Source organism: Aptenodytes patagonicus, chromosome 5, assembly GCF_965638725.1.
Source record: "Aptenodytes patagonicus chromosome 5, bAptPat1.pri.cur, whole genome shotgun sequence".
NCBI classification, from domain to species: Eukaryota; Metazoa; Chordata; class Aves; order Sphenisciformes; family Spheniscidae; genus Aptenodytes; species Aptenodytes patagonicus.
In genome coordinates, this window is record NC_134953.1 from 81795787 (window position 1) to 81939965 (window position 144179).

The window sequence follows — 144179 nt, forward strand, 5'->3', positions numbered from 1 at the left end:
TCGAACCAGGGGTTAATAAAAAGCGTTGTTCAGTATTCCAGGAAATTGTCAAGATCACTAAGTATTGTACTGACTTGACCTGTGTTACATTGAACTCACTCCATGTTTCCAATAAAAACATACAGCAGATTGTTCCAGAACCAGTGTCAAACTCAAGTTAAAAATAAATGCCCTCATAATTTAAATGCATAGTGTATATATTAAATGTATCGCCCAAAAATATATGTCTCGTAAGAAAAACTATCTAACATATATCAACCCTGAAATCTCCCCTGGGTCTTACGCAAAATCATGGGTTTCAGTTACGATTCCTAAAAGCTAAGATAATCCTTCCTCACCTGTAAGCCACCGAATCCTATTTGTTTTACTCTGTTTTTATTGCGACACTGAACCAGCTTTGTTTCGTTCAAGCACAGGATTTGTAAATAACTAATTATAGCCCTGTTTTTCCCTCTTGAAGCACTGCATTTGGCACCTCGGAGAAGAGCCCCTTTTCAACTACCGGGCAGTTCAGGGGGAGCAGTGGACTTGGTCTCAAAACAGTAGGGTACTGCTGACAAGCTCTCTTGGACCGCTTCACCTCCTGCTCTCGAAACGGCAATCAGATGAGCCAGAGGGCAACTTTAGGAAAATATTTTTCCCTAGTAGCAGTAACATCTGTCTCCTTGGCAGCCTCCGCTGGCAGTGGTGTTGGAAGCTGCGGGTTTGCCCCTGGCCCTGCCGCGTTATTTACATTGCTGAGAGGTTATCCTGAGCTCCGCTGGATCCTGTTACCTGATTTTCTTTTGTTCTGTCATTTCCCCCCCCCCCCTCCGATGCTTTGGCTGCTTAACTCTTTATGGGTAACATGTAAAGCGAAGATTGTGTGCGGTATGAGATGAAATGTATTAATTTGTAAGTATTAACTGGTAAATTCCTTTTGGATTAGAGATTCAGCTTTTCTGATCTGTTTAGCTGTATTTATTTTGCTTCAGCCCAGGCAATTTCGCCCACGTGGTCTGAGCTTTTGAAGGTGCCGCTCTCCACATTTGTGTCTTCTGCTCTACGTCAAATTCTCCTTGGCGCTCTTATTTCTCCTGCATTTTACTCTCCTCGTCTGAATAACTGATTTTTGACTGGTGCTTCGTTTCGGTGGAGTGATGTTGTTATAAAGACAATTATAAAGTAATCAGCATGGGCATATCAATATTTATTGAAATACTGAAAAAAAAAATAAAAATTCCATTGGCGATGAGAAACTCCTGGCAAGAACTGACATGACAATATGTATTTCACCGATACAGTAAGAGAACTTCAACTTCAACAAGTAACTCACTGCACATTCTAAGAGTTGCATGGATTTAAATCCAAGGCAGCTGCAGAACATCTGTAATACAAATAGTCAGACTTTACAGATTGTCTGTTTACAAACACAGAACAACTATAATAAACCAGTCAAAGCCAAACCCTTTGAATTTCAGTCTGCTTTTGCTAATATGTCCTGTAATCAATAAGGCAGTCAGAAGTAAATGTCTGGTTACAGAGTAGTTAACAATTAACATGAGGGGTTTTTTTGGTGATTTTTTGTTTTTTTGTTGGGGTTTTTTTTTTTGCTCGTGTACTTTGGGCAATCTGGTGGGATTCTCGGAACGACAGATGTGGGCAAATATATGTTAGTTTGTCTGAAATTGCTTCCATTAAACTGTATGAAACATTCTTCTTTTCTTCTATGACCTTATTTTAATTCTCTTGTCCCGTACATAGATAATGGTGCTGTGAATACAGTTAGCAACCTTTTCTGAAGCTTTTTTCTTTAATATTCAGTGAGAGTCACTGTAGCGTTTCAACAGAGAAAAAAAGAGAAAATACAAATGCAAACACTTGAAATATGCTTTGTTTTTCTGTTAAGAAGGAAGGAATGACCACACTTATCTGGTACACGTGGGTATACGTATTTCACAGCCAACTGCCACCCGCACCTTACTTTCTGTTAATTTAGTTTGTTTGAGGGAGAACGCTGTTATTTAAATAATGCTTGCATGTCTGCTGTGTGGGACGACTAAGGGAGCTGCGCTTGGTTTGCTTTTGGTCCGTACGACAGTACGTGTGTTCTGTGATATAAGACAGGCATCTAGGAGTCGCAGACACTAGGCTTTGCTGTGTTTGTACCCTGTGCATGGACAGAATGTTAGAGCCGATTAATAGAGGCGATTAAAATGGTGTGCTTTGTGCTAATGCAGATGTAATAACCGATGTCTTTGGTATACAATGTATGAATGGTTGGAAAAAAATAAGCGAAATGCACCTTTTCAAGTTCACATGAAACAGAAAAAGCTATAACTCACATAATTTACAATAGATTTAAATAAACTACATTTAGGATTATGAAGATTTACAGACATTTAATCAAGTGAATGATTTTAATTTGTAAAGACCCTTGTGTGTCCCTGAACTATGTTCCACTAACTTGAAGACATGCTACAGTAAACACATATATTTGGCTTCTTCATTCTGGCTATATCTTATACAAAGATGAAACCAAAGAACAATAAATTAGCATCATAATTGTCTACAGTGGAAACTATCATATACAATATAAATAAACTATTCAAAAGCCAGCAATCTTCATGAAAAAAATTAAAGGATTAGGATTTTATACAGTTTCTACAAGTGATTGTGCAGCCGATAATCTCAAAAATTAAAGTCAAAATGAAATACCCCTATTGATTTTAGTGTCTCACGACATACAGTAATTAAGTACTGGTAAAATAATTACCAATTTAAAAGAAATAATAAGGAAATCACTGCTCTGCAATTTTATCACAGTTTTTTCCCCACAGGACCTAAAGAATGTAAACACTATGTTTTTGTTAATGTTAGAGATTAATACTTTATTTTACACGTATGTTGATCCACACCTGCGCAGTTACCTTTAAGGATAATGAAATAAGGCAAGACTTATAACTGTGGCACTACATGTTAATACTGATATCTTCATCTGGACAGAGAGAGAATTGTTTGTTCTTCTCTAATATTTGTTCTGCAGCAGACTTTGGCCTACATAGACATAGCAGTATCACTCTTCTTTCTTTGCGTAGAAGATGCGTATTACCTAACTTTAAAAAGTTTCATTAGATATCGGACGTTTGAGTTGAAATTTCGTTTCTTAATTACCGGCAATTTTAAAGATCATTTCTTAATAAGCTCCATGGCATCATCAGGTCATACCATTCGTTTGTCTATCCTCGCATCGCTAAATGCGTTTCTAAAAATTTGTTGTTATTTTTAGGTTTTTAACATCAGTATTTGATGTCCTGGAATTATTTGTGTGTGTGTGTGCCAAAGAAGCTATTGTTTGTGATGGCTAAAATCTCTCCATTTCCTTTATTTGGAAATGGCCATGAATATATAGCAGAGCCATATTTTAGCCACTGCTCTAGTTAGGCATATAGTTGAATTGGCTAACTTGTTTTGGAATATTTATCTTAGCTGTTTAATAGCTATCCGATAACAGTAGTAGAAGAGGGATACTGCCTGATAGAACAACATGAACACGTGACAAAACAAACTTCAGAACATAGCAAGAATGCCAAGCGAACTGGATAACAGACTCTTCATATCAGCGATTTGCGGGCCTGAGAGACCGGCAGTCAAAACCAGCCTCTTAGGATTTGGTGGCGATGCTACCTAGCACGTGGCCGACGCCAGCTCTCTCTTACAGGTTGTTGAATGGATGCCACACCATTTATCACAGGAGAAGTAAGTGTTGGGTCCTTGGAAGGATGACAGAAGATGCTATAGATGCGGTTTTGCACCTATTATAACTGTTTTAGAAGTCCTGCTATACAGTGAAGGAATTTAGTGCGCTCAAATTCCCCACTATCTTAGCTCGATAATACGGATCAGTTTTTTTTCTCCTAAGTTTCTTCATATTGGCAATCAGCAGAGTTAAATATACAAGAATCGTTCTGTCCTTTTTCATGTTGACATTGGTGATAGTATCCACTTGGTAAGTTCACTTCACTCCAGCATGAAGTCCTAGATAGATTCCTTTGGGGATGTGTAGCATATGATTCACAGTTTGCAATACAAATACCCTGATACATCACTTATTTACTATTAGTATTTGATTATTATACCATTTTGCAAAGTCTTAAAACCACGTTTTAATTAGTGTTGCTTGGAGCAGTTCAGAATACATTTTTTTTTCCTTGAAAGCAGAAGCTCTAATGGGTATAATTTATGCTCTCTTTGCATGCAGCATTTCAATGAGAAGGTTATTACACGGCACATCCCCGTTCAGGTGTTTGTAGTAGAGGTATTCTTCGGCCTGCATACTGATGGCCCGGATTTCTGGTAGTCGCAGGAGAAGCTGCCCAAATTTGTCTGTTTGCTGTGGGTAGTTACACATTGTGTAGTCCAGCAGAGCAGCATTCACTTGTTCCTGAACACCTTCCACGAGCTGGAAGTTCTCAAGATTTTTGACATCTGAATGATAATAATAAAAAAAAAAATAACAACAATTCAGTCGCATGTTAATTCCTGTTTACGAAGGCAGTGTTGCAGTAAATGGATGTGTTTTTTTTTTTCCTCCTGACAAAAGCATACTTTACAAGCTGCTGAATATTCAGCGAACCCTTTTGCCAACTTCCCTGGGAAAATGATCACAAAAGAGCTTTAGCGGAGTGTCTTGTTGAAATTCTGCATGTACCTCAAATCAATTAGACACCAATGGAGTCTGAGCAAGGTCAGCTCTTTTCATAGCTTACAAAACGAAAGGTTGAGGATTCCTAAAGTGGAAGACCATAATATATTGCTAGCAAATGAGTCCCAAGAGGAAGCCCTATCTTTAACCTAGTATATTACACAATTCATATAATTCTGTATTAATTTTTCTGACCCAAGGTGAAATCTGTGTCCAGGGTATGATGTAGTTAATTCTAATAAAAAGTGACAGGGTTCTTGTTTCTGTTTGACATTTTCTAAATGATTCTGAAAGCCTTTGACTTGTCTAGCCTATGTTAATGAACCATCTGGTACACTCCAGTGACTGCCAAAATAATCTTCCCTACTAGAAACTCTCTAAAATATATATTTCACTGACTAATGATCTTTATAAAATGAAATCATTGTCCTTTGGGTGGAATACCGGATAACAATCATGCCCTTTAACCTGAATATGGTTTCTGAAATCCAACACTGATGTGTTTTTTGGTGTTTGTTTTTGGTTGTTTTTTTTTTGTATTGGACAACAGGGGCATTTACATCAGTATGGCAGGTACAGTTTGTTGACTTTACCTCTGATCATCTTCTGTTCCTATACAGCAAGTTCAAGCTCTGGAAATGCTGGTCAGAGATAAATGCCAGTATATTAACTCCTCATTATTTGCTTCCCTGTGTAAAAATTACTCTGATGGCATTATCTTTTGACATGTCTGGAGAATGCAGAAGTTATTCTAAAGCCTGCAAATTAGAGTGCTGCTATAATGCAGAAAGAGCGAAGTGATCAAAGTGCTCTTGCTGGGAGAACTTGTTTTGGCTGGTGTTTGATCATTTATACCATCAGCAGAGTACTGTAACACAGTTTCTTGCAATGCTGAAGCACGGTGATACTGAGCATAACTATGCTGCTAATTCACTTTGAATAAAGACAAACCTGCTCTTCTATGGATGTTTTTGGAGCACAGGAGATGGGGAATTTGGCGGAATTTGGTTCATTGTAAATGCCAGCCTTTGACTGGAGGGGAAATGAGTGTTTTCCTTTGCAAAACAGGAACACGCGTTGGTCCCCCAATCCATCAGCAGCCTGGGAGGCTGTGTAAATCGGGTCTCACTGCACCTTTTCCTAGAAGTACTTTAAATAGAGCAAATATTGGTTCCTGCACATAACTGTGTGCTGGAACACGAGGGAAACGGTTGGAGGAGGCAAATATTTTCTTCAGGACAAGAGGACAGGAAGGATGCCAAGGATCCCATTGGCAGCCCGGGGTAGCACGCAGAGCCTCCAGGGCCTGAGTTACAGGCTTTGAGCAGGAGCCTCTCCGGAGCGTGCCGGCTGCCGGCTGCACTTCAGGTTCACTCTTGCATGAGGCGGGGTGAGCGTTCCCTGCTGTGGTGGTTACTGCCTGCCTCTTTCCTGTCCCGGTTTCACTGTGGAAACGAAGCAAGTGGCTCCCAGATTTGTGCTGCTTGTTCGGGAACTGGGGACACGACCTCCGTCCGAATTTTGCTAGCTGGCTTAAGGAACTGGCTAGCAATGCTTAAATTATGACGGCTGTCCAACGAGAGTCGTCTGAACTTTGCATTATCCAGAGTGAGGAGAACTGGAAACTTCAAAGGTGCTATGCCTGGTCCCTTAGCTATTCAAACTCATTTATCCAAAGTCTTTTTGCCAGTGTCTCCGGAGATGTTTGGATAATCATGTTTTCATGTATTACACTGGGCATTTTCTCGCACAAAATACAGCTGTTTATTATTTTACATACCTACATAAAACTCCCAAGGTATTTTGTAGCGAGTGTAACCTGGTTTAAAAATTGGGTGTTCTAAGCATATTTTTACAAAGTTAAGAAAGGAACAGTATCAACTATCAATCACAATTATTTTAAACAGGTTGCTTTCAGATGCAAAATGCAATCATGAATGAATTGTTAGAACATAAGAAATTCCCACAGAAAACAGGGACTATGCTAGAGATTAAACTCTGTTAAACAGCAAGATAAAATGTATAATGATTTCAGAATCAGTATTTCAAACTTTTTTTCCCCTGTTAAAAATAAATTCAAACATCAGGAAGTTTTAGAAACTGTTAGCTGATTCAACCCCCTTTAAATTCAAAGAGCATCTTTCTGTTGCTGTCTGTCTGTTTTGAATCGTACTGCGAGATTAAATTGTTCTGACTTCTTGGAAAACCAGGTTCATTCTCATTTTTGCTCTCTGTCTAAATGTTGCTGCATGGAATATATATTTACTGGCAACATCACAAAATCAATTTTTACAAACATCAAGAAGAGACAAAACCTGAGAATTGCAAATTTTCTGAATTTTCCTGCAAAAGTGGTGAATTCAACGTATGTTTTATAGAGATGCATTCTGTCTTCAGCTGTATTGATATCATACTCCAAGTCAAAGGGAGGCATAATATTTTATCTATATTACCCCCATATAGAGGATCGGTGGCTCCTGGCAGTAGGTGTACCTGTGCGTTGTATAGGTGTTCCTATACGCTCATCAGCTACATGGCCTGGCTGAATTGCATGGAAGTTGCAGAACTATGGGGGAAGAAGGTCTGTGTTGGTTTTTTTTTTTTCCTCATCTCAGCGGACAGTTCTTTAAATACTCATATGTGGCAACATAAGCACTGAAGTCAGATGTAAAAGCAAGTCCAATTAACACTAGCAGTAAACAAAAAGTAGTTCTGGGGCTTCTATACCACGTCCAGCCTGAGGAAATACTTTTAACGTATTTCCTCTACACAAATTCTTGATATTTGTGGTGAGGCTCGGTGCTTGTAAACAAGGTGTTATTAGTTAACCAGTGAAAATATGTAGACTTTTCCTGACTGTTTCTGTACTGAATCAGATACTCATAGTCCAAATGATTACAGTTTAGGACATCACTACACAATTCATCTGTGTGTAGATCTCTCCAGGACCGCAATCACAATAGTGGGGATGTAGAGGCAATCTGATGACCGCTTATGTATTTTGGAGTGAGTCTTCATGAAGTAACCAAGATTTTTGGATATGACTTGTGACAAGTGATCTCATCTCACGTACATTAACAATTAATGCTGCAGTAAAGCAAACGAGACCAACTGAACAGAGAGAGAGAAGTCAAAGGGTATGTGCTGAGAGCACTGTGTAAAGCTCCGTTGTCATGTCTGAAGCTCTCATGATGTTTTGTATATTGTTGAAAAAGAGGTTTGCCAAACACATAGTTGCAAGATAAATTACGTACTTATTTTTGAAAGAGAATCACAAACTCTAGCTCTAATACAGATGAATAACAACAAAGGAAAATGTGAATATTAAGTTGTTTCCAGTAGCTCCAAGTTCTGCAGGTAGAACAAGAAATGCTATTCAATTTTTGCTTCTGGTACTTAGTATTTAGCTGATAGTGATACAAATGTTATTAAATAATAACTTTGGTTTGTAAGTAGAAGGTTTTCCTGTGCTTTGGGTTTGTTTTTGTTCTTGGTATTTATTATATAACTCTGGCTAAAGGTACGTGATTTAGTGTTCCAAGTATTTCCTTTTTGATAAAGATCCTTTGAATGCTAATGAGTTAATTTGGTGAAACATCAAGCAATGCTGGTGTAAGTCTGCTGAAGGCAGCGGTGTACAATGAGCGTGAAATCTGCTGCTGATGTGTACAGCACAACAGTCTTTTATGCGTTCATATAATGCTTCATTCCTGTCTGCTTTTTAGAATTGGAATGTCTCCTATCAGTCTTACATTGGTTAGTAACAACTGAAAGTACACGTTTAAGCTTAATGCAAGAAATAATTTTCCGAGGTTTAGATGCTTGTAAATGAAATGAGTAGGAATAGGTCCCCCCCTCCCACCCAGACACCCTTTAAATCCTAGCAGCTAGAAAAAGTGTTTTGTGTTGCTACAGTAAGTATCAGTCTCTTATCTCTTCTACTTTATTCACTCAGGGACTAATTACCAACTTTTTACATGAAACAGCCTTACTGTGAGCTCACAGTGGGGCGCACATTTTTTCTATCCTTATTGGAAAGTAAACCCTTAGGTCTTCTGGAATATATTATATGTTTTACAAGAAATAGCAATTGCTTTTCTGTCAAACAAAGAATTTTTGTTCTCTATAGCTTACTTTTGACAATTAAGACAAAAACAGTGTTATAGTATGTCAGGATCTGCTCTGCAGTCACAGTAAAGATCTGCCAGTATTCCCAGAAATCCCCCCATTTTGATTATTTTCTACATCTGCTATAAAGCTGTGCATTAAGCTGAAACTGCACACAGCATCCAGCCTGAGGAGAACACTTTTGCATATTTTCCCCAAAAATGGGTCTGGTCTTTAGAGGGGGAACATATTTAGGTTTCAGAGAGATTTTCTCCCTCTCATATTCCAAACATGAAATACTGAAGATTTGGTGGTCTACTAATCTGTAGAGAGCTTCCCTTGGTCTGGGAATTTTGAAAAGAAAAATAAAACAGAATGAGAGATTTAAATTTGAAAAAATAGTAACTCCTTAGGAGCAGCGTAAGTATTTCCCAAAGACAACCGGTTAAATTTTACTGCTCGCGTCTTTTATCAGATACTCTTTCTACACGAAGCGGCGAAGAGGTGAGTGCACACACCGCTCGGCTGCCTCTCTGCATTCTGCACCATTGCAAGTCCTGGTATCGCAAGGACAAAATAAGGTTGCGTTTAGGCTTCTCCATGGGGAGAAATTTCTCACTTTCATAAGGCTGGAAACAGTCTTACAGATACTCCGGCCCAGGGCTGAGCTTCCTCACCCTGAATGGGCTGACGAGCCCCATCATTTAAGGACTTTATTAAAACCCAACTGGTCCCAAAGCTTTGGAATGACTGTTAAACGTGTAGGTAAAATATGACGTCTTCCAAACTCTAGTGATGGTATTTTTGGCCAGGATGGCCTTCAGGCTCATCCTCCGAGACGTTTGTCTGTTCTTTCCAGCCAGACTGCATTAGGCCATGAGCAGCATTGCCTCCACTTAGGAACACGCTGTTTTATCAGGGAAAGAGACAACGTGCCTCCTCAGCCCGAAGTCGGAGTTCCCGTCAGGGGCTTTGGTGTGAGGCCAATTCCCATTTGACCTTGAAGATGAAATATGTTCATTCTGATGAAGGTTTTTCCCCCAGAATAGTTCAAAGAAGGGGGACTACCCAGGATGGAGGTGACGTTACCAAACACAGCTTTTTTCTAGTGCCTTTGCCCACTTTCTGCTAGCCTTGCAAACCCTCTGGGTTACGGGACTTAAAACACAGGTAGATTTTGACATGTGATCAAAAACGTTTTGAGGACAAGAGTAGTAACGGTTGATAAAGTGCCAATCTCTGAAAATTACCCACAATTCTCCTTCATTGAAACTAAGGCAACAACAGTGGTTCCATATAGCACATCTGTCACGAAGGCAGATGTATGCCATTCTATAGCTAAGCCTTCTTGGCAGACAAAATGCTATAATGAAGGAAGATTTATGGTAAAGATAAGCTCCTTACTGCAAAATTCCCCTCAGTTTTATTACAGCAGGGTTGTGCTGAATATTATTTACTTAGAAGTCATGGGAAACAATTTTTGATAGATGTGTTTGTTAGTCAGTGGTAAAGCACTATATTTAGCACCTTCCAAACCTTGAAAAACCTTTACATTATAACAACAGAAACCACTTTTATTTTCTTAAGACTCCCAAGTCCAAACTGAACGCGTAGAAAACTTTTCCTGTCTTTAGAAGGATTCCTTTTTGGCAGTGGTTAAGCTATCTGTAACAGTGCGACAATCAATCTCTGACTGTTTATTAGGGTCATAAAATAATTTTCATTTTCAGTTGAACATAACATCAGATAATGGGCACATTGTTTTGAAAATCTTGATTAAATTCTTCTATAGCAACGTATTTCATTCACACCTAAGTACTGGGCAAAATGATATATATTTTTAGAGCGAGAATAAGATGCTTATGAGACAACAAGATTAATTCTTAGTCTGAATCCTATTTCATCCCCTCAGTATTCAATCCTGATGGACCTTTGGTTTGTTTCAGAACAACTCAGACTCAACTAAAGCATATTTTGGTGGTGTTTTATAGTGGTAGGCTTCTTTCTAGTGTTATTTAAAATATCGAAGCATATTTTTCTATTCCAAAAAGATTGTAAAATGACAGAGAGAATATACACTGAGAATATAATCTCCTAATATCTATTAAGAACTGTGCTTATTGACTTCTGTGAAGAATTTGTAATTGCTTTTGCTACTGTTAGCTCTGCAATAGAGAGGGAGATATGGGGAAATAAGCTGGATTCTTCTCCTTGTGCAACTGTGAAATTATTTTACTAAATTTCAGTTGTTTCTTTCCTTGTATTCCCAGTAAAGACAAAGGGCAAAGCCTAATCTGATCTCTTGAATCTTTGACTGGTGTAATTACTGAGTCATCACTCAGGAAAATCAAACAGCTTGACTTTCAACAGCTCAGGCTGAATTTACTGACTTGAAAGTTAAACAAACAAACAAAATCTCCATTCGCTTCTCGTCCTGGCACCCCAGGAACCAACATCCTTATTACTTGCAAATGAGGCATACGTGATATGGTGGTCATTAAAACACAATAAAACAAGATCCTGCCAGGCCTCACTGGAGGAAGAGCTGCTAACAAGTCCTGGCCCAAAGTCCACGACCAGCTACACCCTTAAATAAAGTCCAATGTTTCTCACTGAGGCTGATGAGGGAAAAGCATGGCCAGGTACAGCCATGCAGCCAGGGGTGTGGAGAGCCAGTTGGGATAGCTGGTTGGTGAAACTGTGGCCCAGCCCGGAAGATGCTGGGACAGAAAACAGGCACCAAGTCCCAGGCAGTGGTTCCACTGCTGGCTCTTCACCTTAGCCATGCCTAAACTCCAGTACCACCTCACGTTCTTTCACTTTCTAAAGCTTCCTCCATGCCTGGAGTTACGCCCCTGCTGATGTCCCAGACTTGCTCCTGCTTTGGGTGAGCAATGCAATGTGCTGCTTGTCTCTTGCTCATCTGGGACTGAGGGCAGCCCGTCTGTTGCCTGAAGGCTTGTTCTGTAGGTATTTTAATCCATGCTTAGTGTTCACTGATAGGATTAGGTTCCACATAAGAGAGTAGCTGCTGCTTTCTTTGAAGACATGACAGAGGAACAGGCATTTGAACAGCACTTGCTCTGTTGTGTCTTCAGGGAAATTCCCCCCAAAACTGGAGCCTCTCACCATGCCAGAGGGTGGTCTTAGCTATTGCTAGCTACAGGCTGTTCTCAGTGAAGGTGCGCTCCAGTCTTTGGGTTGAAGCTCTGCTGCTGCACTGAAAAAAATAACCCTAGGTGATTTAAGCCCAAATTTATAGCCTGCCTTTGCAGGCTGGTGGTGGGGGAACATGCCTGGGCTGACGTGGGTTTCTGGTTCCTGCTTCCAGGTTTGTTTGTATTTGACCTAGTGACCACTTAAGGTAAACGACAGATCAATCCTAGAAAAAATGTCTCAATCTAAGTCTCTCTTTTCCAGCAAAAAATTGTGTAACCACTATCCTGTGGAGCCATGGTCATATTTGTATGCCGGCACACGTTGATAAACTGGGGCAGAAGTGATTTAGCGAAGGTCTCACAGATAAACTGAGAAAGAACGTGAGTCAAAACTCATTTTTCCTAACTCCTCACCTAATCCCAGGTTCATAATACATGTCTGGGATAGAAATGTTTGTCTTCCGCGTATTCGGTTGGAATAAGCACAGATAAGAAAACTAGTATGTTAATTATCATGCTATCAGCAGGCTTCAAAATATGTATATGCTTATAATGCAGACAAATCTACAGCCGTAGCACTAGTTTATATCACACTTACATTTACCAGAAAAAAGGATCACATTTGATAAAAGCAGAAACTAGGCTTCTGGTAAGAGTTAAAAAAAATTAGAATAAATAGTAAATTTATTGAACCAAATGATTTTCCCAGTTAATTTCTGAAACATTTTCATCTTCAATAGCACGTGAACAATACAGGATTGTTGGTGTTTTAAGGGAACTGGCTGTCAATGTCTACAATTTGTAGGGTGTGAACAGTTTAAAATGTCATAAATATTTATGAAGTTCCTGGGAATGGTGATAGGGACATCATACAAACTCCCTGAAGTTATGAACTGGGGCAGAAGGTGTGTTATATGCAACTTGCAATAATGGACAGTACGGCATAATGTAGAGAGGAGCAAGAAACAATCTATTATTTAGCTGAGAAGAAACTGAATATTTAGAAAAAAAGGAATGAAAATTTTAGAAAGATTTGCTTTTATCTAGAAAATATTTGCTGTGCTTTCGTTTACACTTTTGCAACTTTTCTGAATGATTTGATTTATTCCACTCATGAGAAGCTTGCACATTATCCATCCTTTCCCTTTCTATCCCTCTCCTACTGCTCAAGTGCTGTTTAAAATAGGAATAATGGGCCAGATTAATCTCAGAGCCATTTCTACTGCCGCCACTGGAACTACACCAAGGGGTGATATAGTCCTAAAAGAAGAAATATAAATATTTTCTGGAAAAATATCGACTATGAATTTCTACTGAGGTTAAAAACGCAGAAGTGCAGCTGCCACTGAAACCCTTTTGAGTAGCAGGCTGTATCCTTTTATAAAGCCCATCTGTCTCTGCAGAGTATAAAAAATGCATGATCGTAAAAAGCAGTACTCCTTAGGGGAAAAATCTCTCTGTACTAATCTTGTAGTCACTTTACAAAACAGTTCTTAATCCCAAATTTACATTTGATTTTTCAGTCAGGAACTTCTGTGGTTTTTGCAAAGTTTTCTTATTGCATTAGAATAAGATATGAGGTACAGTTTGTTCAGGTGGCAAGTCCAGACTATGAATAAACCAACGTTATCATATGAAAGAGAATTAAACAGTCAGATCCAAGTGGGGATATATTAAGCCAAATTTAAGCTCCAGTAGTTGAATTTAGCCTGTACTAGATGTCTGGTTTGCCTCGGGATATATTCAGCTTTCCAGCTAATCGACTGAGGAAAACTGCCTCAGGTATGATAAAATTTACAAGAGCGCTCAGTTGAAGAGCTCTTGTTATAAATACTAGCTTAAAGGCATTCTTCTGGTCTTTGAGATCAGGACTGTATTTGCATTTAATTATTATATTTCAAACTTTTTTGAACTTGTTTAAAAATATTAGACCAGCCAGTTATATCATTACAGTGGTTTCCAGATAAGGGTAGAACTTCATACCACTTTTTTATTACTTGGTGAATTTTGTTTGGCTTTATCCTTTTGTTTAGATCCAAAGTCCCACAGGAGCAAAAATTACTACAGTATATTCTCTTTAGAAGAAGGAAATACAGTTAAGCAAAGGTGTTTTGGTGATATGCTGATCTAAGAGGTACAATACTATGACTTTCTGTCAACGTAATTGACAAATAATTCAGAGTTTTAAGTCTTTTCCACTATTTTGAGACAAAGCTTAGTGTGTGACAATCAACCAATCATCTTTCAGACGTATTGATTTCAAAAACCTATTTTTCTAATTTTTTGAGACTTTTAAAGACATGATTTTACTAGTTTTAGGTGCCAATATTTGCAGTAACGGGTTTTTTTTCACTGAACTAAGTTGTATCAGTGGAAGCTGATTCTAGTTTAGAAAGAACATGAAAAAGATAATCACCTCTGCCTGTGTAAGCTATGGGAAGTGGAAATCAGTAAAAGAACTATTTTCTTATATAATTGTATTGAAATAATATAAAGCATTCGTTTAATTGCTCAGTGCTGAAAGCACTACAGTAGAACTACAGTAGAAACAAATATGGACTCCTATTAGCCAAACATCTGAATTTCACTATTATTATTTAGAAGAGCTAGACTCTACTTTGGGCAGTGACAATTATTTACTACGTAAATGCAACCACAGACCGCTCACGAGACCACTGATGGTACACTGAAGCCCTTGTCTCTCGGACGCTGTTTCAATTCCCTACCAAATTAGCACTGACAAAAAATTTGCTGGCTTAGAGGAAAAGCGCCGATGAGTTTGGTCCCATCGTATACGTGCGTGTATCAGCCATCAGATCGTTACCACGCCTGACTGCAACAGCCCATGGGGTTGCTTAAATGCAATGCACCATGCACTGGTGCTCCTCGCCGAGCGACAGCAGAGCTGGTGGCCCTGAGACGGGGCTCCTGCCCCGTCCCCCCTGTCCCCCTGGCTGGCCCAGGCCGCCGGGCCTCCTGCCTGGGGGTGGAAAGAAGAAACACTGCGTTCTCCTGTACTCTCAGTCTTGCTTTCATGGACAGTAAACACAACCAAGGTAATTTTCTGCTGCAGTATTTCAAAGCATATTGTTTCTGACATTGCCTATTGATCTGAGTGGAAGCTGCAAGTTTCATTTTTTACTGTGACATATGTCTGTGCTTAGTTGTGGAAGTGGTTTGGCAAACGAGAGTGACAGAAGCCCAACTGGGGATATCTGCAGCTACACTGGCACTCTGCGAGTGTCAGTGCTGGCACTCGGGAAACACTGGAGAGGCACCCAGATGTGTGTCAGCCTTTGGGCTCTTTTCCCAGAGACTTTGGTGTGTGCACCACTGTTCTTCGTCCTCATTGCTTTATACTTTTCAACATATAAATATGAAAGCTAAAGAAACACCCACCTGAAAGTCCCTCTGGCAACATGGTTGCTCGTCAGTTGAACAGATAAGGTAGAGAAGTATGGAATAGAGGAAATACTCTTACACCTGCATTTCAAATATGGGGCTCTTAGAAGAGAGTTTTATTTCTCAGCTACCTCTGACTTCTGGACAAGAAGTCCTGATCAGAAAGGACTGGAGGCTCTCAGATAAGGTGGTCCTTCAGCACATTTTTAACATTTCAATTGCTCAGTAAGGAACAGCAGAAATAAGTCAGGTAAACTCCAGATTTGTGCTCGCTGCTCAGCTCAGGCTTGAATGTTTGGTCGGATATGGATGAGATGTTTCCATAGACAACATAGTCATAGGTTTAAGACGAGGAGCATGGATTAAGGGGCTCCAGATCCCCATTAAGTCTCTGGCTGGAGCTACCCCTTACGCCGTGCCAAAAACCTCACATTCCCTGCACAAGGGCAGAGGCACTTTTTGGTGCCCTGATGCCACATGCCAGATGAAGGAGGCGAGCGCGCCTCTGGCACTGCACAGCGTCTGCTGTGAGGGTCTGCAGAGGGGCTGGGGAACATGAGGGAGCTCAGGTTCCTGCAGACTGAGGTTTGCACTTTCCCTGCCCTGGCCGAGCTCACCCCACCAGTGACATACATGACCTCAGGGTCCTGGTGACGCTCTGGTGACTCCCTCGATGCTTTATTGGATTAGACTGTGGATTTTGCCTTTATTGCTTAGGGTCTGGAAGGATTTTTAACTCTAGATCCACCTCCACCTAAACCAACACTCATCGGATTAAGGTCGGTTCTAGCTAGGTCTCACTGTACTCTTCACAGCAGGGGTGTTTCCCCACCTATAGGTATTTTTTTTACAGACAGGACTGTGAACTGCCATTTGGAATGAAATTTCTGTTCTGTTTTTCGTTTTATGGTAAAAGTTACATGAGTTAGTACTATGAAAATTGTAAAAGCAATTTGGATTTCTTTAAAGATTAATTGTCCTGAAAGTTATGTCCAGGCCAAGAAATAGTGCTTTCCTGTAACCTTGAGGCCACAGCAGACGGTGGGATATGCATTTGGCAGGATACAGTTCACGTAAGTACACATGTGCATCCTCCTGCTTTAGTCTCATGCAAGCGCACAGGCTTTCAAATCTACGGCATTCAGCAACAAACAGTGCATTCGTAGCTGGAAATCACCATAGTCTCAAAATGCCGAAGTCACCGCTAACTCCTGCAGCAGAACTGCCCACCCGCCCTGCAGGAACTCCTCCCCGATTGCTGGAGAAAGGGCCTGAAATGCCAAACGCCCCGGGGCACGTTCAAGGCAATACACTCACACGTTTACTGTTGTTCTTGCCACTCTTTGTTTACATTTGCTGGTTGGAAGTTAATGTGTTCCCAGAGGCAAATAAATATATTTAAACCAAAAATTATACTATTTTTTCCAAAACGAGTGTTGAAAAGCAACTCAGTGCTTTTCCTAGCGCGCAGTCCTAGGAGCACTTTTGAGTCTGCGGTAGCACTGCAGTACCTCTTTCGCCTCTGTTCTATCTGAGTGTTTAACACAGAGATTATTGGTCTGTTCACCTTAATCAAAGTCAGCTTACTTTGAACTAGTAAAATACAGACCAGTTCAACAGAGATTAACGCAATTCTTACCACTTCTGTCCAACCAAACCTAATAAGCTTACAGTTAAGCACAGCCCAGCAATACTTTATTTATTTTGATATTAATTTCCTGTGTCAGCTTCAGGTTTAAAAAAAATACACAGATCCCAGCACAGAAAAGACAAATCAAGCCTGACACTTGGGAAAAAAAAAAAAATCACACACTGGAAAAACTTGACATAGAATCCAGTGGTGTCAAAAATCCTAGATATTTGATGTTTCAAATTCAGGCATTCTTCATTTAGACCAAAATAACAGCCATTTATAGTGGACCTTACTGCTGGTGACTATTTAAGAGCTAGGTGCTCTCACAGCATGGTACTCTTTATGTGCACAGTAATGAAAGTTTGCTATTGATTTTTCTGTAGCTGCTTGTAACTATTATAGTTGATACATCAATAGAAAAGGAAAGCACAATGTTTCACAGGAGGCAGAAAATCAGAGAATACATGATGCTGTGACAGTAAATCATGGCATAATCTCAAGAATTGATAGATGGTTACTGCTAACTTGAAACCCATGGCTTTCTCTGAAAAGACTAGCCTATAATCACCCAATATGTTCTAACAGACTGACTGCCCGTAATAGTGGTAAAGGACACAACACAATGTTTCATCTTCAAAATAATGATTTCCACAAGCCAGGTTGTTTTGTTGTGGTGGAATTCGTTTTGTGTGTTACGGCAGAAGGAGGGAGAAAGAGTGGTTTGAATGCCATTTAGACTAATACTTAAAGGTTGTAGGAAAAAGAATTTTTCTTTTTTTTTTTCTCTTTTTTTTTTTCCCCTCTTTCTTTTTTTTTTCCCCAGAAAGGAGCACAGAAGGTTTTTGTTTAAAAAAAAAAAGGAGGAAGAGAAGTTGTCATTAATTTTTAACTTGCAAAAGCCTGCAGTTAGTTGAAAAGGAAACACAAAAGAGCTGATTATTCTTGAGATCAAAATATTGGAGCTGTTTTGTCAAGAAAGGCAAATGCAGAGAAAATACATTTACCACGGCTGTTTCCAGTTCCACGGCATCCTGAAAGGGAGCCAAAGGCACGTAAGTAATTGAAAGCTCTTTTAAGTGTCTGCTTCTCTCTGCCGCGTTTTTGAGGGGCACAACGATCCCTGAATTTTACAGTGTGCCTAGTGAATTTTTAGCAGGAATGTTCCTAATTGCTTTGTTCCCTCTTTACTCCCTGGCTCATCTCTGCTAGTTTTATCTACGGTTTCAATTAATTGTGAGGGTCTTTTTTCCCTGTCTCAAAACAGAAAGGGAGGAAGAGACACAGGTAAGAGCTGGCCAGCTGGAGCACAGTCTGCAGTCGAGGTGACACCGCTCCCACAGTAACCTCTTAACAACGTTCCTCTCTGAAAGAATATTTTCAGTATGCAATGTTGTTTTCCAGCACTTCTTCACGGGATGCAAGTCTGATACCTGTCCTTTTCAACCTTGCTGGTGACTCCGTTCTCTAAAGCCAAATGTCTCCCAGAAGAGAAGGACTTAGACAAGAGGAAGGGACTTTCTCAAGCTACCACCCATCCAGCCTGCCTCAGACTGGGCTTGAAGAACAGTCTGTGTCATTCATTCTGCTTAGGCTATGGGTTTTCTCCCAGTGAAAGACTGGATAGCACCATCTGTCTTGTCCTGAGCAGTTCACTGATCTCTATTACAATTTTTGGTGTTGGGAGAGAGGAAAGACGCTGTTGCAGTGCCATTCCCCATTCTGATGTTGAAATCTTTCTCTTTCTTGAGATGAGACTTTCCTTCACCTGGCAAGCAGAGGTGGTGTGCAATATGTTTATAATACACATCAAACCCTCCCAGTACTGGAGATGATGTTAAATGTAGGATTTTCCTTATTAATCTTTGAATAATCTTATAAAGAAGAACTCTTAGAATATCCTTAGGAGGATGGCCATATGCAGATTAAACTTTTGCAAGTGACACAGGACTGTTTTGGGGCTTACTCTTTCAGTTTGTCCCATGCTCGATGGCTCTCCGCAGGACCAGAGCAACGCAGGGAACCCCTGCTCTGAGAGGTTCATCCAACCTCGGTAGCAACTTTGACAGAGCCTAAGGAGTTGCAATTTTCACCCCCCTCCTCTTTCCTGCCAGGAGAAGTCATCGGGACACACTCCAAGCCACGAGCTTGGGAAAGAGTGTTACTGCACAGTCCCCTTCTGCCTCCCAATTCACGATCACAGCTGTGTTCAAGGCTGGGCCATAAAGTTTGTTTCTGAATTTTCCTTCATTGTTTCTTTCCTGTTTGCTTCTATTTCCTCCCTCTCCACCTCTGGCTTGGCTTTGATCACAGTTCCATGGTTTCTCTTTCCTTCCTGGCCTTTTCCCCCTGTTTTCTTGACTCCTTTCCTATCTCAAGCCCTCCGGTCTCTCTCTGTTCTGATCCACATCACCGCTGTCCCTCACTTTCATCAGCCGCTCCTGGCTCCTGCTCTGCCCAGATATCCTCTGCTCTGCCATTCTTCTCCCATCACTCTTGCAGATCCTTTCTTTCCCCCGGCCTCCTGTTTAATTCTCCTGCTACTTCTTTTCATTGTTTCTTTGCAGTACTTCACCTCTCTATTTTAACTCCCTCAGAGACAGCCATTGCTTTTGTTTCTCTTCCAGTGTCCAATCCTGCACAAGCAGCGAAGGGGTAAGAGAAAGAGGGGAATTTGGCATAGGCTACAGTGCGTCTCCAATAAATGGCCGACAGTCACCCATATATAAACTTTCAGGTAAGAGCCTCTGCAATGTGTGTTTTTAGTTAGAAATACATGAGGAGCAGTTTTTAGTCTATACATTCTGGTATAAAAAGTATTTAATAAGTTGTCTGTTATAACTGCAAAGTGAGTTTAGCCATTATATTCCTTTAGCGTGTGCCTCATTCAGTGAAGCATTTAAGCACATGTCCAAATTAAAACTATAGGGTGGTCTTACCGGCTCCAAGATTAAGGATATTCATTCATTTATCTATACCTTAATATACAGCCATTTATCCGCATGTGATGCTGGGAAACTCGGCTAACAAAAGCAGCCGCTGATGTTGAACACTTCTGCCAATAGCAGCTAAAAAAATTCTATATAATCCCATACTTCCTCTGTTATCTATATAATACATTCAAACTTGCACCTTAAACATCTAAAACGTATATTAAAAATGGGACAGAAATTGTAAAAGTATTCCAAAAGTGGAGACACATGTAAATATGGGTTATGTGCAGGTAATTTTTCCCCCTTACAGGAGCCGTTTAACAGCCATACTTACTAGTATTCTATAAACATATTAGAGAGGGAAAAAGTGCAGAGCACACCGGTTGGGTTATTCTGAAATCCCCACTGTCTCCACACAAAGGCAGCAGTACAGAATACAAATATTGCTTGATACCCATGTTTCTAATTACTTGTGAGATTTGTATCTAACAAATATATGACCTAATTTTCTCTCAAGCATCTAATCCTATTGTTATTTCAAAACCTTCTAAAATATGCATTTTAGAAAAAAACCAACGTGAAAAGAAAAAGTACTTGCTGAAGACGGTTAATCTTTCTTTCCATGGCTTGCAGCTGTCAGACAAGCAGACAACGTAAACCAGTAATGATCAGATTGGATCAAATTCATGCCTCGAATAATGCCATTGTACTCAACAGTTACATGAGAGATGAATTTGCAACATTCATTGCATTTTATGAAATAAAATCAGGACAAACCAACAGTGATTATTAAATTTCCTCTATAATTTAGTGTAGTTTATTAAAAAAACTCGATCAGCCATGAAACAGAAGGCTATCTCTGGAATTCCTGCAGGAAGTTTATCATTCACGACTCCTACACTCAGGGCTGAGATGAGCGATTAAAGATTTATTTGTTAAAGATACTGGTTTAATTCTTAACTATACCTTATAACCCCAGCATTTGTATTTTATTCCTTTTATATTATGTGTTTTTTTCACAAAAATAATTGATTGGAGATTTCATTGAGATAGATACCTGTAAGATAGACACTGTCCTAGTTTCTTTCATACTGCCTGCACGATGTGTGGGACCTGCGTGGGAAGCTGGACTAAAACCTGTTGGCTGACTGAAAAAGTGTTCTCAGGAGCAAATGGTTGTTTATCAAAGTCGTCACTCCGTACACCATCATTTAGCATCTATAAGAAATTTAAGGACTGATTTTTAATTGTTTGGCTTTGCTATGGGTTTTGACAGATAAAGTGAAGGGAGTATGTCTTTGCTTTTGTTTCTCTATAAAGAAATCAGAAAAAGCAGAGAAATAAAAGAACAGGACAAAAGAAAATCCACTTTGTCCTGCATGTGCTAAAATGCTAAAATTCACTTCTAAAAATAGTCTCTCAAAAGATGAAGTTTCAAAATTTTTTGCAAACTTTTAGACCCTAATATGAAAATACAGCAAGGAGCTACTTTCATGTTGAGTAATTTATAAAGGAAAGGATAAAATTTTCTCAAAATCTATTCAAGATATTTTAAATCAGATTCCTTTTAACAATGGTCTTTGTTACAGTATCTGTAGTTATTTCATACAACGTTGTTTCAATTTGGTTGTACCCTACACAATATCTTTAATACTCTGGATTTCACCACTATTTACAAAGATCAATAACTATTGTTTTCATTTACCAGATAGGGTAGTTGAGATATTGTTTAAGAGACTTCAAAACTCCATAGTCAGTAATGGAGTCAGAAGCAGAATTAGAGGCGAAGGTTGATTTCTCCGTTGCGCAATGCTGGCTCCATGACAGAACGTCCCTCATGAGATGATTCTGAAATGGGGTTTTGTCCATATTCATTTGCTTTACTTTCCCAGAGGATTAAAGCAGAAGAGTGGGATAGCTCTTCTAGCGGCAGAGTGGAGTAGCCTGGCTGCTTTGCTTGAGACCCAGAGAAGAGTTAGGTGTTCCAGGAGAAGACTGGCTATTTAACTGTTCTCCTGGCCCTCATCATCTCTTTATCCCTAGTTTCCAAGGCAATGTGGGACATGCAGCAGCGAGGGACTACATAAGATTGCTGACAACTGCTCACATTAGAAGTTAACAAATTCAAACTGGGCAAATGGAGAAAAGTTTGTAAAAACTGTGAAATTAGGAGACTTGTGATAAACTTAAACTTCTTGCCTATGAAATTTACTTTCACTGATTTGGGGACAATAAAAGACCAGTATTGCAGCCTATCAGTACTTAAAGGGGGCTTATAAAAAAGAAGGCAGCAGACTTTTTAGCAGGGCCTGTTGTGGCAGGACAAGGGGGAATGGCTTTAAACTAAAGGGGGGTGGATTTAGACTAGATATAAGGAAGAAGTTTTTTATGCTGAGGGTGGTGAAGCACTGGCACAGGTTGCCCAGAGAGGTGGTGGATGCCCCATCCCTGGAATCATTCCAGGTCAGGTTGGACGGGGCTCTGAGCAACCTGGTCTAGTTGAAGATGTCCCTGCCCACGGCAGGGGGGTTGGGCTAGATGACCTTGAGAGGTCCCTTCCAACCCAAACTATTCTATGATTCTATAATCATCATCGTTACCTCCTTCAGCCTTCTGCTCAATGCAAGCCATAGATCTCCATCCAGCAGTTGGACATCAAGTCTATAACTTTTGATTGAGCTGTATCATCATAATTTAGAGAAGCGGTCACCTTGATTTCAGATTTCAAGAAACAGAGCCTCCATTATACCCAGAGATGAGGTCTTCCAAAAGACAGTGATCTTCACCTTTAAATTTGTCTATTTCTAATATAATTAATCCCAAACTAATATTACATAGCTAATCCTGCAAATGTGTTCTCATTGACTTCCATGGGATGTGCACAGGAGCCATTGTTTATTAGATTAAACTTTTAACAAATACCAGGTTGCCTCATCACATTACACCTCAATTACCACAGCATTTCTTCCTTTGGCCTTGGCAAACGGTGCTGCCAAGATACCCTTCCGAGCGCATTGCTTCCCTACCTTTTTGCATCTTCCCTTTTCCCTGCTACATCAGACATAAACTGTGTTCACTTTCAAGGTCTTGTAGCTGTTCCTTCCTTACCTATCATCACTCATTCAGTGTCAAGAGGTCATCTCCTGCCTCTGGCTTGCCCGCAACGCCGTCTCCATTTCCTACTCGCCACCTTTCCAGACCAAGTACTTTTCTGCTTTCTCCGCTCTGACTCTCATGCTTAATATGCCAGATCTCTTTATCCACCTTCTTCATAGTCCCTCTCAAAACTTTTTGCTGTGACATTTGAGACAAGCCTGGGCTGTAGGTGTGCTGGAATTGTGCCTGTCATCCATGCATCGTCTGCTAGTCAACACCTGTTCATCATCTCATATGTAGATTGTATACTTTAAAGGAGCATTTTAAAATATCCCCTGCCATTAAGGATTCCTAATCATAAAATTAGGAAATGTTGCTATTAATAAGTTTGTCACAGTGAAAGTATCATCCTAGCTAGATGTCTCATTCTACGTTCTCTGGTTTCATTCCCAGCCTATCTGCAGATGAGACATTCGTCTCAAAAAGTCTACTTGAAATACTGTTAGTACAGCAAAAAATAATCAAGAATCAAAGGGGGCAAATATTTTGTCAGAAATTAGTATGTGGAAAAACGTACTTAAACAAATCTTGTTTTTATCTATTAGTCAGCTAATAATAAATTATATTCAGTCCCTCGCTTGTTATAAATACATATTGATTAGTTTTAAACTCTGAACTTCGGAATGAGTTATATCTGGTCATTGCTAAACTGCTCTCTTCACTAAGAAAAAAAAATCCCCAACACTTATATATACTGCATTTAATTAAGACAAGCATCAGCTTTATGTACCATTATTTGCTTCTGCCAAGTCTCTATGGTATAAATATTGAGCAGTCACATCTCCTGAATACTAATCGATCCTTCCTGAATTCCAAATGATTACATAAAGTTTAGGAAATGTTTCTTTGCCAGTAGTATCCTCCGCTGCTTATGTAGTTAGACATTAGGGTTGAGATAAGAGCCTGAATTTGACAAGTGGGCAGTAAATATTTTTCTAAATTCAAACGTAATTTGGGGAAGCCTGAAAGCCCTGGCTGAATGCTAATCCTACAGGACCCCCCGGCGGGTCGCTTACTGGTGTTTACCAGGTGCAATCTTATGAGTACACTTGGGTAACAGAATGGATGAATGTAAGAAAACTGCCAACGGATTTAATAAAACCACCTCATAATAACAGCCTAGATATAAATGTATATTATAAATAACACAAATATAAAAAAACAGGTGTAAAAGTACTTGTATATTTACAAACTACCAAAAATAAAAACGGCCATGGTGACCATTTTGAAGACGACTGCATTAAACCCTAAGTACTGTTTGTCACCGTGAGTAAGAAGTGAAGACATTTGTGATGACAGGTCCGTCCCTGGATAAGTGCTCCCTTACCGGCTTGCATTGGCTTGCCAAGGAAGACTCTTATGCAACACTTTTCTCTTCAAATTCACAGCACCTACTTCAGATCCTGGGGCTGAAGGTGCTTTGTGAAGACAGAGTAGTGTTATCTGGGACCTTCTTGGTATCCTGCCAAAGAACTACCGGGCCCATTTTACAGGAAGGAGAACAGAGTCCCTGAAAACTACAAACGGCTCACACCTACCCAAAGAGAGCATGAGAATGGCCGTGCTGGCACTCTGGATCATCTAGACCACTGTCCCATCTTTGACAGTGACCAGGAGCAGATGCCCTAGGGAACAGTGTAAGAAGAAACAAAGCATGGAGCGATACTGCCCGGGAGCAGTCGCTCAGGCTCCAGCAGCTGGAGCTTAGCAACAGCCAGAAGTAGTGTTTTTTGTATTTCATAGCTTTCAATGGATTTTTCTTCTGTTAAGTTCTCTAGGTGACTTTGGTAACCACAAAAAATTTCAGCATCCTCTACCTCTTGGAGCAAGGAGTGCCAGAGCTGGATAATATGCTGTGTTCAAGAATGAACTCTTGTGTTTTGAGCCAGTTACCTGGTAGTTTAATTAGTTTCATTCTGATACTAAAATATCAGAATGATGGGAGGAAGAAGCTTTTTGGCTAATTCTTGTTCTTAGTAAGTTCCCATGTTTAGTGGACTGTGCTTTGAAGAGCTAGTGCAGTCTTTTTAAATAAAGAGTGTAAAAGGCAGATCAGTATTTGTTGAAATTACAAAGTTGTTATTATTAAGGCTGCAATAAAGATCTACATGCCAAAATTTGCTAGGTTATGCCTTTATGTCTGTATTACACTTAGGTGTCTATAATCCTGCGTGAATTGGTTCTTGTCGAATTTTCCGGTCTTGTTTCGTGTTTTCCTTTTGGTCTGATAAAACCTCCTGCCTCACTAATTCCTTCATTTAATTCCCCTATTCTTTTTGTTTGTGTGCCCTTAAGCATCATAAATACTACCAAAATTTAATCAATATTCCTTGTTATATTACTTCCAGCTGATGCTTATACACTTATTTTCCTATCTGCATACATGATACGTATAAACCCTCAGCAAAAACTGTGAAAGTGAAAATATGTACAGCCCCGTGTTTCATCATTGTTTGCTGCTGCGTTTTTTCTTATCTTTTCTGTATATTTAGATTGCATCAGAAGCTACTGAGGCACGATTCTGGCTAGTCTGTAAATCTGATAGACCAATGATGTTACATAAAGTAAATTAAAAAGTGCAATAGCTAATTTAAGATTGATTTTTTTTTTCAGCTCTAGAGTGTTTCATAACTGCATTGATGTGAGTTACTGGAATCAGGTGAAATGGAGCACAGGCAGGCTTTGTGCTGCGGCGCCTTGGCTGCATGTTTGCAGGAAGCTCCTTCTAGTCCTGTGGGCGGTGAGGGTAGAGTCTGCCTCGAAAATGCTTCATTTCAGCCTGTTTCATCTGCAATGAAGACCTTACAGGCAGATTTCTTTTTCAAAGTGCAAATGGTGGAGCCCAGTACCTCCAATACCTCCTCCCATCTCAGCTCTGACATTTTAGGGAGACTAAAAGCAAGGAAAGATTAATTTGTTAATATTCCTCTTATTCAACAGAAACGGGAATGGAGCGTTGCAGATCCGGCTGGATTTCTGCTGAACCCTTAAGTAAGGCTGTGGTTTGTTTGAAAACCGAGTTCTTTTTTTGTTTGTTTTGTTTGTTTTTGTTTAAGCAAGAGTCCGTTGTTTGCCATCCACAGCAATTAAATGTTTACCATTTCTACAGGACCCTCTTGTCTCATGTTAAGTGAGATGTGCGATCAATAGTGGCTCTGCAATTATTTGTCCATTGATAAAGCCTTCATTTCTTAAGTGAAGTATTTACCTGTGTCCTGACAATGATAAGGGAGCAGTACCAGTCAGCTGCTGCCTAGTCTAGCATTTAGCTCCACAGGCAGACGAGTGCCTGGACATGGGTCAAATGATGTCTAACTTTCTTCCTATTGGCATTTCACTTTACAAACTGCTCTGATGGGAGGTTTGACAAATCATCCTTGCTGAGTTCAGATAATAAAAACTAGCAGGACAAATGGGAAGTTTTGGTAAAGAGAGAACAACGGCTGATTTCAGGTTAAGTGAACAGTCTGTGAAGCTACCGGATGGTAAAATGAAGAGATCTGTTGTGTCAGAAGATGACAGAAAGTATCCCATGTAGGACACTCATCTGGTTCTTCAAACATCGTTTAAATTTAGTCATTTAGCAAATTTAATTGCTGAAAAATTGATCTGAACTTTATTCTGTGATAGGAAGCAAATCAAAGAAACAGTGAGACAAATGTTGGCTCCAGTAAAAACAGTGCAAAATTCTCTTTGGCTTTAGTGAGGCCAAAATTTCACCCCAGTGGAGCATGCCAACCTATTTCAGCCCCAGAATTAGAGAATTCAACAGCACGTGGGGTGGTGTTGGGTTTTTTTTTTAATATCTAATTCTGATTTATGACAAAGAAAGGAGTTTCCAAACTAATGTCAAATTTGGCAATGAAAATTCGAAGAGGCTGATAAACTGACACATTTGCTTTTTCTAGCTGTAGTGTATCTTGATTCAAAGCAGCAATTATTAAAGACAAAGAAACAATTTGTATTTATTTTTAGGCCTACTTTTTGATAAAGTGTACTGTGGGCTATACTGGTTATATGCTATAGAATAATTAGGTGTATTATTACTCTGGGATTAGGGTAAAGAAATTGCATTATCCTCAATTTGGCTAGCTTTGGGAAAGCCAGATATTTTTATTCTCATTTAGTGGTAAATTTGATAAACAGTTATACAACTATGTGATCAGCATCTTTCTCAGATGCGCTCTTTCCATGTTTTGGACATGAGTTCGTAAAGAATAAAACCTGCAGAAGTAGGGTTAAAAGTAGGTTTAATACTCAGATCTGTCAAAGATTTCTTTCTTTCTTTCTTTCCCAGTTTTGCAACACGTGCCTGGTCACTAACTTTCCATCAACAGTGTGATTACAATTGCTGAATTCTTATGGCTCTGTCTTGGTTCTTTTTGCTTGAAAGAAACCTGTCAAATGCAACTAAGTAGTCAAGAAAATCCGGGTTTGCATGTCTCTTGAGCTACTGAATTTTTTAACCGCATATCTTCAGATTATGGAAAAAAAAAATTGGCTGATATGACTGAGTTAAACTGTGGTTTGGGATGTTGATTACCTTCACTCCCTTAGTTGGAATTAAGGGGAGAATACCTCTACATGTGAAAACACAGGAATGATGCCCCCACAAAACAGGCATGTTTTGGGGGTTGCAAATACGATGTAAACCTCAGTGAAAGAAAGGTTGGTAAGGATAATTGCTATCAGAACTGGTGTCCTGATTTACTTCAAAGCAAGCTAATACCTCAAGATAATTGAAATGGAGATTGATAACAGAAATTGCTATTTCTAGGCCACCTAAACAGAAAACTTCTTTCAAATAAATCAAGCTGGTAGATGGATTGCTCCTTTGCAATAAAATGCTTTGGCTTCAGAAATCCAGCTCATCTTCAAATAAAACATTCAATCAGCATCTAGTGTATCATTTGCAGCAAAGACAGATGTTGGTACAGAACTCAGACATGTCCATCAGAGATCAAGTAGGGGAAGAAGTGACTAGAAGACGGCTTAGCAGTTATACCAGGCTACACAACCAAAACTGTGAAGGGCGATCTTGATCACAAGACCTGTTTCCATTCGTTTTACTGTGATCACAGTTGTCAATTAGACTGGTTGGTTTGTGTAATGCTGTTCTGGTGTGCAGTGAGAGAGAAAAGCGACATACGTTGGTTTATGTGTAGTGAGGAGGTACGCAGCGAGGGAATTGCCGCAGAGGACCGACTCACAGAAAGACTGTGATTCTTTAAGGGAACCCTGACGGACTAGTGTAGTAGATCCGTAGATCGTGTAAGTGGATCAGAGTAATGTGATGGAATTTAAATTTAGTCCAAATTTCTAATGTCTTGACGGAGTAATTGACTGACCACTGATGGTGCAGCGAAGCTGTGAAGGAAGGGGTCTCTGCTGGTGGTTTAATGTCCTTATGAGTCAAGGCTCTTGTTAATCTAAAATACAGCCGAGTCCGAACCACGCACAAGACGGTAATGTCCAGTGTGACTGTGATGATTATGACGGTTGTAAGGACTCATTTGTGCTCTGACTTTTTAACCTGTGGGAGCACAAGAGCTAAAGGACTGATTCAGCTGAACTGGTTATCTTCTGAGAACAATAGTCCGGGTGTGATGGACTTGCTCCTCTCCGGAGATTGGCGGAGATTGGACTGAAGGATGGCATGAGGAACCACCGAGGGCAGGCAGACAATCACTGAAGTATGAAGATCCATGGAGATGAAAGGAGACTTTTACCTACAGAGAGGTGAGAACTACCTAGCTGTAAAGGCACTCGCTTTTTATAACTGATGGAGGGAATTCAGAAGATGCCTAACTCTACATATATTAATACTATATAGAACAAAACTAAAGAGGTGTCACAGTTAAGAAACTAGTTACCAAACTCTTCTGGCTTATTGACTAATTGCTGAGTCACTGTATCGTTACGTACGTGGCAGTGTTGGCCAGACGGGCCCAGGCAGACTAGGTGATGGCCCACTGGAGGAAGGAACTGAGCTCCCGTGCCGGGGTGTATCGCTCACTGGGGTGGGTATGTGCAGTTTGACTGCAGGAAGAGTTGTGCACCGCTAGCCACAAAGGCTACAATAAATATGCATCTGTCTAAGCTTTAACAGCATCTTCTTTAATGCTGCCATCAATCAAAAGCATTTTCCTGTATAAACCCTTTGGAACCTTTGACGAGTAGATAACAAACAATTACCTCTCTCATTTAAAATCTAGCAAGAAAAACTGATATGATTTAATTGTGTTTTGAAAAATTATTTTAAGTGCTTTGGGTTTTGAACATTATTTTACTGTTAGTTTACTAAGATAATCACTTCTGAAATGTTAGGAAAAAAGGCAGAGACAAAGTTCTTTGCCCTGAAGGAGATTGCCATCTTGTGAAGAGAGAGACAATACGGTACAGCCGTGAATAACAAACAGCTTTACAAGGCAGCCTCCTATCTGCATGGTTATAAAAACCAAACAGCTTCTTCTCAATAAATTAGTTCTGTGGATTATTGACTTTGTGTTGCCTTTGAGAGGCTTTATATTAGACATTTATTTTTCAACCAAGCACTATACTAAAGAATAATAGCATAAGGTTTTATTGGTCGGGTTAACACTGTGGCGTGAACATCCTTAGAAATGTAAAAAGGCCGGTATGTCTTGAAGCACTTTTTATTCCATTAAACATTACAGGACCAGATTTTCAACAGGACCCAGCTGAGGTTTTTGAAATATTTTTTTGATTAAGTGATATATCTTTGGCATTAAGACCAGTTTTCTGTTGAGATGCCTAAGAGATGTAGATATGTGTCAAATGCACCTAGATACTTAGGTGCAACAATTGCTCCCAGTTATTTATGTAGAATTTGATGCTTAGCTCGTTTTGACAGCCCTGCAGAATGCCCACCAGCGTTGTTAGGCACTTCAATGTCTTCAAAAACCTGACTCACTTTTAGGATGTGAGGCATCTTACTAACTTCAGCCAGACAATTCATTCATACTTTTGGGCACAAACGTTAAGTACTTAGCTGGAAAGGGTGTCTGTGTTTTTCATTTCAGTTTTGTCATCATTCTCATTAAATATTTGCCTCACTCCTGTGGGTCAAGTGGTAATGTCTTTACATTTTACTCTGTGCATTTAACTCTTTGCAGGATAACATCTAGCTTTGACTATCAGCAAATTGAATTATGCAGTATGCTAAATAATGAACTAATCGGTTTCAAAGGTGTTGAACCGTCCTTAGCTACATCACTTTTATATGCAAGTGATGTGACTACAAGGCTCCAATTAGCAGCAGAATTGGCACTTTTTATAGTAGCATAAATGAGAGAAAAACCGGATAACCTGGCTCGGTACAAGCTTGCAAGGTACTCCTGCCCAGCTGCTTCAGAAGTTGAGCACATTTCCTGGCAGAATTAGAAGAGCTAGAGGTGTAAGAATGATTCCTAAATCAATGCAAAATACTAGAAGAGGCGATGAAAGCGATCAAACAAAAAGGCCACCTAAATGTGAGAATTTTCCAAATGCACTTTGCTTATTCAGCTAATTTAAAATATCACTGAACTGAGATGAATTCTCTAAATATTTGATCAGAGGAAAGCTACAGGCTCTTTAGACGTTTCTGTGCCACTGTATAATGACTGAAAAACCTACTTATTAGGAATTGGGAAATCTGAATTCTTGTTATTCATTAGATTAATTCATAAAACATAATTTCTGCAACAGATGGCTTGCTTTTCCTTCTCTGAATCTAAGACGTGGAAAGTGACGAAGCCCTGAATACAAAATGTTAATAGTTACCAGGTAAATCCATCATCTCCTCCTAGGATTCAGAATGTACAAACTTTATAACAGTCGATTCTGTTAGCATCATTCTAATTTTTAAAATTATTCTTATTTTTTTCTACGTTCTGTGTCCTATACCTCTGAAGTATTGATCTTTTATGCTCCCTGTATTTAGCGAGCTTCATCTAAAATTTTCCAAAGCAGGTTCAAATTCTATAAACACCACATGGAGGGATATATTTAAGACAGTAATTGGCGCTTTACAGTGTAACCAAAACTGTTCCTTTTAGTATAATTGCAATTGTATTATAATAATTTATTTGTAGAATTTTATTCCTTTACAGAATATTTTTTTTTAAAAACTGAAAATTAAAGAAAAACATTACTAAATGTCACCACTGCTGATGTTTCTCTCATTGTTGTGCTTGGCTCAACTGTTCACTCTCTTTGTAGACAAAATACCTTTTGAGTAAACCGGGAGTTTTGGCTATGGAGGTATGGCTGGATCTGACCTTGTTTATGTTTTTAAGTCTCTCCTTTCAACTGTCTGCCAGTAAATAAAAATTCACTTGGCCAAAGTTTATTTAGACCAGCTTTATTAAGTCAACAAAGTGCAAGCCTGAAAAATCTGTTCCTATGAAGTCAATAGGAATCCATCTCCCTAAGCCTTTTTTTATTCCTGGCACCGGTGATTTTTCTTGACTGATTCATTGGAGGGCACTGGTTTAACTAATTTGTCTTGCATAGGTGTCTTTCCCATTCTGTGTCCTCTCCACTCGTACAAAACAATCTTCTCTTTAAAGGTTATTTCCTAGCCAGATCTGTCATAAAGCTATTATCGTTAATTTGCACTTTAAGAGTTCCTTTCACTCTTTAAAAACTATGAGATACATTCCTGATTTATGGATTACGATGTGACAGCCATCATATGCAAAGAAGATTGTTTATACTTACCACAGATGCCTTTGAAAAAGAGGGATATTTCAACCATATCCCCACTCCATCTGCTTTACATAACTATATTCGATACCATAGAAAAACATGGCAATCTGTATTTTCCGCTGCTCTCTAGAATTTCTAATAGAATTTTATCCTTGTTCTACAATATTCAGAAATCACATACAGAAATACAGAAAACTTGTAATACTTTATTAAATTCCATAGGCCTTAGGTGTAATTTCCACAGAAACCCACTTTTAATCCTTACATGTAATTTTCCTGCAAGTGGTAATTAAAAGATAGTCCTCAGATTACTGTGAACCTCATTAAATATATTTCAAAATCGTGTTTTTCAGGAAAACATTAAGCAAAGCAAAATATTTTTTTAGAAAAAAATAACAGCACTATTAAGTAAGGTGTGAAGAGTAGAGTGTACCTACCTAAACTAAACAGCACCAGGAATTTGAGACACACAAATTCTCGTAGATCAAACTGCAGGGAACGAAGCTTTGCTACCAGTTCTTGTGCATGGCTCATAAGATTGTTGAGGGTGGCTCCAGCTTGGGATGCTATTACGGAATAATCCACCTGTAAAAGAGAATTGTACTTCTGTCTGGTTGTCACACCTGCAGAACCGCTTTAGAACGTTTCAAGCAATCACATACAACCGGGACACTCCTGGATAAAAGAATCACTCTCAATTTAATGATGTTATCAAGTCAAGATGATTTTATATACAAACCTATTTCAGGAAATGGTATACAGTGAAAATATTATTAAACTATATATCTTAATGGTATGTCACGTCAGCGTGAATGCTGGTTTGTCTGTATTAGCTTTTTTTAGAAGCTTTATATATGACAACTGCTTATGGCATTGGTAGCTGTCCCCCTATCAGTTTGTTCTATTCATTTGGTGTCTTTTTTCCTCACTGTAATTGTGTGATCCTGCACAGAAAGACTGATGAAGTGAGCTTTGCACCTATGCTGGGTGTATTAGTCCGGAGGGACATAACGGTATTCATGGGAAACGCTCCAGTGTCCATAACTTGGCCAGAAACATCTATTCAAGCCCAGAAATGTCGGTGTATTCCCACAGGAAACAGAGGTATTGTGCGGGTGGTTTCTGTTCTCCTTAGCTACACAAAATCCTGGTATTTGTTGGAGTTGGTTCCAACGGGCTTGTTCTGGCGAGTCCTCCCCTGCGAGCGAAGGAGGAGCAGGCAGGTGCGTGACACAGGCCAGCTGCACTTGCATCGTCCCGAGCAGCAACCGCAGGGCACGAAATTACTTTCTCCGGGGCACAGAAAAAAGCAGGACTGCTCCGGGGGTCTGCTGCCCTTGCTGTGGTGCCCATTTGTTCTCGGGGGAGGCTGACCTGTCTACGAGCTTTCCCAAGTAGCGCTTGTATATAGAGATCCAACAGAAAGCTAGAATTAACAGACCATATTAAAAAAGGTAATAGTCACAAGCAAAGTAAACTTAAAGCCTGTCATAGCTGACACACCCCTGGGCGATCCTTGAATCTCGGGCAACCTCCCCGCTGCTTGCACGCTGAAACTTTTCTGGCTAACGCCGGTCCCATTACGGGGGCGTTTCCATGCAGATGGCCGTACCAGCCTCTGCCACTCTGAAGACGTGCAGGCTTTGTCATGGGATGGTGACCAGCGGAGAAGCGCTCGGGCACTCAGCCTGCGGGACCGCCGTGACGCGAAGGTGAAGCGCAGGGGCTGGGGCCGGGGTGAGCTGGCTCCGAGGCAGGGCTGGCGGCTGCGAGACCGGGCAGCTCCAGCGCAGCGACAGCAGCGTGGAGCAGGGTGCAGCTGGTGTATCGGGAACCGGGGTGATCTGAGCAACTGCCTCAGCTGAAATGCCTGCAGCTCAGCCTTGTTTTCATCAGAGTGTGTTACATATCCCCTACGAGTGCCGCTGTCCCACGAAAACGGCCAGGTGCGTTGCTTGCTCCTGTGTCGAACTGCTCCGGGCCAACTGGCTGAGATCTAAACACGTTATTGACACATTTGAAAAAATTCTTTTCTTGCCTGGCTGCTCTAATATTAAAAAAAGCTTTCTCTTTTAGGAGCCTCCATAACAACAGGGAAATTACTAACCATACATCATGTAAGCACACATAAGTGAAGTCTGGCTCTAAACTAAGACTAAGCACAATGGTAAGTGCACATTTTGGGTTAATGATGTGTTTGAAGCTATCGGTGCTCTAATCCCACCTTTAAGGTCTCCCATGATGAAGTAGTTAATAAAGAACGGCCAGGTATCATCAGAGGAAACAAACCAATACTGCAAAATTTTGTTTCTCCAGGCACTGATCCCTTAAAATCTGTTTTTTAAATAACTGGTACGGAACGTATATTTTTGAAATATGTTTTTTTGATTTTAAAACTATTGCATTGATTTTGCTCAAGTATAAACAGCAGTAAAGCAAGAAAAAAACTGAAAGACTTTAAACCTGACAAAATTTCAGCCAGGAAAGATAGATAGATGATTGAAAGGAACTAAAAATGACTTCTCCTAGTGATGACCTTAATATAATCAATAGGTTACTGACTTTTAATGAGACATTTTATTTATATGTACTCTTAGTGCTCCCAAGACATTGATTGAAGCAACTGTACAGGAAAAATGAAGTTACACTTTTTGTATGGATGTTAAGAATAACACTGCTCCAACCCCATAAAGCATTTAAAGCTGTGCTTATGTTTCATTTAAGTCAACAGATTATGCTTAAGTATCCTGTGAGGTAGGTTTTATTGCTCTCTTTTACACCTGGGAAAACTGAAGTAGTGACATTAAATTGCTTACTCGGGGCCAAAGAAATCTGTGACGAAACTAGGATCTAGTCTTTGGAAATCCCAGCCAAACCATCTTTCATAAACTAGTTTCTAGTTCATCTGTTATTTTTCTCTCTCTCTCTATATATACACACATATACATATTTCTTTTTATATAAGTATATATACTTATATAAATAACAAGAAAAAAAAAGTAACATACCTCAAATACTTTTTACTCGAACAGCAGTTTAATATAGTGACACGATTCAGCTACTTCATATTGAGAAACTGGTCACATACAAATATCAACTTTCACAACTTAATTTCCCTTTTGTAATTTTCAAGGGGGGAAAAAGCTCAAAATCCCTCACTGAGGTTCCAGTTTGGGGGGGAAATATGCTATTCGCTTCAAAATAAGAAGTTAAGATGTCTGGATGTCAAGAATATCAGTGGCCTTAGTGCAGCGATTATGCCATAATGGAAAAACCCAGTAGATGCCTGGATCTCCCACCATCCCTCTACTGGAGAGCTCTCAGGCAACCTGCTACTCTTTCAGGTGCATTTAGTATTTGCAGCACCAGCAAATTTGTCTGGGAGGCAAGTCCTCATCTGCCACTCACCAAGAGCAGGCTGTATTAAATTTTTATATTTATTGACATTTCATTACCATAATTGACTGCAGTTGGTTCTCTAGTAGAAGGCACAGGGCTGCCTCCTAAGCAGGAGAATTGGTCCCTTGAGTAGGATTTGCAATTAAAAACAACGCAGAATGGATTTTTTTTTATTGTGTAAATATGATGAGTTGAATTTTCAGCTTTAACTAGAGAATACTGGGTGTGCAGAAGGCTTTTTTCAAGAGTGAGCAAAATTATGAGTCAGTGGAAAGACGACCCCCAAAGGTGTCAATCAGTTTATACAAAATCAACTGTGCATGAAAAAGCCTCCGTTAATGTCTATTCTGAAAAAGTGGTCACATTAAAGAGCAAGCTGTCCTGCTTGCTTGGTCCTGTACGAAGAAATTGATACTAAAAGGTGTATTAATTCTTTTACCTTCCAATTCATGATGAAAAACGCTTTTAAAAGACAAAGAATAAAACAGCCTGGACCTTGAGCAAAATGCTTAATTGCATATGGAAGTCTTAGCATTTACTTTATATTGTACCATTAATTTCATTTGGTAAAATCAAATCCACAACTGAAATAAATTATTCTTGCTTCCCAATTAATAGTATTACATTTCACAGTTGATTTTGACATTGAAGATGGTATGTTGACTGGCATTTTTGAAAACAGCAGCTTTGGTGAAGCTTCCACATTACCTAGTTCAGAAGTAAAATGTTGGGCATAAAGTTACAGCTGCACAGACAAATGGCGGCGTGAATTCCTCATGTACCGGTGCACAGTGCTATCTTGCATGATGAATGTAGTAATGATGAAGAAGTAATGATAGAGGCTTAATTGGGTTAGCTCGGTACCAAAGCACTGCCGACAGAACAGCACTGAATAATTTACGCTGCTGCCTGTTCTTGCCATTCTGGTGCTTAAACGGGCATGTTTAAGGTTAGCATGGACATCCCTATGTATGCTATACTGCAGGCCGTGCTGTAGTATACTGTTTGCTAACTGAAGTGCTTAAATCTAAAATTAGATACTTAAAACCTCTGCTCTGCTGCCACCTAACTTTGTGCTTAAAGTCCTCACTGCCTTTAGGCATGGCCAGGACTGTCCAAGTCATGACAGTGGTAAGTAACTCTGCGTCCAGCTCACGCTACAGCTCTTTTTAGATTTATGGACTATGTGGTTTTCATCTACCTAAGGCAGCAAAAATAGCCAAGGTGGGATTTGGTAGCGACCAAGATATGGGAAATCTGGGGTCAAATCTCCAGTCCAAAGAATGCATGAAATAAATAAGGCTATAGCCTGGCAACTGGGGCATCTTTCTGAAAGTGAGAAATAGCAAGTTTCTTCAGGTAAACCTGGCACATCTTGTGGATATCTTCTGATCACGAGTATTGGGCAGAAAGGGGGGGACCTTTGGCTTGGTTTGGAGAGGAAGGATTTGCTTAGTGCTTCTCTAGGAGGGAACTTCCAGCTGGGAACCCCAAGTAGAAAAATGTGCATAAGTCCCTTGGACAGGCAGCATTTGTGTCACACCTCCCTCCCCAGCATTTCTCAAGGCTACCTCTTAGAGTCACCACCTAGCTGGCTGCTGGCCTTCCCTGCTCCCTGCGTTGCAGAGGTAAGGGCTGGGCGGATGAGGCCGCGGGCTCTGCGAGAGGACAGGGCAGTACAGAGGCACTAGCAGCAAAGGAAAAGAAGTAAAAAAGCTGATAGTATTAGTAAGAGGGTCATAACTGAAATGGGACCGCAGAGAGACACGGCAATACTGCGTATTTTTTCTAAATCCTTTTCTTGATACAGTTGAGAGTAACTTAAAAGTCCAAATCCCTTTAATGTCAGTGAAAGCAAGTTAGGCCAGTGTGGAATGTTTATGAAAATTCTACTTTAAAACAATACGTCATGAGTTCAGCAGCATTTAGACATTCAGCTATCAAATAACTTCTCAACTGATAGAGAGGTAAGAGAGATGGAAGTGACTAATTCTGCATGTTTTTTCTCACATGAAGGTCTCATTTAACACAGTGAGATATTGTTCGATGCAGAACAAAAGACAAACGTTTTTTACAACATGAAACTATACCCTGGGCTAAATAAATGGTGAGGCTGAAGGCCAGAAATGCAGGGAGCACTTGCGCTTTTTTGTTTTGCAAATGATTTATCATGGTAATGAATGATTCTTGAAGCCAAATCCCTGGTTTCACTGGGCTCAGACTGAAACTTTCTGGTGGAGTCAGGTGGTGGCCTCTGGTATCGACTCCCCTCTATGCCCACAAAACGGAGCCTAACATTTAATGGTGGAATCAGGTTCCTTCCTTCTTCTAAAATTAAATTGTGTTTGATTTGTAGGACATGACAGTGGGGTCATACGGCATGTGGAAATGCTGTGTGGAACTGTACCATCCATTTTCAATGCTTCAGCAAGCTTGCAACAGTCTCCAGAATATAGGATTAGAGTGATTTTACTTGTTGATGGCTGTTACCAGGTACCGACTATCGCTGAATGACATTGCTTTCAGCCAGAACAGGAATTGTGCCCCTGCCGTGGCTGTATACAGTACCTGCGTAATGAACAAATGTTCTAGCAGGCTAAGGTAGTGCAGGTTAGTGAAAGATTGATTTCATATTTAATTTAATAAATTAGATGACCGTGTGTTTGGGGCACAAAGGCAAAGGAGGCAGTGGGTGCCTAGGTGCAGCGACGGGACCGTCCCGCTCCTCCTGCCCCGCTCCGTGCAACCCCGGCCAGCGCAGCTGGCTGCTGCTGATGGGGGGCTGCTCCCCCGCCGCTCCCTCCTCCGTTACAAACGGCGCTGAAAGCCTGGGGAGTGGCCTGCAATGGTCTGCCCTGGGTTTTGAAGTCCCGACCCTGCTGAGAGCCTGTGCGTTGGCTCTGGTGTATGGCTACGTGGGTGGATGAGCCTTTCTCTCAGACGGATGCGTTCAGCACAGCGTATAGCAAGCAAGTTAATTTACTATCACAACCATAATTACTCTTCCACTGTTTCCTGAAATATATATTTCAGTGGCAACTACAGTGGTTATTAAACTCATTTTGAGCTTTTCATATAATTAATACTTTCATTAAAAACATTTAAAGCAGTATTTGTGTTACGTTTCTAAGAAAATGCACATGGAAAAACACTTTGAAGAGGCACCTATGTAGAAAAATTGAGGAGGACTCAGCATGAACAAAACCAGCAGGTAAGCTTATATCAGGTTTGGATATATTAATTAAAATTGTGATGACTTATACAGCGTAAGATCCTTGTCATTTTAACATGATACACAATAATAGAAGATAATGAATTAAGTTGCCAGTGGACCTTTCCCCTAGGATGATGTTATTGTGCTTGCTAATTAGCTATAATATGCAAATAGTAACACTCCAAAGTACTGCATTTACTTTGTCTAACTTAGTTTCAGAAAAACTAGTACATTGGGACTGGAAAAATTCTATGCCCTGTAGTTGATCATATGTAGATTCATTTATAGTAGATATATTTATGTTATAAAACACATAATAATAGAAGTATTACGTTTCATGCAGATAGCTATTTTAATCAGCACCATTAAATTTTCCACTCTAGTAATGGTGACTATTGGGTTCTCCAAATTACTAGTATGAAGACGTTAAAGTAACGTGCAGAACATAGCTAACCTAGAGTACAACAGAATCCATTTCTTTACCAAAGTGTTGCAATGCACTTTGTGTTTTTTATACAGAGATGAGATGGTATGGAATCACTGCTGAGTTTGAACATCCATAAACTTCATCAGAAGACAGACCATCACTGGAAATCTTTTTGTGAATGTTTAGGCAACATCACAAGGGCTGTGCTGACTCAGACTGTTTCTTCAGGAGCTTTTAACCATGTAAGTTCATTTCCCCTTATTACCCTCTTATCTTACACAAATTTCTACTCTCCTATTTTAAATCCTTTCCCATCAATGGAAGGCTGGATGTGCTCACTTTGAATCCCATCGCTACTCCAATAGGCGGTTGGGACAGACTGATGTGGTGCTTTCTTCTTTGAGTTGGGTCTCTGAACAACCTGTCTCTCATGTTGGGCAAGCTTAGAATCAAATACGGGACTTCACATGAATTTATATGGAGAAATTAGTTCACTAGTATGGGACTTGTATGGAGGACCAGCAGCCTTGAAGAAACGCTGCCAGACTCCAGGCAAATAGCTTTTGTTCTCTTTGTGGGAGCCGTGTGTACAGAATACAGAAGAAGTGTGCGTCCTATGAACACAACGGTTGGCATGTGGGAAATGGAACAGTTCTGGCGTGCAAGGATTCATGTTGGGTGCCCTCTCCATGACTTTTTGCTGGAGCTGGAATTTTAGACTTAAAACCATACTGCTATGATGGTTTCATGGCAACGTAGTAAAGCAAACGTAAAGTGGGGTCAGTTTGTTCACAGGTGTGTCCGTAGCTACTTGGAAGGCTCAAAATGTTTAAAGAATATTTGGACAAACCTGAATTGGGCACTTCATGATTATAACTGAATTTTGATGTGTTTTACCTAGTTTAACTGAGAACATCTAGTTCAGCCCCAAAAAGCAGCTAGCATAATATCTTCATGAGGCATGAGGCACTTCTAACAGCTAGCACAACCTTGTTTTCTTTTCCTTTAGGCAGAAACCACTAGAGTGAGGAACTGTGCAAGCCTGGATACAAGAGAACAAATACGACACTGAACAGCAAAATAATGATTGCTTGACCTTGTTTGTATCCACCCTGAATGAAATCCTGTGTTTGTTTGCCTATGTAAGGACTTCTAGATTTGGCCCCCAAATGCCAATACCTCTTTTTCTGCCAGTTGCAACTATGAAGCCTCACTGACTGCGATCACAAATCTAATGGGGAAAAAATTTTATATATATATATAAAAAATAAAAATGACTAATTTCCAAGAACAGAAGAAGTAATAGCTTTCCATTAGATAGCCTATGACCAGTGTATGTATTTTTAGCCATTTCTTAGGATGAACAACAAAAAGCCTGTTTCCTTATCTACTTTTTTTGCCAGCTCCTTTCTCTTGTCCTTTGGAGACACTCCTTCCTCTAACACTCCTGTGACTTTTTGTACAACAGAGGTACTTCTGCAAGGGTGATCTTTCTTTGTGATACAGTCATCTGTAGCCCGCAGTTTGAAAGTTCAGCTGCCTCTTGAGAACCTTTTCAGTGGCAAGGTGGTCTTTCCTTGAACTTGCAAGCCTGTTCCCTAGACAAACAGATTCTCCAAAGGCCTCAGCAAATACAGCTACGCTGGGATAGTAGAAGCCGCCTCTGCAAGTGGCTGAGTCTAACAGAGATTACATTGCCACGGAAAATTCCCCAGGCCGCACGTCACCACCTTTCAATAAGGTACAGCTGAAAGATCTACAAAGTATCCCATCTAGCCACAAAATTCTGATCTAAACTGAACTTAAATTTTGATTTGCTTCAAAAGACAATACTGTCAAGATCTTGGTTCTCTCTCATGCTCTTCTCTGGTGCTATGCTTTATACTACAAATCCAGGTGTAAAGGTGTATTTGCGTGATGCCTTTAACTAAATCAGTAGTTTCAACAATCTCAAAAAAGTCTGAGATTTAGGCAGGTTTTTGGACGGCCTTTTTAATCTGAAAGGCTTTGACCAAACTCAGCAGAGGGAAGATTTGGTAGCAATGAGTAGAGTGTAGGTACGAACAAAATGAGCAGCTTGTATCTGGGCAGCCGAGGCTACAATTCATGTGTTGTGTGTTGAGTGCCACATGAAAATGCATGAACAATGATATTCTGTACAGAGCTTTAGTATCTACCCCGTGTGTGCTAGATCTTGGAAGCTGGCAGTGCGTTGCTGGTGTAGAAGATACAAAAGGAGAGTGCTCAAGCTGGAGGAATTAAAGTTCTATAATTAGAAATGGTCTGTTAAAATTACATGCCACATGGCAAGCCTACAAAACCTGGCGTGTGAAGAGCATATTGGCAATGATTTACAATTAACCACCACATTGCAAATCACTCCTTAGCTGTTTTCTATTATGAAATTTGGAGAGTTGTAAAATGCATTTGTGCTACTTTATTTCCTTTTGAAATGGTAATTGCTACTGCTGAGGGGCAGTACTTAGTGCAGAAAATGAAGTGTGCAGCATAGGGAGGAACTTGTTTCTGAGGAATTGCCGAGGAATTGTAATGATCTGAAAAAAGTGCTCTCTTGAAACACATACACACAAAAGAGCTTCATTTATGAAACTCCAACCAAATAAATAACAAAATAAAACAAAACACAGTTGTCTTTTGTGCAAAGGCCAATGCTTACTACCTTGTTGCTGACTGCACTTTTTCCCCGTCAAAGTGGGAACAGTGGATTGACACTGGGTAAAACTCATAAGTCAATGGCTTGAGGGAAATGCAGATGTATGGAAATGTGATAGGAATGCCCTAAGGTAATGGGTTTTGAGCCAATGCATTGAAAATTATCGAGTGTACTTCTAACTGCTAGCCCATTTTAGGTACCTAGTATAGAACTGACAGTGTATGGCCCTGGGGAACTGGATGAAGTTTGACTTTTGTGTCTGAGGAACAGAGGCTGTGCAGCCTAAGTGGAGAAAGCAGGTATGTTCTAATTAAGTGGTGATAAGTTCCCTCCTTACAGCTTCCCCTTTGATTGTGATTGTAAAAAGGACTGTGTTTATGAGCAGCTTTTATGGAGGGATATATTAATGAAAGCAAGGAGTGAGGCTTCTGAGGTCTTAAATTTGCTAACTTGTGACAATAATCATGATCTCTCAGGTAATAAAGTAGGCTATCTAGCTCAGGTTCTCAGTTTAAAGTTAATATCTTTGAAAGCCAGATGATTGACTGTAATTTTCCTCATAGTGCTTTGCTGGTAGCAGTAAATAAAAACATCTACAGCACTTTTCATTAGAAGTGTCAGAGTGCTTTCCATGCCTTAATCAATTAATTTTTATGAGATGGTGGCATGGTTATTTCCCTTTCTCTACTGGAGGAACTGAAAGGATCAGGGCAGCAACCAGGAATTATGCAGCATTTAGTGCAATAGCAAAGTCTCATAATGCCTGGGTCTAGAAGTGTGGCTTTCCAGAGTTATTTTACAGTTAACACAGAGGAGTCAGACACAGTCATAACTGTCCTTTCATAAATACATTTGAACTGGCATTGTGTCTTAGAATGACAACAGACGGAGTTGATGGTGCCAAGGTGGTCCTCCTTGACACTTAGGAAAAGAAGCCGTTGTTTTGGATCAGCTTGGCTAAACAAGTAACTCACAACTGAGCTGCAATGCGAAAAGGCAGTATACAGCAGCTGAAGCCAGGAATGGCTCAGAACAAGCAATTTAGAAGCACTGTCCAGGCATGTAGGGATGATGTTAAAACAGCCAGTGCTCACTAGAGTTGAGACTTGCAAGGGATGTCAAATTGCTAGTTAGGGGATGAACAAGGAAACTGTGGGACTGCTGCTGGGTTCAGCTGGTGACTTAGTGGCAGCAAACACAGACCGGGCTGAGGCACTCAGGGCCGCCTTTGCCTCAGTCTTTACCAACAAGGTCTCCCAGGCTCTGTGCTTTGCAGCAGGGCTCTAGGAGGAGGAGAGTGACCAGCATCGGGTATAACTTGAAAAAAACAGAGATCTAGACCAGAGCCAAGGAAAAAACTTTCTCTCCATGAAGACGGTCGGGCAGTGGTGCTGGCAGCGCAGGGAGGTTGTGCAGTTTCCATCCTTGGGGGTTTTCAAAGCCAACTGGACAAAGCCCTGAGAAACCTGGTTTGAGCAGGGGGTTGGACTGGAGACTCCTTAAAATCCCTTCCAGCCTGGATTATTCTGTGATTTTAAGATTTGTGGCTCTGGCAATTCTAGATATTTTAAACCTTCTGCTTAGCTCACCCAGCTTTGTCCATCTAAATAAAAGAGGTTCTTCAATGAATGATTTTCACCCATGAAAATCATTTAAATAGATGGTGTTTTAAAGTAAATGCTTTTGAATGACAAATTGCATACAACTCGCGTACTGGCATAGTAGTGGCATTTCTGCAATACCTCAACTACCAGCGGTCTTTCCGTGAGCATGTGCCATGCACAGCCCAGCGAGGGCAGGCGCAGTCCGTGCAGCTGTGCCCACCCCGTAAGCAATCTGGCTTTTAATCCAGGGTGACAGTGACCAGAGATGAATGAAATCAGGACAATACAGTGGCATTACGTGTAGATTTCAGCCTCTTTCCAGTTTCAAAAAGAGCAGCCAGGGACTGCATATTTACTTCAGGTCTGGTGTCTCCCTATTTCTCAAGGAGAATTTGTGGTGCATACATGGGAGTGTGTTCTCCAGCTGTTAGCAAGCGTGAAATGGGAAGGAGTCCATCCATCAGGAAAGGGACGGACTGACTGTAGAGTTCTTGTTTGGTGTTCTCGTAATATGGCTTCTTGCTCTCCAGGCAGCCTAAGTGTGCAGAAGAATGTGCAGAAGATGATGGGAGACTCCGGGGGTGCTTGCATCAACTTCAAAATTACAAACTTTGGCATAGGAAAACAAAATTGGGTTGAAAGGAGGATGTATTAAATCTATTTGACAAACCTGGGGCAAAAATGGGTGCAGTCAGTCCAATTTAGCCAGGTTTTAATTTAGTTGGAGAATATAATTCTGCCTGGAAATATACAACTTCCAAAACCAGCTGATGATTTGCAAGCAGTACATTTAATAAGCATCCTGCTACCTGTTGTCCAACAGCGATGAAGTGCTCTGCTTTGCCTTGAGATATCATGTACAGCTGGGGGTTTTTTGCAAGAAAAGATAAAAGTGACTAATGAAGTAAGAATTATTACTGTGGAAAATAGGGACAATGGCTAGAATTTAAGGGTATTTAGATGTCTCTAATGATTTCAGTGGGACTTAGGCACTCAGTACCTTCAAAAACTAGCTAATCACATAACAAATGAGACACGAATTTAGCAGTTCTCTCAGGAATAGAAAACTGTCAATACACTTACAGCTTTATAAACAAAGGAATAAGCAAGCACCCTCTGTGGTAAATAAAATAATTACTGGTACAATTGTCCATGTTTTGCAGATGATGAAATGGAAAGGGGATCAGTAATTTTCTCAATAGCACCAATATAAATCAAGAGTCATGAAACTAATTTTTGTTCATACAATTAGGGAGTATAGCTTTATCTCAGATAGGTTAGTGTCTTTCCACAAAGGTGCAGGAGTCAGTTCCATAGCTAGAATTTGAATTTGCCCACTTCTTTTCTTGGACAAGTTGATCATTTCTCCCTTCTACTGTACACCTTTTAATCATAAATGCAAGCAGTTATTTCTCCTTCTGATTCTTACAAAAACTTGTTCTTAGTGTTAAGAAATGGCTACAGTTTTAAAATTGTAACTAAAGGTGTGAACAGATTCCATGATTTTTTTTCTGTTAAAACCAGAATAAGAAACTTAGGAATAAGGTTCTTATTTTACTGTCAAGTTCTTTGTGCTTTGGAAAGTATGAGGGAGACAAAACTTTCTATTTCCTTTGAGTTTTCTCACAGTTTTCCTAATATTTGCCACATTATTGCTCTTGCATTTTGGGAGATCTATGCATCTGACACCTGAAGAAAATTAACCCTTGGAAAGCTGTGCAGAAACTGCAGGGTGCCTACCCTGAGACAGCTCCTGAGACAATACCTGCATTTATAGCCTGTGGACTAAATAATTTTCTTGGGATTAGATGTCTCAGCTCCCCAGTTTCTCACGCATGTGCATACTTCTTTAAAAGCAAGCTATTTCTGAGGTAGTAGCTGCAGGTTCTTTAGGTTTCTGACCCAGCTAGTGATTCTTTTGAGTAAACCACAATTCTGAAGGGAAAATAAGCTGTAATTGCTTAGACCTAAAGCATCAGGTTTGAGAGTTTTGTTGTTGTTGCTGTCGGAAACCATTTTAGCCCCAAGGAAATACAACTTCTCGAGAAACACTTCTCATCTGCTATTTTTCAATTACTGAAGTATACAAGTATATATGATTATATCTGCTTTTATAAGTTTAACTGTAATCAGCAGACTAGGAACAGAGTGCACAAGTCATTTTATCTACATTATTTGTGGAGAATCTCTGAGAACACAGGAGTGCTTCTGACCCTGTTAAACTCCTGCTATTTTGAAAATGATTATTAAAAAGACATCAATACTTCTCTGAGCCCACATACTCACTTGTTGCCCGGTAACCAGAAGGATGGAGCCTTCTTTCCCGTGTACCACTTGCCGGTAAATGTGATCTAGAATTAAGAGTTCACTCCAGCAGTTCTGAAGCAACTTCATTTGGTCATCAACCTGTAAAGCAAACACGAATGTTGGTGGCATCACTCTGGGAGTAAGTCTTACATCACACTACGGGGTCAGTCCTTCTTCAAGCATCTGGTTAACATAATGAGAACAGAAATGCTATCAAAAATTATTCATCCACAAAATTGCTATTCTCAACTGAATAAATAGGGCACTGCTGAAACCCTTATCTGTAAAATGTGTAGAATATTTACTACTGATTCTAGGAAAGCAGAACTACGTCATTGTTATGCAAAGTAATAATAATAGTATATTTACAAAATGCTTATGGAAATGGGATATTATTTTTACCCGAAACAAGAATAGCAGAAATAATGCTAATGTGAACGTTCCCATACTCCCCATCCTTGAACGTCAGCTTCTGGAAATAATGAGGAATCTGCAGATTCAAAAGCATTTATTGCTGCAGCAAGCCCAAGTCAGAGATAGGTCCCTTGCAAAGGAAAAAGTGAAGAGAGAGGTAAACAGTCCCTCTAAGAATAGTTGTGGTTCTATGAAAAAAGAAGAAAACTTCTTCATAAACAGAAGCTGAGCAGCTTCAGGTGTCACCAGTAGGGCAAGAAAGGGCTGTGCCCAAGGCAGTGGTGAGCAGTGAGACATACCACTGACTGCGTTTGGTAACAGAAGGAAGACACTGGGCACTCAGCACGAGCAACCTACATTAAGTTTTTGCGCAATGTTATTTGGGATGTACATATTATAGGACAACAAAGCATATCACTAAACTGACCCCTATTGCAACTGGGTTGCATTCAGTTTTATTCACCTGAAAATATAATTGAGAAATATATATAGAAATATATATTGAAATATATATGAAATATATGAAATATATATTGAAAAATATAATTGAGACTGAAAAATAATTGAGATTTCCATGGAAATGGGAGGAAAAAAATCACGAATCAGTGGAAGGCAGACTATGAATTTAAGTCATGGTAAGCACCAATATCCTCTGGACCTTCTTACTGAACTTAATGATTTCTTCCTAAAATCAAACAAAGTCTTAGGCATGTGTCCTGAAAGAGTTGAGAGATGTGTACATTAGCCTTGCTACAATTAAGTGTCTGGTGCAGATGTGGTAATAGCATGTATATAGTTAAAAGGACTCTAAGAACCTGCATAGAGAGCAACTGCTGAACAGATTAAAAATGCTATAAATTAGGAGAAGTGAAAAAGAAACTAGCAAAGAGAATATTTAAAGTGGAGAAATGCCTAGAATTTCTGAGACATGGAACTATTAAAATTGTTTTTCAGGGGTTCTAATTTCAATCGCTTTAGAACTAGATTTGATAGTGCACAGGAAACCGCATTACAAGGAGCAATCTTGCATGAGCTGAATTAGATAATGCAATAGATGTTTTCAAATTTTATCAGCTACGACCTAATGAATTTTTGAACTTTATTCTTTCAAGCTTGTTTTCTGGTTGTTTGGTAGAGAGGGAAGTAACGTTTGTTACTAATAGATTTTCGTAGTGTCACCTGTGACAGTTATCTAGTATTCTCTCCCTCTTTCCAGTCACTTGCCATATAGCTCAGCCTTTAACATCTTAAACATCGAAGTCTCTGTTTGCCTCCTTCATTCATCTTAACTTCCCTTCTCCCCACTCACAGCCTTCTCCCAACTGTTCTTGTCCCAGTTTCTCCCCCTTAGGTATCTGTCTCAGGCTATTCCCTCTTGCTGGTCTGTGCAAGCAAATGAAATCAGGAGAGAAAGGGAGCAGATTAGCACAAAGCCAGTGGGGAGAAAAGGGAAGAAGAACTGTTCTCCTGCACAGCCTGCACTAGGACCCTCAGTTCTTGCTTTTGCCTGCTCCATGACTGCAGCAGGTATCTGTGCTGGAAAACTGCACAACTCATTCCCTCCACTACTGCTTTACCTAGAGGATGATATAATTTTCATGGGGTTTTGTTTTGTTTTACTTTTAATTTTATTTTTATCCCCCACCTTTGCTCTTTTTTTAAAAAAAAAAAAAGGAAAATTATATCCGAATAGCTATGCCAAAATAATAGCTTAAGGTTGCAAAATCAAGCACTGCAGAACTGTATTAAGATTGCCTGTCCTATTCTTATTTTATCTTCAACCTGCCTTTGCGTTATAACAGATTTTAATGCATAGACACAAAAGGGCTGAATTAGTATTTTGCAAACACTCTCGGTTCTGATATTTCAAATGCATGCTTTGCCTTTCCAGTATTAAGAATAATCTTTTAGCGCAGTTGCTGTTCTGCCTGCAGTCACAGTTAAGACATGTATGCTCAGACAACTCCTATAAGCTACATATCCATTGGCAGGAGAGGTGGAGGAAAGAAAGAGGTGTGGACTCTGTAGGTGGATATATTACTAAGTCAAAGTAAAGCTAGCGCTATCACAAACTCAGCCTTGCTCCATCCCTATGCTGTCTGTGGCCATGATAATTCATTTCTGTTCAGATCACAGAGCAAGGCTGATTCTGTATTAAAGATCTCTTCCTCTGCCCACAACGTGTATCTGACTACAAAACCATTTCAACCAAGTGACTTGTTAGCTCAAGAGAGGACAGTAAATTACCACATTGATACACTCCCTACCAAAACTTGGGCCAGGTTTAAAATAAGGCATTATTTGAAGAAAATGTTTGAAATTTACAGATTCTAGTACTCTTGCTTCTTACGTGAAACTGTTTTGTGATCATTTTCTCCTCTGTACAACAAGGTGTTACAAAAATCGAATAAATCATGCTAACATGATAATTTCATGCAAAATTAGCATTTCACACAAAGCTATCACAGCTTACATCTGAACGAAACAAACTGTGAGACAGTTTAAACAGCATCCATGTCATAACTAATACCTGAATAAGAGGTCAAGCATTTGATTATATTATAAATGACATATTTGCAGCTAACCCATCTGTCTCAGCCACAGGCTTTTGAAAACAAACTACACTTTACAGGTCTGGCTTTCTGAAGGCCCCAACAGCAGCTAGTCTGCAATCAAAGCTTACCTCCCAAGCTTTATCATATCATTACCGAGCCAGTGCTGTGAGAACAGTATGAGATGGCAAAATCACAAAAAAAAAATGTTTTGCACATAGTCTGTTCCTGCTGTTCTACAAGACTCATAAAACTAGCAGCAGCGAACATCTGCTAGTGGTTCACAAAATCTGCTCCTCCGTATTCACTGTAATTTAACCAGTGAAAGCCTGTAAAATGGATAGCATAAAAAGCACAATACACATCCGAAACACAGTATTGCCTTCAGAAGACTATTAGATCCAGCTGCTTTTGCCATTTTAAGAAAGCTGGCAGAGCAGCAGAATGCTTCCCCGTTTGCACTAGGAAGAAACAGAGATGACTTTAAGGAGGGTCATGGATTACTAAAATGTAGGGCAAGTGATCAATTCCAGCCTATATTTCTGAAAGGCATGTAGATGAGGAAAAACACATACTTTATTTCTGCTAACGCATACGAAATGAAAAATAGAAAACAACATAGATCACACTGAACAAAACAGTATCACGTCACTTCTTATGTTAGAATGAGCTGGTAAACTTTATGACGTGTGTAACTTCAGCCAGAACACAAACACCTTTGTGTTTCCGTGGCACGTCAATAAATGAGTTGCAGAAGCGTATTATCTGGCAAAATGAAAAAATCAGCCTTTCACCGAAACAAGTATGGGCCTTAAACTGATCCTGAAGGCAAAGAGGCTTAAGTTTTGGTGGCCGAAGTGGAGAGTGAGTTCTGAAGAGGAAAGTCCTCTGCAGAAAAAGCACCTTGTGGACTTCAGTCTTCTGCCTCCAAAGCCAAAGCATGCTAGTCCACCATTAACAGGGTAAGCAGCAGAAAAGATAAGATTCTGTCACCAAGATAACTTAGCTCCAGTCTGGGACTTCCCTGTAATCAACATCATTTTTAATCATGTTCTACATTGAATTAGAAACAAGCTCATAAACTTGTACTACTGGCTAAACTTTGAGGTCTTTCAGTTTGTGGAGATCTTTAAGAGTATTATCAATGTTTTAACAACAACAAGAAAAAAGTGCCCTTTGTCCCAACTACTGGGAATGCTTATAAATAAAAATTGAACATCATACGGCCAACAACCGTCTGCTGCAAGAACACTCCCCAAATTTGCAGCTGCTCCCTGCCATAACAGAACATTGACACGAGGATAATGTAACCCATGTCTTACCTAAGCAAGTTGTCAAATGAGATACCCATTCGACAGCTATCTAGCCTCGAGCAAAAGCGTGAGTGAATACTGTGCCCGAATGGTTAAATTTAGGTTCTCTCTGACCAGTGGCATTCAGATGAAGACACACCAGCGGGGATAGCATAACTGGAAATTGCTGCTGAAGAAAAGGCTTTTAAGGAAAGATGTGGAGGAAGCTAAGGGAGGGTGTGTGACTCAAAAGAAATAGGAGATCGTTTCCAGCATGCAGGGTGGCATGAAAGAGTAATAATGTTATGAGTATGAAAGGAGTAAAACATCACACTTGTAAAACTGCTGCTAAGTGACAAGGGAAGCAAAGAGAGTGCTTAGGAGGAGCACCTAAAGGAGGGGAATGGAGAGGCAGTGCGGTGAGAGAAGACATAAGGGAAGTTGGATGTCATGTAAAACCTTGAAGGTGAGGATGATGAGACTGGATGAGATGCAGACTTAAAGGGTTTGTGTGGCAGTAAGAGATGCTGCTGGGGCAGAGAAGGAGCAAGTGCTTTGTGTTAGAGAAGCAGAGGATGGCGGTTGTCACCAGCACAGGCGGGAGAAGTCCCAGAGGTGAAAGTGGGCATGTGCCCATTGTCTACTCTCTCAAACGGTATGGATACAAAGGTTCAGCAAAGAATAGCTTTCTGATAGCATTAATACATGGCAATAGGTAAATCCTACTTCCTGTACCAAAATCCTATTTACCTATGCTTACAGTGAGGACAAGGAAGCATGTCAGGATTTGGAGTCATCCATAACCTTGTATCTCATGCTGTTTGGACTACTTGTAGCATATTCCCCAGGTCATAAGCTGGAAGACAAATGGTCATTGCCACAACCACCCAGCGCCATCCCACTGTGCTGCCTACTAACTACCAAGCTAGCCAGAATAAACTAACATAAGAGCATAACTCATTATGCAAAAAGGGTCTCCCAGCATCTGGAACGCTGATAGGTAAACAGGTAGACGTGGTGAATGCGACACTGCGCAGTCAGTTTGCCCGTGCAATATCCACTGGCGGGTGTTTTGCGTACAGGCACATGGCAGGATGCAATGCACTATATTCTGACAAGGTTTAAACATTCTTGTCCTTCCCGCGTTGACCTGGAGACATATCTTCCGTGACCTCATGGTAGAAATGTGCACAGTTTCAGTATTAATTGACAATATTTCAGTATTGTGACCTCTGTGAAAGAAACCTCTGGCGCGCTCTCTCTCTCTCTCTCTCTCCCCCCCCGCGCCAGGAGGGAATCACTACTTGCACAGCCTATTTGCCGCAGCACTCGGGAAGGGCTGGCTGCAGCCTGCATGCTCCCCTTGTTGTCCCAGCCATTGGCCATCCCAGCTTTTCTCAGTAAAGCACCAGAGCAGAACTGCTGTACGGCTGGGTCGGGAGGAGTTCATGTGTCTTAGGACAGGAATGGATGAAGGTGGGTCACAGTGCAGTAGGAGAGTCTATGCCCCAAGCATGGGAGGGTCACTGTGCTCCCGACATTAGCTTACTCTTCAATTTCACTACAAAATAGTGTTCCCCATTTAAAACCTAAACAAAATCAGATTTGTGAAAAGAGAGAGAGAAAGAGATGTGACCCGTCCTCCAAGTCCATTGACCTTTTTTCCCGGGGGTTTAATAGAACCATGGAGCCTGGTGGAACTGTGACACTTCTTTGTGTCCACTGTGAAAGATTCACGTGGTATTGCTCATCTGCACAGTGAACTTCATACGGCTAAATATCTGAATACAGGTTTGAACACAGGATTCCCTGGCGGCATGCCCGAGTTCCTCCACTGCCAGCTGGAATTATAAGGTGACTTTAAATCACTTTTCTGAGTTCTCCGCTAACAAGGATTAGAAAACAGGCATGCATGAGAATGCATTTAGATGCAATTACTAGTTTGCATAATTTATCTTACAAGCCACGTAGGATATTTCCAGGACTGGAGGAAATAGACTTTCAATTTGAAGTGTAAAGGTCTAATCCTAAGCACTGTGGTGACACACTATCTCTTGGCGGGACAAAAAGATTGTCTGGGGTTGGGGATGGGAGTGTCACATTTGTCTGCTAAACCCTGGACTCCCACTCAGCTGGGCCCTGAGCTTTTGGTACGGGGCTCAGTGGAAGTTTGTCAGGCTGGTTGAGGCCTCTGTTGACACTGCAATACACAATTACGCATTATCAATTGTAGTTAAAGGAAAGACTTATCTCAGAAATGCTGGTTACTCATCTGAAAAACTATTTGTGCTGATGTTATAGATGAGAAAGGCTAGTGCGACACAAGAGTAGTATTGTTGTAGAGTGTATGCTTCCCACAGCACAGAACGTTAATCATTATAAACTTTTGTTTTCTCTGAAGAACGTTGAAATTGCCAAACAGTAAAATGAAGAATAATGTGTATGCTTTGCTGAAATGCACCTTAATCTTATCAAAACTACACTGTGTCTTTCTTTTAGGAAAGTCTTTCACAATATTTAGCATACTGTAACCAACAACTGCAGATTTATTACAATTTTTCTTCTGAAGAGGTGTTTTCAGCCTGTTACTTGATGAATTACCTGTTAAAAGTTTCGGGGTCATGGTTTTTTTGTGTTGCTCTAAGTTAAATATTTTCCTCATAATTATTGCTGCAGATTCAGTTAAACAATGCACTCACCTTTTACCCAGTCTACACCTCCCTTTCTGAGAAGTTGGAGAATCCTTTTTCATCTCTTTTCATTTGCATCAACTTGCACTATAGGTTTGGACTTTTCTGCCACTAAAAATTTAAAAGGGTATCTAATGATTAAAAAAAAAAAAAAAGGATGATTGAAATTTATGTGATAAAACTGTGTTGGATTCAGCTGAACTGTTTTTACTTATGCTTCTAAAAGGGAATGCCAATGTAGAAATAACATAAAGCATTCATCTCATAGTGCCACTTTTAAATTCTACGGCCATTGAATAGCCATTTCCTAGTGAATATGAAGTGATTAAACATCTGTCTGAATTGCTCAGCCTGAAGCATACAGGTTCAAGGGATGGTTGAACTTTCTTTCAAATGTAGTTAGGAGATCACTCACAAGTCATTGCAGACATATAGCTCGAGTTTTTACTCCATTTTCTTATGCTATAGTGAAGCAAATCGCTCCAAATCAAAGTTTTATAAGACAAGTGCACTCCAGAGGCTAATTTTTACTCCTGAATGCATGCACGGTTTCCAAATCGTTACATAGGTAGGGAAGGATTTGGACTCTCCAGATGGGTTGCTGCTAACAGTGGGAAACCTCCCGTGCAAGGTTGCTGTCAAAAAGCAGCACCTAACAGCCGATGCGGTTTTAAAAGTAAATGCACGTAACTTTCAGAATCAGTGAATGCCCTAATAAAATGTGATTACTACCTGTAACCTCAGTAATAAAATGCTACAAAGTTCAAGAAAAAATGATTTAATATTAACTATGATTGTTCCAGCTCTTTACTAGAAACCTGTTTGTTATATAAAATTTCTCGGTAGAGGCAGGGAGTGATCTTTACAAGCCCATGTTGGGTTGGACGACTGTCCTGTTGCCGTCTAGCTCTAGTGTGAAGTGAGTATGAAATCTGTCCACGTTTGGTAGCATTTCACATTTTTTCATGATTTAAAAATGAAAGGAAATACAACAATACTTCAGTGTGTGCCTTTTCCTGCTCCTTTACAGCATGTAAAGAGGCTGTTATAAAGGTGCAATTATACGTGGTGTGTGCCTGCGCGTGCGTGTGCGTGTGTGTGTGTGTGTGTGTATACCGCTTCCTCCAATAACTGCTGAATCTATCAGTCAGTGTCAGCTTATTTCAACAGGGCGTTCATCTACCCAAGATATTAAGTTCCTATATGCCTTGTGTGAGTCAGTATCCAGACAGAGGAAAGTAGCTGCTGGGTGCCATGCTGAAAGAAAAGCTAATATGCTTACCTGTTACTGAACAGCAGAGAGCCGAGAGAGGAAGAGAGAAGGACTAAAATGCTTCATTAACTGCCTGCTCATGGAACCATTAGTATTTGGAATATCAAGCCGCTTTTCAGTTTTTTAAAGGACATAGATAAGGAATTTATAGCACAAAGCCACATTATACCTTTGAAAATCCCCACACTTTCACCCTTCCCAAATGTGAAGCGGTGAGTATGTGGTGCCCGTGCTCTGAATGGCATGTGGTGTCTCCTGCTTAGCGGATGCACACGGGGGGAGGGATGGCTTCGCAACAGCTTCTCCCCTCGCATGCCCCTGGGCAGCTATGTGTAAGATCACTGTGAAAGGGGGGATCAAAGCAGCAGTGACCAGCCATTTCCCAGTTTCAGTGCTAATCTTCCGCTGAGCCAAAATACTTTAATAAAAAGCAGCCTTGAGCATCAGTTCACACTCATCCCATTTTTCTTGCAGGAACGTAACACAAGGTGCGTGAGACCAGGGGCCTCAGATTGCTGAAGGGAGGATGGGCAAGCAGCAGATGGTGATCCTACTAAAGAATAAGACCTCTCTTCTTTTATGGATTTTTGGACTCCATTTAGAGAGTATTCCCCTCTATTAAGGAGAAGGTAAATGATAAATCTCAGTTCTTCAAACATCAAATGAAAGGGCTGTTGCAATAAACTTTGTGTGTGTGTGTATGTGTATATATATTATATGGTGCATCAAATGCAACATATAACACTCCTATTTTTTTCTCCTTTCCCTCACATTTATCTCTATGCAAACTGCATGAAAATGACTTAGTATTTCACAGTCAGCATTATTTCTGATGAATTATAAATGTGTTTTTCTTAGGTTCTTTTTTGGGTGGTTTTTTTAAACTGAAAATAAGAAAAAGATTTCTTTTTAGTCCCAACTGAAAATTTTGCTTACAACGCAGTGTTTCTTCCCTGTCAAAGTGAATGCAAAGTTAAGGAAAGAGGAAAATTAATTCTTAATTCTTCTTCTCAGCATCTGTTTCACAGGGTGAAGAAGGAGGTGCCTTCTTCAGGACTGGACCCATAGAACTGACCTTCAAAATCCTGCTCCTGTGAGTATCTCTACTGATGTTAGTACAACGTAAGTTTATGCATAGTTGGGTCTAGAATTTAAAAAAAACTCAGATAATGCTATGTAGGTTGTGTAGCAATTTTGGTACTAAAGGTGTTTTGTTCCCTTGAATCACTCCGGGAATACACCTGTGTTTTCTGATGTCAACAAACTAACTGCAGAAATGTGCTGGGCCATATTCTTAACTCTTAACTTGCACAAACATAAGTCTTTTGACGTCCGCATAAACAAAATCAGAATTAGGCCCACTCGATTCATCGTTAACCTTGCGGGTCTGATCTGCTTTTTAGGATGCACAGTGATGTCCTCTGGGGAATCAGAAGACTAGACTGAGCCTAGTAAATTTTATGGTACTGCCGGTGAATTTATTCTCAATATATTGAATCAGCAGTTTCACTCTATTGTACAATAGCCTTCGATTAAGGTCTTCTCCAAGTCACACATATTTTAGTATTATCTGAAAGGATTTCTAATATCTAATGTTCCTTTCCTGTTTGGTGATTTATTGGATAAATTATGATTTCATTTTTCTTACAGATACCCCATTTTTCCAGCTGACACTTATCCTAAGAGGCTGTAGGTAAATTTTGCCTCCTACACTAGCTCTCATTTGTAAAATTTCTTAGAAAACAGCAACATCAAATTTCAACAGAGATCAATACAACACACATGGGTGGATTGTTAATATTAAAGACAAAGTCCTAGTAAGAACTAAATTTATTTTCCACAAAATAAATATTCTATTAAAACTCAATCAACTAAGTATAATATGGAAAATATTTTCAACTTGTGACACAAGAGACACGCTAATTTCAGAAAGACTCTTTAATATGGTAACAGGCAGGCAGAGTGATCTCTCAACACACTTAGGGTCCTGTTCTTTCAAGTGCTGCATGCCCCAGAACAGGTTTTTTCATGCATTAAGACAAGAGTTACTTAAATTGGCTCTTGTTTAAATTACACTATGTGGTTACTCTTCTGTTTAATAGGGTTTGCGTTTATTTCCAGTACAGCTCTTCAAGGGGGTGTGGAGTATGGGAAAAGGGCAAGCTATGAGAGAAGTGTAACCTTACTCTTTTAACAGGTGACACCTACAAAGGTTGGCTTGTGTACCCAGTGTGGGACTGTATTCACAGTTATACTGATGGGAATATGCAAATAATCTTCTGATGTCCTGACTAAAAAGGAGATACTTTAATATTACAGCAGTGTAAATGAGGGAAAAATATTTTTCCAGGTAAGTATTAGTGATACCCAGGGTTGGACACCGAAAAACCACACAAAGAATCTAATACACTGGATGTTCCATACCATTTCTAATTACCATCAGATCAGCAGTTTTGTATTTTAAATGTTCTTTATCTTTTGATTGCACAGCATTGCAATCTTTTTCGGGAATTAAAATATGTTGCTTTATATTTTACTTTCCACAGTCCTCTTAATACTTTTGGCAAACATCCAACTGTGTAAGGGCAGGTATTTCCTTCTGCCCATATTTGAATCACTGAAACATACAGATCTGAAGTCTCAAGACTGGGAGCTATAGTGTGCTAAACAGGACAGAAAGTCACCTGTAATACACCTTTGGCAATAGAGGCTGGTGTTATCGTAAAACACTGCACTCGCCATACAAATGTATTCCACTGTGTTTTCCTCTGTTTTGTAATAGAACAGCCAAAAAAAGCCACAGCAAAAGCAGTAAGAAATCACGAGAAACAGTACCTTCAGTCAAGATGTGAAAGGAGATGGTATACTGATGAAGAAAAAATACAGAAAGGTTGTCTTACATCCCAAGGGTTGCAGCAGTAACAGTAAGTCACTGGGGCAGAGATTAAATGAGAAAGAAGACCCAATGATAAGGGAGAAAGTGAAAGAAAATTCAGCATTATGAATGGGGGTTGTTATGTGTTAAACCAGTATCCATCTAACTTGATAGAAAAAGTTGCTTAAAAACACCACCAAAGGAAGCTGAAGTCATACAAGAGGGTTGTGGAGAAGTAGTGAGAAGAGTGATGCATGATCCAATAAGCTACTGTACATGGGAATGATCCAAAAGAGTTAGTACTTCTCTTTACATCTTAAAAAAAGCATCGCAGGAGGCTCTCGGCATGCAGCTACTACCATCTAGCTAAATCCTTTCAAATATGAACACCATCTTCAAAAAAATTAGCTCCTTTCCCGACAAAGTCAAGTGTAAAAGAGCAGACAGAGACATGCTATTAAAAATCACAGGAAGTGTTGATTGAATGAATGTTTAAGGAATAGGCAAGTGTGTATTAAAATGTTTTTTCCATTTATCCTTTCATTTGGCTTTGTTTCATTTATTCCCACTTCCTGTTTCCTGTATTCTAATTTGGAAATCTCTGAAGTATCATTAAAATACGGTTGTCACAACTCTGCCCAGGTCCCATACAGCCATTAGCACTACAGTTAGGATTAATATTGATGTTTAAAAGTATCCTTGAAGAAACTGTTTTTATTTGGGCTGCTTGTTATGTTGATGAGAGGAACTTTTGCAGTACGAAACACAGAATGAGCAGGAACCTTACAGGTAAAAATGACTGTGGACTGTGACACAGCTCAGCCAGCCTCTGACTTTCTCTGCTGTCACCGCTGGCCACAGGTATCAACATTTTGAGTCTTTAAATTGGGTTCCTACATGTCTGTATGCAATAGAAGATTAGCTGTGAGTTTAGGAAAAAGGGAGACAGTCTGTACATCTAATTTATTAGGTTTTTCTTAGCTCGTTTCTGAATGACAGCAGGGGCGATGAACAACAAAATCAGGTTGCTCTGATTACTTCCCGTTCACCCACGAGTGCGCCATAGACCACAACTGTGGGAGCTAAGTTTTAATCAGACTGGCAGAAACTGGGTCACTGGGCAAGAGCTTGTAATAAAATGGCAACATTTGCTTCAAAAAATCATCTTTTGCCTAGCTTGTGTTCAAGTGTCTGGCAATCTACTACTCATCTAGGTCTGAGTACCAGTTACTTTGGTTTGTAATCAAGTTTAATGAGTTTTGTTTTTGAAGATTTACCATGACTAAAATATTACTTTGATACCCAAATGCAAGAAGATTTATTGATTAATCCCAGATTTATCCCAGACTTATCAAAGAAAAGTGTATTGCGACTCTGCCTCTAATAAGTTTTCCCAAGGTGTATTAGAACTTTTTTTAATATGGCTGTATTAAGTCTATACCAGGGCAATTTTCCTGGTACATAAAATAGCCTGAATGATTTAGAAGTATAAACGAATGCAAGATTATACAAATATTCAGCATCATTTCACTGACAGGTAATGGATTAAATTCTCTTTTTGTCTCTCTCCTGTTTTTTTAACTAATCTGCCTGAGGGTCTGTTTCTTTTAGGATATAAGGTCTTTAGGGAAGGGACTGCCTATTGCTATGGCTTTATGCAGTACCTGTTTATGTTACCGTAAATCTAGTAGTAGAAAAGGGTTGCCTGACTGCATGGAGCATACATGGACACTTCTCTGGAAATAAAATTATCTATCTATCTTTCAATTTAAACTGCCAGCCCCCAAAATAAACCCAGAATGTCCCGTTAAGTAATACAACAAGATATTATTAGTGAAGCGCAGTCTCCTTACATAAATACAAGCATCAGCTTAACACCACCATGAAAATATTTTGCTCAATATTTTTTGTTCTGTGGCATAACCATACAACCTGACATCCTATGTAACACCATCCTAGGTGTGGTATTATACAGTATCCTGAGCTTGGAGGGTATATAAGAAATTATTTCATTATAAATATCTTTGAGACTGATTCTACAATTCATATGCAGACAGAAATGTAAAAATGCCTGGGCTTCAACAGAAGACTTCAAGGAGCCGGTCCTTAGTTTTATTGCTTTATATCTGTGAAGGCTCTGATAATGCACACATTTTTTAAGTACAACCTAACATAAGCCAACTTCTAAATTCAGCTTCTGGCGACAGCTCCTTTTATATTTCCTCTTGCATGAGCACACACAGCACCAAAATCCAATCTACTGTGTCAAATATATGCATTTTGCAAATATATGACTATTTGATAAATGGAGTTGGATCTGGGCTTTTTAGGTTACTTTTAACAACTGAGAAATGTGCAGTTTATTTTTTAGCTCACATGTTGCATGCAAATTGCCTCTTTCTACAGTGCAATGTGCATATGAAGTTCCCTGAGATGTCTGAACTAGATTCACTGTGAGTACTTATCCAGAATATGCAGTTAAAATGTAATTCATTTCTAGATATCATCAATATTCTGTCATTGCATAAGGGGAATGGACTAGATGACCCATGAAGTCTATTCCTACCCTCATATCTATTATGATTACCTTATATTAGTAAAATTGCTTTTTAAGGTCACTTATATGCGGTGGTTCCCTTTACGCAAATACTTGGTACATTTGGCCATTCATGTGTATTACTTCATGCTCTGTTTAGAGTGGATTCAGTACAGGTAGAGCATCAGATGAAGCAAAAACCTGATATTTTGCTGTAAATAATTCATAAAACAATGTTATGACCTTTATTCCCCGCGAGGCATCCACATAATGAGCCACCCAAATGAAGCAGCGAAAACATCCACTTCCCCTGCCATGGGTGTGCCCCTGACAGACTCCTCAGGGTCAGAAACCCATCAATCTCTTTTCACACATGAGCTAATCAATTCAAAGAGGGAAGTGCCAATGAGCTATTAGATCAATATGGTGAAGTATGGAGATTGATCTTATCCCAGAGTGACTACATTAACAGACTCGTCGGTGTGACCTCTGCCCTGCGGTGCACATTATACAGGATTCCAAGTCTGATATCTGAATGAAGACCTCAGGTCATTGCTTTTAATAATCTGCTTTGCCAAAAGACTTAAAAGTAAATCTGTAAAGGGATGACTAACGAAAATATGAAGTGCTTTCTTCTCCTCTAGTCTTGGAACGCTTGCAGAAATCGCGCCAGCTTTTCACAGCAACCAGCAACATCGACTGTCTCGCACAGAAACCTGCTCAGCTGTGCCTGGCTATCGGCATTTGAGATAACACGTATAATACAACCAATGATAATTTGCTCTCCTGCCACAAAAATTAATAAAAGAAACCAAATACAAACCGATAAAAAGTACTAGCTGTGTCAAAATCTATTGAAGTCTTAGTTGAATTACTCCAGTCGGTTTACGTGAACTGCCAGATGGAGAGCTACACTGGAGTCCCGGCGGTCTGAATTACTTAGCTGGTGTAAGTGGGATCGCAGTAGCTGCCAGGGCTGTGGAAGTTGCTCACAATGCTGCCGTGTACCGAGCCAAGCAACATGTTCCCAGTACTTGCATCAACTCAAGGTCCAACCCTGGGAGTCTTTAGTCTGTTTTCATTTAGGCCAAAGGCCGGTGACTTCGGGGGGAATTGATCTGATCAGAGGAGCCTGGCTGCACAATATTTAGGAGCAATACGTGCATACACCCTATAACACTTTCCTGTCCCTTAATCAACCTATGCTGGTAAGTGTCACCAACTTTACAGGAAGTCTGTACGTGAAGTGACCACAAGCGATATGTATATAAGCAACCATTTCAGGCCTCTCGTTTTAAAGACTACTCTTTTCGATATATCGTTTCAGAGATGCTGAAAAAATGTACACTTTGTTGTCTCAGAGCATAATATTCATATTGTTAATATTTTTAAAACCCTGAATAATCTCATTGCAATGAAATATTTATGTATATAACACATTTTAATACTGTATTTTTATTAGACCAAACATTTTTATTGTTCATTGTATAATTGAATCAATGAATTATAAGAAGGTTACTAAAAAAGGATTAATGCATTTTTAATGAAACTGAATGATATAACTTCTGTTAGTCACTAAGAATAATGGCAGATCTATCAGGTTTATACAGATAAGAGCTTTGTGAGTTTATTTGAAAGCCCACATAATGGCTCTCATTTAGCTGCAACCTAGAAAAACAGACCTAGCAATCCTACTCAGGGTTTTAATTCATTGTTTATGTATATGATCTCTCTTCCGCCTTGTGATCAGATCACCTGTCTAACCATGAAAATATGACTCTGTTTAGCAGATACGCCAATTTCCAGTTGTAAAACACTTCTTGTAAACAATGTTCTTTCACAGTCTAAATGGAAGAACCGAGCAATACCACTGGGAAACGTTTCTGAACTCTCAGGTTAATGGGCAGGGGAACTGGTGAGAACTTTGTACGTTAATAGTGAGAACGTGGACGTTTCGATGCTCGCACAGCTCAAATCCTTCATTAGCCCACCAGCCTGAGTTATAAATACTTTCCAGGTAGAAACTGCTATGCTTAAAAATATCCCAATAGAAATTCCTTATATTAGTATAACACTGATTGAAATTTTAACACTGCACAAAGTGTTAGATAGAAAATTAAAACAGCAGTTGCAAACTTGGCTCTGAATCCTACACAGATATTGTGTTCTTTGCAAAGTAGCACTTAATTTTCTATTATTTTGCAATGGATATAAAAACAGATAATGAAATATTATATTAGTACAAGATATATTTATTGTGGAGGAGAGACTTTATAACGACACCCTTAGAAGTGTATTTGCATTTTTCAATGGGAGGTATGTTATCAAACTTTTAAAGAGAAGGATTCTAATATTTCTTCTATCTTTAAGTAGAAACCGAGAGAGAGTACATGCATAATGCATACATGTGTATGGTACACAAGATGCTGTAGTATTGCTCAAGGACTTGTGTGAATTTTGTGAGACCACATAATTCATAGTGGTGAACCACAATTAAATAAATCACACCACCAAAATGGGCATACATTTTTTTCTACCACTATGATGTGGTTTTTACATCATGTTCTTTCCAAACAAACTAAAAAGCTATTCTATAATAGAAGTGTTTTAGATTTAAAAGGGTTTTAGAATCCTGATATTATCTTTGTATCTTTCCACTTATAAAGCAAGGAACTTAATACACATCCAGTAGTACAGGCCTCAGAAGGACTTTGATTCAGGAAAGCACTTTACATGTTTATTGAAGCATTTGTCCTGATGGCACTGATGGGAAGCAGACGCGTATATATTTTCACTAAAATGAAGGTGATTCGTCCGAACAGGGGCAAGGGAAAGTAAACGTATAGCATATACAGAACTAAAATACCTTTTCCATAAATAATAACAGTATCTTTTTTAAATTCAGTGTCTCACACTCAACAAGTGCTAGAAGTAAATGCTGCCTCCCAATGGAAATGTGAAGTTTGTTTCCCAGTAAAATAAACCACACAATTTCTAGTCCTGTTGTTTTATCAGATGTTCGGTCTTTAACTTACTTCTAGTAAGAATTGAACAATTTTCATTCTGGATTTCACAATCAAATGTTTTGTTTTACGAAATTCGTATCATGGGCTCAAAATGCACAGTTTCTGGAGTAAGGAGGATGTTTTTTCCCTTTAACAAGAACTACCTGAAAACTGGTCAGGAATATAAGGAAGCAAAAATGGATTAGTGGTAGAGTTCAAGTGAGGTCATGAAGTTCATGATAAATACAGTTTATCTTATAATTCTGCAATTTACCACATAGCTCCACAACTCATAACTGCAATATCACTGTCACACACGTGCTATCAACAGATGCATCTGTCCGGTCACAGAATCTACGGCTGCATTAGGGATATCTGCTAGTGGCATCTATTTAGATGGTTGTTAGGTATCTAAGTACAGATAAGTGATACACATTATTTTATAATCACTGAAACATGTCAGTAGCTTCTGTGTAACGCAGGAATGGCTGAATGGATTTTTTTTAAAAGAAACCTCTTTGCAATTTCCACTGTAAGCAAGCGCTTACAGGCAGAGAACATTCATGAAAACTTTCAGAACAAAAAGACAATCTTCTGGGAAAGTTACAATAGATTGAAAATACATGTCTAGAATCGAAATGCTTCCTCAGCCTCGACAGAATAAATAATAAATGCTTTCTAGGTAAATACTGCAGCTTTTTTGATAACATATATATTAATAAATTAAAAACGTCTGTAGATTGACAAGTGTTTTGTGGGCTTATACTGGAAAGCCAACAGCTAATTACGAAAGCCTGACTTGACTAATCAATTATTCAGATGAACATTAGGTGCCTATTATATGCGTAAACATGGGAATTATATTTCCCCTAAGTAACTTTCTAAAATAACAAACCCAAAACATGCAAATTTGAAATAGAAAGAAACGGCACTGTTATGCACTTATTGCACATGCAGAACTCCCACTGAATTATTCAGGGAACACTGAATCGGGAGCCTGTTTTCTGACTCTGAGCAACACAGCAATAGCAGCACATGCCATGTTGTATTTGTTATGCATGTAATATTGATTTAGCTCGTTCTTGCTGGTCATGTTTCAAATTCATTTCATGTTTAGGAGGTAGGGGAAAGGAGAAGTATCCCTGGATTGATATTTGCAATATATTTTTACGCCTGTTGAACACAAGATTATCTGATAAATTAATAAGCCCATGGCTTTTGAGTGGAGGAAGAATAAGCCTTTGAAAAGGAGCACAAGTGAGGTAATGAACTGTGTTTTGAAAAGGTTTATATTTGCTTCATTCCCCACCTCCTGTATGTAAAGATCGGGAGAGCGCTAGTATTACAGAACAGATTCACTGGTGTTGCATTTAATTTGCGAGGCACAAAACACAGTGAGGTAATGCATAATCGTCCTTTGCATTTAGAAAAGACCATGCTCTTAAACAGAATACGGCAACAGGGAAACCAGAAATAGATGTGACCAGACACCTGCTGACAAACAGTGACAAATCCCACTGACACTGCAGTGACCCCCAGTTAGTCAAGATTTAATTAAGGGGTATAATTAAGTCAGTGGAACAGAACACTAATGAGTGGTGTTTTTTTATATGGGTAATTACACAAAGTAAGCTAGGCCCCTAAATATATCATTAAAATGAACAGTATAGAATGACAATCAGACCTTTAAGTACATTTTTGTTCTTTCTCTGCAATAATGCAGGTTGAAACAACGCAGCTCGTCAAGCATCTGTACACGCGCTAGCAAATGCTGTTGGCCCAATCCTGCATGCGTCTAAGCGTGTTGGTAACATGACCTCGGTGGCACAATGCACACCAGTAAGGCTAGGCGTGCACGGGTTTGCTGGGCTCTGTCTGCCATTGTTTGCATGTGTTTGTACCATGCAGGGGTCACTTCGGCTCATTTTCTAACAAATGACATTCTGTTGCTATTCTCTTACAAGTAACACACCCTCTAGATTTCGTTTATCAAGTGCGTTGACTGCAGGGAAGACATACATTACAAATCGTTCCTATGATTGTCTGCACGTTGGGCGCAATATACCTTTACAATCAAACAACAGAGATTTCTTATGGCAGTGGTATTTTATGCCTGATCCAGTTCTCTGGAATTTATTTTGGGAATCTTCAGGCAGTTGAATGAAATAGCTGGAATATCTTTGTCTACATGATATTTGCTTATATTTCAAACAGAAAAGTACTGTAAAGTAGATTTACTAGACCAACATGTTAAACTGGGGTGGAAAACATCATCATGAATAATGGTGACGATGGTAGGGGAAAAACAACTTTCCTACGGTCTCGAAGATTTAAAAGAATGCCTGTGTAGTTTGGGGCCAGCCCTCTGCCGGGATTACTCTGTCTGCTCCCAGCTGGTAGCCTGCAGTTCATGACAGCCTTTTATCCGTTATCAAAGCAACAAGTGGAAAAGCAGATCCTCCTGCCTGCTAATACTCCGTTCGGTTCTCTCTGTAGAATTTCTGCTTCTAAATCGTTCCTTTTAACAAGTCCTCAGATTTCCTTCCTACTGCTGCAGGAGACACTAAATACGTCTCTCAAGTCTTTAGCTCACTTGTCTAACTTAAACCCTGCAGGACACTAGAGGAAGAGAGAATAATTGCATTACAACAGGACATTTTCTACAGGAACTGACTGAAATGCAGAATGAGCCTGATCCTGCTCACACTAGAATGCTGAGGGTTTAGCAATTGAGTTCAGTGGCAGCAAAACCAGACCCTAGTTACTCAAACAACACAGTACCGATGTAACACTTCAATCACAATTTCAGACTGAGACATGAGTTAGGCTTAAATTTAATCTACTAACCTACTAATCTACTTATTTATGTAGGTACAAATTTGACTGTAACAAAAGCAAAGCAAACAAACTACATTGAAACTTATGACATATATACCGTGCTTACTCTGCTTTTTTAGTAGTATAGGAAAAATTAGAAAAAGGTAGAACTGGGAGATATCTAGGTATAATTAATGTGAATTCTTTCAAGCAAAATCTATCCACTGAAACTGAACAGTTATTTGTTATTAAAACAAATCTAAATGAACATACTTTATATAGTAAAAATATACATCCCACTTTCCTTAAATCATGCTGTCATAGAGCAATGGGTCTTAGGAATGCAATCCTGTAACAATTACTACAAGTATATTTTTAAAATCAAGAGAACAACTTAACAAGCTGTTACGTAGGCTACGTTAAACCATAATGTATGTTAAGGGGTTTTAATTCTTTTTTTAAACTCTTTGTTTTTTAAACAGAATTTCCCACGATTTACAACAGTTATGCAACGACAGAAGATGCCGTGGGAATGCCAGCGTGGCAGTGGCTCCAGGACTTGCTCCCTCTCTGAACTGAGTCCTCTGCAACCAGGCTCCTCCATGCACGCCAAGGTGCTTCCTCGAGCCGGGCACAACAGATGGAGCAGGGGCCAGATCCTGCCAACGCTCTGCCCTGCCTGCAGTACAGTCCCACCGCACGTAGCAGCATTAGACCTCTGTACCTAACCCTACTCATTTAAGCCCGTTAGAGATTTTTAACGCATGCAAAAGCATGATTTGGCTCTGGGTCCTCTGGCACTTTGCTAAGACGTGGGCAGTAGCGTCTCATTTTTACGAGGTGCCTGAGGTAACTGGTCTGGATAGGGCCCCAATAAACGTAATCTTAAGATACGGAGCCACTTTTTTCGTTTTTTTTCCCAATTTTGCTGGAGCAAATGTGAAAACCCTAACAAAACCGAAATACAACAAAAGAAGAGGGGTTGTAAAAATTATGCAAATGATTTCCCCGTTTTTTATCTTTCTGTGGGCATGTGCCCGTACAAAATAGGGGAGCAGCCGGAGCCACTTCCACCCGGGCTGCAGACACACGTACGCGTAAGGGATCCCTGGCATCTTCTTCTCCCCCATTTTCGTCCCCGCCAGGCTGCCCCTGCCCAGCCGCCTATGAATGAACAGAAGCGCCTTTCATCCCCCACTTGCCTGGTGCTTCAAAAGGAACTACGAAAATAGCAGCAACAAAAATCCAGCCGCCTGCCAAAAGGCCCGCACACGTCCCATTCTCACAGGCATGCGAAAGGTTGGAGAGCTCAGCAAAATTTTTATGTACGGGAGCAGGCCCAAGGAAAACTCACACGCCATAACCAATTGTGGACAGAGGATCATCTATCAGCAGACAAATGCAGGAACTCCAGAATGTCTCTCCTCAAATGAAATAATATATCTTTGAAAGCCAATGCCCGTTTTAGGCCTGAGGCCCATATATCAAGCCTGAGAGGCTTGTGGATACGCTCCAGGGCCATTAACCTTCCACCTGTTTCCCCTTGTCCTTCAGGATGAGACCCTGCCCTTGATTTTACTCCCTTCCCCTGTTCATCTTCCGACAGAGTGTAAATGTAAAGCAGAGGGCCTGCGAAATAATTCAAAGGCAATGGACCAGGGACATGGTTACAAATCTCTGCCACTGGCACTGTGACTTATGCAGGCAGTTTGTCACACATGAGCCAGGTGACCTCTGTGACATAACAGAGAAAAATATCGCCCGAGATCAAAAGACGAGATTCAGAGCACTCTAACTAACTCTGGTGTACACAGCCGCGCTACGGGGTGGCCAAGGGTTTCCTCTCTTCCCAAGGCTGCTTGCTCTGCTCACCAGCGGGCGGGCTGCGCTCCTGCTAATTTCAGTAATCTCTTTCTCTCTCATCTCTTCGGAAATCATTCCTGTAACCTGAACGTCAAAATTTGCCTCCTCCTGAAGCCTCTCTTTTTCAAAAAAGACAATTAAACTGACAAGGAGAGACAGCAAAATGTCATTCAGCTGATAAAAATTAGCACATAAAAATCAGTGTCATCGAAAATGGTGGAACAGTCGCTTTTGCAAACAGGTCTGGTTTAACCCGGTAATTTTTGAAACGCGAAGTAATACTAAAACTTTGTATGAGCACATTCTATCTCTGGTATTGCAATGAGTAGTCTTCAAAGTCTGAAATATTTATTGGGATTCAACTGTCACAACAATTAAAATGAGAGTAGAGTTAGTATTAAAAATGATGTAATGCACCCAGATAACACACATCTGTACTGATTCGTATTTTACAAAGAGATATACTAGAGAACCAGAATAACAGCAATTTGAAATAAAGCCTAATCAGATTGATTTTCTTTTAAATCTTGAATCCTTTTTTCAAGCTGTGTGCTACATAGGAAGTTTCCCAGCTGTTTTGTACATTCAGGACTTCTCTGCTGGGTGCAGACAAAAGAATAAGGCCTAATGCAATGTTTCTCTTTCACTCCCCATAACCTAACAGTATGTCTGGTATGGACATTTAATTTTGTCTATTTCATAAATTAAAAAAAACCCACAACTGTCACAGTATCCCTGGCATGATGATGAAATGAGAAATACAACTGTAGCTCGATCAGCCTAAATCCCGTCCTAATCCTAAATCACTTTGGCACTTGCCAACACCTAGTTGATGAAAAACTCAGTTTAACCCATGAATGTATATAAAAATACACATATGCGTACACACACACAAAAATCCAGCACATTGCTTACGAGTGTGCTAAACATGATCTCATCAGCTAATTTCATCCTGTCTTATCACATGCTGACTTTGAAAATTTTGCACAGAGTTCAAGCTCTTACCCAAAATCATCTGAAGCGGTAGTGTTCCACTAATTCACTAAATCTAAAAGCATAAAAAAAGTTGAACTATGGATAGGACTTGAGGCTAAATCATGCAGTAGTTATAAAGAAATGCACAGCTGAAAATCATTTCATGTTTCCTATTGACTAAAGCCTGACATAGAGCATTAAATGACTCTGTTGCAGAACACTGCAACAGTAAACACAGTAAATGCAAAATTAGTATTAAAAAAAGATTACTGTGAAATGTTACCACATACAATTGTAAAAACAAGACAGTTTGATTTTTACAGTGCTAAAATCTTTTGCTCTTTTTCGGGCCCTGTGATTACACACACCTTTTCCTTTTTTTTAACGTCTCTAAAGAGAGCCTGCCAGAGATACAGTAGTCAGCAGCTACATGCGAGCTTTGTCACTGGTTTCCATGAGCTCCAATTCAGATCCCAGATGTCTTCATTTTTGAAAATACCTAGAGTGTTACTTTTTGATGTAAAATATAGACGATATATCCAAGGGTTCTGGCAGCCAGATCTTTAGCTTTCTTTGACATTCCTACTGAATATATTAATTTCTATTTAGGCCTGATTTCACTTAGGCTTTCTGCATCCCCCCCCCTTTTTTTTTAATATATTTGATATATCCCTGAAAAAATTAATATTTAATTTAGAGAGCACCTAGCCCAATCCATTGCCTTTTACAGTAAGTATGATCTAGTGCATCTGCTTTTGTAATATTCATGAAATTTGGAAATCAAGGCTAGGCATCATATGCTACTCTAATAGAGGATTTTGCTCGTTTGAGTGTTTGATCAGTTTTGAATGCCCAAATGGCCTGTTGGAATTTCCAAAACATAAAGAAACTACTTTAAAATGTTATTATATGTATAAAAATACTATTACATAAATATAATAAATTATAATCTTTATAAATACACACTAAGTTACACATGAAATGTTTTGTCCCATTTACTTCCCACCATGTGCTTTTTGTTTAAACAGCTACTGAGCATCAAATATTTTATAAGATTAAAGGTTCCAGCACCCTGATCCTAAAGAAGAGAATTTGACTCTTGTTGGTTTTAATATAACGTAATGTCTTGTCTTGAGTAAAAAGCCTTAAATTAGTTGGTTGACATACTACACAGATGCTACAAGTCCAGTTAATAGCATTTTTGAGTACTTATGCCTCCCTGATTCAGTCATTTAAAACAAAAGAAAACAAGGAGTATTTAACATTTAAAAATAATAATAATAATAATAATAATAATAATTTGGGGCATGAATCATTCCTTACATTCTTTTTGAGCTACAGACAATTTCTGTTGGGAAAAGTGCCATATAGTATCGACAGTGACAACAAATTGTATTGTCTGGTGAACATCTGTTTCCGACTCCCACACTGATACTGCAGGTTGGGTACTTCTGAGTTAGTAGAAGGCTAATCACGGGCTGCCCGACCACAGAGGAACTGGAAATTACTGGTACGTTCAACTTTTATTATTGGAACACAGGAAGACTTTATCATCATGCTGGGAAGTTCTGTGTCTTTTGAAATATTGGAAAGAGGGTTATGTTAGCATAGAAAGCCACATGCGATAGTTCTTATGAAGAGGAGAAAAGTGGCTCCTGTTCATTGTGTCTGTCAGTATGTGCAGGTATGCAAGTCTGAGATGAAAATCTCAAAATGGAACAGTATTTCTGTTTTCAAGATGCAAGGTTTGATGGTGAGGGTTTGGGGGGGTTTGTTTATTTTTAATAAAATACAGTGGCACTGCAAAAAAGGACCAGATTCTCCCAGTCTTGCTCGATATGTAGTATTGTGTCCCTATACAAAATATCTCTGAAATGCAAAGCAGTTTCTATAGGGCAGAGCAGGCTGAGGTTTAGTATGGGTTGCAGGATCTAGCCCTAGAGAATGTCAGTCTTGAAGAAAGAATTGATCTTTTCTAACTCATATTTATTGCACCAAGTTACTATGATAGCAACTTCTAGAGAAAGGCTGTGTTAACTAGCTAAAATTATTACTGTTAAAAAACCCAAAGACAATACCAAGCAATCTTTTCAAAATTGAGGGGAGTTTGTTAGAATGATCAATGTCATTTTTTCTCACAGTTGTGCCACCACTTGTTATTCAGCCTGGAGAAAAAGGTAAAGTTCCGCTTTGGCAGGGACAGAGAAGAAATGAAGATACGTTCTTGATAGGCACCATGTGCCAGTTTGATAAAGCTCCAACTCCTGATCTGTAAATACACCAGCCAGTGCTGGGATAAACCGCTGAAAACTATTCTCTTTCACAGAGGAAAAGGGAGAGAGAGAAACTCCACTGAAACTCCTATTAATACTAATTAGAGTTGCCAGCATGCAGGGGAATCAAAGGCAAAACATGTGGAGCTCCCACGGAAGTCAAGAGGAGAACGGTATGCCTTAAAGGAGAGGCATGCAAATTAAAAATAAATGCTGTTCAATGTTACCAAATGAGCTAGCCATGTAAACACTGACTTTGAGGTGCAACCCTTCCTACTGGGAACGCTCCCCCTGAAAGTTCATTCCTAGTCAGGAGAGAGCATTGTCCTTGGCCATGCTTGCAGAATGAGAACCTATCTTGTGAACGACAGGTCCAAACCAAAGTAAAGCAATTGCCTTGTGTTTATTTCTACTGAAAGTTGTTATTATTACTGTTGCTGTTGTTAATATTCTTGTTGTTTATTCACTGTATTATAAACAAGGACCATTGTTTTCCAAGTCCTGCATCAGAAAGAGAGTTTTTTGATGCTACTCCTTAAAGAGATTTTAGATTTCTCAAAGACTAGAAAGTCCGGGTAGAATCTTAGCAATATGGCAAATATTCAAAATACTGTTGGCAGATTCTAGGTCTCAGCCTCAAATGCAGAAAACTGCCTGATCTTGCTTTTCATGAGTGTAATATGTACTCACATAGGTACTAACCCAAACAATACTCCAATAGTATTTGTTTGCGAGTACCTTGCTTTCTACCTCCCTCTTTTCTCTCCATCTGTAGCCAGAAGGAACATCAGTGATTGTGGAGGGGTTACAAAAGAAGCTGAAACTCTCATACCATGGTGACCTGGGTATCAGCTATACATTAGTCTTGGCTTCCACTTGCACACTAGATGATTTGCACCACCACCTAATTTAGTCTCATGCTTCCCAGCAGCCTGTCTACTACATCCCTACCATCTCCCACAATTCTTTCTAACAGGGTTGTTATGCCCTAAAACTCCTGCACAGACAAATGGGAGTAGAACCTGAGACTTTGGGCAACTGTCACCTGTTATTCTCCCTACATGTTTTAGCTGTTACCTGATGGAAAGTTAATAGTTTGGATTAACTATCTTTGTGGGTTTATTGTGATTTTTACTGAGCTCCAGGAGTATCAAGATGGAAAGGAGACTGCTGGCCTGTCCGACCCACCCACTCTGAACCTTTTTCTCAAAGATTCCCACCTTTTCCCAAAAGGGTGCACAAGGAGTTTAAGGGCTTGGCGCTGAAACACACTGACTGTGGCTGAAGATCTCTGTGGGATAGGCCAGTGGAGCCCGGAGCCACAAATAACTGTAGTTACTGCCTCCTATGTAGTGGCTGTGGTACTAACACAATTCCCAAGAAAGTAAAAGGAAAAGAGGAGGAAATAAATAACAAAAAGGGCATTTAGAAATAACACGTAGCAAATGAAACTTAAACGCTTGACACAGGCAGCTTTACAGAAGAAAACAGGAAACTGGCAGATGCTGTGAGTGAAACTGGAAATACAGTATTCAAGATCTTAACTTGCACTTCTTGTTCAGACAAAATTCTCATTGGCTTCAATAAAGTTTTCTTCTGATAAGCCCTACAAGACTGGGCCCATAAGCACAACCTGACTTACACTGAAAATTACTATATGCAAGACTGACTTGTTCAGCTCTCGATTTAGGAGAGTAAGCAGTTGTAGGTACACATTTATTTCCCTGTACAGGGAATTCTGGCCATAGCACGGAGAGGAGGATGGCTCCCAGCACGCTGTTACTCTCTTCTCCCCATACCTTGAAAAGGGTTGAAGTAGCTTGGGGGATGACTAGATGACAGCCCTGTCTCTACCTCCCCTGAAGGGCTGGCTTAGCCCTCAGACTAAATAATCAGCTGGTGCACAAGGGCTGCAGCAAGCTGCTTCTCGAGTGGTGAGGGGTTATGACTCAGCACCACCAGTCGCTGTGTTTGCTCATTACTCAGGACAAATTGCGAGACTGCAGTTAAGTATTCCCCAATAAATACCAAAAAGTATCCAGATTAAACAAACAGACGGTGCTGACTGTAACACCAGAATAAAGATACAATTCTTCGTCACATCCAGTGTCACTTAGTCAGGGTGATGTTTCCTGTATTCAGCAAACATGCCTGTAAAAGAATTTCCTTGGCATACAGACAACGTGGAAATGTCCTTTTAAAAATCAGTTAATACCAACAGAAGTCATGAGCTAGCTGGAACCATTTCCTATGCTATGGAAAGAACACTTGAATAAGGTTAACCAAGACATGTCACTCTCCCAACCTCCCCCCTCCCCATCTATTTCTGGATGTCTTCTTTTGTTCACCCTTTGCTAATTATAGTGGCCTTGCTTAGGTGATATTTATAGTCTTAAAAGAGTTGCCTGACTTTTAGAACACTTTATTCATGTATATTTCCTGTGTTTATTGTTGCCTTAACTAATTTTTTTAATTAAATTTACTTGATCCAAGATTTTATTTAGCAACAAATATCAAAGTAACTTTTCCTTCAACAAATGCAAGAGCTGTATTTAGATGTAAAAAGTGTTTTTCTATTTCTGAATTTCTGAAAACAGGTTTTAGTTTCTTTCCCTCTCCAAGTGATGGGTATGACAGCCGATTCCCGAATTAGACAAAATGAAATTTCTTTTTTCACCACAATATGATTATTTGGTATCTTATTTTACTAATTTATCCTATCTTTTTTTGTCTGTAATGGTTTCTTTAATGACTGGGGTGTTTCCAAGACACAGCATCAAGTATTTGCCCAGGCTGCCCCGATGTTTACCTAACCACCTATAACTGAACTCCTACCAGTTACAGCAGTGGAAAAAAGACATTGAGGATGTCCACCTAAAATTATAGCTTCACTTTCCCACCGGCACTGTATTTTGTCTCTTTCTTAGTTTTCCTTAATTCCTTCTTAAATCTGCCCTTTTATTTCTTCTGTAGTTGCTCTACAAATGTGCCTGTAGTGATGCCAATAGCAACAACTTTCAGTCCCTATTTCAAAACAGCGAATAAAGAACATTTTAGGGAAAAATTTGGTGCCTGTCTTTCACTCTACTGAAAGCAGTTGGATTTGGGGAAATATGAAAGCAAAGCGTGAGACTAACGGCGGTTCGCCTTTCAGCAGAGACCCTTTCTCCTTCCCTGGTAGCTGCCATCCACTCAGACGCGCACAGGCGGAAGCAAGGGCACTGCACCCCTGCGGAGGACAAACCCAGGCAGCTATGGCCCCGTTCAGCGCGCTGGCACCCTGATGCCTGTGCACGTATCTCGGTTTTACACCCAAGCAGTCTTGCCCAGCGGGACGGTGAAGGGCAGAGCAGCCCGTTGCAGCCCACTCCTAAAGGCGACACGGGGAAGGGGGTGGCCCCTTGCCGGGGAGGGGCCGCTAGAGCCCCTCAGCCCCGCTGCCGCCCGGGTGGTGCATGTCTCGAGGCCAGGGTTGGGCGCCGACCCCGACGCACGCCTCTCCCTGCCCCGCGGCAGGGTTTGGGTGCCGTGCGGGTGCAGAAACACAGGCAGCAGAGTGGCTGGCCGGGGCTCGGCATCCAGCCCCACGGGGCACCTCAGGCTGCCCGCCCGTACCCCTTTTGACACAGCAAAGAGCCGTTGTCAGGACAAGGAGAAGAAACGTGTGAGAGAGGCAGAGCCGCAGCCCTTGAGTTAGCTGCTCTTTTAGGGTTTGCTCCCAGAGTTCTTTTGCCGATGTCCCGTGCAGGGCACGGCCCCTCTTTCTGACGCAGGGCCCTGAGGGCACCTGCAGGCACTAACGGCCCCACCTGGCCCCCACCCACGGCGCCATTGAAGCTCCAGCCAAGGCCCTGGCCCCTCCCTGGGCTGCCTCACAGGTAAGGCTCCCTCGCCGCCTGCGCATGCCCTTGCCTGGTCCCTTCGAATCACCCCTTGTCCCTGGGACGCGGGAGGCCCCCTGTGAGGGTGGTGGGGCGGGCCAGCCCTGCCGGCACCCCTGGGGCCTGCCCTGGTTTGGGCACGGGGGCGGCAGGCCCGAGCCCCTCAGCTGGGCTGAGGTGACGGGGGCTGCGGCGCCTGCCGGCTTCTGTGGCACGTGGAGAGCAAATGTTTCAAATCAATTTTATAACGTGGTAAGACAGCGTGTTGCGATTTAGCCAGCGTTAACTCTGAATAAACCTGTGCTTTTTATTCAGAGTTGAAATGGTTGTAAACTTGATAACTAAGAGGTTTCTTATTAGGAAAAAAAAAATCAGAAAACAGTTAAAGGCTGTCCTGAAGATAGTCATGTTAGGTTTCAGCTTGCTTTTATCTGCTCTTTCCAGCCAGGTGTGGGAAAAGTGGGAGGGATTAAATAGCTACTGTACATGTCACTTTACTGAAAGATCGGTACTGCACTCATTTAATAGAGTACCAGATTTTGGATACTGCCACTGTCTTCACATTGGCTGTAATGGAGTTCAAACCAAGTGTTTATCATTCATTTGGATATTTCTTGAATTGCACTCAGGTTTAAACTAATTTTTGAAATATTATTTCCTCTTCTACTAAAACTCATCCTTTCTTGAGGTTGTTATTTTTGCATCTTGGCTTATGGGGGATGGGGGGAATAAGCAACTGAATTTTATTTTCAGCACATGAAATTATTCTTTGCTTCCTTTTTTAAGTAGTCTTGTAACTTGAGGCTATGAAATAGAGCAAACCATGATAGCTTCGATGCATGACAAAAAAAAAAAAAAATCTATGGCTAAGTTTTTGGCTAGCATAAAATGCCATGCTTCCCTGGCAATAGATGGGTTATTCTATTTTAGAAGTCTGAAAATCTACTTGTTAATGCATACTGGCCAAAGTTTGGAAGTAGAGAGGTACCAGGTAGATGTTTAAGTGCAGCCTGCCTCTTGATTTTACTGCCCCTATTTGAAACTCCATCTTATAATAATTTTAAAATTGGAAATGGAAAAGACTTAAGTCCTCTAGTATGTTCCTGTGCCTAGATAGCTGTATAGTGCGTCCAACCTGTTCTGAGTGATCTTACAATTTACAGCACAACTTGAAAGCTCTCAGCTTTAGGCCTTTTCTCCAATAATGAGTCTGATGACTGAATGTTGTGGAAACCATCTCATTGGTGCTACTACAGGTAGAATACAGTTCCTCACTCTCCAAGGTCTTTGTTTTGTTCAGATGTTGTGCTTCTACATGGCTGCCGTATGGTTGTATTTGTTGCTTCATCAAGCTACGAATATTCAGACCTCTTAGTCTTTCTTCATAAATCACACTTTCCTCTGCTTTTCTTGTCATTTGTCAGCACTTTTCAGCCCTAGAGCTGAGTGGATTATGTGAGCTATTGATTCCATAGGGCTGTATATACAACGGTGATCATCCCTCGATCTGGAGCAGCTTACCTCTCCATATGAAAGTATAGAATAACATCCATTTATATTACAGGGCTTCGGCAGGGCTGACAAGAAGTCTGTAAGGGACTTCAGTATGGCTAGGATTTCATCCTTACGGTAGGTGATCCTAAAGGCTACAGGTTAACAGAAGAACATCCTTAAATCTGAACAGCCTTGATAGGCTGTTATAGAGGCAAACTTTCACCGTAGCTGGGAACCATCCCATATAACAGAAATATCATACAGGTATCGTACACAAATGCTGGATCTGAATGATACAGGTATCTTACAAAAACTCTGGATCTGAGTGAAACAAGTTCTCTTTCTGTAGTAAGATTTACTGCCGGGTTGTAAGAAATGTCATAATTTGCAAAATGGCTTTTTTTTGGTGGCGGAAACTTGCAAAAAAGCCAAAAATGGAGTTCTTTGCAAGTGAAGATCTGTCATTCTACCAGTAAAACTGTGACTTTCTTAAGGAAAACCAGGAAATATATCTATGATTTTCCAAGAGACTGGAATTGTTTAAATTTTAATGTGCAAATCTTTCTCCATCATTTGGCAAAAAGATCAAATCCTCACAGCAGAAAATAACAGTTAAAAATAGTGGTCTGGAAATACAATAGGTTATGTTAACACGGCTGAGCATTCACCGTTCAGTTTCTTAGCCAGTACAGCAGTCATTGTTAGAATGCACTTTAATGTCACTTCGGACTAGCCAGAGCATGCAAGATCTAAAGAGCACTATTTTTTCATCTTGCCCTACAGCAATGTGATATATGTTTGGTAATGTATCCAAGTCATCTTTCTACTGTCACTGCTGACAATTGTCAAACTTAAATTGGAAACTTACACTTTGAAGGAAAAAATTAAACCGTAACGTTTAAACTTCTGGTTTGTGTAACATGCCTCCAACTCACAGATGAACACGCAAGTGTGGCTCTTCCATCAAGGCTGCAGTGTCTGCTTCAGGCCATGTGGCAGGAGTGGCTGTAGCTATCTAACTCCCCATGTCCATGCTACCGCCTATGATATCTCTGCTTGCCACTAGCATTAGGATGGGCTGGACAGCTTTTGGAATTGTTACTTGCTCAAATTTTCTCTACTAATAAGTAAAAAACCACTGTTGTTGCATCATAGCTACTCATGGGAACCTGGGTAAGTTTGCTACAGTGAACTGGTGACTGCAGATCCACTCAAGTGTAGAAGTGGCAGTCTTTCAAAAAACACCTGCATGGAGCATGGTTCTTAGTCTCAGCATGACGCTTAACACTGGGGATGAGATGGAAAAATGACTATATCCAGAGCGAGTGAACTCAGTCTCCTGCTATCAGAGGTGATAACATCATGTAGCAGAGTGAAACTAAAGTATCCAGCTCTGACATGAATGGGCACAGGAGAATGTCATCTTTCTTCTTACCCCGAGAAAAAGTGCCCGAGGCTTAGCACTGAACAAACTGTTTAGAAAGGCTGCAAAATGACATGCCCACATGCTGAAATACCGCGTTCAGTCACATCGTTTGTTCAGAGGAGAGCCAGAAGATCATGAAGTTAACTTCTAACAGAGTGTTCCCCTACAAGGTTCAGCCAGGTGGCAGGTACAATCCCATGCTTCATTAAGCCCTGGTTTCTCTGCTGAGGCTTCTTTCTATAGCAATTATTTTACTATTTGTGAAATTATATTAATGATTCTAAAGCAAAGAGTTATTTGGCTGTGTGAGAGAAATACTTTTCCCTTTCCTCAACATTTTTTAAATGTTTGAGAAATATTTTTTTCAGATCCAGATACACTTAAACCAGACTAAAAATCAACAGCTACACATGACAACATATTAACTAATCTGATCACTGATATTAAGGGAGGTCCTGGACCTCAGTTTCTGGCAGCCTCCCTGATTGAAAGAACGCTGCAGAAGTTTTATTTCATCAGCTATGTTAGTTACATTTCCTGTCCTGATAAACGCATACTACAAAGTCCAAAAGCACTTCAAGTTATCAAATTGCTTTTGATTACTTACATCTAAATAATATATCAACCTTTCATCACCCTGAGGAAGAACTTTTAAGGTATTCCACTGCTGATATTTTTTCTCCAAAAAAACCCACTCTATTTTTTTTCCTATTCTGTGTTAATTCAGTTTAATAATTGGATTTCTGTACTGTAATTCCTTATTTTCTATGCATTTCTTGGTAGTTAATTACATAGAGACTGAGACTTGAAATTAAAGCTGATGTATTGAGTATTATGTTACTAGATCTACCTAAATACATTTTACAGAAAAAATTAAGAGGCTCCAGGAGTTCTGTTAATCCTATTCACACTGTATTTGCACTGCTTTAAGAAATAATTTGAAACTCTGCTAATATAGTTGTGCTTATGGGGAATATGTAATACAAATCTAGGCCTCTGTTCGCTTATTAGCTGCCAAAACATCTGTGTTACCATGTACAGTAGAAGTTCTATAGATAGGGTCCTTTTGAGGTACGTGCTTAAACCATTGTTTCTCTGAAGGCCACATTTGCAGCTAATGTAAGCATGGACAAGTTTACACTTACAGCAAGAAATCTGTCCCAGAACTGATACAGCCTGCCATCAATAAATGGCCCAAATTTGCAAACTCAGTGAATAGTTCTAGGATGAGCTGCTTTAACATGAAGTACACCGGCTCTTCCTGCAATCATTCACTAAATGGGTTTGTGCTCAGATAGTACTTTGACCTATGACATCCTCACTAAAATAGCCAAATAAGTCAAGGTAATACTTTTTGTGAGTCACAAGTCCTCTAGTGCCTTTTTTGTAACTATCAACATTTAGTTAATTTTCTGATCCTCAGCAGGAGAAAGTATCCTGAGGACTGTTCTACAGTGCAGGTCCCGTTTTCTTCCTGCCCCAAGCAGAGACTGCTTGCTTTTATGGGTTCAGGAGTACTTAGCTTTGGAAGTAGTTGTTGAATTTTCCCTGATGAGGAAAGACCAGTCCAGTGGAACAAGGAAAGACATCCTTTCTTGGGGCCAGGTAACCTTTGGACTCTAGAAACTCTTGCAATATTTTCTTTTTAGCTTTGTACAAAGACCTTTCACCTGACTAAGAGAGCTGGCTACAAATCTAGCATCCCCAGGGCATTCCTGAGTTTTCTTAGCTGAGGATAAGATGGATATATCTTACTTTTATATTTACTGAGCTTTCAACAACTCCAGAATAGCAAACAAAGGCCTTCTTTACGATTACTATCATCAGGAGTCTACTAGGAGGTTATCTCCCTATTCTTATTTCATCTGTGTATAAAGAACTATACAGAAACATTTCTCATTATGAATAAGCAAGTAATATGTGATGTCAAAACCCAGATTTTATGATGTAATTACTAATTACAAAGTATTCTGACTTCACAAGACAGATAGGTATGTTTGAGATTCTAGCAGGTGTTAAATTCAAAGTTACTGGATTGCCACTGGCTGCTTTGGATCTTACTCTGCCATTATTACTAATCCTCCTAGTTTGCTTCATTAATAATTCCATTCATTTCTGGTATCCAACATGAAGATGGGAGGATCTGCTCCTTAGCAAGTATGAGCATTACCCTTAAATTACATACTTAAATTCATACAGAGGTCAAATTCTGTAAAATGCAGTGCACGCTGTAGGTAGTTCCGCCCAGTCAATATTTTTGCCTTTTCCATGCTTACATGTATAACACATTCCAAAAGAGGTGTTGACAATTTGTAGAGCAACAAGTGAGAAGATTGGGATGAGCATAAGCTGATAAATGCTTCATGAAATAAAGTTTTAAAACGTGTTTGTTATCACTTGAGTTCTCTTTAAAAAAGTCAAATTTTCAGCCAAATGGAAAGAAAAAGAGGAACCTTAAAAACTGTAGTTCACTGGTGGTTTTTTGTTATTATCTCTAGGGTAAATGTGGCCTAAACCACCAATGGACTGGGATAGCATTTTTTTATCATGTCCTCCTCCTTTTCAGTCCCTCCTGAACTCTGCTAGCTACAAATATCTAGGTGTAGCAGAAATGAAAATGTTTGCCCTTTTATATGAATTGAAGAGACAAATGTGTAAGACTAAATTTAGAATGAAGTGAAAGGATATGGTAAAGAATTGCAAACATGCCATTTAGTAACTCACAGCCAGTTGTGCAAGGCATCACTTATCATGACAAAATCATGATGAATTTCATACAAACCACATTTGTACTTTTTTACTGTTTAATTATTTGAGTAATTTAAAATTTTAGTCCAGAGATCAGCTAATGCACCTGTCTTATCTGAAAGACATCTCAAGATTCAGTTGCTAAGTTTAGACAAGTAGGAATAATAGGAAAATATCTTCTCAAGCAAATACATACTTCTCAGCTGTGCATAGGTAGGGAGCAAAGTTAGCTGTTCTGAAAATCTACTTGCATCTTTATTACAACTGCCTTTTCCCTTCCTTCTGCATTTAAAATCTCTCTGTCATATCCTTACGTGTTGGTTTTTTTTTCCCTCCCCCACAGGTATTCGTGTTCTGTGGAGCAATCTGAAATAGCTGCTTTTGCTACCTTGACCAGAAGGAGCTGAAACCATGGATGGATAGATAGAGCTGTGTTCAGGAAAGGTTTGGAAACCCTTTGTTTAATTCTGATCCTCCCCTCTCAGCTGCAGAGAGAGATGGTGTTGCCTGGTGCTGTTAACAAAGTAGAATCTGATCTAAACATGTTTTGAGCACCTCACTTTTTTAAAGTTGAGAAGCTTAAAGTTCTTAGCATTATGTGTAATCTGGTCCCTAAATATTGGATGTGGATGGATTTCCAAGTGTGGTGCTATTGTTCTGGAATGCTGTGCAGTTTAGTTGATCTTGTCCAATTAAAAAAAAAAAAAGATCTGGATATGCCGTAAGGTATGAAACTGTCTGAACTCTAAGTTTCTAAGATGTAAAGGGTACAAATGCTAAGATGAAACCAGTGCCTTCTAAAAATGTGTGAAAGTCAGTTTCCTAGCCAAAGGCTATATGTAGTGAATTTCTAGAATATATGTATTTCCAGAAGTCTGTATGTACATGGTAGTGTATATATATGTCCAGAGCCAGGAGAAGTTGGTCAGCATTTTCATGAAACAAAATTCTGCATCTTTTATGTCCATACTAGTAAACATATGTTGGCTGAAGAATATCATCCAGGCTGAGACTGGAGGTGAAGACCATCTCTCAAACTATTCCCAGTATAGCATGTTGAATGCTTATAAAATCTGTCTATAGATTAAGCCACGGAACCATAAAAAGTAAATGTTGCTAATATCTTTTCATATTCTCACTTCAGTCATAACTGGAATTTTAAGGCAGATCATAACTTAAAAATTCTTACACTGAAGAGTAGCTTGTTCTGCAAGTCTCAGTGATTTTTAACATGGTTACTCCAGACTAAAGTACTCCCCAGTGTATGCGTAGAAAGATCCAGTCCCTGATATTTAGGACATAGTCTATTGGAATTGTAACATGTTTGCAATTTTAACTTTTAAATAATTTAAAATGGGTAGCATGACTTATAGCTTACTATAAAATTGTAAACAACTTCTCAAATGAAGATGTGACAGTCTTTTCCTCTCTTTAATCCATTTTCTTTTTCCCCTCTGAGTAAACTTCCTCCCTTCTTTCTCTTTATACAGACTGGGTTTTTAATGGTTCCTACAATCATTCTCTTGAAAAAAATGGAGAGAAGATGGAGTTGTGTATGCAACATATACAGCTTTCTTTTCTTGTAATCAGGCTTTATTTCATGTGTCTGCATCACGTTGGTTATGACAGAAATACTGTTGTGGCAAGCATCCTGACTGCAGCTTTTTAATGGGATCTCCCTTCTGTGCTCTTGATTCACGTAGATTCAATTCTCAGTGAACTTCTACAGTAATTGTTGTGTTTGGATATTGTATTATTTTCCCTTAGCTTGACAGTAGTCAGCAAGAAATTATGGCTGGTCGCAAAACTTTACAGATTTCAGCAGCAAATAGTTGTGGCAAAAACATCTCTGTGTAGCAGACAGATTCAGTAACTAGCAATATAATAGGGAAATTCAGATGTGATTTGAGTTCATCATCTTGACGTTTTTCTGAGACAGAAGACCTTTTATTCATTCCAGAGCTAATTTCCATCAAGAGAGTGGTTAAAAACTGTAGTTTATCTCTATTGTCTGATCCCAAATTTCTGGCTTAAAATTTCAGACCTGACCACAACAGACCACAAAATTGCCTTAACAAAAAGTCCAAGAAATGTCAGTGGGGGAACTTCTGGCCACCAGAGAGCTGTGCATGAGGATTTATTGGGTGCTCCAACAAAATTAAGAGCCTAAAGGTCATTGTAGCCAGCCTAGACTAAAGGAATCCCCCATGTATCAGTGGTGATGAGAACCAAAAGGAGTCCTTAAGGTATCTTCTTCCTCCTTGCTTTCTGTTCTGTGTATACCCTGCTTAGGATTCAGCCTTCATAGTTAACTACACACACGAGAATGCACAAAATAATATCCCAGTGAGAAAGAGAATGTTCCAAATATGGACTTATATAAGGAGTGTACAGAGATGGACAGAAATGGCGTTCCCCTGTATGTTAAATGAGGTAATAAAATAATTGCATAAATGACTGTAGAATGGTGTAACAGGCACCAACTCTGAATACAAGCCAGACAGCGAGCAATACTGATGGGGAAGGAGCAGAATTTATGTGAGGCCCTGTGGAGGTTAATAACAGTTGTAATAAATAGTAAAGTACAGGAGAGCTGAACTGAAACTTGAATCTCTTTGCTACAGCTAATTACAGGCTCAGGTGGAAGACAACTACAAGTTTCTCCTCATAATAGTCTGCTTAGTTCAATCCAAATAAATTAAGAATGAGATGCTTGGGAAAAAAAAAAGATAAACCATACTTCCTTGCTTGAAGTACAACATTCTAACAAGTGGTATTTTTTCCTTGACTGAATGATAATATAATGTAAGATTGTTACCTACCTTAAGTTCTCTAAAAAAGATGCTACTCCTAGCCCACTCAACAATGGAGAAGAGGGTTTGGTCAGCCATTTTACACATAAGCCCAAACGTGTTGAGCTTCTCGTGTTTGCTTCTGTTGGCTTGCTCTTGCTGCAGGTATGCCATGATCTTAGCTTGGACTTGCGGCTCATCCGGCTCACATTTCAGGAGTTCCAATATCAGATGTGGAATACTTGCTGGTGAGCTTGTTTGATAACTATCCATGTATGAGTAGCCCATTATTGACTCTGGTGAACTGGTGTAAGGGTCAGGGTACTCGGACTTGATAGCACGGCTTGGAAAATGGCCATAGGTTTGGTAACCTTGCAAGCTGCCATGGGGCGGCATTGTCATACTAATTGGAGAGGTTACAAAGGGACTTCGGTCATAGTCTGTAGGAGGCAAGGCAGTATGGTTCAGAGGTAGGCCTTTGGAGGCAGAATGGATGTTCTGGATTGCAGAGGATATTGTCAGGTCAGTCGGCATTGCTTGGATCACCTGAGTCATGGCTTCCAGTTTAAGTCCATTTGCTCGGATAAGAGCTTTCTTCTGCTGCTTCAATGCCCTGTCTCTCTTGTACATTGGTCCAAACTTGTTTCGACCGCCACGCATTCGGTCAGCTCGCACAGCTGTCAGGGGAGAGGAGTAAGTAAATCATAATTAAAACTTGGAATCAGCATTCTTTAACGAAACATACATTAGGACAGAGCAGAAATGTAAAAATGTAACTCCTTTTTTTTTTTTCCCCAAATTCAAAGTAGCACTTTTATTCCTAAAGAAAAAGATTTATTTTGACTTAACAAATGTCACTTTTTTCTGGTAATTTAAATATCACATGCATATATTACTAACATAGAAGGACTTCTCTTTACATTGATTAGGACACAGGGACAAACACAATGGTTGGCTACAGGAATTTCACACCTGCTATGGGATCATGTGGAGATCTCAATGTATATTTGGTTTTATGTCAAGCTACTATGTCATTAAGAAACAAGGGCTGATGTCCAGAACTTGTCTGAGACGTATCCAGCGGACCACATTGTCTCATTATAATCATTCCATTACTGCCTTCCACCGCAGCAAAACATCTGAAACGTAAATTGTGAAATGTTCAGTAGTCACGAAGGGGAATACGTTTTTCTTGGCAAAAAGGAAATATTTCCTTTTGATGATTCTGTTCAGGTTGGTGTAAAACTTTAAGAGATTTCTAGTCAGCTGAACAGCTCTACAGAAATGTTTAGCTGCAGTTGGAATGTGCAGAGACAAAGCTGTCAGCTTGCTGCCTTCCACCCAGAAGGTGGAAGTGAAACAGAAACTATTGACATGCTTCTGGCTTGTAATATCTCTGGAATTAGAAATAATTAAAACAAATCCACCTAAACAGCTGCCTTGGGAGTCATACTGGTGGTCTCTGTCACAGCAGTGTCTGTCACCATGGTATATATGTAATGGACTAGCAAGGAGCTCTCACCAAGCCCACCTTGCCCGACGGCAATTAGATTGAAAGAGGAACCTTTGACAGCCTGGTGACATGTTGAGACTGCTGAGATTGCTGGAGGTTAAGTTCTCGAGCTTTTTATCTTAGGGATTAGTAGAACATTAAAAATTTATTATGAATGCTAGATATGCATAATACTGTACATTATTATAAGGACTTTAACGTTTAATGATTTTTTTGGTCCATGGTAATTTATGAACTAGACTTTAAGGCTATATATATCGCTATCAGGGAAATACACATATAAATGTCGCAAGTATTTACAGTTATGGAAGCACCTGTTCTTCCAATTTTCTAAACAAAGGAAAAGAAGTTGTATGGATGTGTGGATAAGGAAGCTAAAGTACATTTTCTAGAGTATCTTTAAAACTACTGGCGCTTTGCTTAAATTTGTAGTAAAATTGCTGCTGCTAATATTGCTGTTGATTTTGAGCAAAATGTAGGAAACTAAAATAATTAAATCACCATGCTGGTAAATGTAATTAACTTTAAATCTGTATACATAGCATCCTCCCAGGTATTCTACAATTAAAAACTGTGAGCCAAATTGGATTAGCAAGTGCTTTTGTGTAACTCCTACAGAAATTAAGGTGAACTGCATGTAAGCACAGAAGACAAAATTTGGTCCTGTATCATTGTCAGCAATTGAGAGGAGTTAAAAGCAGGAGTAGGTAAATATATTTTATCCTTATTCTTAATGTCAGCAATGAGAAAAGGATTCCAAATGTCCTGTCATTGTGCTATTTGAATTTGGAAGAACATGCGGTGATTCAGGATGTTTAGTGCAATGTGTCAGTGCTAGCTCAGTCCTGTGGGCAAATAGAATAGTACTGAATCCATCAAACTGCAGGAGGCCGATTTTTCTGTTTATCTTCAGTTATATCAACAGCTTTCCTTTGCCACACGGAGATAATTGGGTCTTATCCTTTATGGTTCCCTTAATGGTTTATGGTTTCCCTCCTTGGCCTGATTTTTCCTGGTTAAGCATCTAGGGTGAATGCCATTTCAGTACAATGGTAAGAACAAGGAATTTAGGAGCTTGTCCTTGGTCAAGCAGAAATGTCATTTGCTGTGAAATCTGAATTTTAACATTTTATATATCAAAGTTAGAATGAACTGTGTATGATTCTCAAATTCCAGTTGATGATAATTTTGCATTCGGTTATCTCAAAGGGTATTGTACACTTTTCTCTGTTCTCTGTACATGAGAAAGTGAAATGAAGTCAAAAAGTATACTTCAAAATGCCTTATTCTCTTTCATTTGTAATAGCAGCTCAGGTGTAGCCTCACAAAAATATAGGACACAACTTTAGAGATTATTTGGTTCCTTAATCTCAAAGGTAAGTTGGTATGAGAAAAACCCTTATTTTATCTGTTTCTCTGTTTTCTGCCTTACTGTCAGAAGAATACACATATAAAAAACCAACCCCAGATAAAATATAAATAAAATCCAATAACTCTCCATAGTAATGACTAATTTTTTTTCTAATCGGGACACTTCTTACATATTTTATGCTTAACGTAAATTAAGACTTTTTAAAAAGCTGCAGAACTATTCTATCTAGATCCATTCATTCACAAACTCTAAAATACTGAAATATCAAATTATATACATACGTGAAAAAATGGATTATGGTTTTGAGTAGCTGTTAGTGATTTACCATTTACTCATCAGAATTTTTTTTATAAAGCAACAATGTCATTGAGCATACAAAGTCACCTTTTACTATAATTTCAAACACACGATAAATATGTAGCATTTTTTTATAAAATAGCATGTAATAACATACGTAATCCTACCATTTTCAAAATTAATCTATAGTATAGTTGACAATATCAGCAAAGACTATAGCTCTTACCTTCCAATTTCATTCCAACACTTAGACATTTTTGAAATCGACAGTAAGGGCATCGTTTTCTCTGTGTTTTGTCAATCTGGCAATTCTGATTTTCTATACATGTGTACCTTTTGTTATTCTGGACTGTTCGCTTAAAGAATCCCTGTATGATAGATACAAAAGTTAGCCTGTTTTGCTTGAATAGCGTGTTTCAGCATTTTATTTTATGGAAATCATTGTAACATATTTTTCAGACACCACTCAAGCACTTATGAAGTTACATAGTTTATTTTAAATTTCAGTGAGATGTACCCAGGAGGAAACCACCAGACTCCAGAGGAGGTTTTCTTGTGTTGGTGCTATGTTTTACAGACTTATGTCAAAGCTTGGTACGACTGGCTGTAGTCTCCTGTGCCCCTAGCAGTGGTAGCAGAAATAGTGAGGCTGGCCAGTTCCTTTTGTACTCTTTAATCATTGCAAAATTATTAAAGTCTTCCTTTGAAAGTAGTTTTACGTGAAATAAGTAGGGACACCGTTGCAAAGATAACAGATAGCCAGAGTACCTCTGGCTACTGTACATCCCAGTGGTGCATGCTAGAGGCATAGTAAGTGCCTGCTGTTCATTTCTCATTGATTATTTTTTAATGAAAATATAATGTGCTAAGTTAATTTTTCCATGCAACTAAATATTTTAAATTGCATTGTTCTGGCAAAGGAGTTTCCTTTACGGTGCATTACTTAAATAACCGTAAAGAACTTTAAAAAAATTTTACATGACAAATTTGACATGTCATAAATTTGTAAGTATTTAAACCCTTTAGTATAATAGAACCATGCAGATACATTTATCTTCCAATATGATAAGCTGCATTTACAAATATTTTATTCTCAAAATTAATGAATGATCTAAACCAAATCATACATTACTTGACTTTGTGTGTCAAGTGAGCTCTGACAGTTATAGTTTGTATGAAAAAAGTGCATGGTCATTATAGTCACAGAAAGTTACATCGTAATACTGAAGGATGAAAAAATCTTAAGAAAGCTGCATTAGATTTTGCAAAGCTCATCTGTATTGAGGATACTTTTCCTACCTTATCCTCCCGGAACAGAAATACTCTGCATATAAATCAACTAAAATCAATATTTAGGACAGTTAGGAATGAAAGTTGCTCTAGAACTACATCACTTCACAACAGCAAAATACTTAAAAGCAACGATAAAATTACAACGCAAACCAGTCCAAGTTGTTTCCATTTGTGCAGATGAGATCTCTCCAAGAGACTTCTAAATCCTAAAGCTTTTTGGTGGTTAATTTTTTACGTGAATGTAACAAGAAACATATCAGAAATAAGCCAAATTATTACACGACTGTTTAATTATCATCTCTTCTGCTTATATTTGAAACTTTTTGCTGTACTTATGTTTGTATGAAGTAATTAGTACAGAACCTTGCAGCTTTCGCAGGTGAGAAGTCCATAATGGTACCCGGACACTTTATCTCCACAGACTGGACACAGTTCCTCAAGGTCTTCATCGTAAGAGTAATTCACCATTTTAAACTGAGACACTGGGGAAAGGAGAAATAGCACGTTCAATTAGAATTTACATTCGTAACTCCAATTTTCTGGAACTGATCTCATCTAGAGAGAAAGCTCACTGAAACACACATGCCACTGCAAACTGGGGGGGGGGAAGTCTTATTTTTAAACACACAGCTTGCATTGAGACAGGCAACTTTTCATCAACAGCAAATCTGCATGGTACTTAGCAAGTGGAACAAACACCATCGGCTCCTCAGTTTTATGTTGTAAATACTTGTATTTACAGAGTGCCCTTAACCTAGTCCTTAGTTTATGGAATCACAAACTAAATGAATTCATCTAAATCCGAAAATGGTCAGGGGCAAGCTTTAAAAAGGTAGAACGAACAGATTAAGTGTCACTTGTGTATTCAAAGTAACTCAGTTCGTTTCCTTTAAAGTTTTCCTTCAACATCAGCCTGCAAATATTTACTTAGCCTAAACTTGTATCTTACAGACCCAGCACTTTTGCGCCGCGTTAAATGCAAGTTACTTACTTGCAAAACCAGCTTAAAACAACGTCCTCCGCGCCCCCCAGGCTCGTTGTCTCGGGGTGGCCGCCACCCCTCCGAGCCAGCTCGCTCTCCCACCCTGCCCCAGCCGAAGGGGTGAGCGCTGCACGCCCCCAGCCCCCGGCTTTCGCGGCCAGCGGTCCCGCGGCGGCGGGGGAGGCGCTTTCAGCCCCCGTCGGCGCGGCTCTCCGCGGGTCGCCGGAGGGATAGCGGGCCGGGGCCGCCGTCCGCGGGGGGGTGCGGTCGGGGTCTGCCCAGCCGGCGCCCCCCGGTACTGGGGGCTGGCGGGAAAACTGCCCGCCGGGGCCGCCTGGAGTTTCTGCCGCTCGGGGAAAAGGCGGGGAGGAGCCGGCCGTCAGGAGGGGACGAGGGGGGGTGAAACAAGCTGAATGAAGGCACAGAGCGCGGTCACTCGAGCCGGGCTCCCCCCACAAAGAGCCCAGTCAGCCGCTCTGGTTGTTCCCGAAAAGAAACCCCGCCGCTCACCGCGGGGCCGGTTTCCTTCCCCTTCCCTGCTGCTAAACCTCCGACCTGCTCGGCAAGCGCAGCGGCAGCGGAGGGCTCCCGAGCAAGGTGAGAGGCGCCGGGCATCGCAGCGGCACCCCTTAGGATGTCGCCTCTTTGCCGGTAACCTCGCGGCTGCCGCAGTTCGGGGGCACCGGGGCGGTCAGGGCCCGCCCGAAGCCCCGGGACCGGGCGCCCGGCTGGGAGCGCGGGAGCCGCGCGCCCCTCCGCCAGGGCAAGGGGGCTGCGCCCCGGCGCTCGGGGGAGCTGCCGGGGAGCGCGGGGGCATTAACCCGCCAGCACACAGCCGGGAAAACGTTTCCAGAGAGACCTCGGCGCGGCCGGGGATCGCCGCCCGCCAGCGGCGTGGGGCGGACAGGGGGCGGCCGCAGGCGGAGGAGGAGGAGGGCCCGGCCCTCCCCTCTGCTCCCGCGGCCGCGGCTCCAGGGCCCGGCGCTGGGACGAAGTTCCCCTTCCTCGCAGGAAAAACCAAGTGGGAAAGCGGGGGTTTTCCGAGCGCCGTGCCCTGGCACGGAGCCTCCTCCGCGGGCGAGGAAAGGGGCGGGCGGGCCGCCCCCGGCACCTCCGAGGCCCCCGGCCCACCCCGCCCCTGCTTCCCAGCAGGCTCCCGGGAGGAGAGGGGATAATTTCGAAAAAGCAGCCGGGACGGCAGTTTCTGCCCCGGGAGAGGCGCGCAGAGCCCGCGTACCGGGCTGCCGGCTCCGAGGCGGGGAGACGACCCCCCCCCCCCCCCCCCCCCCCGCGGCGGCCCTCGGACGGGGTCTCCACCGCCTCCCTCCGCGCAGCGCTCCGTCCCGGAGCAGGGCACCGGGAACGGCCCCGTCCCGCCCCACAGAGGCATTTCCAGCGCCACCCCAGCTCGGGCATCCCGCTGCCTTCGCGGGTACCCCGCCGGGGCGCAGATCCGCCGCGGCGTCGGGGCCCTCTGCTGCAAAGTTTCGCACCGCCGCCGCTCCCACCTGCGCCGTGCCCGCGGGCGCCGCACCCGCGGGGCAGAGCCCTCGGGGCCCCGTTTCGGGACGGTGTGTGGCACACGGGGTGCTCGGCAGGACTTGCCCGCCTAACTCCCCCCGCCATAAACTTCGAGTCAGTTTTGCGCGGACCGGGGACGAGACCGAGCCCCCCCCCGGGTCTGCAGTGGGGCCGGTGTCCCCGGGCGGTGACCGGCCGCGCGTCTTGCACCCCGGGGAAGGCTCCCGCCGGCCAGATGCTTGACGGTTCTCCGGCGGCGGTTGCACCTCCCGGCCGGGGCCTTGCCGTCGCCTCGGCGCTGGTGCCTCGGCGCTGGTGCCCCGGCGCTGGTGCCCGCCCGAGCCACGCTGGAAGCAGGGGCTCGGCGGGGCGCGGGGTGGGCGCGGCTGGGGAGCTCGCAGGCAGCAGCCGTAAACTTTTTTGGCAGGACGAGGGGGCGGTTTGCCGATGGGGGCCCGAGCGTGCGCGGAGGGGGAGCGCCGTGCCTTTCCCCCCTTACCTTGCATGTTTTCCGGCATCTGCCCCTGTTCCCCATTCGACCGGGCGAGTCCCAGGGCCTCCGTCTCCACTTTGGGCAGCATGACAGGGCGGCTGCGGGCCGGGCTGGGGTCTCCGTGTCCGTCCGCGGCACCGGCACCTGGACACGGCAGCACAGATTTAGCTGGAGCAAGGGGCGCTCGGCGGCCGCTGCCTCTTCCTCCTCCTCCTCCTCTTCCCTCCCTCTGCTCCACGCCAGCCCTTGCCCTGCTGCAGCGGGAGCACCGAGCGGCCCCGGCCGCCGGGAAGCGCCGCTGGGTGCCCGCGGCCGGGGGAGCCGCGGAGCGGTAGTCGGGCTGCAGGCGGCGGGGGCGGAGAGGAGAGGAGGAGGAGGAAGACCGGGGGTGCCGGGGAGGAAGGAGGAACCCCGGGAGCCCGCAACAGCTCCGCCCGGGGCTCAGCGCGGCGGCAGCCCGGCGCCCCGATCCATGCGGAGCGCCACAGTGCACAGGAGCGCTCTGCCGCCGTTGGTGCTGCTGGACAGGGTTCCCACCCCCGTCCCCCTCCTCCCTTCCTCCCTCCTCCTCCTCCTCCTCCCCCTCTTCCCCCCGCCACAAGTGCGGAGGTGCCGAGTCGGGACCTCTAGCCCCGGGCCCGCGGGGAGGCGCTCCCGGAGCCCGGGGGGTGCAGGGTGCGGGGGGCTCCGGCGAAGGGGGGCCCCGACACCGCCCTTGCAGCCAATAAGGCAGAGGCGGGATGAGCAACACCCCCCGCGCACACACACGCACCACACGCACACGCACAGGAGCACACACATTTGCCCAGCGCGCTCACCCCTTGCCCGGTTGTCAAACCGGGCTGCGGGGCGGGGGCCTGGGCTGCAGCCACCCCTCCCCGCCCCAGCGGAGACCGACGGGCCACCAGCCCCGCCGAGCCGGGCTGCGCCGGCCCTCCCTCCCGCGGTGTGCCTCCTTGCCGGCGGGCAGCCCCGCTCCGGCTCCCTCGGGGCCGGCGGGGCAATCCCCCCGCCCGGCCAGCTGCGGCTGCGGGACCCCCGGCCCTCGCCTTCCCTCCGGGCGGGCGGGGGTAGGCGGCGGTAACCCCCGCGCTTGGAGAACCCCAGCCCTTGCGGCCACGTTGCCGCCGCGCAGCCCTGGAGCCTGAGAAGAGCGGGCGGGAGCCGCGCTTGAGCTCGCTGTACCTATGTTGGCTTTTTGGGTCTCCCTCCCCTAAACTTCTTGCGAAATCTGTCGGTGCCAGTTGCATCGTTTGCACAAAAGCCAATGCCCTGGCAGAGCCATCGCTTGAGCAAGAGCCTCCCTTCCCCGGCTCACGGTGCGGCAAGCGGCACTCGTTTCCAAGTTGTCCCAAAGAACTCGTTTCTCGCAAGCGGGTGCCTCGGCGGCGAGAGCCGGGCGGCCCCGCGGCGCGGCGTGGCGGGGGGCCCGGGGGCGGCGGGGTGCCGAGCCGCCCGGCGAGCCGGGCCGGGGCCGGGGCCGGGGCCGGGGCCGGGGGTCTGCCCGCCCCCCGCTGCCCTTCCCGCCCCTTCCACGCCGGGAGCGTCCGGGGGGCTCCGCGCCGCTCCCACTGCGGCGCGTAGGTCTGGCCATGTGGGATGGAGCGGTACGTGCACCTTCGAAAGCATCCGAGCCCCCCGCCCGAGCGCTCGGCTGCCCGTACTCCTCTGACACTTTAATCTCCGTTGTGTATATTAAGAGCTGAAACTATTTGGCGGCGAAAATTGCTTCCGATTGAAAGTGAGGCGCGGAACTGTCTCCAGCGCAGGGTATAGCATTTCCCATCGGTTGGGACAGAGTTTGTGAAAACTGACCCTTGTTGTAACTTATTAAATACTTGTGATGATCGCAAGGTGACCAGCGGTGGGGCAAGCCCTCCACGTGCGGAGAGCGGACTCGGCTGTGCTCGTTCCTAGACAGTTTAAACTTTTCGCTTCCAGTAACTGGAAGAAGAGACCTTTGCTTAATTCAGCGCAGATCCCGAGCTAACCCGGCACCATCACCACTGGAGCAGAAAATGTCTCTTTCTTTCCTTCTCTGTGCAGGGCTTGGTGCTTTGGGGATGGACCCAACGCCCAGAGGGGCTCGGACCTTTCGGGCCCCTTCCATTCTCACCTTTTCCCCATTCCCCTTCGGGTGGGAGGGCGAGCAGGCGAACTCTTGATCTATAGCAACACGTTATTTCTCAAGTTATAATTTCACAGTTTAGCACTTCGCCTGCGAGTAAGTTTTAGCACCGCAACATGGCGAGCTGCGGGAGCGGCCAGCTCGATGGCTAAGGCGGGGTGGCTGAAAGCCATCCCGAGGGAGTGCCCTCGTCTCTAGGCAGAAGTAGCTCGGGCTGAGACCCCGTCTCGGCCCTTGGGAAGTTGTTCCCAGGCACATTAATTGCAAACAACCCCTCTCGCGGGCGCCGCCGTGTAGCATCGCCCTGCGCTGAGCCCGGGCGGCTCAGCACGGGCGGCGGCCGCAGCGCAGCGGCGGCTCCGCTCGGCTCCGCTCGGCTCCGCTCCGCTCGGCTCGGCTCCCCCGGGCGCCCGCCGGGAGGCGGTCGGGGCTGCGGGCCGGGGGTGTCCTCGGCGCGGCGGGGCCGCGGCCCTCCGGCCTTGCGAGCCTGCAGCCGGGCCGCTTCAGCCCGCTGCCGGCCCGACGGGTGGCCGGAGGACCTCCTCGCAGCCTCGCCTCCTCGCAGCCCTTCCCCGCAGGAGAAGCGTTGTCAGAGCACCGCTCCGGCCGCATTTACAGCAGACCGTGGGAAGGTTAGCACTGATCGGCAGGACACCGCCGGACCCGCGTCCTGCAGCCCGCTGGGCTCCGTCGGGGCGAGAGCCGGTCCCTTCCCTCCCGCTCGCCGCCGGGTGGGTCACGCCGCTTGGCGACGCCCGGCCGGGGCGCTCCGCGCCGCCGCTCTCCTCGCTGCTGCTGCGGGAAAGGCACCCGCCTTTTAGGCGAAAGCGGGGGAAGAAAACCCCGCGTCCGGACAGGGCAGGCGAAACCAGCCCGAGCGCGGCCGGGGCCAGGAGGGCTGCGGCCCCCCCCGGGCAGCCCGGCCGGGACGGCCGCCTGTCCCCGCCGGCGGCTGGCCCGGGCCGGGCCGGCTCTCCCCGGGCAACACTCCCCCTCGGGCACGGCCCTAGCACCAGTCCCGGGCGCTTCGCTCCCACGCGTGGGTTTAATGTCATTCCGCCGGGGAAGGGTTTGGAGAGAGTTCCAGCTGTACATCGCAAAGCCGCTCCGCGAGCTATCGCTATGGATGACAATGCTTTGGAGTGGTTATTACACATCCACGTTTCTCCGAAGTATCAGTTTAGGGCAGTACATATTATAAATGATACCTGGTCCCTTGTGACTACGTTTAATTTAACATGGAGTTCTAGCTCTCACGATTGCCTTGAGCAACCTTAATTACCCTTTCTTCTAATCTCCTCTCCATTCCTTACTAAGTTCTCCAAACTTTTTTTTAATGTGATTTCTCTCCTGAGTTTGCCTGCCTTGTTCTGACTTTGCCTGAAGGTCTTGATTGACGCGTGTAATTATAATTATAAAAGATGATGGCTCGGGGAGCCTCCAGCAGCCTTGATTAGTACAAGGAGCAAGACCTGGAATATTTTATACTTCCCTATTTAAATGTATGTACATGTACATTAAAAAAAACACTGTCTAATTTTAAATAATCTGAAGCTTCTTCCACCTCTTTGTTTTCAAGGTAGGGGGTTCTGCCTGATGGTATTTCAAGGCAAGCTCCAATTTCTTACAGCTTCAAAGAGGCCAACAGAACCTGGGCAAATCTCAAAGCCTTTTTCCTTAAGCAGAGACACTTCCAACTTGGAGGGTCTGCTCGATGAGCAACAAATAGCGCGCTCCCTTCTAGCTTTGTGGGGGAAAGCGTCCCGGAGAACGTTTGATTTATCTTCCCAGCAAGCAAACTCTAGCAAAAGAGAACTTTTTTTGGGGGGAATGTTAAAGAAACTTCGCAGAAGCAAATGAAAGAAATAAATAAACGGAGGACTGAAACTTTTCTGCTGGGAAGTCTAAATCCACAGCCGATCAAAAAGACTTAGAGGGAAGTATTTAAGAAGGAGAGAAACCCGCATCCTGTCCCCCCTTCCTCTCCCGCTGAGCATTCCCGTTTGCCGCCAGCCCAGAGCCGCTCCGAGCAATCGCCCACTGAAACCGCTGGCTTCAGCCAGGCGCGGGTCGAGAGTCACCGCCACGCAGCCCGTCCCCGGCGCAGCGACACAGCCCCGGGCGCAGCCCGGGGGGGGGGCCCGGGCACGGAGCGGCGCGGCCCCGGGAAGAGAAGGCGGCGTGTGACCGTGCGGCGGGCACAGGACCCCTCTGCCGCCGGGCAAGCTTAGAGGGCGAGCTTGCTGCTTCGCCTCACACGCCTCTCACGCCCAACTTTACTAGACAGTTTACACCAGGAAAGGTGTATCCAGTACAGGCTCCGCTCTACTCTTTTCCCCCTTTCCTTTTCTTTCCTTTCCTTTCTTTTCTTTTTCCCTCTTTTTCCTCTTTTTCCTCTTTTTCCTCTTTTTCCTCTTTTTCTCTTCTCTCCTCTCCTCTCCTCTCCTCTCCTCTCCTCTCCTCTCCTCTCCTCTCCTCTCCTCTCCTCTCCTCTCCTCTCCTCTCCTCTCCTCTCCTCTCCTCTCCTCTCCTCTCCTCTCCTCTCCTCTCCTCTCCTCTCCTCTCCTCTCCTCTCCTCTCCTCTCCTCTCCTCCTCTGTCTCTCTTTTCCCTTTCACCCCATGTCTTCCCCCCTCCGCTCCTTGTCATAAACAGATCATCCCTACGGTACGAAGGGGAGAATACCTCGAAACCTTCCAAATCCTGTAGCCCGCGGGCTCCTCTCATCACTTCGCCGAGGAAATACTGCTTTTAATTACTAGGGATTCATTTGAGCGGAGGCTGCTAGTGCCTCCAACTCAGGCTTTAGAAAGTAAACTGTCTGTCCCCTCTAGAGAACTGAAAAACAAACAAACAAACCCACCACAAAAATATACTTTTTTTTTCTGTTGTTTTTTTTTTTTTTTTAATCCACTGTCAGGGAAACAGAGTGGGTGCTTCAGGCTGAAATACTTTCCGTATAAAACGCACACCACGCAGAGGATCGCTTTCCAAAGCCAGTTGCCTTATTTCTGCTGCGAATCATTCACTGTTGCCTGACGGAGATGTCGATCCGCCCCGGTCCGAAACAGAGAACCATTTCCAAACAGTCAATTATTGACCGAGAAGCTGTTTTTAAAGCCCGGCCAAGCTTTCTGCTGCGCGCCGGAACGCACCGCTGCCTTACGAACACCTACAGGAGACTCCGGAGCGAGGAGCGAGCCGGGCCGGGCGGGTGGGCGAGCATCTCTGAGACTGCCTTTCTGTTACTGCTAAGTGAGTCATCAGCGAGGTGTCGTAGCCCTTCGCCTCGTCCTGCCGCCTCTGCCCCGGCCCGCCCGGGCCGGGCCGCCGGGCGCCGCCGTGCCCCCGTGCGCGTCGCCCCCTCCCGCGGGGCCGCCCGCCCGAAAGGCGACACGCGTGTGTGGGCAGGGACGGTTGGGCGTTTCTGGTGGCAAGGCAGCTTTCCGACGGAGATTGTGCTGAACAAACTGGAAGGCGTGGAAGGGCTGAGGCCCCGGCGGGGGCGGGGGGGGGGAGGGCGAAAGCTGAGGCACCGCCGGGCGCCCTTCGGGAGGCGGCGAGCCCTGCCCAGAGCTGGCGGCAGGGGTTCCCTGGATCGATAGCCCCAAGCAGCGAACCGCAGCCTTTTTCACACGGCGGCCTTTATCCATTAGGACACCTAAAGATGCAGTTCTGCAAGCAGCAACTCTGCCCCCCCCCCCCCCCCCCGATAAATTGCATGACTCCCGTAGGGAAACGCGCTCCAGCCCCGCACTGCTTGGACCTGTTGCCGCTAACGGCGCGGCGGGAAAACGCGCTGGCTCTGACGGCTCCTGCCTGCCGCAGGGGCGGCGGCTTCCCCTCCCCGACGGGAGGCGAATCCAGAAGCAGGGGCCGCTCTCCGCGCCGGCCCGCCCAGGAGCGGGGCCGCTGCCCGGCGCGGTGCTCCGCGCTGCGGCGGCGCTGCCGGCGGGAGCCGCCGCGGGGCCAGGCCGGAGGGACGCCGCGGGCGGTCCCGGCGCTCCCCCCCTCCGCCGCGAACCCGCCGCGTTCCAACAGTGATAATTATTTACTTTTCTGATGAGGCGCTTTTGTTTCTGCCTGCGCTGCCCTTTCGGAGCCGGGTGGGGAACATCCAGTTAAAAAAGCTAGAGCTTGGTCTGGAAACGCGACGCCAAGTGTATTTGTATATAAAGCAGGGCTCCTGTCAGGGCTGAGCGCCGGACTCTGTATCATAAGGGATAATTGATTTCTATCCTGCGCAGACAGGCTTAAAAATGAAATTTCTTTTGCTGAGGCAACTGACCTTGATCTGTTGGTGGAAAAAAAAGATGTTTTAGGTCCGCTTCTCTCCACCCCCCACCCCCAATAATTACGTTTTGAAGCTTGGAAAATTTTATTTAAAAAATAATTTAATAGCTGATCTTTATCATGAAAAAAGTTTAAGCTCATATCTCTCTCTCTCTCTCTCTCTCAGATTTCTCCGCATATAAGCATAGGATCGTAAAACAAACCATGAGAAGATAAACTAGGCACAGTTTATACTGAGAAATCTTGATAAGGATTCTGTACACATGCATGTCTGTTCATTGTATATAAGAACGTATTAATATATATTAATATATAAGGTTGCATATCTAGGTAATATATATATTGTACTCGTGTAATATGTGAGTAAACTCTAGACATTAATAATAATCTGGCATAAGAAGTTGTAACGGTCTTCCCCACACGGCAGCCAAACACAACTCCTGCTGCAGACAATTCTTCCCTTTCACCCTATATAAAGACAACTTTGAGACCTGACCTTTAAATTACCCGCACGGACGAGTGGCTGGAGGCGTTTTGTCAGCATTGGAGGTTTCCCTCTGGAGACCACAGGCGTCATCATTGTTACTTTGCCTCATGTATTTGGGTATTTAAAATCAGACTAACTGGAAAAAATCGGGTGTAACTGTAAATACTGCCCCTTTTGTGGATAGCTCATTTGCAGTATAACGACGGGAAAAGTATTTAATGGGAAGAAAATTGATAAAAGTAAAGAATAACAGCAAAAGTTCACTGTTATAAAAAAACCACCTACGGCTCATTGTCTTGCAGTCCTCACACAACCCAAACTGTTCACTCCTCTGGAAGCTTTGCCTGCATCATTGCTGGCCAAAATCCTAATCCAGACTTTTAAAGATAATATTTGCTGTCTTTGTTAATCATATGAAATTTCATTATATATGCATTCTAATAATAATAATACAGAAAAACAAACCCTGCCAAACTCAAGAGCACTAATTATAATACTGTAAACTGCCTGAGGACATACATTAAAATTAAGATGTCAGTAACTATTATACAAACTGAAAAATTTCACAGTAAGAAACTACAAGTAGATTATTTTTCCTCTTATACAACCATTTTTTTCAAGTTAACGAAACAGTTATTTCTGTTAAATAATCATAGCTAATGCTTATAAAAATTGCATAGTGTCCCTGAGGACACTAAGACAAGAGGCTGATTAGAGGAAAAATAAAACTAGTCAAGTAGCTTTGTATTTCCCCGGAATCTGGTAGAAGAAAAAAATCATGGCACTTCCATAAGAATTTTTGTAAGTCCATACGATGCTCTTCATCTGGAATATAGGAGGTACTATTAAGATTTTGTGAATTCCCGCTGCCTCTTTGACTGTATGACCGTAAACCTAAAAGCAGGTGTCAACAAAGGGTAGTGCCCGCTCCAGCTCCAGCTCCAGGCTGGTTGCGTCTGCTCTCCAAGGGACAGGTCCGCTGCCATTTACATCGGTGGAGTCTGATTTGCATTCACGGGAGCTGGATGAGGCTGGGAGGAAGCTAGGTCGTTCTTGCTGTGGCATGTCACTGATGAAAAACTAACTTACCGCCAGACGGGGGAATGCACCGGGTGCATGCCCGCAAAGCAGGTGCTCCCTGACAAGGGAACCTCTCAGCCGCTGCGGTGGGAAGCAGCAAGTGCCCCTGGCCTGAGGGGCTGGTGGGGTGGGGGGCTGCGGAGGCCGTGGCAGGCCCTCACAAACCCGCCCGCTCTGCCTCTGGTTAGAGAGGAAAATGCGGGGAAGGACTGGACAAAAGGGAAAGTCCAGGGATGGGATTTACTCTTAAGAGCACTTGGCCCTGCTGCTGGTTGAACTTATACCCTGGGAGGACAGCTTTTTCTTCCAAAGAATTACTCTCCAAGTGCAAATAAGAACAGAATCCAGCTCCTTCCTATTTGGTTCCCCCACCGCCAAGCAGAAGCCCGCAGGGTGGTGCTGGTTACATTTAACCCTTACAGGTACGCGGTGATCAGTTTACAATGCTGAGTTAGATGCGCTTTTCAGGCATGCCACCATGGACTCTGACTGTGCAGTGTCAACTAAGGGCAGAATCCTCCCCCTGACCCAGAGCACACAGGATTTTGGAGAGTTTCACAGGATTTAGACCTGCTTTTTCTGGGGCATGCTTTGCGAATCTGGTATGTCTGATACAACACACGTGTGAGTGCATTTTGGAGGTATGGTGACAAGAACGCCCTGCTAACTTATGTCTCCCACCAACCTGTTTCTCACATCCACATGATTTAGGGAACCCAGACCTGCCAGTCTTTTGGAAGCCATGAAAATGGCACTTAGTTGGTCTAAATATGACGGATAGGAGCGTTTTATTTTCCCTTCTCCTTGGGTTGTATACTTTCACCCTGAGAAACCTTATCTGAGTGACCACGCTTCAGATACATGAAGATACATGTTATTTTACTATCCCATGATGAAGGCTGAGGAGAGAGGACCAGAGGCTCCTCTAGCACCTTTCCCTCCCTGGCAGCCAAAACCAGCAGAAGTCAGAGCAAGGCCCAAGAAAGCGAGGCCCATCTGGGAGGCTGGACTCACCTCCTTTTCCATGTGTTTGTGGGGGCAGAGCTGTGTGAAGGAGCACCCCACACCTGTAGAGAAGCACCAGAGGGTCTCTGGCTTTGAATTCTCAGTGGCTTTGCTGGGATGAGCCCTCCTGGCCAGGTATGGCCTGACCCTGGCCAGAGCCATGTCCAACAGCCTGGGACCACCCTGTGCGAGGCCTCCGGCTGTTGCGGGATACCCTGATGGCACTGCTGGAGGGTCCACATGGTTCCCTCCAAGGAGAGGCATCAAGGAGCCCACCCCAAAGTGGGGCTGGCACCAGGCACAGCCAGCCAGAAGGCAGGCTGTTGCAGGCCTGGCGGTGTGATCCATGGGGCATTACTCCTCCAGCCATCCATTTGCAGCCCAGCACACCTTGCTGCGGTGTTGGGCACAGTTCTTGTGCGGGAGGTGTAGGGCAGGTGAAAAGGGAGCCCCTGGGGACCAGCTGCCTGGGACACAGCCAGGTCCGAGGTGGGAGCCCTTCCCGTGGGCACCCTTCCCTTCCCCGGGGAGAAGCAGCAGCTCCACCCAGGAGATCAAGATCAGGTTTCAGCTAAGTTTGAGGCTATTTCCTGCAGCTGTTGCTGCGCCCTCCATCCCCCGGGTCCCAGAGCCTCCCTTGATGGTGAGGTGCCCCTATCACACCCAGCATCAGGGCGAGCGCCTCGCCTGCCGTGTGATGACGCAGTTTGGGGGCAAGAGGAGGAGAGCGAGCCCTGGTTCCCACAGGCGGGCCAAGGCTCCCTCCTTTCATCCTTGCCATAAACTGCTGTGCCGAGGCGCAGCCTTGCAAAACCCTGAGCTGTGGAACCTGCAGCGCTGCTGGGCCGGCTTGTGAGGAGCCTTCTGCTCCGCGAAGGAGAGGTTTCCCTTGGCAAGCCTTCTCCAGCCCCTCTCAGCCCTGGCACAGGCTGACGGGGCAGGGGATGCTATTGCCCTGCCAAAGGAGAGGCACCTCGCTCCCGGCGTCTGGTGAGAGGCAGAATGACCCGAGATAGGAAGTGCGAGGAGAAGGGCAGGGAGGTGGCGGGGAGAGGCACCCGCTGGGGCTTGGCCACAGCCGCCGCGGCCCTGGCAGCCCCAGGGCAGCTGGGCGTGCAACGAACGCCCCTCGCACCCGCAAGCCAGAGCAACCCGCGCCTGCCGGCTTTCTGATGGGGAGCGGGTGCTGCTTCCATATGCTGCTGAAAGTATTCACTTCTTCGCTGCTCTGAAGTCTTAACCGACTTTTATTGTCCAGCCCACCCCCACTGAATGACGATGTATCTGCATTTTTAGCTATAAAAAATAATCTGCATTTGACAAGTGTATTACAGAAAAGACCTGAAAACATTCCCGAGGTTTTCTTCAACAAGAATAGTCAGGCCTGAAGCAATTTAAATCTAATTTTTGCAAATGTTTATACATGCGCACACACACACAATTTCACAGTTATTAGCAATTGTAATAGATAAAGATACAGTTAATTATCTGATTATATATTTGATAATCACATTATCTCTGGAGAAAATTGTTATTCACTGAATCATCAGCTGTTTTCTTACATTTTTACGTTGTATTGTAAAGTTCTTTTTCGCCTAAATACACGTGCAAATTAATCAGTTTTGTTGGCTTGCCCAATTGTAATGATTTTTTCAGTTCGGACAGCCCCAAGTCTAATACATTTATGCAGAGTCTTCAAAAGAGTTAGAAAACTGTTACTTACCGACTGATGTAAGTCCATGTTTTATAGATTCCTGTATGATGGCTGTATGGGAACCAGAAGACATTATTAGGTGTAAATATACAGTACCCTTGGGTGCAAGGTGTACAGCATTGAGTACAGAGGAGGTGCAGCCTGTAAACTTTTCTGGCCTTGAGACCCAGGCTATAATAACCTTCAGTGAAAGTCGGCGTGATGAACAACAACAAAAAAAATTATCCAAGAATTCGGAAAGTAACAAGCATGTCTTTGAGTGGACTCTGTACTTTTTCCAGCATTAGTGACCTGCTGTAAACCATGTATCCCATTTCATGATAGTCTCTAATCAGAAGAATTGGAACTTGTGATAGGTTTGGCACCGTCACGTGATTTTGTACAGCTTGATAAGAGGACCCTGTTATAAAGTGACAGCAAAAGAGATAAGAACTCTTGGCAGATAATGGCAGACAAATGATTAACCTAGAGTGGAGAGGTGCTATGAAGCACAGAGAGTGGAAGGTTGTAAAGTTGTGGGGTCATAAGATCATACTGAGTGGATGAAAAGCCATACCAACGTAAGTGTAATGACTATAAACTCAGACTTGTGACCTGTCTTCTTGATGTCATCACCTCTGTGCACAGTGGACAGCAAGCACAGTTGTTTTGGCTTCTGTAAACACTCTTTGGATGGCAAAACAAGCAAGCATTAATTCCTTAAAGGCAGCTTCTGAATGCGCCTGGGATCCTACACTCTGAGTAACAGCACCAGCAAATCTCCAGTGGTGGTTTGTCAGACAAAACCATTTTATTGCCCCAGTCCTCAGGCTGGAGACTAGCTCCAGGTTGTAGCCATTTAGTTGAAAGCGTACACTATTTTCTCAGTAAAGAGCTTTACAGCATGGTTAAACATTGATATCCCAGGATTATGATACATAATTGTATTGCACCTCTAAGGCTGCGAGGTACAATGCCTATTCACAGCATGGCAAGTGGCTGTCAAGTGTTTTGCTGTAAATTATTATTATAAAGGTGGGCAGCTGTGCAGACGACTGGGTGATTTTTCAGCTCAGCCGTGAGTGGGTCGGGTTCTGCCTTCGCACCCACCAGAGGAAACGCAGGGGCACGCCGGCTCCCTGGGCGACACCGTGCTGCATTTACAGCAGCCTGAGCGCAGCGTGGCTTCTCCTCGCGCTGCAGTGCCACCGGCAGCCTTTGCAGCTGTGGCCCAATAGATTAAGTCTGCATACACTTTGTGAGATCAGACTCAAGCCTGAATAATCAGATGATATTTGATATTTCAAGCCTCTTGAAAAATAGAGAGAAGTTATTCCACTGTGGGCTAGATCTGAAGCCTCTTGAAGTCAGCAGGAGTTTTTTTTCTCTTGAAATTTGCAGAAGGCTGTAAAGCAGCATATGCTCTTTTATATACTTTGTCACGATTGTTAGACTTTGATGATAAAGTGGCAGACAGGTTAGTTCGTGCTCCAACTGAACTGCTTTTCAGGCTTCTCCCGGCCAGGATGAGAGCTAGAGAGCAGGTCTGAAAATGGGGTGGCTGTGGCAAGCTGTGCAGTGACTTGGGCCTTACAGCCGGGAACCCTGAATCATCACTTGGCCTGTGCAGCACCGCCCTCCTCTAGAGCCCCTCGTAGCAAGGATGTCGAGGGAAGGCCTGGTTTTCTAAATTCTTGTTAAACAACTGCATGTGCATTTTGTATGCTTTATTTACCATGCTGGAGTGTATAAATCAGACATTTGTTCACCCGATTAATAAGCCACAATCACAAATAATTTTGCCTATAGTACATGCAGCAAGTAAAATCATATAGATTTGTGCACCAAAAACTTCCAGAAATCAGGTTTCTCCTCCTCTTTTTTATACTTGTAATTGTACTTGTAAACTGAGCAAACTGTACCAAGCTACCTCACAGCAATGCTATGAATATTACTGTCTTGCGATGTGTATGAAGTGCTTTAAAAGCGAAACATGCTATGTGAGTGTATCTTCCTATTTATTACAGGAAAAAAGTTAATTTACAAGTCTGGTTAAACAGATATTATGAGTGTTTTTTCAGGGTCACTGATATTTTTTTATCTGTTTAGACTGAGTGAAAGCTGGAAGCCACCTTTTACAACAGATTTAATACAAACCTAAAGAATTTGATTCTCTGTCTATTCTAATTCATTTGGTCATCAAATAGATTTTCAGTTCTATTCACAAAAAGTGAAAACAATCATTTACTCCACCAGAAAAAGCATGTCTTTGGGGACTGGGGATAAAATAAATGAGAAATGCTGCAAATGATACTGTGGTTAGAAACTTTCCACTGTGTCATCAGAGACATGGCTGGAGCGCTGTTGGCCCATATACAAGAGTGTCTATAAAGGAATCTGCCGTATGTGGGGGAGAGAGATATTAAATCATAGGAAATCTAAAGAACTTCATGCTTTTGGCTTCAAACACTGTCATTCCTTTCCTTTTTTGCATCAGTATCAAATGTCAGGGTCGCTGAAAAATGTTCTTTTTTTCCTTTCTGCTACTTTGTCTCCATGGATAAAGGAATGTATGCCAGGTGCATAAGCAGACAGACTTTCTTTGCCTTTCTTTATACCTAGTCCAGTGGGGGAAAAGAAACTCATAGGGAAACTCCAGGACAATCTATATCAGCCTGTGATGCAGCAGCTCTATATGTTTAGCAGTGATATATGTTTGGGCCCCAGCTGAAAAAAGTACATAAGGGTGTGTGTAATGAGGCATACGAGTTGTACCACTGAAGCTAAGTACCCGAGTTCATGGCTGAATACTTTGCTTGATCAGGAATTTTGAACTGTAGCTTTTCACATGGAAGTCCCTGGTAAAGCAGCCACTGACCTTACTGGGAGCAGCTGTTCCTAACTGCGGTTGAAGCATCATAAACTCATTTTGTATCTCCGTGTTTTTCAGCTCCCCCCCCCTTTTTTCCCCCCCCTCTTTTCATCCTGAGAGGATGAGACAAGGCTTTTGAAAGGTAATTTTATTATTTCACACATGCTTTTCTGTCTCAGGTCTTTCAGGAAGATAATTAATTGAAAAACATTTAGTGTCTTTTTTTTGCCAGTTCTTGTATGATGAAATTGTCCCTTGTTTGTCCCTCAGACAAATGTCCCTCAAAGAAGTGTACCTGATTTCAAAAGCTTGGCAACAATCCCTCCTTTGACTCTTGCACATCAAATTATTTTGCAACCGTTTACCACAAAAATGGAGTCAGAAGGAGTTTCTCCTCTCGTGGGCAGGGCATTTTCACAAGTGGCATTTCATTTGGGCACGTAAGGATGTTAAGAAACGAGCTCTGGAAATGGACTGATGAATGAACAGTGACCTTTCCAAAGAGTTTTAATCCCTGACTTGTATATATGTTGGTGTGAATTTAGTGAAGTCAGTCAGGATTTTGTAATTTTCCTGTAACATTCTGGATATTACTCTTCTGAATACAGTATGTTCCTTGTTGTCTTTCTATGCCATCTCAAGGTATTGTTGCCTTTATTAACAATACATCTCAGAAAAGGTAAGTGTTCAGCACAGCACACATCAAATGAGGGACATGATCCTCGTCCTACTGAAAGTCCAGGGCAAACGTGGCATTGACCCTGGCATGGCGCCTACCAGGCATGAGCTGTCTGCTCCTGAGAGTAGTCCCGTTGGTTTCAGCTGGAGGTTTGCTTAGGTGGAAAGAGATTTACAAACTCTGTTCTTTGATTTGGAAATCACTCTTTTAAAACTTTTCTTCATTGCAGTCATTCCAATATTCCTCCTGATCTATCACAGACATTTAAAATTCTTTTGGATGCTTCGGTGTATTTTCTCCACCTTCATGAATTTTATATTATTCTACATGTGCAAAACCAAGGCATTAAAAATACAGTTTTATGCCTTTTCCCCAGTAGTTCTGTAAAAGAAATTAGGAGAATCTGATATACCTGGTGATCTTCACCTTTTGGGTTTTTCAGTGAAGTAATTACAGTACTGAAATGTAGAGTTCTAATTTATAAAGTTATTTCCATCAGTTGACTCTCAATTCCTGTTTGGTCTTGCGTTATGACTGCACTATTAAATGTCTTGTTAGTTTTGTTTTCTTGCATACATATATTTTACATGTTATGTTTATCACCTCAGCAATAGAATGTAATGGCACTAAAATACATTTCAGCATATGCTACTCCTTACTCGTGGTTTTCAGCATATTCAAATGCAACGCTGATGAGCAGAAGCGTGGTAAGTTCTTTGTGGGTGTTCAAAATGCAAACTGTTTTCCCTGATTACATTAATCAGAATATTTTAGTCTCTCATATGTTTCTGTTCTCTGTTTGGATGACTACAATTTAATAGAAACCATATTTGGAGATGAATAATGAATTGTAGGAATTATAAAATTGCTTCCTGTGACTTTTCCCTAATAATTACTTACAAAAATTTATTTCAGTGAATATTTCTGCTAATAAATTAATATCTAGAAGAGGAGGTAAATGCAGACATTTGTAAGTACTTTCTTAGGTTAACTGAGCAATCAGGAAACCTTCAGGACTGCTTAGGAGGAAAACTCCGTTCTGTGCAGAAGGAAACATACAGTTGTGGATCACAGAAGTCCTCCTTTGCCCTTAGCTGAAGGAGTAGCACGAGCTTTGGTGGGACACAGATTTAGTGCTTGCTCTCTGCACTGGAGAAATAAAACTTTTTCTTGGTGTGAGAAGAGGACTTTTTACAAGGGCATGCAGTGATAGGACAAGGCGGAATGGCTTTAAACTGAAAGAGGGTAGATTTAGATTAAATATAAGGAAGAAATTCTTCACTATGAGGGCGGTGAGACACTGGAACAAGTTGCCCAGAGAAGTTGTGGATGCCCCATCCCTGGAAACATTCCAGGCCAGGTTGGACGGGGCTCTGAGCAACCTGGTCTAGTGGAAGGTGTCCCTGCCCATGGCAGGGGGGTTGGACTAGATGACCTTGAGAGGTCCCTTCCAACCCAAACCATTCTATGATTCTATGATTCTATCTAGGCAAGGTTTATCTGCCTGTCTGTCTGTGTAAGCAGCTTCAATTTTAATTTCTTGAACACCTCCATTTCTTCAGTAATCTAACTTATTGGTGTACAAAGAGAAATTACATTAATTAGTTACTCACGGAACCTTTTCAAAGCTTATCTAGGAGATATTTACTAGAAATAGGAGCAGAGTGTTTGACTTTGTGAGAAAAGAACAGATTTCTGTGAAACAGGCAAGGGGAAATTACTTCCACGTACGTAGCAGTAACAGGTGTTGTGAACTCATCCATCATCTCACATAGCACTCAGGAGCAGAAAACAGTTTCTTCTCAGTGCACTATTAATAAAATATCAGGAATATATTACTTTGGAAGGAGGAGAGGAGAAAGAGAGGAGAAAGAGTCTTAAAGTGGATCTTAAGTGAAACTTAAAACCTTTTGAATTTGGTAGCTAGATTCTCTGTTTTTTCAAGATATGTACATATGTGCAGGGATGACACAGTTACCATCCCTGCCCCCCCAAGCCAAAAACCCCCCAACACCTTAGCTTGAGGCAGGATGGAAATACCAAGTCTTACCTCAGGAAACTAAATCCTGAAAGACCCTGAGTGCTCTGATGAGAGTCTGACTAATTTCTGCCCCTGAAGGAAGCTGCATGTGTGCTGCACCGCACACCGACCAGCTGTGCTTGAGACCATGGAGTAAGCGCGAGCTGGATGCTAATGGAAGGTGAAAGACTGGCAGAAGAAAGCAGTTCAGAGTGGCATTTCATGTCTAAGCAGAAGGGGTCTCCTTACTGAAACTCATTTATTGAACCAGGAATAGAAGGATGTCTGGAGGCTGATGAACTGCAGAACAGCATGTAATGCGCTCTCGATGGGCCACCTTCCAGCTGGCGGGAGGAGCAATCAAGGCTTAGTGCTCAAGCAATGGGTCAGATCTGGTGCAGAGGAGCTTTTCCACTTCCTTCTATCTTCCCAATGAGCAAGCGCAGAATTTGTTCCAATTTCAAAGCTGACTTTCTTTGGGAAGGACACTGGACTGGAGAGAAAAGTGGGGTAAAGGCCATTCAGAAATAAGGATTTCTGATGATTTTATTAATAACTGTGAGAAATGTAGCACCTGGCAGGAGAGATAAGTGGATTTTCCTAAGCTCTGTTATAGACAGGTAAATATTGCTCTGGTTTATGGCACTAATAATTAAACAGAACACTAGTCTCCCTCTTGGCAATTTAAAATTTAAGGTGGTTGTTTTCCGGAGGCATACGCTGAAATCTGAACGACAGTAACTACTTTAGATGTAAGTTTCATAATAAAACCCCATATATATTCTGTCCAATGGATATATTTCATAAGCATATATAGCACTGAAGAAACATTTTTTTCATTGTCTTCCAAGTCATCTAGGCACCACTTTCGGTAAATATTGCAGTTCTTAAAAAACAGAACAAGTAGACTTAAGATCTGAGAAATACTTCATTCCTTCAAGAACATAGTCTCCCTAGTGCAGTTGCATGAATAATAGATTAGTATCACATATTAATTAATATTTTTATATCTTTTTATACAATGTGCCCACAGTTTGTTAGACAGTATATTTATTTTATTTTATATGCTTAGACCACATTAAAAAATGCAGATGACCCTGGAATTAGGGTGCCTATATTTCTGGGGTGAGCAGTAGCACCCGGGATTTCTGAGGAGCCCCCACTTTCAGGGAGCAGCTCTAAATCAGACTGCTAATGCAGATGCAGTGGCATGCAAATCTTTAGCTCCTGTTCGGCCATTCTGTTTGCATAGTGCCTAGACCGAGTTCTTCGTCTCAGACTAGGGCTTCTGGGTCCTTCTACCACACCAGGAAATATGAACAGATGTTCAGGTACCTTTATTAACTGTAAACTCACATTATTCTCATCCTAAAACTGTTACTCTTGCTTTCCTCTGGTCACCACTGCCTACCCTCCCATTAGGCTGAAATGCTTTTCGGTGGTCCAGACAACACTGTGTACAATGAAGATGGAGACCTGATCTTGACCTCTAGAAAATACTGTATTACAAATGTATACATATATATACCCAGTAAGAGATATTTCGTAGAGCAATAGCAGAAGGATGATAAAAAAGAGAAGCTTTTGTCAGGGCCCCGAGGTCACTAACAGGCCTTGATGGCCCTGACCAGCTCCACCTGGGTCCCCACTCACACGCTCCCGCCCCGGGGCCACGGGCTCATTTAAGCTCCAGCTGGGGAGCTCAGCCCCCTTCCCTGAGCTGTGCTGGATGGGGCCCTGCTCCCGAATTATTCTTTGGGTTCCCTGGCTTGACCTCAGACCTGGCTGATTTCATTGCTTTTGCCCAATGACCACTGGAGCATTGGTAGGACTTGCCACTACTCGGCCAGCCTCTGCGCCGTGGGATTGCGCTCTGTTGGTGAGTTCCCTACCCAGTCTATGTTGTTGCTGCCCTTAGCTCCCGGTTTGCCTTCTTGTAGGGTGCAGCTGGCCCTCGCTGTTCCCTGACAGCTTTTGTAGGCGCTCTGCTCACCCCTTCCTAAGAACAGGCAATAACTACTTCTATAACGAAGCACAGGGACTTGCTGGGGACTTGTGTGTACTTTTCAGTTAGAATGTGGAGGCTTTTCAAATAGCAGTCTGATCGTCTTGGGATTCTCTGTATAGATATATAGTTTTGGATTTTTTTCTTTTATAAAGGGGGAAGCAATTTTGCTCATATAGGTCACAGGGAAGGGCAGCTAAGAAGGACTTGCTCTTTCCCTTTGGTGGTGTCTGGGTAGGGCACCACTGACCTTCACAAGATCTTGCTTGTGAAAAGCTTGCACCAGCTCCAAACCAGGTGGTTGCTGTGTGGGCACACAGCCCTTCTCAGCTGCTCACTAGTGCCTTGAGAGGGGACAGAGCGCTCGTCCAGGTGAGAAGTTAGGGCCAGGACACATGTAATGCACGGCTCAAGCCTGTTTCTGAAAAATAACCCCTGTGCCTTACCCTTACCCCTTACCATTAACTCACTGCCATGTCTGACACTCGTGCATCAGTTGATGGGAGGTAATGACTGAACAATAACTATTGATTTTTCATTTCATATTAACGGCATGGCAAGTTCTGAATCTGATAGTGAGAGTAGGATGCCAGTGTAAACATTCCTATTTGGCTGTAAAAGAAGTGTCTTTTTGCCTTCCCTGGATCCTTAACTTGTATCTCAAGAAGCTGCATAGAATTCTCTCGTTAAGGCATCAGAGTTTCACAAACTATAAAGTATACACAATTTTGTGATGATTTTCAGTCTTGGAGCAAACATCCATTAAGCTTAAAATAAATAAATGTACTAGATCAATTATTTACCCAAAGCACACTGAGACAAATGACAAACACTGAATGACAGAAGAGGGATGGAATGGGGTGGAAGTTCTTTCTGACTCAAGATCAGTGTTCAGGCAAATGTAGAGAGACGCTGACTTCAGTTCATGGAGATTCCAACCAGCTCTATCATTTTCTTTATGAGAAGAAATAATGAACTAGAATCCTTTCGTAACTTATCCTGGTGAGAGCTGCTTTAGTCAAGTCGCTGACACTGTAGTTGTATAAAATGTTGGGAAGGGACAGGAGCTGTGACTTTATTGTTTTGAAGTTTCAAAAGTTTGGAAAATGTTCTGTAATTTTGCAACGGACTCCAGGATTTTGGCAGGAAGTCAAGCATTTCTGTATCATTTCTCCTATAGTATCAGTGGACTTAAGAAACGAGCAGAATTCAAATGAAATTGTTGTAGCTTAAAATGTTTCCACAACTTGAATAAAAGCACATTTTGTTACTTCAGACACAAACATTTTTATCTCTTGCTTCTTCATTTTGTTACTGTCTGATCTTATTCCCCCTCCTTTCTGACTTTAGATCTCATTTTTCTCTCTTTGCCTGGTCCTACACTGTGTTCTGTTGTGGATAGCTTTCCTCTGGCTGCTGCTTCCCATATATGTCCGAAATCTTATCTTGGCACCTGCACCGAGAACCTTCTGAAATGCAGATGTTGAGGATGTTCCCAAGTTAGGCTTTTGTGCTGCTTGCAGTAATAGCACTGCTGCCATTACTAGAAATTATTCCTTTATATAAAAAAGGGGTACAGTAAACATTCTGTATGTACAACATTAAAATGGCACGCAACACTAGTAGCCTAAGGCTGTACTCTTGCACTGTAGTCTTTGGAAGAATAAGGATTGCTTTTAACCTTTGAGCTTGTACTATATTTCTTCACTACCTTTAATAGCATTTGCCTCAATTGCAGCATGGCGTTTGGGACCCCACGGTTTTGTTCTGCTGGAAAGTTGCAATCCACAATGTTGTGTCAGTTCCCAGTTCCTCTGATTACACTGGATGCTGGGGGCTGTTGAGACCCCATTCCTCATCTGGTCTATGGTGAAAGCAGCTGCACAGGGAAAAACCTGTCTTGCAGGGAGCTTTCTTTGAGCAGAACGGTTTGCGAAGCTACAGCCTCAGTGGTTCTGCCACATAAAAAGGCCTTGTTCTGTTTAAAAAACAAACAAACCCCAACACCACAGCAAATGCTAAAAAGCGTTAGCTCTGGGGCTTTATAATAGATTCTTATTGGATTTGAAGCTAATCCTGATCCTATTGCAAATGGTTGTTGAGAAAGGCTTCAGCTCAGACAGCCATGTCAATATGTCGAACTGCCTCATACATGGGAGGTAACTGTGTTGATAACATCAAAAGTGAATACACATTTATCATATCTGGAAGGGGTCTGTTGGGCTGAGTTCTATACAATCTTTACAAGAAGGTATCATATCTTATCTGTGAAGCATCTTCTATGCCTTGATTGCTATAAAAACAACTATGATCCCACTTCAGTATATTAGTTTCACCAACCTGCCCAAATTCTAAGCATCCCAGAATGATCTTTGAGATGAGCTGACTAGAAAATACAAGTTAAACGTGTTAGAATGGAACCTCCAAGAAACTTGAGCCTTCCATGCAAGACCTCTGTGTGCACAGGGGAACTCTGAGACCTGGCAGAGTTTCATGGGTTGGACCTGTAAGCCTGCAGCTTTCTGCTTTTGGAAGAGAAAAAGAACCATCTTTAAAGCAGAGAGACTGAAGTGGCTGGATAGTGAATGAGGTGATCCTCACTTTATCTTATTTGATTTCGTTACCCACAGTGTTGAAAGCTGTCTGCAATGTATGGTACTTTGTACTTCTCCTTAAGCCTCAATTGCTTTTATACCATTGTTCGGAGAAGCCACTTAGAGAATTTTGAATCACTGTGATGATATGATTCTGTCCTAGAGTCACTCCAAAGCACAAAGGCCCTATTGTCCTACCAGGTTACTGAAGTGTTGTAAAGGAGCGTTTGCTACTTGCAGTTTTCGGAATGGTTTATCACGTTTTAAGCATGCCACACAAGAGGAGAATCACTAATAAAGTACATAACTCGGAGATGAAGCCTACTTGGTACCCTTCCCACGCAACGTGAACATGCCTTTAGGTAAGGCACCGCTAATACAGTCTACGTTTCTTCACAGCAAGTGTCATATTTCCAGAACCATCCACCTGCTTCATAAGCGGGTACACAGATTCACTAGTAAGGAACTGGGTTTCATTAGATGTATTAATGGTTTTATTATGGCCTAATGGTTTTCACAGAAATTTGCACCAATTTTATGAAGGTGTGATGTTAAATTAGGGTTGCGTTATTGGCAGATGTTTCTATTGACATTTTAGTAGAAACCAAATGTATTGTTGTCATCCCGGCTAACCCAATGGAAGTACATCCATGCTGAATTGTACTGATTTATCAACGTTTACCAAGTGCTTTAGCTACATCAACAGCTTTAGTTGTATCAGTCCTAAAACTGTTTTTAAATAGGGCAGGCATAATAACAGAAGAGGAAATTCACTGAAATATAACACACATCTTCGGAATCAGAACAACATTTTAGAGAGACTAATAGAACTGGTTTGGCTGACTTACAGTTTCTGCTGGATTTAGAAGTGTCTTGTTATTTCCCCATTTTAAATGGGATGAAGTGTTATTAGCTGAAATTCAGCAGATATCATCTTAGGGTGAAATGGTGGTGGTGGGTGGGGGAAGACAAAGCCCTTTCCTTCTTCCCTTAGAAATCTGAACATCAGCAGGGCACAACTCCACCTCGTGCTTCCTGGATGACTGGGCAGAGATCCCTTGAGTACCGAAGGAAGCAGCCTTACTCCCACCATGTCAGATGTGTTTTTTACAGGCAATTACATCATGTTCTATGGACTCTTATATTTCTTATTCATACTTTTCTGTGGACAGTTTTTTTGACTTTGTGTTACTTTATTTCTCCTTCTTTGTAGTTATCAAATGAATTAAATCTTTATTGACGTTCAGGAAAAACAATAGTGTGAGGCAATTCTGTTTTCATTAATATAAGCAGTTTCTGTACAAAAAGGATTCAGCTCTCTTAATAGGGAGGAACTATTCTGTAGCGGGGTTTCCTGTACATCTGTGCTAAAGTGGAGCACATCTCATCCTAGCGAGGGAAGTGCAACATATGAAGCTATTAGAGACGACCTGTAATGTGGAGTAAAAAAATGTCCAGATGAATGCATAAAAATCCCTTTATCATGCTGGCATTTGTGTTGAAGCAAACTATTTTATAACCCAAGCTGTCACGAGGGGCTGCCCTACCAGGACGAGTACGAAGAGAAGGCAGAGTAGTCTGTTGATCTGTCTTTATTATGTAGTATACATAACATGCACTGGAATCAATTTGAAAAGTGTCAAAAGTGCATTTTTAATTGTGAGATGTTTGTTTTTTACTGGAAAACACCCCAGATGAGACATGCATAACAGTGTATAACATGCACAAGGTGGTTGGAATGCTTTTGGTGAGCTTTAAGCAGTGTTGAGAATCACAATTCCACAGGATGTTTTTATCTCATAAAATGTTAGTAGTATTACAGCTGAGATCTACTGTGTTTTAATGTCATGTTGTTATTGTTACATGTCCCTTCTCTGTCTACAGGACTGTGCAACATCAGTTAGTCGCTCTTCAGGTAGTGTGATTCAAAAGAGTTTTGTTAAAGTCAGTATTGAGCTATGCTGATTCACACTTGCTGAAGATCTAGTCCAAGGTTCATAAAGCGCATTGAAATAAGAGATAACAGGTACCACAGAAATGCAAAGTATGATATCAGTGAGATAAATGGAAGAAAACTGTCATCAATTTTTACCAATGAAAAAACACAAAGGTCTGAAAGAAAGTCTTAGGCCCATTATAACTTTAATCTGCAATGACTTCTGTTTTTCTGGTATCGGTTCTGTATTTTGTTATACATAGTAAAATATCCTGCTTAATTCAGCTTCATCCCTCCATCCCAGGTTAGCAATAGTCAAACTGGCCTTCTGGAATTACAGTTGCTAGATCTTGAGCATGAATAGAGTTTTCTAATTAATAGACTGAGGCAAAAAGATTTTAGAAGTATTTCAGTTTAAAAGGGAGAAACTGTTTGAAATGCTATTTGTGCTTTCAGAATGCTTGGTCAGAAAAGCCAGCTTTATTGTGTTTGGTTTTGCCGGGGCTGGGGCGGGAAGGGAATGCACTTCACATTGCAAACTTGATTGATGCTTCTACATGCTATCCTGATACAAATAATTGCGAAGAGGAAGGTGTCTCAGTGACACACGTTACAAATAATTGCAAAGGGGAAGATGTCTCAGTGACACAGGTGGTAGGCTCTGTCAGTCTTGAGACCTGGCTATTCTTTCTGCTTTCGCTCCAGCAGAGTATCTGGGAACGTACTTTAGTTTGGGAACCTTGGCCAGGGAGCTTGGGAGCCAAATCAGGAATGATGTCTATTTGAACTGGCAGACAGTGAATGACTGGCGCTGAGCATAAGTAATCCATGTTGTGAAGCTTTAGGGTGCCATTAGTTTTGAAAAAGTACTTACTGTCAGTATTCCTGAAATACTAACTTTTTGAGGCATAGAGGTCTGTCCTTTTGAATATTCTTGAATAAAGCATAAGGTAATCCCTCTTGTAGGCATTATGCATGTGCATCCCATGGTGAAAAATGTGTGTCCTTGGGCTTGGTGGGACAAATTCTTTCCTTGGTTACATGAGAGAAAATGCAGAGTAAAGTCATAGCTGTTGCTGATTTCTTCAGTGCTCAGTGATGCAAATGAGAGCTGAATTTATCCCGCTGCTTATATCTGGTATTTTGCATAGAAATGCTCACTATGCTGAAACATACTCACATTTGCAAGAATGTGTCTGTGTAGTTTACATTTCCAATTTTAATTTTTGAGCCATGCGTAAGAGACTCCAGGGAACAGTGTGTACTGTCAGCAGAAGTTATCTTTTTGATGAATCAGGCACATTGTTTGTACCCCTGCATTTGATAGACGTGTTGTAATAGGGTCCTGAACTGCTTACTGTGTCTTTATGTACCTTCCCTCTCAGCAGTTGTAACTATTGTGCTGCTTGACCTATATTAATGGTACTACAAACAACAAGTTTAACCATTAACTTGTGAGCCCTGTTTAAATGGATTTTGCTAAGAGATGAGAACTGAAGATTTAAGGAGGTAAAAATTAAAAAGAGGGCTACCCAATGTGAAGTTTTTCAGTGCTTACTGATCTGATGTGGAGGGTGGGAAGGAGTTCAAAGACCCAAGAATAAAACCCAACATCACATAATTGTGGTCTGAACAATTAGTGCCATTCGAGGTATGGAAAAGCACTATCTTAGATGTTTTGTTCGTCAAATAACTTGTGCATTTTATCTGTTTGGTTATTCCAGTGAGGCTGGCTTGCTGTATTATCTATATCCACACATACTCTGTAGCAAGAGCAGGCTGACAGGGTTACACTGAGGGGGGGTAAATATTGCCTGGTACTGCTGCCTGGGAAAAGAGGCTGGTTCTCAGTAACTTGTGAGGAGATAGTGAAAGCTAGAAAGAGTCCAAGTGAAAGGAGCCAGTGTCAGACTAGTACTTTAGGTATAGAAAGAGCAGACTGATTTGGCTTGATTTAGTTGGGCTGCATTTCAGGAACTTAAGTTCTGTGCACAGAACTTGAATTTTAGACCATTTAATAAAAGCCAGAACTCTAATTTCTGATATATATGACTATATCACCTCAGGAATAAGCAACTGTGACTGATCCATGGTAACTGACCCATGTGTGCACAAAGCCAACAGCAAATGTGTGGTGGTTCAATACCTGGTGTGATTTGATCCTTCATGGAAAAGTGATTCTGTGTCTCTAAGTTTATTGACATCAGTGACTTTTGACTGAGGCCCTTAAAGGGTGGGCATGCAAAAGGTAAATGCCAGGGGGGAAGTGGTATGCTCTGGGATGTCCTGCCAAAACCTCTGTCTTCCCTGATAAAGCTGCCTCATCTTTTGCATGCAGGCATTTAAATCTGCTACTGCTTTCATTTGGTGGTTATCTCTCTCTCTGCTGGGATTTCACCATTCTGGCTCCACAAGGCGTATGTAGGTGTCTTGTGCAATCGAATAGTGTGTGTCCTGCTGGGTCCTGGTGATTGACAGTGCCAGAAATGTGTGCTTTAGCTAAAAGTAGCAGCTGGTATTCATAGGTACAAATGTCTATGGTTCGTTCTCTGCAGCTGAGCTGTTCTCAGGCATTGTTACAGCTGTGAGTTAAGCATTAGGTAGCCCTGTGCACATAATCAAAACTGAGAATCTGAGTGAAAATCCCTCGCATTTGTTTGAGTCTCTTGCAAGGGCTGTTGCAGAAACACAGAATCACCTATTTTACTTTAAGTGCAGCAAAACATGCAGTTAGAAAACATGCTTTAGAAACGTGTGGTATTTGTGTGCTGGTCCTTATTCCGAGGTGAGTAGAACTTTATCTGTCTTGTCACTAATACAGATTTTTTGGTTGAAACGGGTAAACTGAGACAAATCCTTGTCATCCCTGATCTCAAGAGTTGTTAACTGAGTAAAACTCTTTGGGCCTTGATTTGAAGATTGCAAACAGCTTGGTAAACATTTAATTAAACCACGAAAAGCTTTGTAATAGGAAGGGAAGCAGTGAGCAAGACTGTCAACAATTTAGTGATGTATAAGCCAAGTCAGGGAGGGAAGCCCATGATTCTGGCTGCCAGACTTCTTTAACCAGTGACTTCCTTGTCTGTCTTGGATTCCTGAAGAAAAAGAGGCACAAAGTCACCCTTATGAGGAAGTGATCTCAATTAGAGTCAAGAAAAAACAGAAACATTGGGGAAGGCTTATTGGGAGCAAACAAACATGCAACTGTGCCAACAGGACTTCTTGCCTCTAGGTTTCTGTAGTTGCACTTTTCTCTTCTCTGATGCCAGTCATTCCCAAGGTTTCCATTTAAGCAAGTTAAACTGGTAAAAGTCTGTGTATAGGTGATTCCGAAGGGTTATTTCTGCTTATATTAGTTTATTCCTGAAATTCTACAGAAGCAAGTTTAGCTGAGGGAAATCTGTTTTAAAGTTTGTCCATGTAGCGGCATTAATTTCTTTAGTCTGGATTAGCAGGCACAGTTTTGCTTCACCCAGAGCAAAGGTGGGAGCAGGGCAGGCCCCCATGGCTACTCTTCTCCTCTTTTCTTCTCTGTCTATCCCCTCAACTCAGAAACAGCTATGTTCAGAATGAGGTCACAGCATGGTGATTTTGCTCTGAACATTAACTTTTGTTCTAGCAGCTGTGCTGGCTGGCACCCATGTAAGGAAATTTAGCATTTCCCACTGTATTGGTACAACAGTATGATTTTTATTTTGCTCTGAGCCTAATGGGCACGTTCCGGCTTGTAATCATGAGAGGGCCTGGCAGATGAGCTTTTGAGATGCTTGTTCACAACTCCGGTGAGCAGCTCCCTACAGTTTTGTGTGTTCAAACTAGCTTGCAAGTCATTAGATTTTTTCCTTCTGGTGACTCTAGGTGGGAAGGCTTGTTTACTTACTAGTTTAAAGCACCTTGTTTAGGTGTTCGCATGTTAGCCTGATGGGAAGGAAAGGAAAAATCTGAAGTTTAATAAACTGACCCTTTTTTGCCAGTTTTCAGGTACATAAGAAATGAAAGAAATTTAGTCACAGAATGTGACCTGTACAAATATGGGCAAGACAGGTTAAATTAAAGCAGCAGATTTAGCTTCATGTCTTGTTATAGCTTGCAAAACAGTTGTCTGCCAAGAGGAGCATTCTGTGACCCAGTGACAATAAACTGACACAACAGAGCACAATTCAGATACTTTTTGCTCATTTAGTCAGTCTCTCTATCTTGCAGCAGCTGTCATGATAGGACAGCATCTTTTAGTATCTTGATACTTTCTGTGCTAAAAGGTTAGTGTGAGCTGTCTTGAGAGAATTTTGTCTCATATCAGAGCTATAAACCTTATCTCAGTAAATAGAATAAAGCTGGCTAATGATCACCAACTTTATGCTCTTTTCTTTCAGGGGATAGGTTTGAAAAGGTAGTAATTTCTTTCAACAATATGAAAAGCATCTTGGAGAAAATAGTCTTCATTACATATCAGTAAAGATAAGTAGCCTAAAAAAAGGCTACTTATCACCTGTATTCTCATGTAAAGAGTAAGTATGGTGTGTGTAAGCTAGCTTGATGGATAGATCTGTTTCTGAGCATTTACATCTCAAGCCCATGCTCTTCCTATGCAGACCTCCTATGGAAGTTAGTGGAAGTCTTTCATGCCTTAGGATTGTGTGATTCTATTTTTTTTATTGAAGACATCTCAGAGAAGACAAACTCATTAGAACCATCAGGGAGAAATGGAAACAACTTGTGCTCATTATGTGGCTCTTCTGAAATGGAGGGTTGCCAGCTGGAGGCAGCCATATGTATGTACAAGATTGCAGCTGGGAGGGCAATCTAAATTCCTTAAAAGCAACTAGATGGTGCTTGTATTTATTGCAAACTATGTGCAAGGTAAAGCTCAGGAGCAGGGAAATCTGTTGTGAAATGGCAAGAAAAGGATCATGTTTGCAAACAACTACATTTTAAATAAGTAGTAGGACAAAGTGAGCATTATATTCCGATCTCATGAGACACCTTGGGATCCCCATGTGCATGTCAAGCACAGATAGAAGAAACTGCACAGGACCAGAGTGTCTCTATTTGTACCCAAAAGACTGAGGCATAATGTCAATTATTCACTGAAAATCAGGACTTTCTCCAGCTCAGTATATTTGGACTTTTAATGGCATTTGAATTGACACACAGAAGCAGGTCTCTTACCCCAAGAAGCTTTTTTTTCTCAGCCTTGCTTAATTGCTTTATCTCTGGACTTCTCAATGCTTGCTTTCCCCCTCTTATCACTTGCTCCTGCAGAGTCTCTTTTTACATAAGTTTCAGCTATGCTATTCACTCCAGTGATCTTATTTGGCAGTTATTCCAAGGGATGCACTAGTTTCTAAATGAAATAGTTCTGCTTCATTTGTTTCCTTGTGCTTGTGTCTTCTACCTTATGAGGTCTACAGTACTACACACAGGTTATCAAAAGCTGTTCTATTAAATTATGCATTAACCAGCAGTATATGTTTACAGTGTGTGTGTTTAATGGCGTAATATTACAAACATAGCACAGTTTAAGGACAATAGCTCAGTAAAAAGTATATTGTTATGAGCTAAAAAAACTGAACTAATCAGGATTTGGAGCTCTGTGTAAAATGAGAAGTTTGGATAGAGCAGCCTTGGGAGTTTACAGACTATAAAATGTACCCTGTGCAGACTGTCTTCCCCTGTCTTTATGTGGGAAAACACCTTGGACTCAGTGGGAGTTTTGCCGGTGTGAGGGTTATAGGGCTGGAGCTCAGTTGCAGCACTACAGAACTTCAGCTGTGCCAAAGTATGTATTTTGGAATGATTTGAACATTTTTATAACTGTTGATATTTGACGAATGTTTTAGTGCTTTTCTTCACAAAGCAATCACCTTTATCAGCATCACATTAAAGGGGTGCTGAAAGCAGATGATGAATCTTATATGACTGAATGTTGCAAACCTCTGAGAAATGTAATTAAACTGTTCTTGGTAGCAGATTCATGAAGAGGTTCATAAGAGAAGAACCCAAGCTGCAAGCTGCATCAGGACATAGAGATGTGTGCCTGCCTCTACTGTCCTATTGGTTGGTTTTGGTTGTATAAAACTAGCATCCAGGCATCCAAACCAGTCTGTGTCCCTGTTCTGCTAGCTGTTAGTATATATGGTGAATATTAGTATTTGCTCAGAGGCTTTTATGATCTGAGGACATGAAGGTAAAAGCAAGTGTTATATTGCTTTAGTTTTCGGATGGGGCTAGGTACAAAGTGATTAAGTACTTTACCAAGCCCAAATGAGAATGAGGTGGGAAGCTGACTTAGTTCTTTTCATTATGGTCTGATGTCTTCATCTGAAAGACCATTATGTGGTCTCACTATGTGAGACTCCAAGAGAAATTTTTCTTCAGAAAATGACTATTTTCATAACAAATGGCACACTGCTTTGTAGCTCAGCTCTTTCTTTGCCTTTTAAATAATATTCTCACAAGACAGCGTAATTTTTGTCACAAGTGTTTTTGTCACAGCTGATCTACTTAGTATATTTGGTTCAAAACTCCTGGTCTTGGCCATCCACTGGCTTGCTCCCTGGCAACTCCTGTATTCCTATAAAATACATACCCCTCCCTCCCCCAACATAATAATTAACATTGCAAGACTTAATATTTTGAGGATGAAGATAAAAAATTAAACTGTTAGTGTGGTGGACACATTGTGGACGCCGAGGGCACTGGTCGATTCTGCACTAGAGTAGTGTAGATCCTGAATGTCTCTATCTTATATATCGGCAGATTACGTTGGCAGGCTCTGGTCAGGCTTCCCTGGTCCAGGGCTACTCGTGACTTTGTTCCTTGAGTTGCCAGCTGTGGTACCTGTCTTCCAGCCATGCTCATGGAAGGTCAGTGCAGTGTCCCTTAGCGTGTAATGTGGGAAGTAGGCACCAAGCCTCATGTAGTTCTTCTGCTTGAGTACTCCTCTCCTGCCCTATTCTAGTCATAATGAGTTTCCCATTTGGGGAACTGCAGCTGGACCAAGGTTTTGAGGACTGAGGATTTGGGTTTTACTGAAATCCAAAAGAGGTCTTGGTTTCTGTGACATTGCACGGGACCGGCATCCTGAGACCATTGTGTTATCCAGAGCTGTCAGAAAAAAGCCTTCCTGGAGACACGTGAGGAAACTAAAAATACAGCTTTTACTGGAGAATAATCCTGAGTTTCCCCAGTGGTCCAGGTATTGGGGATGTGATAGAAGTGCCCATAAAGCTCAATTGATTTCTGGCAAACTTTATTTTTACTACTTCTACCCAAAAGTCTCGTCTTCACAACCACAGTCAGGCCACTCTGAAGTTACTCTTTCATGACCCTCACTTAAAAAAAGTGACATCTCTTATTATGAAGACTTAGTGGTGCTTTTGATAATGTTTTTAATATTTTATTCTTTGGGGAGTAGCCTGGACATACTGTGTATAATGAAATGAGCCAAATGGCTCTTCACAACAGCTGTGGTAAATGTACAAGTGATTTTTCTGCTTTGAAAACAGGAAAAAAAACCTCTTGTGTTGCATCATTCTGGCTGGGAAGTGCTCAAAGTTATTGTGACAGGACTGTATTTTGAGCAATTGTTGGTGATTTGTTTTTTAGCACACAAAGAAAGTAATAAATCTGTCATCCTGAAAAACCAGGTTGTGACCTAAAGGAAGGAGCAAATTGTGGCTTTAGGTAAAAAAGAGTGACCTGTCTATGAGGGTCATTTATCATTATAACAAAATTGCTGGTGCTCTCCTAGCTGACCAGGAAGAAAGGCTGTGGTAAGCAGAATTGAGGGATGCAAGCATCCGAATATTTTTAACTGATCAATATTTTCAGGATTTACAAGCAGCCAAAATCCTGTCAGCATGCAGAGTAAGTGCACTGTGCATCTGTTCTAAGAAAGAAAACAAGGGAGAGTGAGTTTAATTTGGCAATTAAAAATGAAATACACTTTAGATTTGGCATAAATAGTTTAATTCAAAACTGTATCTTAGCATGGCCCTTAGCAGCCTGTATACCTTGTACAGTGGTATAGAAAATGGGTATCAAACCAAACTCCCGAGAAGGCTGAAAACAATAAATAAGCAACAACACAAATCCCTTCAAAGTGGTGTTAGCATTACATTCTAGTACTGCCTGTGGCACATGCAGAGTGTCTCAGAACTCACTTGGGATATGTGGTTTCATTGTTTGAAAGTAACAGTCCCAAACTCTTTTTGATTAAAAAAGAAACAAACCCCCAAACTTACTTTCTTACCCCACCATCATTTGTTCTACATTATCCTATATATAAATAGTTTTACATATGTCTTATAAAAGAAGGAATAGCAGAACAAGTTCAGTGCCACAGCTGAGGTTGGCAGAGATTGCATTGCATCGGTTGCAAAGGATATGTTCAATGAGTCCAAGTCTGACTTGCATGGAATATCAGCTGAACATGTTTTGAAATAAAAGATTGAAAAGATGAGTTCTTTTATGTCATTATTCTTAAGTATCAAATCTCTCTCAGAATTAAAAATACTTCTGGTTAATTCTGGAAAACATTTTCCTGCTGTTCAGTCTCTCCTGGTTGTGAATTTTCACTTTAACCTGTTTTTATAGAGTTTGCAAATGCATAATGAAAGGAGAGTGTGTGTGTGGGGAAAACCCAACACAATTTCTTGTACAGTAATTTTCATGCCAATTGCTAATTTCTGCTGATTGCCTTAGTGCAGGAGTGTCTTATCAGACCCGAACATCCAATGCTAAGAAACAATTCTAACGTGTTTAGAAAAGCATCTATGATTTGGGCTATTGCCTATTGTTAGGCATTACCGGTATTTTACTATATTAGGAATGCTTAACAAAGCTATTTTAATACAGTTTACGAGGGCATTTTAATATATCAAGACTGGTAAAGTACTGTACACTTTCAATGCATCATAAAGACATTAAGATAAAAATCATGTAGAAGGTAAAATAACTTATAATATGAACTGTCTTTTTAATGCACGTTGATAATACTCTGTTCATTGTGGCTTTATTAAGGAAATCACTTTAGCATAATTTTAAGCATAAATATAAATAAATTTATAAACATAAATATAAATTCCGTTGATTTATTCCGACTTCACTACGTGGCAGTGCCAAAATCTGGTGTAGTTCCGCACCAAAGAGCCCTGTCAGATCTTACCACTGCAGAGGACCAGGCTGGACTAAAAGCTTAACTCAAGTTTTGTGACTCATGCTCTAAAAAGATTAGGCTTTTTTCAGCAATTCCTCCAATTTGAGGAGTCAACAAAGTTACCCTGGAAAAATGTATCCTAAACTTGTCATTAGATAGCAACATTTTCATTTCACTCCTTCCTGAGAATGTTGAAAGTGATCTTTATCCTGATAGTATGATTTTTTTTTCTACTTCTAGTTAAAAAGGAAATGAAAAAGTTCTGTCACCAATATGTCTCAAACATATTTTGTTCAATTTTGGCTTTAAGATTTAGTACCAAATTTTGTGAGTGTGTGCTTTTGCCCTTGTGCTCAGGAATGGTTTTTTTATTGTATTTGATACATACCCATAAAATAAACTAGATTACTCTCCGTGTCAGATTTGCGTTCAGTGAAAAACTGAATTAATTCTTTTCTCAGTCTCACCCCCAGAAAAAAAAGAATACACCTAGTGATAAGTTATTAACTGAGGTCAGATTTTCAGAAAAGCTTTCATTTATTCTTTTCAATTACTATATTATGTATTCTGTTTTTTTGCTGTCATTAAAACCATTATCAAAGATAAGTTTCTAAAGGTGTCTTCCAACATTTTTATTGCAAATTATAAATTTTGAATGTAGAAAAACTTGTCCAAATAAATCATGGAAAACCCTGGCCAAAATTTAATAGGCAGGAGATATGGGAAAGCCCTTTTCTAAATCTGGTCCTTCCACTTGTATCTGATTCAGCATGTGGCCACAGATCAGTAAAGAGGTAAGTGTGTAGATTAAATTTCTTCTGTAAAGGTAACAGCATAAAAATGTGGACTTATTCTGGCGTCTCTTTTTGGTATCTTCAGGCTTAATATCACCCTAAAAAGTGTGAGTATAGCTATTGCTTGTAGTTGAACTAGGTCATTGTGGTTTTCCCTTGAGGTTTGGGACTCGGCTACCAGGAGTTCAAGGGCCTGGTCCACCACTCAGCAAAATCAAGGGGAAGCTCTCCTCCCCTCTCACAGCTTGCACTTCCCTCTAACCAAAAAGAAACCATGCAACACAGTAACTTAGACTGCAATGAAAATTGCTACTTGTGAAACTATGGAAGCAAGAAGCCAAAAGTAAAAAAATTTACTCTAGAACAAAAATCAAGCTGTTTGTGAAAGAACTGAAGCATGGAGTCCTGTAAAAATGTTTCTTTTGTTGTTTTACTCCCCCTGCCAGCAATAAATTGACTCTTTTTCCTTACCCCTCCAGATGCCTAATAGTGCCTGTTTTCTTCCCTCCTTTGATACTGACTTCGTTGTCTTTCAGATATTCATCACACTTTCAAATTTTGATTGAAACTAGCTTGCATTTAAAAATAAAAATTTATTGTAGGAAGAGCAACAGAAAGACAGAAACCCCCCCCCCCCAAACAGATCTAAAACTATGGCATATAGCTATTCCTGTGCTGAAACGATGGTTTCTCTTCCTAATACCATAATATTTGATTTTTAATCACTTCATAAAATATTGCATGTGGCAAAATTCCAAATTACAACAGTGAAGTAATGCACAAGTAGGAAAGAAACCTGTGAAAAAGGCTTCTCTGTTTGTAAGGTATTTCACCATAAATACAGATGTTTTCTGTAATTTTTGGAATGGATTTGAGGAAGGTTTGTCTGGAAATGTCACATGAGACCCTCTAAGCAATACTAATATTGTTCTGTCCGTGAGGTGCAGTTTGTATTCATTTCAGTAAAGATCTATTGTACTTTTGTCTGCTTCAAGTATTCCCTTAAGAATGAAGTTTACATTTTAGAAAGTGGCAAGATACTGAATTTGCCATGAGGTTATAGCAAGTTGTAGGCAGCAACTGAAGGAGATATATCTTTACACACTGAAACTTAGAACATTTCTAATTTTTACAAGAGTATAAAACTTGATGCTGAAGCCTCTTTTCAGAGTACAATGCACGTTTTGGCTTGCTCATCCCTGAGAATTATAGCTGAGATTGAGGAGGTATAAAATACAGGATTTATGAAAGGAGAGAGCATGCACAACTTTGACGTACAATCCAGGGTCAAAACTATTTGGACCTTAAATTATTATCAAATGTGTGGATAACCCTTCCTTCCCAATATATATGTAAGTTAATACTATAAAATATCTATAAAACTAATATTCAGACACTTTTTTACTTATCTTGATAAAATGTCAAGAATTCTGATTTCTCAATGTCCTGTTAGTACAGAAACCACTTAATGATGTCTGCAATGATACCGTTGTTTTGCTCATACTTATTAATCAAATTCTAAATTGCAATGTGTTTACCTTGCATCTTTTTTGTGCCTGGTAGGAGCCATAGATACTGCTAACTAGTTTCTTTTTACCATATTATTTGTTTAAGAACTTCCTGATTCAGATGTGAAGTATTATTAGGACAAAGGTGGCAGGTTTTGTCTGGCCAACTTATTTTCTTGCTATTTTTAGAAACAAATGTGCTTGTATTGTGCACCATAGATTGGCACTTAGATGAGGTTGGGGTAAGCAGCTAATCAATCATATCTGGATAATAGACATCAGTGGTATTGCTTTGCAAGGTTTACATTCTTTGATTTATACCAGGGGATTGTTTTTTATGGTACTTTCAGAATATTTGTCACTGAATAATGTTTTTATGACCAAACCACAAACACAAAGCCATTATTTCTTTTAAAGCCGTCGATCAACAGTTTGATTAAATTTGTATGTATTTTGAGAGCATTCAGACTGGTTGCCATCAAGTGCGATGAACAGAAGATGCTTCTAAAACAAGAGTGGTACTGGGCCTGAATTGCTATTGACCATCACCTTGTAGTCATTTACAACAGGGGGATGTAAAAAGACAACCAAGTCAAAATGGCAGCATCTAACAGACAGCCTGTACTCCCTTTGTGCTGCTCTAGAATTCTGCATAAACTTGAGCCGTTGTCCATTAAGCATCAAGAAATATTCAGCTAAGACACTTCAATTAATTTTTAGCCTGCTTCATTGGTTCTGAAGGGTTTAAAATCTTTGCTATAATTCAGTTGCAATGAAATTAAAAGGTTTAAAAACTGTTGTGAAAATGAAATAAAAAGAAATGCACACCTGCGGCTGGTATATTGATACATGGCTACCTTTGTACAGTGACATTCTTGCTTGTAAGCAATTAGTGTGCGCTATGTTTGAGTATAATAGCAGATATCACTGTGCTGATGAGCAATGATTACTTCATCTAGTTTTGGGTCCCCCAGTACAGGAAAGAATGGATTAAACTGGAGTGAGTCAGCAGAGGCCATCAAGCTCCTTGGGGGTTGGAGCAGAGGCCCTGTGAAGGGAGGCTGAGGGTCCAGGGCTTGCTCAGCCTGGAGGGAAGGGAAGGGTGGTGGGGAGACCTAACTACAGAAGATGGAGCCAGGCTCTCACTGAGGTGCACCAGCAGGAAAACAAAAGACTGGTCTTGAATTGAATCAGGAGGTTTGGTGTGGATGAAAAGAAAAAAAGTCACTATGAGCATAATGAAGCAGTGGAACAGGTTTTTGGAGGAAGCTGTGCAATCAGTCCTGGGGGTTTTCTGGAACTGGAAAAGCCCTGAGAAACCTGGTCTGGATTCAGTGCTGAAGCTGCTTTGTGTGGGAGGCTGGACAGAGATGCTCTGAGATCCCTTACAGCTGGAATGACTCTGTGACTTTATTTTTCCTGACAGGATTAGGTGTTGAGATTTTTTGGAACTGTCCAGGGGATCTGGATCCTCCAGAGGACTTTTCAGATGCATGCAAAAGGGTTTGGAGCCTAACTGGGCTGTCCTTCAGAGGCAAATGGGTTCTGAGGGCTATGCCCTTGGGAATCCATTCTTACCTCTGGCCTCATTTATCTGAAGGGCTTTAGTGGTTCTAGTAAACTCATTAAAATATACCCAGAGCAGGTACTCTGCCATTTGATGGCAGTGTAAGAACATAAAGTCACCAGTGAGGCAATTGCAGTGAAAGCTGTCAAAATCTGTAGAGAAATTACACTTTTGGGTAAGTGATCAGGGCAAAATGCATGTGGGCAGGAGGAAGATGTGATCAAGTTCCCTTTAACTACACTTTGGACTGATGAGACCTAACTACACTGATAAGATAAAACCAAGACATTACAACTGAAGCAATGGAGACTTCTTAGCCTGTAGCTCACAGTCAAAATTAAATGCCATTTTAACTGTATCCTTGAGGAAAACTACAATGTAAAGTGAAGAGAACTACATGTTCCTCAATGTTATGCAGAGGAGGCATCACAATGAAAAATCTTATCGAACTGTTTGTAAACTAGTGTTTTGTCTTGAATCTACCAGTGGACAAACTATTCCGATGCCCTTCTGTTATTTGCTTTGGTCACTCTGGTCCTCATGTACTAGTGCTTGATTCAGCTCCAAAGCATCCTTCCTAACCAAGACATTTTTTAATAACAGCCAACATAATTCTGATACTTTGTTAAGAAAAGACTGATAATGTTCAGCAAAATAGATTGCAGCCTTACAGTGCCTGGTTTTACATGGCTCTGATTACAAAACTCTTGCAGCAGAGTATGGCCGGTCAGGGTAGTGGAGAGGAACAGCATCCTGATTCCCCAAAGAAGAGTCTATCAGTAATGCTGCATGCTTCCTTTTCAAAACCTTTCCATTTTAACACATTAATTAGTATTTCCTCCTGCTGTCTCAGACTGCATATCCCTGTGCTTAGGACTCTGAAGTCCAAGAGCCATACTGGGATAGAGCTTCCTAAATAAGGTAGTCTTGTGTTGTAAAAATGCTTGTTCTAATTTTCCATTTTCCCCTCACTCATTTGTTATGCTACATGGAAGGGAGGTTATACAGAAAGTAACTAGAGGAGTCTTACTTTGGGACTATGGAAATAAATGCAAGAATTACTCTGAAGTAAAGGACTGCAAAGAAACAATATCACAATATAGCAAAGAACAATGCTGGCAATCCTACCTCTATTAGCTGGATCTCAGCAGCTCTGCACTTCAGGTGTGACACAGATATAACGATCATCAGAAGGGTATGGAGAGATTTGCTGTATGGGTCATCGGTATGATGAGATGTTCCTATTCAGGATGGCAGCAAATTTCAGCCAGAATAGTATGGGGAACTGGAGAGGAGATCTAATAACTAGAACTACTATTACAGTTTAACTTCCCCCAAATGCCTCAAAGCAGCCTGTAAGGAGGAAAAAAACCCCAACACCCCCCTCCTCCAAAAAAACCCCAACCCGGATATGAAGACCATTACAAAAATACAAGTGCTAGAATACCAGCCTATATTAATGTGATACATGTCACTACAGAGGGCACATCATAAGTGAAATAAAATGCAGAAAAGGGCATAGATCCATCTCTAATCTATTGCCTCATGGCAATGATTAGTAATTGATGCCTTGTAATGCATCTTGGACCCCTAAATGGGATCTGATTTTCAGTGGAGCAGCATGTGGTGATCATAGATGCCCAGTATTTTTGGATGGATAGAGCTCAGCAATGCCTAAAATTTACCAAAGGCAACACATTTCAGTATTTAATATCCTGGATCACTTTTTATCTCAGTAGAGCCCTTGTCCTGCTTGTCTGCATGTGCCCTTCCCACAGATTTTGAGCACTCTTATTCCAGAATAAGTATATCCACATGAAGTTATATCCCAGAACAACTATTGTAGTACACTTTCAAGAGGCAAACCTCAAGTGTCTAGCTTAGGGGTCAGTTTTTCTAGAACAGGCATGTTTCCAACCTTCCTTCCTAGCACATGGTGTTCTTGCTGAAGGCTCAGCTTTCATTATTCAAACCACTGTTTCATCTTGCATCTCTCTTTAGCTGTGAATGCTGCTAATTCACGGGTTTTAGTTTTCTTCAGTGGAAGTCTATTGTTTAGGGATTATTTTGGCTGTCACGCCTCATAGCATCTCTGGTTTGAGAGGACACAAGCAGAAGTGTCTTGGTGATCATGTAGTGTTTTCCGGCTTTGCATTAATTTTGGACCACGTTGCAGAGCATATACAGATGACCGTGATGGGCTGGGGAAAACCAAACGGACAGCAAATGTATCTCAACACATAAGCACCCACTGAGCTCAAGCAAGGCTCACCACTTTGAAAAATAATATCAATAGGAATTTCTTGGCATCCTAAAATATACTTTTTACCTAGTTATTACTGTAAACTCCTAGAGTCATGTACTTTTTTGTCAGCCTGCCTTTATGGGTTGGTTAGTTACAATAGTGAGCCATACGTCAAAGGACCTGGCAAATTGTTAGTTGAATACTCTGTACTTGGTCTACTATAAAGCATGTTTTTTGTGTTTAAATAATCTCCCTCTCTATTGATGTGTGTGTGAAAATAGCATCCCTATAACATTTTTTAGATTTTTGTCTCAATGAAAAGTTTATGAGCAGTCAGGTAAGGTGCCAACTTACATAGTAGTAGCTATTCCTCAGAAGTTGTTTGACAGAGGTGCAGGGTAATGTATGTCTGAACACAGCAATGGATGCTGTGATTGTGGTCTTAAGCCATCCTAAACTTTATGAACAAAAAGAAGAGAAGTTTCCATCCCAAATAGTCTGCTGTACTGCTGTTCTACTTTGCAGAAAACACTTTTCAGTAGATCAGAACCAACTCTTTCATGGCTAACTCATCTTAATGGACTAGTAACTAAATTACCTACCTAGAATAATTTACAACTTAACACCAGTACACGTACATAAGGAGCAAGTATTCCTCAGGGGAAAGGACACTAAACCTGACTACTACAAAACTTCCAATGCCATTGCTGCTGGTGGAATGACACTGGCGTTAATGTGATGACATAATCTTTGGGTTTGTCTCTTATATCCTCAAAAAAAGAAGTGAAGTGGGGTACCACTGCTGCCGAATGTTCTGTTATCCTTTTTCATGGTCCTGTAGGTGCTGAGTATCTCACTACTGGAGTAACAAGTTGAGTATCTTTAGGTGCCATAGTTTGTTGTACAACAGACTTGGTTCATAGAACTACTTACTGGGCTTCGATATGAGCTGTAGAGTTACAACCAAAATAAATGCAGAAAGCAAATGCAAAAACCTGGGTTTGTACCAATAAAAAATGAAGAATGAAATCTAAACAGGGATGTAAAAGTGATCTAGATATTGTTTCTTTCAATGAGCAAGGAAGCCATCTCTCTGTTGTAGAGGAAAGTGGTGATATGGACAATATATTAATCACAGACAGTAATAAGCAGTAATGTGAAAGGGGGGTTAATTTAAAGCATTTGCTATATTATTTTTAAAAGGAAATACATGCAACTCTTCTAGTGCCTGTGAAGACCACGTTGCTCTTGAATGCTTGCTTACTACTCTGGGTGTAGCTATAACAGGTAAAATGGACTTTAATACCCCCCCCCCCTTCCAGCTTTAAGAAGTTTAAATTCTTATGTCAAATCATGTAAATATATCAGTTAAGCTTTAAGGTAGGGTCAAGACTCATTAATGAATAGCTGAAGATTTTGCCTTTAAACCTACACTGTTTTTTAGGAATTACCATTTATTCCAAAAGAGGAGAAAATATTTGTTAAGGCTGAATTAAGTTAGAAAAATAACTTTGATGTTTATTCTCAGCCAAGTATAATAGGAACAGTTATCACACTGAGTCCCCAAGTTACTGCGGTTTCTAGGTCATGTCACACACTGGTGTAATAGGGTGTGAAGTGTTTCAATGACTTGCCTAAGATAGTACAGTGACCCTATGGCAGAGCCAAAAATAAAACTCAAGTACTGGTTCCTGATCCAGCAACCTATTCCTGGAAACATTGCTGCTGTAGTCTCAATAAGCAAGCGTAAAGCCTTTATGAAACATGGAAGATATACAGTCTTTTGACAACATATTTAAAGACAAAAAAAGTGGCATTGCCAGGCAGCGTGTCTCCTATTTCCCTTTTTAGCCCCAGCTCCAAGTCCATTTTGGCACAAGTCTTTTTTTATGACTGATAGCAGTTAGCCCACTTTGGGTATTTGTGGAAGAATTTTTCAGACAGGGACACTCTTCCGTATCCAGGGCAATTTACTGCAGAGAGGGAATGCTGACTGAGATGAAAGTCATGTAATCCCCCAGCAGGCAATCGGTGACGCATACTTTTGGACCAAAATGAATATAATAGTACTGAATTGACTAACCCTGGTGTGGGATCTCTGAGCTCTGTCATAGACCTGGAGAGCTTCTCCAGCCTTTAAGATAACAGATCACGTTAGAGGCAATGAGGCCTATAGTGTTACTGTTGACTAACAAAGATAACTGTGGGTAACAAACTACCAAGCGAGAGGAAAAGCGTGACATTAAATTCTTCTGTGTAAATATATTTTCATACGTGTGTGTGTATCAATGCACAGGATACTTGAAACAGTTTTTTTAGCAATATGAGAATCTACATTAGAGGACTTTGAGAAGGGAGAGGAAAGACTCTACAGTGCTACTGCTAGGAAAAAGAATAACTCACGGAGCGTCCTAGACACTCTGCTTGCCATGGAGCAGTGTCCCATTCGGCTCTTTCATGCATACTATGTCCATGTCAAATATCAGCCTGAAAAATACACATCTGAGAGAACACATGTATGAGGTTAGATGCCAGCTGCATACCAGACACTTAAGACAAAAAAGAAAACTCCTGACTCAGACAATGCTTTTAAAGCTACTGAGATAACAAACTGAAATTCCTAAAATGCAGGATGTCCTGCAGCAGGAGGGGCCATTAAGAAGGAGGTGGAAGGAAGCTGGACAATCCCAAAGAGAACCATTCACACAAACTTATTTTCAAGACCAAATCCTAAAACCAGACATGCAAGTAAACTTATACAAGAGAAATTATTGCAGCTAATGAACTCTATGCCACCTCTTATTTTAAGAGGGATATGGCCAGTGTTGGCAGTTATAATAAAGGAGCTGAACTTGTTCTTAGACATTTCATAAGTTTTCATAAAATGAAGGTATGTGATTTATCTCCCCAAGCTAATAAAAATAGTAGCTCTCATACAAGCCCTTGATAAGGCTTAATACAGTTGATAAATTTGCAATAACTTTAGCTCTGCAAAACAGTCTCTAAAGAAGCTTAGGTTCTGCTCCCTTTTTAACTCAGCAAATCTTTGAAATGTGCTTTAGGTAAAATCTTAACTTTCAGGAATTTGTTTTTGCTTATTAAACTGTTTAATTGTTTCATTTTCCTATTCATCTTATAGCCATGGAATTTTGTAAAGAGAATTTTATTAACAAAATTTTGTGCTAAATACAAACACTAAATCAAAATGCCCAACAGTATTTGCTCCCTGTGTGTGTATAATTAAAATGCATTTTATATATATAAAGTTCAGTATTGATGTGTGCAAACGTGTATGTATATAGACAAGCATACATATATTTTTATATACTTACAAATGTATATAAAGCGTACAAACACTATAGCCACTTACTCTTGTTAGTGATCTTTTGGGAGAAAACAGGTTTTCATCCATGCAATAAAATTGAATTGCTTCATTTAGTTGGGTGGAAATTTTTGCAAGAAATAGCACAGGAAAACACATATACTTGACAACAGAAAACAATGTCAGAAAACTGCAGTTTGTGGAACACAGAGAACCAATTTGTCTTAATGAATTAAGATGCATAGAAAAATGTGGCGGAATATTTATTTGGGTTTTTTGCATTCTAATTAATATTCATATGTTTGAAGTGTTCTCCCCCATTATGTTTCTAATTACGTTGGAGAAATGTACAGTGTAGATTTTTTGTCAGATGAAGTGCAATACTATGGAAAAATATTAAGCTAAAGAAAAAAAAAATCCTGGAACATTCTCACTGGCATCCATGCAATGTAGTTCTCAAATATCAAATGGATGTACATGACAATTAGCTCAGGCTTTGCCTTAGAGAAGCACAGAACAGGATGCCAAAGTTCCTATCCTGTGATGCAATAAATTCTATTTTATTAGCAGAGCTTCAGTTTTCAGTTAAAAACAACCAAAACCTGCACTATGTACTCTATTTTGTTTGTGATGTGACTCAATGCTCCTTCATGGAGCAACTGATGCAACTCTTCACAGACATTGCTTACAAGAGAACAGTTAGCAAAAAACAACTGGAAATTCAAATACTTTGAGTGTAGTTAGGATTGATTTATAGTAGCAAGAAAATATTTCAAACGATCCTATTGCTGGTTACGTTTTTTCCTATTTATTCTACACACACGGAAAAGTAATATAATCTGTGGAACATCAATCATCCCATAGGCCCTGTTTCTTCTGCAAATGCTACTCTTCCTTTTAGATTTTTCCGTGCAACTGCACTTTGAGCAGATAATAATGTTTAATGCATTTGCTCATTAGGCCAAATGTAGGAATAATTTTGCAGTTGTATTGTCTCAACATACGGAATATTCTACCACATTTTGAAAAATGTAATGGACATCTGTGACAGAGGGGCATATTCTTTTAGCAGATAAATGTTTCAGAGGATTAGGAGACTTGCCCTCATCAGGTTAAATGTCAGATCATTGCCCATGAGGGGCAAAATGAAGTACTGACACAGTTTAAAAATTTGAACTATATCAGTCTAAGACATTATTAAGGATTAATTAGACCTGATACAAGAGAGACCAGAGCTGATGGCATAACTTAGGTTCTGCTAAGGTTCTGTTTTGCTCATGTTATAAAAGGGTTTGCTAATGATCACAAAATTTCCAAGTGATTCTCATTTCAGAAACATGAGAAGTTAGTATGTTTATACTACAAAAAAAATTATACATGCTTGTTTCCCTGATTTGCTTTGAGATCACTGGAGATGAGACTTCAATCTTATTTAAACTCTGACAGCTCTTCAAAATGTGTTTACATACTGTCTACATGAGCATGCTATGTCTCTGTCATTTTAATGCAGTCCTTTCACAACAGCTAGAAGACTTCACATCTATTCAGGTGGAAATTTCTTTCTGTTCAACTTCATTAAAAACCATGGCTCTTTATCACTTACATACCTCCTCTTCTATTTAGAAATGTGTTCCACTTGGACTGTCCTGGCACCAGTTTGGGGTAATACCTACCTAACAAGGAAGTCTAGCTTTAGGGCGTCCTTTTTCCTGTGCCTACTTTAGTCATGTTGTGATATGGTTTCTAATAAGAAAGGTTACCTTTATCAAATTCTCTTTTGCTGTATCAGTCATTAAATACCTAAGTCCATGCTGAACCTTAAAAGCCACAAGATGTCTTAAGTACAAGGAGCCTACACTTTAAATTCAAAACAATTAAAACCAATCAAAACGTCATGCCATGGAAATGGCCTAGCACTATTGTTTTGGCATGACTTCAGGTTCAGTAAGCGTTTTGCTTGCATTATGGTCTTTATTCAAGTAAAAGATTAATTCTGTCTGATACCTCATACAGCAGGGTTTTCCACGGTCCTCCATGGAAGAGCTGAATGCCTCCACTGATGAGCAACAATACAGCCATAGCATACTATGTATAGTGTATATATACACTATACTATGTATAATGTATATATAAACTATAGTATATGCACATATATACACTGGTAGTACAGCGACTACCTGACAGTGGTACATGATGAAAAAAGCTTGTCTGAACACGCTGTGTATCCTATGTGAGCTCTGAAGGAGGAAAAACATTTTCCTTAGAAGCCAAGGTAGCTGTTTTTCCTGTAGGACCAGTGTGTTGCCACAGGACTGATGAATTTCTTTACTTCTGCTCCAGATCAGCTCCCTTACCTTTGTAATCTGGCCAGTGTCAGGGGAGAGTGCACATGGATAGACTGGTGTATCATTGCTTGATCGGGTGTATGTTCTACCTCCTGTATTTTTCAAATGCCAGATAGACCAGCATGCTTTTCTTCGCTGTTGCTGTTTTTTTGGAGGACGAGTAGCTGATACAGGAACTGTTGGCCTTCATTGGACCAGTCTTAGTCTGGACCAGTACCCCTCTCTCACACTGTGGCCAACGCCTGCTGCTCCCAAAAGGAGTGCAGGAAACTCTACCCTGGCCAGTTACGGGTTTCTGCTCCTTAAGGCAAAGGTTTTTCCTGAGGGCCATTAGGGATTTGCATATGCTGCTGGCCAAGAGGGTGACTCCTACCATCTGTCGTGCTAGAATAATCTGCAGTCTGACAGTGTGATAGAGAAGAAAAATATATACTGGTATTACATAATTGGCATACGGCAGGAGAAGTTACTTAGGAAGTATTTTACTGCCCAAGGGCAGCTGAGCATTACAAAGAGTCATTACTGAGCTTTACCAGATTTTCTCAACTGAATATGAACCCTGGGAGCATCATCAGGATTATAATGATTTCCTCTAGTCATGCAATGCTTTTGTTTTGGGGGGGGCAGAGGGAGGAAAGCACATGGTAAAACAGTGCTCAGGCTTGCTGAGTGTAGGTGTTTCTTGCTTGTAGCCCTGCCAGCTGGTTTCTGTGAGTGCTCTCATGTAACGCTGCTTGACAAAAACAGTTGTAGGTGGACAAGTCCCGGATATTTTAAACATTGAACTATTGCCAGCTCTTTTCTACATTTCTTTGGACAAGCAAATAAATCTATTTATTACTCTTGTTGTTTCAGTGCAAGAGTTTTGGTATAACTTTCCTCTTTGCTAGCTCAGCTTCACATCTGGGTGGCTGTATTCAGCATCCCAGCTGTGCAGCACGCAGGCAGGACAAAGGTATTTTATAAATTGACCAACAATGCAAAAGCAATAATAAAAATGAGTGAAAGAACGAGCTCAGGGGGGAGAGCTTTTTCACAGAAATAGGAGCTCAAATGTGATAATAGTATAGAGACATGTCCCAGCTTTTCTACCTTTCTCTGCTGGAAGCTAGTTGTCTGGGGACCAGCTTGCACACAACTGGGCTGCACCTCTGTGGGGAGCCTTACTGCAGGTCTGTTTGGCTTACTTGGGAGGCACACGGCACTTCAGAGTATGGTAGGAGATGCAAAGTCCTCCTGCCTCTGCAAGCATCAGAAGAATTCTGCTCCAATACAGAATTATCTGTATTGGAGAAACCCTTTGTGAAGGAAAGCAATTCAAGGTACAGGCTTGAGGGGAATCTAATGAGAGCTTGTATGTTCTTCCTGTCAAGCAGCTCTGGGACACTTTCAGGATTTTCTTTCCTGAAATAAACCAATAAACCCGTTTTACAACATTTTGTGTGTTCTGATGCATATACAATGGAGATTAGAATTTTTAAAGTGAAATCAGTGTGAGTTTTGGTGCTAAGTTTAGTAAGTCCTTGTTTTCATTCTGACTTCTCATAATTGCTGTTACTGGATCATTTTGTTTTATAATTTTTGTATGGGCTGATGTGTGTGTTCAAAAGTAGATGCTTATGCTGCCACCTGCATACAATAATCAGCTTGTGCAACCTCAGGGATGAACTCTGCTGGTGGCATGAGCAGCAGTATTTAAACCAGGACATATGCTGAAGCATAATCTCATATGCCTTGATACAAGTAGATCTGACACATGGGTATTAAGAAACATAAAAGCATGGGCTGCTAGACCAAGCCTTAGTGGGAAATCATCCCTGCCTGGGGGGGGAGCTCATGGGTTAGAAAGTCAGGCCAAGGGTGAGGTGGGAAGTGGAGGCAATGCTCCCAATATGTAATGCAGCAGAAGAACAGCACAGGCTTCCTGACACCAGTTTAGTGCCACTTAGGGTCCTCTGCCTCCTTCTCACTGCTGGGTTAGGTGCTGGCCTAGACCCCCTGTGCTTTACAGTCACCTGGCAGTAAGAAGGGGATGTTTTCCTTTAGGACAGGGAAATCTGCCTCAGTTGGAGAACAAGACGACTTCAGCGGGTCAGGGAGCATATTAAAGCTTCAGGGTGGTGTGTGTGAGAAGCAGAAGAGAGCCCATGTTTCATGAAAGACCACTGCTAGTCCTGTATGAATGATTACTAGATAAGGAAAACCCAATCGAAGGAAAACCATAATGTTACTAGAAGCTATTCAGTGCAGCACAGTACATGGCCATAAATTTCATATGATGGTTATAACAGTTTTCTCCTCAACAATTACACACTGTATGACTCTGAAAATGACAGCGAGCTCATCTGAGATGTCTTTATAATAAAATATTAGAAAAAGAAAGGAAAATTGGAATGAGAAAAACAAGGAGAACTATTTGTATTTCGCCTTCTCCTGGAGTATCAGGGAACCATACGTGAGGGTGTACCATGAACCCGTACGGGTGACAATGATGGGGAGAAGTGAGAATTGTATTCCCCATGGCCACAGCCACACACACACACACAGGCAGAGACCAGCACTTCTGCCTGTGGTCTGTGCCAAGAGGAGAAGAATACAGCAGCAAAGTCTGGAGATCGAGGTGTTCCAGACTACCCAGCTACATGGAGACTCTTCCTTCCTAAACTGGTGTGCTCCTGCAATGGAGCCTCACTTTTCTGTCCTGCTCCCCGTCCCCTTTCCTTCAGGTCTCCTGGGGTGTTCAACAGTTATGGGTACTAGCTGCTCCAGGAGCAGAACTGTCTCTCTTAGGTAAAACCAGTAGCTCCAGCAGCACCTGGCAGGGCTTGGGTTCCTGTTCTTTTCATAGCTCTTTCCTAACCTCCCCTATTAATGGAGATTTCTTCTTCAGAATGCATTTCTTTCTTTTTTTTTTTCTTAATAAATCCTTTGCTATAAAATTTTCATCAATTCAATGCATCAGAGGAAATCCTGAATCAAATTTGACTCAGGAAACTAGAGAAATCAGTCTAGATTTTTAAAATTTGAATATATAAATATTTTATTTATATATCACATTTACTCACATGAGCAAAGTGATATTTGTGGTGCACCAAGAGTTGGAGTTGTTACACTGAATAATATTCCCGTGCAAGCTGGTGACTGGGTGGTGCTCTGAGGATAGGTAGTAAACTGCAATGCTGTGGAAAATACTGACGTTAAAAGTTGATGCAGTTTTACTGTAAACATTGTTGAGGAAATAAAAGAAGTTGCAATCTGCCTTTAGTGGAAATGAATTAACTGGCAGTATCTTCACTGGCAGTTTGCCTGTTTTACCCCAAAGCCTAATTTGGTTCCATAAGAACAGACTCGACACAAAGATACTGTAGTAGGAAGCTGCACACAATGACTTCTACTTAAGTTCTTCTATCCCTTAAACTTTTACCAGGGGTGACTTGGCCAGGACTCATAGTGTAGCTAAACTTCCTTCTTTGGTATTGCACTTTTTTTTTCCTTTTCCCCTTTAAACACATGTGGTTTTTTTTTCCTCTCCCTCTCATACTAGCAGATGGTCTCCAGTTCTATGCAGGAGCTTCTATTCCCTGGGTTGCTACGCAACAAAATGCATCCTATCTGCATCCTTTCTGCGCTGTATCTCGTTTCCGTTCAACAACTCAAAATAACCAGCTTAGTGCTTCAACACGCTGCTTCCTCTTTTCTACAGAGTTGAATATCTATCAAGTATCTTCCTGGGCTTCCTATCTCTTCCTGTTACAGCCTTGAAAAAAAATGTGTTTGCCCTGAATTGATTTTCCTCATCACTTCCTATTTACATCAGTCCACTTAATGCTAAGGCAGGCAAAACATACATAAATGAGTCACGCAGCTGCTAGCCCATAAAAAAAAAAATAGTGTCAGCCAATTGTGTGATGTTTGAAAGCAAGATTCTTCATTGTTGTCAGGTGTGGGGTTCCTGTTTGTCCTTTTTATCGTGGCTTTGTTTCCCTACTGATACCAGAAAGTTGAAAACAAACTTTTTCTTCTTTTTTTTTTTTTTCCCCTTACTGGACTTATGAAAAGGAAAATATTAATCTCCAGCACAGCAAGGGAGAAGAAGATGAGATAGAAACAGTGGCATGAGTTGCTCTGGCTGATGATGGGCAAACTTTTTGGTGGGGTTCATGTTTTGTTTTTTTTTACTAGATATTTTCCACTATGTTTGAAACTGCAAGTGTTATGAGGTACTTGTTAAGATGTGTTCACTGCTGTTAATGCTAAGTTTTGCATGTTCTAAACTGTCTGCACTACTATTTAATGCTTATCAGGCTAAGTACAATTACTTTGCACCCTTGTTAATTTTTTTCTAAGATGAGCTTAATTCCCATTTTGATCTTATGTTGGCTTTTTCCATAGCAGGAAATGTCAGCTCTGGAGAACCTCATGTCGCTTACCCTACAGATAATTTAGTAGGTTAAAGGACACACAGAGACTTCTTTTGCTTAACTTGAGCAGTCTAAAGTTGGGCATGTGGTCTGTCCTTGGCAGCTGCATTCCCTCTCTAGTCAATGGGGGAAGAGAGGTACCTTCAGTAAATGAATTAGTGAATGACTGAATTACTGTAAGATAGGTGGGATGAATCACCGAGACACAGGATTTCTGTCTCTCTAGCAGCTTTTGAAAGAGTTTGGCTGATACCTTGGATGAAATGCCTGATTCTTGTGTTGCTGAAGTGAATCTGGATGTTAGCCGTCTGTCTTCATAGAATTCCAAAACATTTCTCTCTTTCTCCAAAATAGTTTCCATTTGTTGGTATCCCATGCCACCACTTCCACGTACAAATAATCCAATTAATGTTTTGGAAAGAAGATGAAAAATGACTGATAAAACTACAGATGCAAGAGATGACCACGCAGCCAGTTTGGCTTTTAATGATTATTCTTCAGAGATCACATATATAACTAAACATACCTCTTCTTTTTGTAGCCTGGGTTCAGCCTATGTAACATAAAATTCAGTCTTACATTTCTGGAGCAGCAGTGTGCCTAAAAAAAAAAATCTTTTCTTCCAATGGAAATGTCCATGTTCAGATAACGACTAGGTTAAGACTAGCTGAGTCTCAGTGACTAGATCTTTCCAGCTTGCAGTTGAACTGAAGCTTTTGATGAGAGATTATTCAAGGCAGAGTTTGATGCTTATCCAGAGCACTGTTTTAAACTGTGTAGGACAACTTTCTATGTTGCCTGAAAGCAGAATTTCAACCACCACTAACTTTCTGAAGGAATCTGACAAGTTCTTTTAGATATCACGAGTTTTCCACAGATCAGGTGGACTTTGGAAGTCTATGCTTCCTGTGTGGTTACTGCCTTTTTATTTTATTTATTTTTCCTACAGCCATCAGCATTCTGGTTTTGGCTCACTGGCATGACTGGCTTCTCCCTTGTTGCAGCAGCGCTGGAGGTGCAGGGCACGATCTGTGCTTACGGGGCTGCTGGGCTCTGTCCTTGGCTGGGCTCTTGCTGCGAGTGCCTCTCTCAGCCCTCTCCCAGGCCTCTGGCCGTGCTTCTTGGCTTTTACCTTCCCTCCCATAGCCCAGGGTGGGCTTTGGCAGTGTCAGGCTGGTGCAGGAAAGCAGCTTTATGCAGCTCACGAGGGCTGGCTCTGCACTGCCTTTCTCCTTTAGTGTGGCCGTGTCCTTGGCTGGGGCCAGGAGCACAAAGCAGAGCAACTGAATGAAATGCATTTCAGGTGAAGAAATGCAGCGGTCTGCAGTATAGTGTTTTACGGGGCTGGGGTTCCTCTGCTTGCTTTCTCTTGCACTGCAGACTGCAATAAAACCTGGGCACTGCCAGAGGATGTCTAGGGAGCAGCTTTGCCTCAGGAAGCTCAAACTACTGCTGCCACTTCTTTTCTCTGCCTGGTGGTAGCCCGTGCACAGGCTCGGCTCTGTCAGAGCTCAGTCTCAGAGCTTCTCCTTTTCCTCTAACTCCCCGATGTGCTGCAGAGGTGAGGAGTCATGCATTTGCTGCTCCCCCCACTCTGCACTAAGGTCTCAGTAGCAGAGACTCCCACCTTGCCCTCAGGAGCAATGCTTCAACTAATTCTGGGCACCAGGCTATAGTTCTGCTCATTCTGAGAGAAATCTCCGCAATTTAGTGGACTAAATTGATTTCAGCTTGCCACAGAAATAACAGTAAATAATAACAATATCTTTATTTATAAAGTGCCACTTTCAATTTGACAATAATACAATAAAATTAATACACAGAGGAATTTTTTTTCCCCATTGGATCTTTAGAAAACCTTTACATTAACACAGAAAGAGAATGGTTGCTGTAGTTCAGCAAGGCGTGGGAGTTGCTGGATGTTATCTTAAGGGCTGTGTGTGTGGAAAGGCAGGCTGGGTGTTCATCATACTTTTCCTCTAGCTTTAATGTCTCGGAAACTGTGCATTAAAAATATAAGCAGTGAAGAAAAGGATGGTTATAAAGAGGCTGGCAGGGATCATTCTTGTAAGTAACGTGAGTAATTTTCTAATATCATGAGAAAGGAGAGGAGTTAAATTCAGGAGGGGTGAGCAAGTTCTACCCAGTAGGAGCTTTCACAGCAAAGGGTGAGACTGGTTTTGCCCTGAGAGATGATGGAAGGATCCCTCTAGACAGATGATGTTTCTTGACAAGACAGGATGCAAATTAGAAGTTGGATTATAGCCCACACAATTTAAGAAGAAAAACAAGAAAAGGCAGTGCTAACCTATACTTTATTCCTTCATTCCAACTAGTCCCCCCAGAGCCAAACACCTCTGATGTCCCAGGATCTGTGCCCACGGGTCATTTGAAAGCTTGGGCCCCGCAGCCAATAGCTGTCAAACACAGAGCAGTGGCAGATGTGTTATGATCGGTATCGCTTATTTTATCCGTGTGCATTGTAACGTGTACTGCTGTTTACAGTCCGGATTAAGATTTCTGGACTCAAGGCCTACTTTTACTAACACGGGGTATGTACACATTGCAGCACAACTGATTCTTTTGGTAGACCTTGCTGTGTTGCTTGATGTATTTCCTTTTAATAAAGCAAATGTGTGTCACCATTACCACAGAATGATAGGAAATGCTAGTTGAGGCTAAGTTATTTCACAATAAAGTTTTTTATTGTGAAAAAGATACTTCCTCTTAAATGAGCTCAATGCTTATTGCTTCCAAGTATAGAAACAGTGCATTTAGAATAATGTATATGAAAAATATATTCTCAAGCCTTTATTGATTATTAGAATGTACAGAGAATATATATTGGATTAGGACTCGGTAAATTTATTTTAAAAAGGGAGCTCTGTGCTCTGTTGATCTCTATCTTAGAGACGTGCAGCCTAGAAAGAGAGGAGGAAAGCCAACACAGACTAGCACACCCTCAGTTCTCTTAAAGCAATGGAAATCCAGGTTTCATGGAGTTAAAAGCTTTGCTTGCGATCTTCCCTAGAAACTTCCTGATGCAATTGGTTTCTATTTGAACTTTCAAAAATTAGCAGGTACTTTTCCTGAGTGATGCTGTAGTGTTTTTTTTTAATTCTAATAAGAGATATTTATACTCTTAAAAAATAAATTCTGTCATTCATGAAATGGGTAAGGTCTTTTCTAGCTCTGCTTAATAGCAATATGGAATTTATAACTCATGAATTGTCATAATTTTCTTTTACAATTAGTTTTAGAAATGTCATTAAGTTTATCAGAACAAATGTGAAGTGGACATTTGCAGGCAAAGGAACTATTTTCTCTTGACATGTTTGGAGACTAGACAGCAGAAGACAGTTCTCTTATGTGATGAGGATCTGTAGGTCTGGTGTATGGTGATGGAGTGAATTCATCTTTTGTATCAAAAAAAACTAAACAAAAAGGTTAGGAAAAATCACCACTGGGACAAGTCTTGGTACTGTCTTTGTTTCAACATCCAAGAACAAACAGGTACTCCTGGAAGAAATTCCCTTTGCTATGTTTGGGTTTTTTATTAAAAAAAAGTCAACAGGAGTAATCCCTGGGAATTGGAGAGGCCAGTCAGTGGGAGGTCAGGGTGGAAAGCAGAAGTACAAAGCTGCAACTCGCCTAACAAGAGATGAAATGATGTCTGTGCATTGCTTTAATAAGCAATTTGCATTAATCACTTTCTGGTAGACTCACTAGTGTGTGTCCATGGAGGGATGTTCTTTCCCAAGCATTGATTGCCATTGTACATATGAGTTACTTTCAATGTATTTTCTGACCATTTTCAGTACGTACATAAAAGGTTTGCAAGAGGAATATTGTACAACCAGATTTTAATAAAAATGTCAATTATATTGAAAAGCTTCAACACCAACTCTATCTTTGTTATTGACACAGTAATAGAAGAGAGGCAAGCACAGTAATTAGCAAAGCAATCGATTCCAGTGTTATGCAGATCATCTGCAAAGAAAAAGAAACTGTTCTGTTCACATACCATGGATCCTTTGCTTGAGAAATAAGCTTTTTTGTTTCCTTGTTTCTTTGTGTAGCCTAGTCATTAGGACGCATTTAAGAAAGTCTGTCTGGAAATTCATGTTAACTTTACAATATGACTATATGAAAATCAATAATACATCAATATGCAACACTTGTTATATGTAAACAAGCGACGAACAATATTGATAGAGATAGGCCAAGTTCTAGCTTGCTCTACTGGAATGTGTATCTGAAATTCATGATGAGAATGAGCCCCATTTAAAAAAACAAAATTAAAAAATTGCATTCTCATGCCTGCATACAGAGAGGGGAGCATTATGCTGCAGGTTTAGTGCTTTCAGATGCAAGCAATGGGGTTATGGCAAGTGCCCTTACGGACTACAGCTCCTAACCCACTCCTGGCAGTAGTGGAGCCGTCTCCTTCATCCCATGGAGGTTGCTTTCACTTCTTCAGGACCGGAATTAAACTGGCAGCAGGATAGCTGTGTGCGCCTGTGGAGTTGAGCTAACCAGCACAGTGTAAGGGGCCAGCCAAGGCCACCGTGGCCTTCCGAAAGCTGTAGAGCGGCTTCAAAGTCTACAGGGGAACATGTACACAGTATGTCCTGTAGTGTGGTGTCTTTACAGCGTCACGTATTTCCTTAAAGAAAATTGTTATGATGTTCTATCATAATGGTTTAATTATCTTAAAAGTGACTTGGCCCATTGCTGAAGAATGTTGTGGTGTTGTTTTTTAAAGCAGATTCAGTAATTAAACTAAACAATTGGAGAAGCAGTTTAGTTATATAAGTATATTACCTCTGAGCCCAAAGTGGTCCTTCTCAGTACGATATGTTTAAAAATATTTCTAATCCAAACTCTGTAGAAGGTGCTCACAAGGGACAAATAACTTAATATTGACATAGCCTTACATATATTGAAAAGACATAAATCAGAATAATGAGATTCATAAATCTGTTAATATTAATGGGGAAGCCTTTTGGGAAATGTAGTGTAAAATCAAAGAAAAAGATGAACTTGAGATGTAAGCAATGATTCTAGTTAAATGAATAAAAAATTGGATATTTTGTTCCTTCTCAAGTCAGAAGAAGACATTACATCCTCTTGAAATTGTGCTTATGTCTTTAATACTGTCATAAACAGAAAGAACACAAAAAATACTAGGGAAAAAAAGAATCTAAAGGTATCTCTAAAAGCCTACTAATAAAACCCTGGAACTATTTGTTTTTCGCATCACGGAATGAGGAAAGCACCATGAAGCCTTTCTTTCAAAAATTCTCCCTAGAATCGATAGACTAATTCTACACTAAATTTCAAGGCTATAAAACTTTATTAGCAAGAAGGATATGTATATTGTTATTCATTTGTTCACACTGCAATGGTTAAGGTTCTGTCAGCATTTCCGTTAAAACCCCCTATAATTTAACAGGAAATTCCAACACACATAAAAATGCATTCAGGCTGCATTTGACAAAAGGGCTTCCTTAACCATATTCTCAAAATTAATTCTGTTTTAGATGTTTTATAGCTTGAAAAGAAGCGGACTGTCATGTTCTTAGAGGTATATACCATCTCATACCCACTGCGAAGTATTACCAATGTCAGCAACCGCAAAACTGCGCTGCAGCTTCTGATTACCTCAAATAATGAAGACTCCTAGAGCAGCTGCAACGTCTGTGTTGGATGAGGACCTAGTTCTGCCCCAGGCCAGGGAGCTGAGGGTGATGCACAGATCCACTGAGCTTAAAGCCCAAAGGGGTGCTGGGCTGGCCCAGCCTGACCTCCCTGTTCTTCAGGCCCTGGGGCTGAACCCCATCCTAAACCCTACTCTAAACTCAGCAGCTGCACTGACCTGGAGAGACATCAGTGTGTTTGCAGATGCTTCACAGTCTCTTCCTTGAGTAGTTTGCTCCCATGATTAATCACATCCTCTGGAAAAAGCTGAATTCTGTGTCTTAACAACATGGATACGTACTTTTTGATGTGGCAAGAAATGTTTTATTGCTAGTGATTTAAACAGATGGTTGTTGCATGTGTGTCTAAGGGCAGAATATAACTCAAGAGTGTTCGGAAAGACTTTCCTAGCAAAGAAGACATTGGCTGTTGGAACTATCATACATTCATGCTTTAAGCATATTCGTTCAGCGTAGAGGCATCATACCTCTAGGTTATCAGGCAAACCAAACTTCTGCACTTAACACTGGTAAACTATGCTT

General features: G+C 41.5%; 1 protein-coding gene across 2 annotated transcripts; it reads right to left on the reverse strand.

Annotated features, from left to right (window-relative positions):
- Positions 1-1175: 1175 nt before the first annotated feature.
- Positions 1176-100774, reverse strand: NR5A2 (nuclear receptor subfamily 5 group A member 2). Of its 2 annotated transcripts, XM_076337973.1 has the most exons (8): positions 100500-100774; positions 89791-89928; positions 87152-87270; positions 85722-85863; positions 82344-82990; positions 45387-45506; positions 32220-32367; positions 1176-4467 (listed from the first exon to the last, which is right to left on the reverse strand). In XM_076337973.1, exons 1-8 carry the CDS (start codon positions 100561-100563, stop codon positions 4220-4222), a joined length of 1626 nt encoding a protein of 541 aa, XP_076194088.1. In that variant the 5' UTR covers positions 100564-100774; the 3' UTR covers positions 1176-4219. The 2 variants fall into 2 exon arrangements, with proteins under 2 accessions (XP_076194088.1, XP_076194089.1); XM_076337974.1 differs by lacking the exon at positions 89791-89928.
- Between the last annotated feature and the right edge of the window lie 43405 nt (positions 100775-144179).

What these genes read in the sequence shown, in the direction of transcription:
- NR5A2 (XM_076337973.1), bottom strand. Translation starts at nt 100,563, where the DNA reads ATGTCTTCTGGTTCCCATACAGCCATCATACAGGAATCTATAAAACAT. An exon ending in TCTTTTTTAGAGAACTTAAG is followed by an intron (nt 45,507 to 82,343) that starts GTAGGTAACAAT and finishes TTTGCTTTACAG; the next exon opens with GTTGATGACCAAATGAAGTT. An exon ending in CCTGGTGCTGTTTAGTTTAG is followed by an intron (nt 4,468 to 32,219) that starts GTAGGTACACTC and finishes ATTATCATTCAG; the next exon opens with ATGTCAAAAATCTTGAGAAC.